Source organism: Bos mutus, chromosome 20 (genome assembly GCF_027580195.1).
Source record: "Bos mutus isolate GX-2022 chromosome 20, NWIPB_WYAK_1.1, whole genome shotgun sequence".
NCBI classification, from domain to species: domain Eukaryota; kingdom Metazoa; phylum Chordata; class Mammalia; order Artiodactyla; family Bovidae; genus Bos; species Bos mutus.
The window spans coordinates 13,644,655-13,788,833 of record NC_091636.1 but is presented as its reverse complement, the minus strand read 5'-3'; the positions used below and the strand labels follow the sequence as shown (position 1 = coordinate 13,788,833).

The following is a 144,179-nucleotide window of genomic DNA, read 5'->3' as shown; positions in this document are numbered from 1 at the left end:
AAGGGTCTTGGAATTGCTGTGCCCTCTTGAAACTGACCCAGGTTGGATTTATGTTGGTCTTTGAACAGGAAGGAAGCGGGCAGGGCACAGCCTTTAAAAGAATGACATAACCACGCACGCGTGCATGTTCAGCTACTTCAGTTGTGTTCAACTGTTTGTGTCCTTGTGGACTATATCCCGCCTTGCTCCTCTGTCCACAAGATTCTCTGGGCAAGAATACTGGAGTGGATGGCCATGCCCTCCCTCAGGGGACCTTCCTGACCCAGGGATTGACTCTGTGTTTCCTGTGTCTCCTGCATTGCTGGCAGATTCTTTACCTCCGAGCCACTGGGTAGCCATGTGTGTGTGTGTTAGTCGCTCAGTCGTGTCCAACTCTTTGTGACCCCATGGACTGTAGCCCGCCAGGCTTCTTTGTCCATGGGATTTTCCAGGCAAAAATACTGGAGTGGGTTGCCATTTCCTTCTCCACTGGGTAGCCATCAGTTCAGTTAAGTCGCTCAGTTGTGTCTGACTCTTTGCGACCCCATGAATCGCAGCACGCCAGGCCTCCCTGTCCACCACCAACTTCCAGAGTTTACTCAAATTCTTGTCCATCGGGTCAGTGATGCCATCCAGCCATCTCATCTTCTGTCATCCCCTTCTCCTCCTGCCCCCAATCCCTTCCAGCATCAAGGTCTTTTCCAATGAGTCAACTCTTTGTATGAGGTGGCCAAAGCTTCATTATTTAGGCTAAAGTTTCAGCTTTAGCATCAGTCCTTCCAATGAACACCCAGGACTTATCTCCTTTAGGATGGACTGGTTGGACCTCCTTGCAATCCAAGGGACTCTCAAGAGTCTTTGAGCATGACCAAAACTGGTTAGAACCAACTAGGTCCAAGATGGTGAAAGACTTGATTTCTAGTGGACCTTGAGCCTCATACACTCATTGTAATACATTAGCATAAGTTAAGTGACACATCCATCAACACCATGATAGTTCTGAGGCTGACCATCAAAGATCAAAAAGTGAGAGGTGGTCCAATTCCTGGAAATCTCCACCCCTTCCCCAAAATAGTTGGAATAATCCTCCTGATCATTAGTCTGTGAAATTTTGTTGTTTTCAGTCACTCAGACTCTTTGCGACCCCATGGACTGCAGCATGCCAGGCTTCCCTATGAAATTACCCAGCCCATAAAAACTAACCATGCCTTATTTCTAGGCCTTTCACTTTCTGAGCTGGTCTATGGAGTGTGTTTCTCTCTAAATAAATCCACTTCTTACCTACCACTTTGTCTCTCACTGAATTCTCTGTGAGATGAGATATCAAGAACCTAAGCTTCATTAAGTCCTAAGACCAAGTGTATGTCCTCAGTGAAAAGGCCATGGATTTGGGCTTCCTTGGTGGTCTAGTGATTAAGAATCTGCCTTGCAATGCAGGAGACATGGGTTCAATCCCTGATCCAGGAAGATCCCACATGCCACGAGGCAAATAACCCTGTGCACCACAACTACAGAGCCTATGTTCCACAACTACTGAGCTCATGTGCTCATGGTCTGCAACAAGAGAAGCCACTGCAGTGAGAAGCCCACGCACTGCAACTAGAGAGCAGCTCTCACTCTCTACAATTAGAAAGTAGCTCCCGCTCTCTGCAACTAGAGAAGCCCATGTGCAGCAACCAAGACCCAACACAGCAAAAAAAAAAAAAAAAACAAACCATGGGTTCAAGTCCTAATCTGAGTTGCATGGTTTCACTCTGATTTTACCACTTCACGTGCTCACTGCACCAATAGATTTCCAAACTCCTACCTTGTGAGTTGTTGTGGAAGCTTCATTATTTAGGCATGATTGATTAAATAATTGGTTATCTGTGATGGATTCAATGGCCCAGCCTTTCTCCCCTCCCCTGAGATCAGGGTGGGACTGAAAGTTCCAACCCTCTAATCACAGGGTTGGTTCTCCTGCAACCACTTAGGTATGGTCCAAAAGTCACCTCGTTAGAATAAACTCAGGTGTCATTGAAGGGAGTTTCTTCTGAATATCAAGACACCTTTATCGCTCTCATCACGTAGGAAATTTCAGGGGTTTTAGGAACTCTGTGCCAGAAATAGTGATGAAAAGTGAAGTGAAAATGAAAGTGAAGTCGCTCAGTGTCCGACTCTTTGCGACCCCATGGACTGTAGGCCACCAGGCTCCTCTGTCCACGGGATTTCCCAGGCAAGAACCAAACATATTAACATATTTCTTTATATAAATCACAGTATCATATTCACCTACATCTCACTGGCCAAAATGGCATAGTTACCTGTGTATCACAGTATCATATTCACCTCAAAATGGCATAGTTACCTGTGTAAAGGAAGGATTGAAAATGTGGTTTTTCAGCTGGGTGCACTGCTGATAACATTCAGCTGAGATTCTGTTAGTAAGGAAGAAGGGGGAAGGGAGGCCAGGCAAACAAGTAACAGCCTCCGCATCCTGAGTGGGTACTCAGTTGAACCCAACTCTGTGACCTCATGGACTGTAACAGCCTCTTCTATGAATCAAATGAGAATATTATGGATCCTCAAGACTCTGATGCTGGGAGGGATTGGGGGCAGGAGGAGAAGGGGACGACAGAGGATGAGATGGCTGGATGGCATCACTGACTCGATGGACGTGAGTCTCAGTGAACTCCGGGAGTTGGTGATGGACAGGGAGGCCTGGCGTGCTATGATTCATGGGGTCGCAAAGAGTCAGACACGACTGAGCCACTGATCTGATCTGATCTGTTAGTCATCCATGGATTTAATCTCTGGACTTGTGGACTAAAAAGTTGCACAACATGAGAGTTTGCGAGTTAAGTTGTATTGGGGGCAAAATGAGGACTGCAGCCCAGGAGAGAGCACGTCAGATATCTCTGAGAGACTGCTCCAAAGAGGTAGTGGGGGAAGGTGAATATATAAGATTTTGGTGAAAGGGGAGTTCAATGCAATCAAGTACTTACTTTACAAAAGGTTTTCTGCTAGTCACACGGAGAAGGCAATGGCACCCCACTCCAGTACTCTTGCCTGGAAAATCCCATTGACAGAGGAGCCTGGTGGGCTGCAGTCCATGGGGTCGCTAAGAGTCAGACACGATTGAGCGACTTCCCTTTCACTTTTCACTTTCATGCATTGGAGAAGGAAATGGCAACCCACTCCAGTGTTCTTGCCTGGAGAATCCCAGGGACGGGGAAGCCTGGTGGGCTGCCGTCTATAGGGTTGCACAGAGTCGGACACGACTGAAGCAACTTAGCAGCAGCAGCAGGCACAAGGAGCTGATGTCACCATGAAGGCATTTAGTGTTTTTCTAGATATAAAGAGATGCAAGGACTGGGATCATGAAATCAGTTCCTGAAAATGTCTATCTAAAGACTTGTTCCACCAGTTTCCCTGGAGCACAGAGTGCCTCACTCTCCACCCTGAATTCCCCTCAGGGGACGTTGAAGGTCGGCAGCTGCAGCAGCACGGGGCTCAATCTCCAAAGAGGCAGATGGCAAGTGCCCTTGTTGTTGTTCAATCACTGATAAGTGCCAATTTGTAGTTGACAGCTGGACCCCATTCCTAAAGAGATCATACCGTTACCCTGTTCAGGTACAGATAAAAAGTCAGTTATCTTTGTGGCAAGTTCTGCCTTGGATATTCCCTGACTTCCCTTCTTGACAGAAGCCATCATCACACTAGGCTCTGAAACTTGAAGAAAGTTGGGGGAAATCAACTCTTCATACTTTTGCTGCTTCATCTTTGGAATAACATTAATATTAAATACTTTGTGTGGTTTGGGCTTTTTTTACACAAGTTCTCAGATGCCAGGGAAGCACTGTGACATCAGTTGAGCAGCTGGCTCACATAAACTGGCAGGCCCTCCAGCTATTTGTCCCTGAGGTTATGGCTTATAAATCAGGGAGTAAATTCAAAGGGGATGTGCTGCTTTCCAAGCTTAGTGCCAATTCAGTTTATTCCTTGAGTAGAGTGGAGTCACCCAAGGAGAAGAAATGCCAGACCATTGATTTTTGCCTGAGCAATCACATTCTTTTCCTGGCCCTTTGCCCAGGACTTCCAGGGAGAAGGCAGAGGCCAAGAAGCAATGTATATTCTTGAAAGGGAGGCCTCTTGAGTGAGTAAAATGATGGCACCTGTCGGTGGCTCAAGACAATAATAGAGGACCCGGGCGGGGTGGGGGCGGTGCTCTCTGAGATGCATGTCCTGTGTCCTTAATTATGATGGGGAAAACCAGAAAGAGAAAGGCTGTCTTTTGTTTTCCTTCCCTTCTCCTCCTATCTCAAGGAGTTTACTCCTCCAAAATTTCACTCTTAGGATAGTGAATAGCTGTAGCATGTTCATCTATTACTACTAGTATTAGAAAGTGAAAGTGAAGTCGCTCAGTCGTGTCCGACTCTTTGCTACCCCATGAACAGTAGCCTACACCAGGCTCCTCCATCCATGGGATTTTCTAGGCAAGAGTACTGGAGCGGGTTGCCATTTCTTTCTCCAGGGAATCTTCCTGGGATCGAACCCAGGTCTCCCGCATTGTAGACAGACGCTTTACCATCTGAGCCACCAGAGACTACTAGTATTGCTAAGACTTAATTCCTTAAAAATAATTTATGTAAACTAACCAAAATTAGCTGTAATTTGTAAATGTAATATAATCTATCTATATCCGCTCCACCGTAGATTTGGAGGGGATGGGAGAGGGGAAGAGGGTAGTCCACTGTGAAATGAAACTATCCCCTGCCATATTGATATACAAGAAATGTCACAGCCATCGTTGATTTCTGGCCTCCAAATGTGAATGAGGGCTCCCAAAACAGATACCGCCACCCCCACAGCGATTGCTGAGGAGCTGGGGGAATGCAAGTTAGGGTTAGAATAGCAAACAGGAGTCCAAAATGGCCGTGGCTAAAAGACAAGGAAGGGAAAAGCCTGCAAAAATAGAACAAAGGAGGACCGGAGTGAGGACCTCAGGTAGAACGAACAGCACTCCTGGCTAGCCCAATTTACTTAGGGCAGGCCCAGGGGAGGAAAAAGCATATAAAAAGAGGAACCAAAGGGCTCTCTCTCTCCTCCCTCCCGCTCTCTCTCCCTCCCTCCCGCTCTCTCTCCCATGCGCTGGCACGCTCCCCTCTCTCTTCTCCCCGCATCTTTAGGTCGGCATGCCCTCACACCTCAAGGATGGATTTTCCTGCTATTTTCTAAATAAAATAGAGCTGTGACACGAAGCTGTAACACTGATCTGTCTAAGTGCTGTAACACGTCTGTTTGAGACCTGAGAGCCATAACGTAGTCTGTCCAAGACTCGAGAGCTGGGATGCACTGAGGGCTTTAATGTCCGTCACTCCAAATCTTTGTTGTGACGAGACAGAACCGAGGAGAATACACTCGCCTGACGCAAGAATCAGCCATCTGCCGTATCTACCACCCTTAAAGTGAACGAGGAAACAGGACTCGGCCCCATATACCTGAGGTACATATGAAAGGAATAAACTCAGTGAGCCCAGAGGCTTGCAACTTCCCATACACTGAAATTCCTTAACTTAATATCTGATTTTTCTTACCTCACTATAATCTTTGATGTTCAGACTGCCTGTTCCCTTCAATTGCAAACTGATATATATATATATATATATATATATATATATATATATAGATATATATATATATATAGATAGCCTGATTCACCCTTTTACCTCCTTTTAGCCATTTTCCCAGAGCTACTGAAATGCCGTCTCCTGGGTTCTGAGTCCTAAACATTCCCACCAAATAAAATAACTCTCTACTTTAAGGTTGTGACTATATATTTTAGTCAACACCATGGATCTATATACATGTCAAGCATTATTACAAATCAAATGTTTTTCATATATACTACTCTTTTTCAAGTGCTATTGGTGTAGTCTTAATTATTAAATGCAAATTTTTTTTAACTGTGATTTAATTTTTAATTGAGAAAATATGGCAAAAGCAATCACTGGATATTAAAAATACAACAACCATTATGTGACAATGTGCAAAACTTTGAATATTAAGCAGACATATTTATACTTGGACACTGAGACCCTCTATTCCATACTATCCGGGAATGAACATTTCTATTGAGTTTTGGGATTTTTTGTGTTTTTTTGTATTGAGTTCGATCTAGAAGTTGGTCTTTGTGTCCTGTTTATGTCAAAGAATGTGGAATAGATGGGTAAATGTATCTACAGCTAAGAAAAAAAATGTTTAAAGTTTGGAAAGTCAAAGAAGTTGATACCTGATTCCTTTTGGCCCATGGGCCTGAATTTCACAAAGGCTTTTGCAGAGTAGCATGCTTCATACTTTCATAAACTAGTTATTGAGTGTGTACCATTTACAAGGTGTTGTTCTAGGTGCCTAGAATACAACAGCAAATAAAAGAGACAAAAATGCCTACATTCCTGGAGCATAAAATCCTTTATATGATTTGGTGGGTGAGGAAAAAATGCCAACCAAACACTCCTCATATGAGGTTACCCAGCTAAATCACCACTCCAGCTTTGGCAGTAAGACCAAGAAAATACTTACACATAACTGAAGGATTCTGCAAGCCCACTGATAAATCTTACCATGCTGTAAACTGGTTTCATCTTATTCATTTATTTCTCAGAAACTAGTAAAACTAACTCTGAACACCTAGAATCAATGCAAATCTCATCACACCCCTTCAGAATGCTACTGCTGCTGCTGCTGCTGTCACTTCAGTCGTGTCTGACTCTGTGCGACCCCATAGACGGAAGCCCACCAGGCTCCCCTGTCCCTGGGATTCTCCAGGCAAGAACACTGGAGTGGGTTGCCATTTCCTTCTCCAATGCATGAAAGTGAAAAGTGAAAAGGAAGTCGCTCAGCTAGATACCATCAAATGAAATATTCGTTTCTGAAGACAATAATTTTTAAAAGTTCACCTTTATTTCTCAGAAACTTGCTACAGACAGTTTACTTTAAAAATACGTCATGATGAACAGCGAATAAATGTTCCTCCCCAGACGGGACCCAGACCAGTCCGTGAGGCTGGTGAGCAAGGTGATATGGAACCCCGAAGAATTGTGAGACACCCTGACAGTCACCAGCTCTCCATTGGCAACCTGCCTCATGAGGTGGATAAATCAGAGCTTAAAGACTTTTTTCAAAATTATGGGAATGTGGTAGAACTGCGCATTAACAGTGGTGGGAAATTATCCAATTTTGGGTTTGTTGTGTTTGATGATTCTGAGCCTGTTCAGAAGGTGCTTAGCAACAGGCCCATCATGTTCAGAGGAGAGGTCCATCTGAATGTGGAAGAAAAGAAGACTCGAGCTGCCCGTGAAGGGGACCGCTGGGATAACCGCCTGCGGGGGCCTGGAGGCCCTCGAGGTGGGCTGGGTGGTGGCATGAGAGGCCCACCTTGTGGAGGCATGGTGCAGAAACCAGGATTTGGAGTGGGCAGGAGCATTGCTCCAAGGCAGTGAATTGCTCTTCACCAGTCTTCAGGCAGCAGTACAAACTAGCTCCCACAGAATGATGAATTTCTTCAGCCAACCTTGGTATCTTGGAATATGATCCTAGTCTATCATAAACTGCTTAAGTTTGTACAATTTTACTTTTTGTGTTAATGGTGTGTGCTCCTTCTCTCCCCTGCCCCCCACCTTTTAGTCCTTCACTTCCAATTTTGTGGAATATTTTAGGAAAAATGGATCTTTAAAGAAGAAAAAAAAGACTGAATTTCTTTGCTTTATTTGCATATAAGACTGGATTTTTTTTTTTTTTTAACAGTTTCCCCAAAGGAATGTGTCTTGCTTCTTACTGACATTTGGTATGTTTCATTCATTGGACTATTTCTTACTTACTTTCTATGTATTTCAAAAGCCTGTGAGAACTACAGGATTTGATAAACATTTTGAAGACCGGAGAAACCCAAATTGTTTTCCTCTTTCAGAGTCATGACTATCTTCTGGTGTGGAGAAATTGCCATTGGAAAAATTGACAATTTTGATTCTCGTTGATGTGGTTAAAAACTGAATAAAGGTGTTCAAGTTTTCTTTTAAAACATGATCACAAAACAGTTCTAAAATCTACTGTTTTTGACATTGGAATTTAAGTTGTGAGATAGGTTTAAATGTCTAGAATGCAACTGATAAGCTTTTCTTGAACTGTTTTTTTTTTTTTTTTTGAAGTAGAGTTTTTTTCATGTTTAATTTGTATTTGTAAAAAAAGAAAAAAGAACAAAAAAAATTTCCAAATCTAAGTAACACAAAACCAGAGCAAAACTGTTGTGCCTTCTATTTATCTTTGATTCCAGTCTTGGCAATTGTTTAATGAAAAAAAAAAAAAAAAACCCCTAGATTTGTTCTATCAGGTTCAGAGAATGTTGGGAATTATGACCCCATTTTTTACTCTGTATGTCTTGTGTTCATTTGTTATGCCTTATTCTGAAACTGAGTTTCAAACTGGAATGCCTTTGAGTACAGATGCTTCTGTAGAGTCCTTTGACCTGAATAGTTCAGCATTTGTATTATTTCAGTGTCTATTCAGAATCCTAATCATAGCCCGTAAGAAAGAATGTGACATTAATGTTGGACTTTGATGGTGTGCTTGAGTGAGTGCTAGGTTTTTTGTTTTTTTTTTCTTTTAATCATAGCCATATGGTAAATTTTCTGTTTTGTTATGGTTCCCTTTCCCTGGTGGGCATGCAGTAGGTATTTCTTGGAAATGGCCAATTTTTATTAAAATGTTTCTGGAAGATCTGGCAAAAAAAAAAAAATACCTCATGAGGGGGTGGGGAATGCCTCATAGGGTCTTGTGAGGATTTCATCAGAGCATTTCAAAGGGTGCGGTGACTTGGAACAGCTACCCTGCATTCTTCTCATGGGACTCCTGGCAGGAATTCCAAGAGGCATTTTGGGATGGTGAAGGATCCAGAGAGCTGGTTCTCAAAAGAAAGAAGAAAGGGAGGAGAGAAGGAAGGAGGCGGGAGAGAGAGGAAAGAAAGAGAAAGGTCAGAGAAGAAAAGAAAAAGGAAAGAAGAAAAGAAAAACTTGAGGCTCAGGGACAAATACTTGCACAGATGACCAGTTGATGAACATCAGTACAGTTATCAGCAACAGAAGGAAGAATAACAAACAGTGGATAGAAAATGGGTTTTGTTACCTGCCCACTGGCTTCTCCCATTCTTTAACTCATTCTTCATGCCCACCCTGAAGCCCCTGCCCTATTGCCAGTGAACAGTGTGGCTGCCCCTGTTTCTTCCTTCTTCCCCACTTTATTCAACAAGTACTGAACAAGCCAGGTCTTGGGCTAGGCCTGAGGATACAGGGCGGGAGTCCAAAACAAAGGATGAGACTTCCCTCAGAGAATTTTCATTCTCCGTTGTCATTTCAGGGGTGCCCCTCCTGGGATGTCACCAGTTCCAGCCCTGCCTATTACTCCCTTCTCCCCAGCTCACCTGACCCCTGACCTGTGCTTCAAGAGAACTCCCTTTTACTTTCTGTGTTGAGGTCCCAGACATGATTTCATTCAGGAAAAATAGTTCTGCTTTTTAAAAAATAGTACTGAAAGCCTCTGGTCTCTTTTATGCCCACTGGATTTGAGGGATATATACATATATAATGCTGCTGCTGCTGCTGCTAAGTCGCTTCAGTCGTGTCCGACTCTGTGCGACCCCATAGATGGCAGCCCACCAGGCTCCCCTGTCCCTGGGATTCTCCAGGCAAGAACACTGGAGTGGGTTGCCATTTCCTTCTCCAATGCATGAAAGTGAAAAGTGAAAGTGAAGTCGCTCAGTCGTGTCTGACTCCTAGCGACCCCATGGACTGCAGCCTACCAGGCTCCTCCGTCCATGGGATTTTCCAGGCAAGAGTACTGGAGTGGGGTACCATTGCCTTCTCCGATATACATATATAATATTATATATAATATTTTATACTTTGTAAATTTAATAAAATTATATATATATTATTTCATAGATAACATATTATAATATATAATGCTGTTTAGTGGCTCAGTTGTGTCTGACTCTTTTGCACCCCATGGACTATAGTCCACCAGCTCCTCTGTCCATGGAATTCTCCAGGCAAGAATACTGGAATAGATAGCGATTTCCTTCTCTAGGGAATCTTCCCAACCCAGGGATTGAACCTATGTCTCCTGTATTGCAGGCGGATTCTTTACCATGGAGCCACAGGGGACATCCCAGTATATAATAATAATATTATTTATAATTATATATCAGGACATAACAGTAATTCTGAGCCAAAGGGGACTCTGTGCAGGCCATACCTGTGGCAGGGCTCACCGGCGCTGCCCTGCTCTGACATTGATGAGGAGAAAGGTGGTGTTGAACTCCTGGATAAAGTCTCACGACAAAAAGCAGAGTGGTGGATACACATTGGACTCTGGAACTCTTTTTATTTTTGCCTGATTTTTAAAAACATAAACCTGATTCTGATGGACCGATTTCTATGTTTTAATTACACGTCCCCATCCCACACCATCCCAGAGGGCTTGGGGAGCACCCTCGCTTGGGTTGTCAACACTAGTTCCTTTCTGCCATTATGACAGTCAAGGAGAAACTAGGAGACTTTATGAATCTTTTTAAAAGTTCATCCAGACAGTTCCCTGCTGGCAGGTACCTTGTCAGGATTGTTATGGGCAATCCAGGACCTCCCAGAGGGCCAGGACCTAAGAGAAGAGACCTTACTTCTACTGACATTAGTGACCCTCTTCTCCCAAGGCTGGGCCTTATAATTCAAGGAGATGCTTGAGGTTGGGCTTCTTTTACCTCTGCTCATTCTACCAGGGTACATGTTGGACCTCGTATTGAATTTAGATTCTGAAAACTGAGACCTATCATCACCATATTCCCAATTTCATTCACTATTAAAGGCTTATTTCCAATCGGACTCCCTAGGAGCTCTGCCAAAGGAGCACCACCTCCTTCAGCCGCAGGAAATGACAACTCCCTTAGTCCTCAGCCTGGCCCCCAGCCCATTCTCACTCATTGCTCAGCGTCATCTTGCCCTTACATAACCTCATTGGTCAGCCTCATCATTAACCTCTGAGAGGCCCCTCAAAAAATCCTGCTGACTACTTCTCCTCTGGGAGTGACTAAGCAAAACTAAATAAGGCCCAGATTAACTTTGTTTCTTGGGAGGTGGGCGTGGGGGGCAGTCTTGGTGGATCTCAGGATAGGCCCCAGGCCATTGGGCCCAAGTTTAAATCTTGGGTGTATAATTTACTTTGTGTGAGTTGTGAAATATCTCCGGTTCCTGTATTCTCATCTGCAAAATTGAAATAAAAGTAACCCTTATTTCCAAGGGTTGCTTGAAAGTTTGAATGAATGAGGTGTGCTATATATTTAAGCTACTTGCTACATAGTAAGTCATCAGTAAATATTAGAAATTACTATTTTGGCCAATGCTGGTATTGACATCAGCTTTGCCAAATTCATTCATCCATCTGCTCATTTAAAGTGTATTTACTGAGCACCTATGATACATCAGCAATAAGTCACAAATTAAGGGCAGATATTTTACATAAAATATAAATATATATATATAGATTCTAATGTGTTAGTTTTTCTGAATGTTTGTTTGGGGGGTTTTTTGTTTCATTTTTTTTTTTTAAGATGATAAGGCCTGCAAAAAAAACTGGAGTTTTAAAATGTTCACCTACCACTTTCCTGGTTTTAAAGTTTTATTTCCCCCCTTAAGAAAGCTTCTGGTGGCCAACCCATCATGACTCCTGGGAGCAAATTTTCACTGTCACCCTCAAGAGGTCCAAGTTAGGAAACTCATGTCAGGACTTTAAAATTTTCACTTTCCAGTTAGATTTTCCAAGATGTAAACATGATTTTTCTCCACATTATATTCCCCTCTATTGAGATACTGTTTAAAATGAGTCTTACAAAAATAAATAAAAGGCAAAAAGATATTTGAAGAGCAGACCTTATGTCTGGGCAGATTTCCTGCTCTGATAGCTGACCCCAGGTAGGGAGGGGAGGCCACACTTCAGACCCTCAAGAGATGAGTGATGTGAAGTGACAATTACTCAGTCATGTCCAACTCTTTGCAATCCATGGACAGTAGCCCTCCAGACTCCTCCATCTATGTAGTTCTCCAGGCAAGAATAATGGAGTGAGTTGCCATTTCCTTCCCCAGGGGATCTTCCCAAGCCAGGGGTAGAACCCGGGTCTCTTGCACTGTAGGCAGACTCCTTACCGTCTGAGCCACCAGGGTAGGTATTATGCTAAGTGAAATAAGTCAGACAGAGAAAGGTAAATATTGTATGATGTCACTTATCATGTGAAATCTTAAAAATGCAAAAACTAGTGATTATAACAGAAAAAAGAAACAGACTCACAGATATAAAGAATATATAAGTTAGTGGTTACCAGTGGGGAGGGGACAATAAAGGGGTAGGGGATTAAGAGGCACAAACTATTATGTGTAAAATAAACTACAAGGATATATTGTACAACACAAAGAATAAAGCCAGTATTCTACGTAAGATTTTTAAAAGCATGAGCAATTAAATATTCAAAATGTAAAAAAAAAAAAGAAAAGAGAAGGATTGTCAAGAGCTGAGGCCAGGGTTCAAATCCCAGCTCCTATCATTCTTTCTGGGTGACTTTAGGCAAGTTGCTGACTCTATCTACATTTCTATTTTTCTGATCTATAATGGTGGGCAATAAAAATACCTATTCTGCAACACTTATTCATTTAGATAAATGACGTGATTCATCTAGAACATCAGTAAGTACATATAAATTTTAGCTGTCAGTGCCAGTCATCGATCAATAATTTTTACCCCAAGAGTCAGTCTTACAGATACAGCTTTCCTCCTAAAAGGAAAATTTTTCACCACACTTTAAAGATGTCATATACTACTATTGAACTGACCTATGTGTCATTAAATATGAGGAGTAAAATCATATCCATCTTTAGACATGAAAACTGAGGCTTCAAGAGTGGTTCTGTAAGTTTATAAAACTTATTGGTATGTCAGAAAAATAACACCACACAAACTCAGATTGTCTGACCCCAATGCCAAGGCTTTTTATTTTAAACCTTCCTATACCATGGGCCAGGTGGGTGGGGGGAATGACAGTTTTTGCAAAATCCATAAGCCTTTCAGAAGGCATCACTGACTTTATCTGAAAATACACCCTGGCAGGGATATTTTTAGGTCATTTAAGTCAACATACTATCTATCCAGCAGCCATTCTTCAAAAAAGCTTCATGTAGAGTTAGAATATCAATAGGTACTGAATGTCAAAAATTGTAAAGAGAGCCTGTCTTGCTGATGAATGGACAATCACATCAAGTGTAAGAATCATAAAGCCAGTTTTGTCAGAATTTGTGAAATAGGGAACTACATCAGTTTGTCTCTCCAATCCAGCAGTTTGAAAACTGGAATAAGTCTTGCAGAAACTGGAGAGCAGTCCAGGATTTCCTGCTGGATAAGGTAAAGCAGCAGACCAATCAGAACAAGCCTCTCACCTCTGAGTTGGGTTGGCTCTGCAGATAGCTGTAGAATAGAAGATGTTAAAAAAGTTATGTAGGTGTGGAGAAAAGGGAACCCTCTTACACTGTTGGTGGGAATGCAAACTAGTATAGCCACTATGGAGAATAGTATGGAGAGTCCTTAAAAAACTGGAAATTGAACTGCCATATGACCCAGCAATTCCACTTGTGGGCATACAACACCGAGGAAACCAGAATTGAAGGAGACACATGTACCCCAATGTTCATCGCAGTACTGTTTATAATAGCCAGGACATGGAAGCAACCTAGATGTCCATCAGCAGATGAATGGATAAGAAAGCTGTGGTACATATACACAATGGAGTGTTACTCAGCCATTAAAAAGAATACATTTGAATCAGTTCTACTGAGGTGGATGAAACTGGAGCCTATTATACAGAGTGAAGTAAGCCAGAAAGAAAAACACCAATACAGTATACTAATGCATATATATGGAATTTAGAAAGATGGTAATGATAACCCTGTATGCGAGACAGCAAAAGAGACACAGATGTATAGAACAGTCTTTTGGACTCTGTGGGAGAGGGCGAGGGTGGGATGATTTGGGAGAATGGCATTGAAACATGTACATTATCATATGCGAAACGAATCACCAGTCCAGGTTTGATGCATGATACAGGATGCTTGGGGCTGATGCACTGGGATGACCCAGAGGGATGGGATGGGGAGGGAGGTGGGAGTGGGGTTCAGGAGGGGGAACACATGTACACCCGTGGCGGATTCATGTTGATGTATGGCAAAACCAATACAATATTGTAAAATAATTAGCCTCCAATTAAAATAAATAAATTTATATTTAAAAAAAAAAAGTTATGTAGGGACTTTGCTGGTAGTCCAGTGGTTAAGAATCTGCCTTCCAATGCCTCAAGCCAATGTGTGTTCTTTCCCTGGTAGGGGAACTAAGATCCCACATGCCGCAGGGCAACTAAGCCCGAGTGACAAAGCAGAAGACCCAGTGCAGCCAAAAAACTAAAAAGGTTTATGTAGAATGTGGAGACCCTCCAGAGGGCCAGGGATCATGCTAGGCACTTTACACAATAACCGCACATAATTCTGTAATTAGAGGGACCAGAGCCAAAGAACAGTGTTTCCACAAGGCTGTTTTGACACAGATTTACTTTTTTACAAAGATGACTCAGTTCAGTTCAGTCGCTCAGTCACGTCCGACTCTTTGCAACCCCATGAACCGCAGCACGCCAGGCCTCCCTGTCCATCACCAACTCCAGGAGTTTACTCAAACTCTTGTGCATTGAATCGGTGATGCCACCCAACCATCTCATCCTCTGTCATCCCCTTCTCCTCCTGCCCTCAATCTTTCCCAGCATCAGGGTCTTTTCAAATGAGTCAGCTCTTCGCATCAGGTGGCCAAAGTATTGGAGTTTCAGCTTCAACATCAGTCCTTCCAATGAACACTGAGGACTGATCTCCTTTAGGATGGACTGGTTGGATCTCCTTGAGGTCCAAGGGACTCTCAGGAGTCTTCTCCAACACCACAGTTCAAAAGCATCAATTCTTCGGTGCTCAGCTTTCTTTATAGTCCAAATCTCACATCCATACATGACCACTGGAAAAACCATAGCCTTGACTAGATGGACTTCTGTTGATAAAGTTATGTCTCTGCTTTTTAATGTGCTGTCTAGGTTGGTCATAACTTTCCTTCCAAGGAGTAAGCGTCTTTTAATTTTGTGGCTGCAATCACCATCTGCAGTGATTTTGGAGCCCAGAAAAATAAAGTCAGCCACTGTTTCCACTGTTTCCCCATCTATTTGCCATGAAGTGATGGGACCAGATGCCATGATCTTTGTTTTCTGAATGTTGAGCTTTAAGCCAACGTTTTCACTCTCCACTTTCACTTTCATCAAGAGGCTCTGTAGTTCTTCACTTTCTGCCATAAGGGTGGTGTCATCTGCATATCTGAGGTTATTGATATTTCTCCCGGATGTCAACTATCCTGACCCTTATTCTACCCCTGCATATCTCTTCATTTACCATTTTCATTGAAACCTGTTGTCTGTTATGCACTGTTTGTACTAAAGCTTTTATCTACCCTTATTCCTGAACCTAGCCCATCTCACCCCACCCCACTCCATTCCTCATTGCTGGTATCAACCAGCAAAATCTAAATTTATAAGCACACTTCTTTCAATTAGGAATCTGAATCCACTCTTCTGGACCCGAGCAACATTTGATTAAAGAGGGTTCTGGTATCAACACTTTATTCAAGGATTTCCCTGGTGGTCCAGTGGTTAAGACTCCATGCTCTCAATGCAGGGGGCATGGGTCCAATCACTGGTCAGGGAATTAAGATCCCACTTGCCACATGGTGCGGCCAAAAAGAAAGCTTTTTTTATGATCAACTCATAAGAAAATTATTATGAAAAGATTCCTCTCTGATAGTTGTGACTTTGTATTTCATTTCCGGGCTCAAAAGTCTCAAAATTCTTCTCTCAGTCCTCGAACATGTAGGTATTCCTATGGTGTTTCTTCTTCACAGATGTTTTGCTCATTTCTTAGTCTTTTCCAGATTGGACAAAGTGAATTTATTAATTGCCACATGTCAGCTGCTCCACAATGAATTCTATTTACATCTGTCAATTAGTAGGTTTAATCAAGTGCATTATTTATTTATTTATTTAATTTTGGCTGTTCTGGGTCTTCACTGCTGCTCAGGCTGTTGTCTAATAGCAGAGTAGGGGCTACTCTCCAGCTGCAGCGCGTGAGTTTCTCATTGTGGTGCCTTCTCGTTGTGGATCTGGGGCTCCAGAGCACAGGCTCAGGAGTTGTGGTGCTCAGGCTTAGTTGTTCCAAGGGATGTGGGACCTCCCAGGATCAGGGATCAAACCTGTGTCTCCTGCATTGGCAGACAGATTCGTTACCACTGAGTCATCAAGGAAGTGCCTGTGTAACCTCTTTGTACCAATTTATTGATACCAATATGTTGTGAAGGTTAACTGAGTAATTATATGTAAATATATTACATATCATTTATAATGCATACAAATATGTTATACATGCTTATTACACATGTCAGGTATTCTCTCAAGTGATTATATAATTTTAATTATATAATTATGATTTAATTTCTAAATTAATTAATTTATTTTTGATTGCTCTGGATCTTTGTTGCTGCCTGTGGGCTTTCTCTAGTTGTGATAAGCCAGGGCTACTCTTCGTTGCAGTGCATAGGCTTCTCATGTTGGTGGCTTCTCTCGTTGCAGAGCACAGGCTCTAGGTACATGAACTTTAGTAGCTGCAGCAACTGGGCTCAGAAGCAGCACAGGGGCTCATTTGTTGCAGCTTGTGGGCTCTAGAGCACAGGCTCAGTAGTCACGGTTCACAGGCTTACTTGCTCACGGCATGTGGAATCTTCCTGGACCAGGGATCAAACCCAGGTCCCTGGATTGGCAGGCAGATTCTTATCTGCTGTACCACCAGGGATGTCCTAGACTTTAAATTATATAATTATATATAATTTAAAATTATATATATATAATATATTTATATATTTAATAAATATATAATTATATATTTATATATATTTTGCCAGTTTAAAATTAGATGTGTTGTCTGTTTAGATGGACACTTCACTCAGTAGTAATAAGCTGTTGTTCTAATTTTTGTGTCTTTATTTTTGATGCAACTCCAAGAGTAAAGATTGTGGTTGGGAAGGGAGGCAGGTTTGGGATGAGAACCAGAGTAGAGATGGGGAAAGGTAGGGCCTTGAGATATGAACAAGGGACATATTTATTTAGTCATTTTGTCAAATTGCTACTAGAAAAGAAAACGAGAGATGACCTGATGCTTCTGTCTCACACATTACTCAGGGCTTTTTTCACTGAATGTTTAATTACTGAAATTAATTTCAGTTCCCCAAGCTGAAAAGTCCCAGAGTCAAAATGGCTGCACTAAGACGATCTCATCAGAATGTCATGTGTCCAGTTCTTCAACAGGTGAGGCATGATTCTGTTGTGAAAGTGTAATGTTGAAATGGGTAGACTTAGAAACACACATCCTAGTGCAGGCCCGTGTGTGAGTGTGCCTGCTGGTGCAAAAGGCTGGGGAGAAGAGCATAGCCCCAGACTGAGCTGTGATCAAAAGCTAGAAGACCTAGAAAGCCTAAAACCAGGCTTCCCTTGGACCAGAGAAGAGAAATAAGTGAGCGGTCAGAGAGGACCGAAACGCTCAGCTAAGTCCCTCGCTTGGCTAGGATTTGCTCAGTAAATCAGGGGCAGAAAGCAGTTAGTGCCAACACAGCTCCTTCCTCTCCTGAGACCCACGGTGACACAGCCCATCCGTCATAGAGTTCACTCCCACGGAGCCCAGGAACACTGCAGATTCCCTCTCAACATAACTGCTCCAGGTAGATTTTCCCTTGAACACCGTCACTGGGACAGGATACATAATTTGCAGGGCCCAGTGCGTGAAAATGTAGGGGCCAATATTCAAAAATTGCTGAGTTTCAAGATGACTGGAGGAGAGTATTAAGCCAGTGTGAGGCCCTTCTGAGCATGGGGCTGTGATCTTAAACCCACAAAGTCAGCCTTGTCTGCCACAGGTCAGATGGTCTGCATGCAGGCAGCTTACTGTGGAGAACTACTGGAAACCCATCTGTAAGGGATGAGGCAGCAGGACAGGGCAAGGGGAGAAGTAGCAGGCTTTTCACATCAGGTGGCCAAAGTATTGGAGCTTCAGCTTCAGCATCAGTCCTTTCAATGAAAATTCAGGGTTTATTTTCTTTGGGATTGACTGGTTTGAGCTCCTTGCTGTCCAAGGGACTCTCAAGAATCTTCTCCAACACCACAGTTCAAAAGCATCAATTCTCGGCACCCAGCCTTCTTTATGGCTCAGCTCTTACATCCTTACATGACTACTGGAAAAACCATAGCTTTGACAATTTGGACTTTTGTTGGAAAAGTAATCTTTCTGCTTTTCAATACGCCGTCTAGGTTTGTCATAACTTTTCTTCCAAGGAGCAAGCAACGTTGCAGTCGCCATCTGCAGTGATTTTGGAGCCTAAGAAAACAAAGTCTTTCACTGTTTCCACTGTTTCCTCATCTGTTTGCCATGAAGTGGTGGGACCAGATGCCACGATCTTAGTTTTCTGAATGTTGAGTTTTAAGCCAGCTTTTCCACTCTCCTCTTTCACCTTCATCAAGAGGCTCTTTAGTTCCTTTTCACTTTCTGCCATAAGGGTAGTGGCATCTGCATATCTGAAGTTATTGGTATTTCTCCCAGCAATCTTGATTCCAGCTTGTGCTTCACCCAGCCTGGCATTTCACACGATATACTCTGTGTATAAGTTAAATAAGCAGGGTGACAACACACAGCCTTGACATACTCCTTTTCCAATTTTGAACCAGTCTGTGGTTCCATGCCCAGTTCTCACTGTTGCTTCTTGGTCTGCATAAAGGCTTCTTGGGAAGCAGGTAAGGTGGTCTGGTATTACCATCTCTTTGAGAATTTTCCACAGTTTGTTGTGATCCACACAGTCAAAGGTTTTAGAGTAGTCAGTGAAGGAGACATAGATGTTTTTTTGGAATTCTTTGCTTTTGCTGTGATCCAGCAGATGTTGGCAATTTGATTTCTGGTTTTTGGCCTTTTCTAAATCCAGCTTGTACATCTGGGAGTTCCCGGTTCATGTACTGTTGAAGCCTAGCTTGGGGAATCTTGAGCATTACTTTGCTAGCATGTGAAATGAAAGCAATTGTGTGGTAGTTTGAACATTTTTTGGCATTGCCCCTTTCTGGGATTGGAATGAAACCGACCTTTTCCAGTCCTGTGGCCACTGCTGAGTTTTCCAAATCTCTGGCATATTGAGTGCAGCACTTTCACAGCATCATCTTTCAGGATTTATAACAGTTCAGCTGGAATTCCTTCACCTCCACTAGCTTTGTTCATAGTGATGCTTCCTAAGGCCCACTTGACTTCACATTCCAGGATGTCTGGCTCTAGGTGAGTGATCACACCATCATGGTTATCTGGGTCATGAACATCTTTTTTGTATAGTTCTTCTGTGTATTCTTGCCACCTCTTAATATCTTCTGCTTCTGTTAGGTCCATACCATTTCTGTCCTTTATTGAGCCCATCTTTGCATGCAATGTTCCCTTGGTATCTCTAATTTTCTTGAAGAGATCTCTAGTCTTTCCTATTTTATTGTTTTCCTCTGTTTCTTTGCATTGCTCACTTTGGAAGGCTTTCTTATGTCTCCTTGCTATTCTTTGGAACTCTGCATTCAAATGGATATATCTTTCCTTTTCTCCTTTGCCTTTCACTTCTCTTCTTTTCTCAGCTATTTGTAAGACCTCCTCAGACAACCATTTTGCCTTTTTGCATTTCTTTTTCTTGGGGAAGATTTTGATCACTGCCTCCTGTACAATGTTACAAACCTCTGTCCATAGTTCTTTAGATACTCTGCCTAGCATATCTAATCCCTTGAATCTGTTTGTCACTTCCACTGTATAATCAAGGGATTTGATTTAGGTCATATCTGAATGGGTTAGTGCTTTTCCCTACTTTCTTCAATTTAAGTCTGACTTTTGCAATAAGGAGTTCATGATCTGAGCCACAGTCAGCTCCTGGTCTTGTTTTTGTGGCTCTCATTGGTAGAGAGTAATTCCCATAAGGACTCACTCGCCCAGTGCTTCAGCATCTAACCGTCCCAGTAGCGCCTCTTCCTGAAGGGAGATCCAGGCTGAGCACACAGCATCCATTGCATATGCCACCCTCATCAATCAATGGCGGATATTTTCCATTCCTGAAATAGATGTTGCAGTTGATGACCTTCTGAGCCCAGTGTGATGAGGTCATTTCAGTAACATAAAACAAGGCAACCACAAGAAAAGAGAATACCAGGAAAAGGGCTGGGAATATGGTGCCACTCCTCCACGTCGGGGGCAGAAGACCAGAGCACTGATTTTACCGGGAGACTTGGGAACCAAAGCAGGTGCTTTAGAGACTGTGTAGCTTTTGTGTTGTTTTATCATCTGTATTTATTTTCTGAAATTTTCCCTTTTCACATTGAACAGATGCCAGTATTTTCAAAATGAAGTCTATTAAAAACAAGAGGGAAAACAAAGGCTGGGTTTTGCTGGGCTGGCTGGATGGGGGACAGCATGTCTTCCAGGCCCACGGGGAAGTGACAGATAGACTGGAAATGTTAGAATCTCTCAGGACATTCAGAAAGGAGCAGGGACCCCTGTGCCTGTGCCTGGAGATCTCATCTACTCATACCACGAAGGCTTCTGTGTCTTGTTTAAATTAAGGAGCCTCTGCAGGGCTACATTGTCAATTTTAGATTCTAGTGCCAAGACTTCTGAGATGATGGATGTAAAAGTCTTATCCATTATTATGCTAATGATAATAATTAAGCTTTCTGATTATGATAAGCCCTACTTCCCACTTGGAGAATACTCTCCACCAAATGGCCCAAATCACCCACATGTTTTCTGAGACTCTCAAAAACACTATGACTATCAATAAGGAAGAAAATGATAATCTGGACACAAAAATTCAGAAATTCATCACTATGAAATTATTTTCTGGCTGCTCTAAAACTGCAAAATTTAAAGTGGAATAGCTTGTGATGCTATTTGTAGCAAATTTCTAAACTAAATGTAATTAGTAAATTGCCAGTGCACTGAAATGAATACACTGATAAGCAATAATTATTCTAAAAATGCTTATTTTATGAATCAGGTCAATAATTTATTTTTTCACCAACTCAGTGGACATGGGTTTGGGTGGACTCCAGGAGTTGGAAGCCTGGCGTGCTGTGGTTCATGGGATCGCAAAGAGTTGGACACAACTGAGCGACTGAACTGAACTGAACTGAAACAAAGTGTATTTGTAAAATGGGTTAAAATATATTATCTATCTTTCAGAATTGCAGTGCATTTTATTCCAGTCTGGAGTTGGATTCCCGATTCTCACCCCAGTGTTACAAGGTTTTTACATGTGTAATTCTGAGTGGAGTTTCTGAGTGAAGTAGGTGCTCAGAAATGGCTTTATCCTCTGGAACTGTGAACTAAATTGTTTACAGGCTTAAATCTTAAAAAAAAAAAAAAAGTAAATAAAACCCAAAGGGAAGCAAATACCTTCATGAGAAAGAGCCCCGAGGCTCTGCCTCCCCTTCCTGAGTCCCAGTTCTATGCCAAGGCCATCCTCAGAAGTCCTAATTTGCAGAAAGGAGACAGATCCTGGATTTCTTCCTCCATTGCTGTTGCTGTGCTCAGTCATGTCAAACTCTTTGCGGCTCCATGGACTATAGCCCACCAGGTTCCTCTGTCCATGGAATTTTCCAGGCAAAAATACAAGAGTGGGTTGCCATTTCCTACCCCAAGGGATTTTCCCAACCCAGGGACCAAACCTGTATCTCTTGTGTCTGCTGCATTGGCAGGCAGATTCTTTACCACTGTGCCACTTGAGAATACCACCCTCTATACCCAGAAGAACTCTGATTTAATGACAACCTCCTGAGGAAGTTCAAATAGTTAGAATAGACATATACTGATTGGAAGAAGTGTGTACATGTGTACTTGGAGGAAGGGCGGGGAGACCCTTACTTTCATTTCACCTCCCTTGGCTTCTTACATTACATTACATTAAGTCGCTCAGTTGTGTCCGACTCTTTGCAACCCCGTGTACTGCAGCCCACCAGGCTCCTCTGTCCCTGGGATTCTCCAAGCAAGAATACTGGAGTGGGTTGCCATTGCCTCAAGCCACTGAGTATTGAAAAGCACTCTCCTAAACATTGCCTGCTTTGCACAGTATTGCTGTCAGGATCAAAATGAGATTCTGCCATGAAAGCAAAGTGAAAAGGATTCCAAAGACTAACAACTTCCTTTGTTCATAGTACTTTGTACGATTACTGGCAAGTAAACCAATGGTAAAATGCCTGTCTCCCATTAATGGCTGCATGAAGGCAAAGTATTTACCTTTTCTCTGCACCTTTGTACCAAGTAAAGACTTGGTAAATATTTTTTTACTCTAAAAGAATGTAGTTTACTATCCCAAGACATGTAGAAAATTTATGTTCAAGCCCCAGGGAAGCTGTCAGCTATTAAGCTGGCAGGTCTTCCAAAGGATCACTTTTAAAATGTAAAATGCACACTATGCCAACATTTGTTGAATCTTTCTACCATGCAGGTGAGATTCTAAGTGCTTAATGTGATTATAACACCTGTGAGGAATATCTTATTATTATATTCCTTTTTAGATGGGAAAATTGAGGCATAAAGATATGAAGTAACTTGCCAAATCATACAGCAAATGAGTGTCAGAGTTTGGTTTCAAACAGGAAGGTCTTGCATCAGAGCCTAGGTTCTCAACCACTAAGCCTCAGTAGAATAAAAGCAGATGCTGTCACTTGTTCCTGAAGCTCTCGTGGGGGTCTTGTGTTCAACCCAGACAAAACCGGATGAACTCTCAGTTCCAACTGCATTCAATCAGTCCATTTTACCCTTTAGAAAATGCAGAAACGGAAGCTCAGAGATATAAAGGGTCTTGCAACAATTTATCACGCAACTAGCTGAGGTAGGCGTTCAGTGACCACTGAAGTCACTGAACTATTTAGTATCTGAAGTATCACAGGGCCTCAGCTTCAGGATCTAAATATGTTTGGGGAAATGAGTGAATGTCTTGAATTTCATTTACGTCTTCTGAAAGCCACCACCCCTGCTTGGTATACAAAATGCAAGCTTCCCAGTCCTTCGGTTTGCAACTAGAGGCAGGATTTTACTTATCTAGGGCAAAGGACACACATGGGGCATGCATTAAACTTTGCAAACTTCCAAAATTTCCTCAGCTTCAAGTTCACCAGGTCTGAAGTTTATAGCTTCTTTAGCTAGGAAACCAAGCGATTCCTCAGTCAGAAAGACACTGCCCTGAATTTGGAAGGGATTTTTCTTATCTGCCTGAGGCTTGGCTAAATAGAAAGAACTTGTGTATTTTCTTTTTAAAGAAACCAGGACAAATCTCCTTATCCCTCCTTAGCCTGAAGCAGCCCCTCTGGTGGTCAGAGCACACAGCTCAGCTTCCTGTGTGACTCAGCCCCCTTCTCTGTGGTTTGGCTGGGCTCCTGGGAAAGGCCACACCACCGAAAGGGAACGCCCATGGCACCCTGTACCCAGCTCTTGTTCACCCTCCACAGGGGCCAGGTTTGACTGCCTCCAGGCCACCAAGATACACAGACAAGCTGGGATTCAGTTTGCAAGACCCAGTTTCCATCCCCCACTGGTGCCAACAGCTTGCTGTATTCATAACCCTCTGGATTCCTTCAGAGGAAGCCAGTTATCTGCTAGACTTCCTTTGCTCTTCAAGACTCTATCTTGGCATCTCTGCCAAGGACATGTTTTGGCTGGATCCACTCCTCTGGCCTCTGCACATCTCTGGAAAGCTGAGCTACAAGAAACATAGCCCAGGAAGTAGAAAGAGAAAGGAGGGGATTGTCTGTTTAAACACAGGACCCTACAAGAGGAATGTGCTCCAGGGACCAGGTGCCCATTGGACCAGTGACCAGCATCTTCCCAAGACTGTTCTGTTGCTGCTGCTGCTGCTGCTAAATTGCTTCAGTCGTGTCCAACCCTGTGCGACCCCATAGATGGCACCCCACAAGGCTCTTCTGTCCCTGGGATTCTCCAGGCAAGAATACTGGAGTGGGTTGCCATTTCCTTCTCCAACGCTTTAATGCATGCTAAGTTGCTTCAGTCGTGTCTGACTCTATACGACCCCATGGACAGCAGCCCACCAGGCTTCTCTGTCCATGGGATTCTCTAGGCAAGAATACTGGAGTGGGTTGCCATTTCCTTCTCCACTCTGAGCTGCACTCAGCCTTTGTAGAGACTAGAGTAAGAACATGTGAGCCTTCTTGGGATCTCTGGTTAACTCCACTCTGTGCAATAGGAGAGCTGGTAGAGGTGAGAAGTTTTCTGGTCTCTGTTAATATGTTCAGTGTATCTGCGCTGGCCCTGTTCAGTGGCAGCTAAAACTTAGAGGCCACAACATTCATTGACAATGAATAGCTACGGTGAATGTGGCTGTTTCCCCAAGTGTTATACAGTGTAATCAATCATGTACAACTCTGCTGAAGCTACTCAGGAAGGTCCTGCACATTTAAAAAAATTTTTTTAATTGAAGTATAATTGCTTTACAATGTTGTGTTAGTTTCTGCTATGGGACAACGTGAATCAGCTATTGTTGTTGTTGCTTAATTGCTAAATCAAGTCCAATTCTTTTGCAGCCCCATGGACTGTAGCCCACCAATCTCCTCTGTCCATGGGATTTCCCAGGCAAGAATACTGGAGTGAGTTCCCATGTCCTTCTCCAGGGCATCTTCCCATGGATGATGGAACCCACGTCTCCTACATGGCAGGCAGATGCTTTTACCACTGAGCCACCAGGAAACCTGGATCAGCAGTAAGTATACATATATCCTATCCCTCTTAAGTCCTATACATTTTTAAGTCCAGTTCAAATCTCTTCTCTCAGATTGTTTCTCTGACTCCTAGAGGTTTCTTCAACTAGTGATGATTATCACAAGGTTTGTTCAGATATTTTATATGTGGTGATATCTTCCCAATATCTTCTAGAGAGGAGAAAGATTGTCTTTCTCACCTTTCCATTTAGCATGACATCCAAAATTGAGCCTTAAATACAGTAGGGGCTCAATAAAAGTTACATTAATAATAGTCTTGTATAGAAGAGAATAGATTCAAGCTTGTGGATTATAATATTTAGCTTTTATTTTTTTGCAGAGAGAGACGTGAAAGAGGAATTGGTCACGATGCTTTATCTGGAGTCCTTTTAAGCACACACTAAGTGAAATATCCACAGAAACAATAACTTGATTTAATGATATGAACTTTGACTCTGTGATAACTGATCACCCTTAACGCCATCCTGGACTTGTTTCCCTAGAGAAGAGGAGGACACTGAGCACTGTTCTGTGAGACATTCCTTAGAGAGATTTCTCAGCACTAAATAAAAGCGTGGCTTCTCAATGCTACAAAAGACGCCCAGCTGTTAGTTTTGGCCAGGGCCACGCACTGAGCTGGCTCCAGTCAGAGATGGTAGGAAAAGATAAACATGGCTGTATGATGTCACTGAAATGGCCTTATTTTCGTCAGAAGCTAAATTCAAATACCCTCAGGGAGACGGGTTGTTTTGTTTCGCTTTGAATTACTAGTTTCCTAAATTTCATTTTTGCCTCTGTAGGTGGTGGAATTTCCCAGTGGATTCCAAGTCCCATGAAGAGAGGCTTGGGAACCTGTACTCTTCTGGGTGCCTGGAAAAAGTGCTCACCAGTGACTATGAAGCAATAGATTTGCAGTCTGAGCCCTGCTTCCTTCACCAGGTCTTGATTGGTATGTCTTTCAAAAGGCCATGAGGTTCTGCTTTCAAGGATGGTCAGTCAGAGGTGGCACTTTGCCTCCAGCAGAGTCCATGGATCCTCAGAGAACTGTTTTTTACTGACTAAAGAAATGGTAGGATTCCTTGGTGGCTCAGACAGTAAAGAATCTGCCTGCAATGCAGAAGACATGGGAGACTTAGGGTCGATCCCTAGGTTGGGAAGATCCCCTAGAGAAGGGAATGGTAACCCATTCCAGCATTCTTACCTGGAGAACCCCACGCACAAAGGAGCCTGTCGGTCTACAGTCCATGAGGTCGCAAAGAGTCGGACAAGACTGAGTGACTAAGGACACAAAGAAATGGGAAGTCAGCTTTCAAAATGAGAAGAAACTCTAAGAAGAACAGTGAGGATGCAAGGTTTCCCAAACTGTCTCCCTTCCCACCCGCTACCCACCTCCTCCCCAACCCAAACACATACTGCACCTTTCTCCAAAATTCAAATCCATCTTGTGTAAGCAGACTGGGAATGTCTAACTTCAGAGGGAGAGCTAATCCAGACTAGCGCATCAATTCTCCCAGCCATGTTCATAGAACAGGGATTAGGGGTCTTAAAGCACAGCAGAACTGGAGCAGATTTGGCAAATCATTCATCTGTCCAGGTAAGACCTGATAATGCTATCATCAGACACTGCCTAATTTACAGAGTGGGTTGACTGAGTGGAATCAGAAATCAGTTCTCTGAATTAAATTTTTTTTGCTGCCACTCCTTTGACTCTGCTTTGTGTGTGTGTGTGCTTAAGTTTCTTCCTGTATAAAATATGATTATAAATGCTAACCTCATGGGGCTTTCTAAAGGATCAAATGAGGTATTTTAAGGTGTTTAACAGGGAAAGTTGACTGGTGTTATTTATTACTCGGTCTTAAAGGAAAGTCTACTTTTCCTCCATACAAGGATGGATTGATCTTGCAACTGAGAGTGATCTTGCCTTTCTATCCTCCTGGTTTCTAGTCTTAGCTTTCAGTAATTTGGACTAGTATTTTAGTCCTAATATATTACAAGGGTTAGATATTCACAAACTCTCTCAGAGAGAATCAAACCTTATATAACTTGGATAACACAAATCACTATAGTTGCTGTGGAAAACACACAATAAGCATTTTATCAATGTTCTTTTTGTTTGTTTGTTTGTTTGTTTTATCAATGTTCTAATCAAATTATCTCCTGGCTTCAGCAAGAAGGAGACTCACTAAAGATAAATGCAGCACCGTGGGGACAGTGGTTATAATAATCACATTATAGATGGCTTTATCTGTGTGAAAGACTAATACAGTGACAAAAAATTCATTGGTCCTTTGGCTTTATTAAACTGTATAATTTAGTACACAAATTCATTCAAAAAAGTACAATGATAGATATTCTACACAGACAACACCTGAATCTGAGTGACTGGAAAAGTGGAAACTGAAATTTGAATTTGGTTAGTGCAAGGAGATCCAACCAGTCCATTCTGAAGGAGATCAGCCCTGGGATTTCTTTGGAAGGAATGATGCTAAAGCTGAAACTCCAGTACTTTTGCCACCTCATGTGAAGAGTTGACTCATTGGAAAAGACCCTGATGCTGGGAGGGATTGAGGGCAGGAGGAGAAGGGGATGACAGAGGATGAGATGGCTGGATGGCATCACTGACTCAATGGACGTGAGTCTGAGTGAACTCCGGGAGATGGTGATGGACAGGGAGGCCTGGCGTGCTGCAGTTCATGGGGTCTCAAAGAGTCGGACATGACTGAGTGACTGAACTGAACTGAACTAAATGGTGATATAAAGTTTTCAGTTTTGTCACAAGCACTTGCACTTGTAATTGTGCAGTTACCCACAACACAATGTAAAGGGTCATTTTTCTCTCACTTTTTTAGAGATAGCTTCAAGACAGGAAGTAGAACATGGACTTTAATTAACAAGTAAGTATGACTATATCCTGATACATAAGGGCATTAGGTTCAAAGATATTGAGGGACTTTCTCAAAAGACAGGATGCAAGTCTCAGAAAAAAAAAAAAAAGTTTTAGGTGAAGCAATATTTTCAAAGTGCTTTGGGAACAGCAAAGTACAAAACAGCATTCTTGTAACCCACAGGCTTTTAATAAGCAACTGCTGTGCCCAGTGGCCATTAGGACACCATGGGCTGAAGGCATCCTGGCCTTGAAAAAGTTTCCAGTGTGGAGGACACAGGTGGGCTGAAGAAGTGTATTCAGGATACAGCATGGGGCAAAGGTAAGAGTGGCCAGTCCTAGAAAAGTGAGAGCAGAAGATGTTAGCAAGAAAAACCCTCACATGAGATGATTCATAAAGCTGAAGAGCTAGATGTTCATCAGAAGCACAAGTGTGAAGAACAGAACATCAGAGGAAAGGAACAGCATGGGCTGGGGAACAGCATGATCAGATTTATAGTTTCACAGTCTTTGGGGCAGCTGCCCGGAGAAGGGATTGGAAGCAGGGCTACACTTCACTGTAAAAGACCAGCCAGCAGATGGTGACCACTAGACTAAGGCAGTGAGGTCTTGAGGTGAAAAGGCAAAGTTGGTAAAAGAGTTGTTAAAGAGGTGACAGAATTTGGTCACTCTTCAAGTCTGCAGGGGAAAGAGAAATGAAGGGCAAGGATGACATCCAGGTTTCCAGCTTGAGGACTGGGGTGGTTGGTGGTATCATTCACTAAGAAGGAAAACCCTTCTTAGTTTTCCTAAGGAGTCAAATACAATAAATAGTTGGCTTAATAATGTCCTCAAGTGCCTTTCTTAGATCTGAGTCAATACGGATGACATCACTTTTTTTTTTTTTTTAAGCTGCTCAGCCTGGCATATGGGGTCTTAGTTCCCCTAACAAGGGATCGAACCTGCACCCCTTTGTGATGGAAGCACAGAGTCTTAACCACTGGACCACCAGGGAATTCCCAGACCTCACCTTTTGATTCAGGGTGGTTTCTTCTCACTCACCTTCTTGGGATCTTAGGTAGCAATTAACTGCAGGAGGGGAATCACAATGTGTCAACTCTATTTTCCAAATGATTAACCTGCAATAAAACCAAAGGCAACATGGGCTTCAAGTCAAAAATACAGGTGCATGCTCTTAGCAAAGTGTCCATGTAATTTGTATTTCAGTATATGTCAGGGCCTAATAAGCACCTGCTATATTTTTATGGTCAGGTAGTAGGATTTAATAAGACCCTGCTGAGTTGAAAATTACACTGCCTGTGAATCCAGACTGTAGGTGTAGATAATGGAAACCTGCAATAAGGCTCAAGCTCAAGGGGCTCATGGACATCTGCATGCAGGTGGAAAAGTCTCTGTCAGACATCCTGAGGGCAACGTAGGTAGGAGTCCTCATGATGGCCACTCAATTCTGTTGAAGTCAAGGGCATTCCTCTTGGAGGAATGTAGCTCCATGGAGAACATGGCTTGGCTAATGGGCAGTGTCTTTAGTGAACACAGCTCTGGGTCAAGCACACAGTTTGGGGAGGAGGGCTTTAGCTGGATTCTAGACCCATTGGTTCACTCATGTGCACTCTGATGCTTGATACAACTAGCCACCACTGCACAAGGAAGCCCTGGGACCTTGGAAACCAGCTGTTAACCCTCCAGCCTGCAAGAGGGAGCAAGAGAACATGTTATTAGCAATTGAAGAATCCCTTATCACAAAGCACAATGTAAAGGGTATTGAATACTCACTGCGTGCTAGGCACTATGGGAAACAGGCAAACATTTATTGAATCAGTGAGTAAGCAAATAAAAGAGCGTGTCTCTATTCATGGCCATCCTACATGGGGCTTAAAACACATCCCTGGGATAGGAAGGAAGCAGAGAACCTAACCATCATCTGATCATACAAAAGCTAAATATTTTACTAGTACAAAGAATAGGATTATGTTTTTAGTCCTGGTTTTTCCATTCAAATCCTAGTGTCATAGATTAAAATACTAACTGCCCCATATTCCAGCTACGGGAAAAGGCCTTTAGTCTTTAAAATCAGGATCTTGGTATCAATTTGAATCTGTAAGCAGGATGCGGCACCAGATCCCATCAGCGATCAAAAGTAATTTTCTTTCCTTACTCAGCATTTCAGATCACCCTGGAATGGAAATCTTTCTATTAGGAAAGAACAGAGGATGTAAATACATGCCTAAGTTGACTCATTGGAAAAGACTCTGATGCTGGGAGGGATTGGGGCAGGAGGAGAAGGGGACAACAGAGGATGAGATGGCTGGATGGCATCACTGACTCGATGGACGTGAATCTGAGTGAACTCCGGGAGTTGGTGATGGACAGGGAGGCCTGGCGTGCTGTGATTCATGGAGTCGCAAAGAGTCTGACACGACTGAGCAACTGAACTGAACTGAAGGAATCCTTTTAAACAGTTTTAAAAGAAACATTAAGAACACACTCTCTGCTGTATTACTTTTCAAGCTTTAGGGTCCACCATGGGAGGCAGGATAAAGAAAGACTCTCTTCCGAGTGAGCACGTTTTGACATCTTCAAGCTTGAACCTTCTTGTAGTATTATTTAACCAGGAACAAGCTAATGCAGTCTTTCAGTGTAATTTGCTAGGTTACCCATAGATGGTTTAGAGAAGGATTTCTCAACCTCAGCACCACAGAGATTTTAGGTAAGATATTTCTTTGTTGGGGTTGTTGGGAGGTGGCAGTCCTGCGCATTGTAAAAAGCTTAGCAGCATTCCTGACCCCTCCCCTTTAGATGACAGTAGTAATCTGCCGCTTCAGTTGTGACAACCAAAAATGTCTCCAGCCTTGTTAAATCACCCTGGTTGAGAAAAATTGACTTGGAGTAGTGCTATCTCTCAAACCCAAGTTCAATCAGACACAAGGAGCCAACTGAGCATCTGAAGGGCAACAGGGAACTACTCAATCTGCTGTTGTGCTGACAAGGACTTAGGACAAATGAGTTAAAATTTTCTCATTGGTCGAGGCCCAATAAATTTAAGGTACTGAGCAAATAATTTACTACAAATACAAAAAGTGACTTGGTCTGTCATCCCTGCCCAGCTCTAAGATCTTGCTGATTCTTTTTTACCAGACAGAGAATTTTAAAAACAATTAGAGTATCTTTTCGTACTGTATGGAGCAAGTGACAGAAACTCAGTTCAAAGTGGCTTAAGCAAAAAGAGAAGATTTTCGGGACTTCCCTAGTGGCCCAGCAGATAAGATTCTGCATTCCCAACGCAGGGGGTCCAGTTTCCATCCCTGGTCAGGGAACTACTTCCCACATGCCATGCTGCACCTAGAAGATTCCCCCTACCACCTGACCCCCGTGCTTCAATTAATAGATCCTGCTTGCCGCAACTAAGATCCTGCCCAAACAAATAAATAAAAGAAGGTTTTTATTGGGTCATATAATGGAAAATCTTGGGATAAAATTGTCTTTAAATGCATCTAGATCAAGGTATTCAAACAATGACACCAAGAATATCTCACTTTTGTCTTCTGGGTTTTTTTTTTTTTTTCTCTGTTTTGGCTTCATTTTCAAGATACTTTCCCAAGATGGTGACAGAGATAGCCATTGAAGGTCCAGGCTGATTTCTTAGAAACAACACCAGTGGAGAGAGAAGGTCTCTTTCCCAAAAGTTCTGGCCAGAATTCCAGGGTTAGTCTCATTGGCCTGACTTGGATCAAGTATCCATTGATGAACCAATCATTGCAGCCAGAGAAACAGAACATGTCACATGATTTCCCAGAATTGTCAGCACAGCCCTGTGGTACACAGCCGCTAGGGTGGCCTCCTCTGGTTCCTATCTCCTAGTTTTCCTGAATTCATGTATTCTCTCCTTCTTAAGCATACACTGGACTCACTTTTTAAAAAAAATATTTATTTATTTATTTGACTGCATAACGTCTTGGGGCATGTGGGACCTTTCAGTGTGGCAATCAGGCTCAGTAGTCGGGCCCCCATGCTTAGCTGCCCTGCCACTTGTGGGATCTTAGTTCCCCAATCAGGAACTGAACCTGCGTCCCTACATTGCAAGGTGGATTCTTACCCTCTGGACCACAGGGGAAGTCCTTGGACTCACTTCTAATGGATAGAATTAAGTAAAAGTAATAGGATGTCACCTACGAGATTATGTTACTTCCATCTCACTTGCCCTGCCATATTGTGAACTGCCCTATGAAGAGGACTACTTGGCAAGAAACTGATGGCTCTGTCAAGAGCAGCAAGGACTCAACCCCTGCCAACCACCTTGTGGGTGAGTTTAGAAGCAGATCTCCCCTTAATTGAGCCTTAGGATGATTTTAACAATGACTAACAAATTATCCCGGTCTTGTGAGAGATCTTGAGGCAAAGATAGGCTACGTTCAAATTCTTGATGCTTAGAAGCTATGAGATACTGTTTATTCTTTTAATTTATTGAGTTATTTGTTATACAGCAATAGATAATTAATACACACATACATACCCCTAGGAATACAGGATGGGGAACTTTTCAACAAATATCATGGCCTCAGACTGAATGAGACATAGCTCCAAAGGAAGTCAGGTGCTCAAAAATACATATTCATTATAACATCCAATTTGGGCTGTTTTAATTGAACATATAAGCTTCTGGCACCCTAGCCTCAGAGGGAAAACTGATAGGCTTTCTCATGACTATCAGGAATCAATCTGTACTGACTTGGCTCACAAGAGACTTTGAAAAGCCACATGTCCTGGGGGTGGTGAGGGAGCTCAATGTTGACAGCTATTTTTTCCTCCATTCATCCTGGAGATGGAAACTGCTGGAGATCAAGTTTAAGTGGAATTTTTCTATTGCTTTAGACCTGTCTGCTCTGGATTTTTAGTTTCCATTATTACATAAGCCTTAAAATCTCCTTGTTGACAAAGACAGTTTTTGTTCCCATTAAACAGGAAATTGAAAAACAGCCTAAGAAGCTGACATTTCGATGAATCTTTTGCCACACTATCATAAATTTATGGTTCGATTTTGAAACAGTGGCACTGAGGTCTTGGAAATTTTCTTCCAAAATACCCTGCATGCTTGTGCTCAGTTGCTCAGTTGTGTCTGACTCTTTGCGACCCCATGGACAATAGCCCACCAGACTCCTCTATCCATGGGATTTCCCAGGCAAAAATACTGGAGTGGGTTGCCATTTTCTTCTCCAGGAGATCTTCCTGACCCAGGGATCTAATCAGCATCTTTGCCTCCTGCATTGGTAGATAGATTCTTTTATCACTGAACCACCTGAGAAGCCCCCAAAATGTCCTGGAAGCTCTAAAATAAGGTATTTGTAAGCCTCTGGATTGCTTCAGGAGCTCCAGAACACGTGATATGCAGGGTGGAATTCTTGTCTTCTCACTTCTGTATCCTAGCAGAAAATAAACCCCCTGTCTGGCATTTGATCACAGTAAGAGTGAAACTTGAGTAAAGTACTCAGGAGACGATGCCTTGCTAATGATGATCCACTGGAGCCCAAGTCTCTCTAAATCGCCCATGATGAAAAGTCACACAGTGGAGAGAATCTAGGAGATCACTTGAATACTGGGAGAACTCAACATCAAGTACCGTTAGGACCATTCAAAGTATATTATTTTACGTAGCTTCTGCAGAGTGTGGTATTTAATTGATGCTATGTAGCATGATTAATTTATTTTTAGATAGTTTGATCTAGTAAAAAGACGAGCATGACATTGATGGATGTAGTCAATGTGTTTTCAGATTAAAAGCTGCTCAATGGTCTACTAGATGGCTGTAATCCTTCCACTAACACTGAGATCTTTACTAACCATATTTCTTTATAATGAACTTTTAAAGATCTGCTTATTCATGGCTGAGGTTTAAAAACATGTCTGTATGACCTAATTTTAGTCAAAGTTCCAGATGCTAAAATCGTGGAGAAGAATAGTGTATCAGATGAGATCTTTGAAGAGCCAAGGTTTCCCTCAGAGGCCCAGGTAAGAGTGTTATTTGTCTTTCTTTGCATATTTTGCAACAACAATAACAAAAAGCTCAAAAACATTTTAAAGTTTATTTTCTTAATTTGCATTGATCTACATTTCCTAAGACCAACAGAATCTCATTAATGTCAACAGGACAGTATTTCTCTAGCTCTAAACCATTCACACATGTTTGGGGAGTCTAGTTGCCTCAATTCTCCCAAGTAGCTGAGGAAATTCCTAGGTACATGAAGTGAGTGTAGGTATGGACATGATTGGATTATGAATAGAACACACCATCCTTCCTGCAAGTTCTTTTTAAAAAATTCATTAATTTTATTGAAGTGTGTGTGGGGTTGGGGAGGGTTGGGGTGGGTGGGTGGGAGATCAGTTGTGTACAACTCTTTTTCGACCCCATGAACTGTAGCCCGCCAGCCTCCTCTGTCCCATGGGAATCTCCAGGCAAGAATACTGGAATGGGTTGCCATTTCCTCCTCCAGAGCATCTTCTTGACCCAGGGATTGATCCGAGTCTCCTGCACTGGCAGGCAGAGTTTTTACCACTGCACCATCAGAGAAGCCCTTATTGAAGTATAGTTGATTTAAAATAAGTTAGTTTTGGGTGGACAGCACAGTGATTCAGACAGATAGGTAGATAAAGAGAGATTCCTTTCCAGATTCTTTTCCCTTATAAGTTACTACAAAATGTTAAGTATAGTTCCCTGTGCTCTACAGTAGGGTCCTTGTTGGTTAATCCTGCAAGTTTTTGTAGCTGCAGTGTGTAACCTGCTGATTCCTTCTCTACTAGGGAGACTGCTCCCTCAGTGTTAGCTCTAGAACAGATCCCACCTGCCCCATTCCAGAGACATGCCAGCCTCTGTGTCATAGGCCCCAACAATCCCGTCACTGAAGTACAGCACTGCCTTTTGCTTTCAAGCTCCTACAGAGATGAGTAAAAAGGCCCCTGGTTCTTTACATTTTATTACTTCATCTCCCAAGGACTCTGGCACATATTCTGGGGGATCTGGAAAATGAGCAGATCTCAAAACTTGTAATTGAGCTTTCTCCTGATGTTGGTTTCTCATCCTTGAGCCAAGTTTGTGTAGAGAACTCTCTCTGCCCTAAAGGATGAGTCTTGCCACCCCACTGACCATCTAGACTTATCTGCAAACCTGTGATACACAGTTGAGGCCCTCAATTTAGATATCTCAAGTTCTCACAACAGGAGGTGAGCACTGCAGATATGAATTAAGTAATACTGAGCCCACGTGTGAAATATAACACAATGTGTTTGGGATGATCCAAAATCATTTTTTTTTTTTTTTTTATCTCTTGTATTGATCTTGATGAAAGAAAAGTCAAGGAACAATTACTATTGACTATGATAATGCAGGAGAGGTAAGAGACACAGGTTCCATCCCCAGGTTGGGAAGATCCTCTGGAGGAGAGCATGGCAACATACTCCAGTATTCTTGCTTGGAGATTCCCATGAACAGAGAAGCCTGGCAGTCTACAGTCCATGGGGTTGCAAAGAGTCAGACATGACTAAAGGGACTTACACACACACACACAAAGTGAAAAAGCAAATTAATGATAGAATTTAATACTTACTTTTGTCTGCTACAAACATGGCCTAACTGTAAAGTATTTCAGCTTATTAGGAAGAACCAGGCTCTGAAATCAAACCACCACTTAGAAGCTATTAATATGTAAATTCACCTCATCACATAATCTCCTAGAGGCTCAGTTTTCTAAATTGCAAAATGGGGATAACACAGCCATTATCTCATGGTATTATTGTCAGGATTAAAAGAGCTGCTGAACTTAAACAGAGCACAGTATGTGACACAGAATAAGCACCAGCCAAGCTTTCAACCATTATGTATATGGCTTGTGTATGGACATCAAACTTTCTTTATATTATAATACAGATGTTCAAGAGCAGTTTCATAGTCCCACTAGACGATGGTGAAGCATTTATGAAAAGGCTTACTGCTAGTTTAGAAAACTGACCTCCAATCTTGATGAAGGGTGACCCTTCTAATTTTTCCTATTACTATGTAAATAGCACAAGATTCTCACCAATAAATATCCTCATTTTGTATAAACAGATTCCTAGCTTTCTCAGTAGTGGAGGGCCGATCTTCATAAATTCTTTTGAGAATGCTCTGGCTTGTCCCCACATCAATCCATGCTGAGTTTACTATTCAGATCAGATTATTACCAGGCAGTTGGAGTGGTCAAATTCCCACAACCAATTTTCTATTAAAAATCCCAAGTAATTGAAATGGGAGGAAGGTATCCAGTAAAAGTCAGTGTGAATAATTTAGCAGAGTAGCTGTCTGCAGCGTCCAAGGCAACAAATTCAAGGCATTTTATTAGAGGATTGACAAAGCCAGTTTTCTCCAGAGCCTCTGGCTGCAACCCACCCATCTCATCAAGAACAAGGAGAGTGGGGAAACAAGCCAGCCTGGGGGATTGAGGATTAATCCTTGCCTGATACCTAAGTGATCCTGTGAATGCCAAATGTGAACAGTGATGCTGTACTTGATATTTTTGTAAAAGTCCACGTTGAGATACATCATAACTGACTGCAGAGATCACTAAACAGGGGCCCTGTGTTCCTCCCTGGCTCTATCAGTCTCTTCAAGGGGTAGACCCATCTGCTAGTGATAGAGATAGGCTGATTGCTGTTTTATTAAACTCACCTCAAATCTCAATTGAGTGACATTTCTAATTTTTTTTTTTTTTTTTTTGCTTCTAGTTAACTAGAACAAAATTCTCACAAATAAATGCCCTCTATCCCTAGTCAGGACTAGTCAGAAGTTGGGGACACAAATGACAGAAACCCAACTCAAATTAAATCCAGTAAAAAGAGAGCTTGTTTATGCATGCTGCTGTTTAAGAATTGAAAACTATAAGGCTGAATGAGGCTGCAGATTAGATTGAAGTTCACTGGATAAGATATCTGGAAGTCAACAACCCAGGTCAGAATCTCCATGACTCAAGGGCCCTATTGTCAGAGGGGTAGAGATGGACATCCAATACCAGAAAAAGATGTCTGGAAGAATAATGTGATGCGTAATAAAATCAAAATGAGAGGTTCTGGATGTTCAGTGAGCTATTCCAATTACCTATATGTTCATAGAAGTCATTTAAAGTTGCTGTGAACACTATGGCCAACTGTTATGGATTAAATTATGCCCCCCAACCCACCACAAAGTTCATATATCAAAGTTTTACCTTCTTCTATCCTTGTAAGTTCTTGGCTGAGACCCTTGTTCAGTTCAGTTCAGTTGCTCAGTTGTGTTCCACTCTTTGCAACCCCATGGACCGCATGCAGCACACCAGGCTTCCCTGTCCATTACCAACTCCTGGAGTTTACTCAAACTCATGCCCATTGAGTTGGTGATGCCATCCAGCCATCTCATCCTCTGTCATCCCCTTCTCTGCCTGCCTTGTAATAAAAGACAGATTAACAAATAAGAGAAGAAACAAACAGAAGTTTAATAACTTGTATACATCATGTTGGAGAAGGCAATGGCACCCCACTCTTATGAGAGTACCCAGTGAAAGAGGAATAACTCTCCAAGGTGGCTTAGAACTCCAGCTTAATTGCATCTTCAGTTAAAGACAAAAGAAAGAAAGATGTGGGAGGAGGCCAGTCCTGGGAGGTTACCTAGAAAAATAAGGTCAGCAGAGTATAGTTTGTTATACAGATTTAAGCAGGTACTTTCTCCATTATGATTCAGAATCATCCATCTCTTCCTATTTCAGAGAGACAGGGAGATACCCTTACAATGGAGAGTTCCTTCATAAATGCAAATATTCCTTACAAAAGGATAACTCCTACTTCTGTGTCTGCTGTTTCTCAAGACAATCAGCTCAAAATAAACCTTATGACAAAGAGGAATATTCTGCTCCCCTTCAGTATTTGTTCCCCTGGCTCTTCTCCTGCAAGGTCACCTCTGGCAGACTATCCCTTAACTAAGATTACATCTTCTCTCAAGGCAGTTCACTACTCCCACGACTCTCTTCCTCCCCCAGAGTCACAGGCCTAGAGATGGAAAGAGAGCTGCTGGTGGCCACCCTGGGCCACTGTACTATCTCTTCTGCTTCTTTATGACCACACTTCTGCAAATAAGCCCTTTCCAAATCATCCTAATTTGGGTGTGACATCTGCTTCTCAGACTGATAGAGCTCTCTATAAAACAGTGATGGAAAAACTGAAAGACTAAGCCTTCTTTTCTCCTCCACCTGGAAAAAGAGTCATATATAGTGTCCATAGTACACTGGACCCTAACATGAAAAGCCCATGTCAGATGATAGAGTCTTTCAAATGTGCCATTTGTCCTTAGAAATCACTCACTTAAATAATAATGTAGGCATTGCTATTGCTTTGGGGGGGTCTTTTTCATCTTTGCTTCCTAATTAAATCTTAGAATCTGCAGCCACAGAATAGAAGTCAGCTTATTAATTGAAACCTGTCTTTGTCCGTAATTTTGACTGCTCTGTATTTCCACCTGTGCCATGGTGAGCAATGTGTCATGCTTTTGTTTTTATTTTTTCAGAGTTTAATATCTGAAAAGTAAAAAAAGGCTACAGTGGTATGGATTTAATCCCCTGGGAAAACACTACAATGTTTAAACATTTGGGGTTCATGGGGTTCCCTTTACTTTTTCCAGTGACCTCAGCTCCTTCTCTCATTTCACCAGTTCCACATTTAATCATTTGCTACTTCAAAGGCTAATTGCCTATTTATTTAATGTCTATTAGCTACTTGGCATAGCATGTTATTTTCCTTCTCAAGGCCACTGACCCTATGAGGCAGATCTAGTCATCCCATTTTTAGAACCAAGGAGACAAGCTCAGGAAGGTCATCCCTTCAATGTGGCCCAGCTGGTGAGTGGCAAAGGATGGGAAGGCACCAGGTCAAGGTGCCCCCCAGAGCATAATCCACGCCACCGCTGCCTGCTGCCCTTTGACCTGCTCACTCTTCCCACCTTGTCAGTTCAGTTCAGACCTTCACCTGAACCTGTAATGCTCCACCTGGAATGTGTTCCCACCGTGATCCTTCTCTCTGCCTGATATAGACCTCATCTCGAGCATTTCCTCCATGGCTGACTTTACCTAGCTGTGCATGCTCAGTCACTCAGTCATGTCCCACTCTTTGTGACCCCCCAATGGCCTGTAGCGCACCAGGTTCCTCTGTCCATGGGATTTTCCAGGCAAGATTACTCCAGTGAGTTGCCATTTCCTATCCAACTGTGTGGCAGAGTTATTAGCAGATTAATACACAGCTGCTGCTGCTGCTAAGTCACTTCAGTCGTGTCCGACTCTGTGTGACCCCAGAGATGGCAGCCCACCAGGCTCCCCCGCCCCTGGGATTCTCCAGGCAAGAACACTGGAGTGGGTTGCCGTTTCCTTCTCCAATGCATGAAAGTGTAAAGTGAAAGTGAAGTCACTCAGTCGTGTCCGACTTTTAGCGACCGAATGGACTGCAGCCTACCAGGCTCATCCGTCCATGGGATTTTCCAGGCAAGAGTACTGGAGTGGGGTGCCATTGCCTTCTCTGAAGTTAACACACAGAAATAAGAACAAATGTTTTCCAGAATTTCACTCAGAGATATAATCATCTTGCTTGTGGGATGTTTTTGTCTCCTAAGCTAGAACTTCTGTTTCTTAAGCTTGAGGCAATATTATCTATATATTTCTTTAGCACCCCCATCCCATCCACCCTCCCCACAGTCTATTTTGGTCTTTTGCACATAGGACATCCTCAACACATGCTACTGACTGACTGGAAGAGTTAAAACACTGGAAATTTCGAAAAGTTTTGCTTGTGAAGGGGAAGTACACCATTCCTCCCGTCCATTTTTTTTTATTTAGTTTTTTTATTGAAGAATAATTGCTTTACAGAATTTTGTTGTCTTCTGTCACACCTCAACATGAATCAGTCATAGGTATACATATACCCCCTCCCTTTTGAACCTCCCTCCCATCTCCCTCCCCATCCCACCCCTCTAGGTTGATACAGAGCCCCTGTTTGAGTTCCCTGAACCATACAGCAAATTCCCATTGGCTATCTATTTTACACATGGCCTCCCGGCCTTTTTAAAGAAATATTTTCTAAAGAATACTATATTTTCCCTTGTGATATTTTCCCGTGTGATTTCCCTGAGGCACTAAACAGGAGATGTCAGAATGACAGGTGGATAGATTCATCTGCACTCCATGCTCTGCTCTGTTCTGTCTGTCACGCCTTTATGAATTTTAAAGGAAAGGAAAGGGAATCTTTAGGTCAGGTACTCATCTGTTGAAAGGCTCTGTAGGACAGCCTACGGGAAAGAGAGGCCTTGCGGTTTCATCAAGAGTCGGAACACTGCTTATATGTTTTGCCTGACCACTGACTTTCTTAGAAGGGGGCTTTGGTTGTTACTCACATTCTATGCCTCAATATTAAATCTCAAAATGAAGGAAACTCCTTCTTGTCTAAGGACATGGGGTGCAGGGTAAAGGGACACAGCAATTCAAAGATACAACTAGCTCAATGTGATGTGAAGGACCCTGGAGAGACTCCTCACCCCTCAAATATCTTCTGTTGGTCTGCTCGAGGACAGAAAAAGAAGACTCATCTTCGTTAAGGCGGCAAGGGCCTGGTTAAAATACAAATGTATTATCTAGGAAGACATGATACTACTTTGCTTTTATTCCCAAGATCACATTTCACCCACATTTTAATGTTTCTGAACCAAGCAAAATGCGTTTTTATAATCAATGTGACTCATCAATGTAGTAGTGCTTATTTCTCATGAACAGCTAAGTTCATTATTATTAAATAGATAAGAATCTCTGTAAAATTTGCTAAAACTTGAGACACCTGGACCCCATAGGAACAGGTGCCTATTCAAGAGGCCTGGAAAGTGACGAGGAATTTGCATTTGCAACAAGGACCCCAGGAGATTCTGAGCTGGAAGCCCTGCTTCAAGAATCTCCCAGTCATTTTTTGGGTTCAGGGAATATGATCTTTATGGATCTTAATAGTCAGTTTGTAAGTTGTGTCCTATGGAAGCTGCTTGGGTCCTCAGTCACTGGGTGTGCAATTCATAACCAGGCACTGGGGAGAGAGTTGCCCTTTAAGTATGGCAATCATGGGTCCTGTGTTTTCTCAGTTCAACTGTGCTCTGCCATTTTTCCCTGCTGCTGCTAAGTCGCTTCAGTCATGTCTGACTCTGTGCGACCCCATAGAAGGCAGCCCACCAGGCTCCCCCGTCCCTGGGATTCTCCAGGCAAGAATACAGGAGTGGGTTGCCATTTCCTTCTCCAATGCATGAAAGTGAAAAGTGAAGTGGCTCAGTCATGTCTACTCCTAGAGACCCCATGGACTGCAGCCTACCAGGCTCCTCCATCCATGGGATCTTCCAGGCAAGAGTACTGGAGTGGGTTGCCATTGCCTTCTCCGATTTTCCCCTGAAATGCTCTTATTTTGGCATCTAAACTCCATCTCCCAGATGCCTTTCATTTTCAAACATTTCAGATACTTAAGTAAATTAGGTGAGTTTCTGTCCTTGAGAAACTTACTCTAGTGAGTAGGTCTTGCAAACTGACCTGAGCAGGATTACTGGTATTAAAATGTGAGCCACCTAGGAATTGTTAAACCAAGAATGTCAGCTACTCTCCTCTACAACTTTGTTACCTGGTTATGATCAAAGCAAGCCACCGGCAAAATTCTGCTGCTCTTATAGACACTTATTAATAAGAAGTTTCTATAACCTTGTGTGCAAGATTCTCTCAAAACAATTGCCAGTATTTGAGGCAGAAATCTACCACCAGTATAGCCATCATGGGGCAACCAGAATCCTCCAAAATTCATGACAGGACCCAAGACAAAGTAAAGGCTTTCCTGAGGATCATTCTAAGGGTGCAGATTGTAATTTTAGCTGAATATGTATGTCCTGCTCAGGCAAGAGTGGAAGGTTTCTAAACTATTTGAACTTATGGGCTTATCTTGAATATCTTTTTATTTTCAAGGAGATTCCATTTCTAACTTTCATCATGTTAATCAAATGCCACCAATTTCACCAAAAAAAAAAAAAATTCTGACATGAACTATGCTAATTGGCAAAGTACCCATATTGATGGAGATGTGAATAACAGAAGCTCTTTGCCTTTGGATTTTGCATTCTTGATTAAAGTCCAGAAATATTTGGTTAGAGCCTAAACTAGGTAGCACCGGTACAAGACAGCACTGTATATTCAGAAGAATTTAGTAACAACAGATCCCTTAGGACTAGTGGCTCTGGCAGAAGCATGCAACCAGGCTCTGAGGACACAGACAAGGGAGGGACTAATTCTGTCTGGCAGATGGGAAGTGACGGGGTAAGGACAGAATATCTTCATAGAAGAGATGGCCCAAGCTGTCTGTGTTTAAATGGGTAGAAATGTATCAATCAGGCAGATCCAGGGTATCATAGCTTTGACTAGGTCCATCTAGTCAAAGCTATGGTTTTTCCAGTAGTCATGTATGGATGTGAGAGTTGGACTATAAAGAAAGCTGAGCACCAAAGAATTGATGGTTTTGAACTGTGGAGTTGGAGAAGACTTGAGAGTCCCTTGGACTGCAAGGAGATCCAATTAGTCAATCCTAAAGAAAATCAGTCCTGAATATTCATTGGAAAGACTGATGCTGAAGATGAAACTCCAGAACTCTGGCCACCTGATGCAAAGAACTGACTCCTTGGAAAAGACTGTGATGCTGGGAAAGATTAAAGGCAGGAGGAGAAGGGGACGACAGAAGATGAGATGGTTGGATGGCATCATCTACTTGATGGACATGAGTTGAGCAAGATCCAGGAATTGGTGATGGACAGGGAAGCCTGGTGGGCTGCAGTCCGTGGGGTCACAAAGAGTCGGAAACAACTGAGCGACTGAACTAAACCAAACTGAGCAAAGGGAAACAACGTCAGCCTAACACAAAGTCTTGAGAAACTACATACCTCACTAGGGGTGGGTAAACATGATGGGGAAGATGGGTTAGAACCATAACCAAGAACTAGACAACAAAGAACTATCTAGACTCTGCTCTAGGGTTTGTTCTTTATCTGGTGGGCATCCAGATGTGAGACAACAATCTCTTACCTAGTTCAACTTTGGTTCAGAACATAGGTCATCAAACTGTGAGACCAACATAGATCTAGACTAGGTCAGCCTTCTTCCCAAGCCTTTCTAACTGAAGTCCCCAGAGCCCTGAATATCCACTCCATCCATATTGTTTCTTTCCATAAAAAATCCAAGTAGTAAGACCAGGGTTCATAGAGCCATTTACTGGTTGGTTGAAAGGGTGATTTGGACAAGTTTCTTTATCTCTCTGACCCTCAGTGTCCTCATCTGTAAAATAGAGACAATTATATCTTATTCTAAGGATTGTTATGAAGATCAACACTGTGCTTGGTACAGGGGAAATGGTCAGTTAATTTTATTTTTAGTGTCTATGTCTTTTAAACCTGTATCATTATTTTTCCTTATTTATGAATTCTTAGAATGAATGAGATCTATGTTATACAAGTGGTAACTTATCTCACTATAACTAGAGATTACCATTCATTGACCACATGCCAAAACTCTTACTCTAAACCCTTTATCTAAAAGTTTAGTCCCTGAGGCTCCCCAACCCTACTAAATTCCACAAATCTCTCTTATCTGTCTATTGGTCTCATCAGTGTGAGGCTCTCTTGTCTCCAGAGAAAACTACAAGAAATATTTTCTATTTCTAGTCCCAGAAGCAGCAAGAAAATCACAGATAACAGCTCAAAAGCTCTTTTTCCTTCCTGTTTGTTTTTTTTTTTAATTTTCGTATTAATATATATAACAGATCTAAGCTTTGAAAATCATGATGGCCAGTGGGCTGGCAGGGCTGCCTTCCACTATCTTAGTCAGAACAAATCTAACCTTAGTGCCCTTGGCAACTGTTTCCTGCAGGAGAAACATCTCTTTTTCTAAGGAAACTACATTAACCCTAGCAGGATTTTCAAAGGAAGGCCAGAAATTTCCCCCACCCAATAATTTCAGATATGCAGATGACACCACCCTTTTGGCAGAAAGCAAAGAGGAACTAAAGAGCCTCTTGATGAATGTGAAACAGGAGAGTGAAAAAGTTGGCTTAAAACTCAACATTCAAGAAACGAAGATCATGGCATCTGGTCCCATCACTTCATGGCCAATAGATGGGGAAACAATGGAAACAGTGACAGACTTTATTTTCTTGGGCTCCAACATCACTGCAGATGGTGACTGCAGCCATGAAATTAAAAGATGCTTGCTCCTGGGAAGAAAAGCTCTGACAAACCTAGAACAGTATATTAAAACGCAGAGACATTACTTTACCGACAAAGCTCCATAGTGTCAAACCTATGGTTTTTCCAGTAGTCATGTATCAGTATGAGAGTTGGACTATAAGGAAGGCTGAGCACTGAAGAATTGATACTTTTGAACTGTGGTGTTGAAGAAGACTCTTGAGAGTCACTTGGACTGCAAGGAGATCAAACCAGTCGATCCTAAAGGAAATCAATCCTGAGTATTCATTGGAAGGACTGATGCTGAAGCTGAAGCTCCAATATTCTGGCTACCTGAAGCAAAGACCTGACTCATTAGAAAAAACGCTGATGCTGGGAAAGATTGAAGACAGGAGGAGACGGGGACAACAGAGAGCGAGATGGTTGGACGGCATCACCAACTCAATGGACTTGAGTCTGAACAAGCTCCAGGAGATGGTGAAGGAAAGGGAAGCCTGGCATGCTGCAGTCCATGGGGTTGCAAAGAGTCTGACACCACTGAGTGCCTGAACAACAACTCCCAAGCCTTCCCAATTCTGTACAGCCCCTGCATGACACACTGTAGCCCATCTGCCCTTGAAGGCATCTGGGTAACCCCCATCAAAAGCTCCAGTCATTGTAACAATTTCCACATTACCCCAATAACTAGTTGGCAAGGCCAGGAATGTTGAATCTGAAACCAGGAGGGGCCCTGTGTGGTTCCCAGGTGGGAGACTTTCTGTCCCCTGTTTCTTGTGGACAGGACTCCAGCCTCCATGACCTTCCCTGAGGTCCACAGTTACTAATCAAGGGAGGAGCAGCCGAGAAACCACCTGAGGCAAGATTAAAGGACCCAGAGAAGCTCATAAAGATTTGGAGACTTACCACCTGAGGGGAATGCAAGCATCTTATCAGAGACCCCATCTTTGAATCACTGTTGTTAAACGCCACCAAATTCTCCCTAGGGAGACACATAGATTTCAAGGCCCTCTGTGTCTCCCTTTGCCTGGCAAAGCAATAAAGCTGTCCTTTCTACTTGACCTAAAACTCTGAGATTTAATTTGGCATCAGCGTCAGAGAGGCCAGGCTTTCGGTAACAAATCCATAAGGGAAGATTTGCAGTGGGGTGAGATGACCAAAGGGAGAGCAAAGTTCTCTGACCATATGCTGAGACCAGGAGTCCTCAGGTTTGGAAAACCAGTGGCTGGGGCCAGTGTGTGGAATGTCACTGACCGAGCAAAATGTTGTCAGACTGCTTCCATCACTTTCCCCAGAGTCAGTGTCTGCCCTGGTGAAAACTGTAACAAAGACAGCCTTTGTCACAGCCAGTGCCATGGGACAGAAGGAAGAGGGCCCATGGCACACGTCTCTGGGAAAACAGAAATAGGCTTCACCATTTCTTGCACCCTTGAAATTAAGTGGATGTTGCGTTCCCATATTTATGACAAACATAAAGCCCAGTGCATTTGCTAATAAACCCAAGTTTAAAATCTCAGCTGGCAAGAGGAAAACTTAGAAAAAAAATCCTCTCATCAATTGCTCTTTCACCAAGACGATAACCTGAATGGTCCTTATTAGAAATATCTCACTACAGGCAATAATAACAATAATCACAATGTTAAGTAATGACTAAATAATAAGTATAAGCAGACTTCTTGTTCATAGTGGCTCCTGGTGGTAAATGTGTCTGATAAAGCTTAGAATCCATATTTCATGGTAGGATGCTCCAGAGACTCGGCCTTATACCTGGCATTGTAACAACCCATAGTCAAGCCTCTTGAGTTTGATACTTGTGTAGATTGGGGCAGACAGAGGGAATGTGATGCTCTTTCAGTCTTTTATGGAAATTAATATCATCACAGAGGTTGTGAGACATATCACCACACACCAATCAGAATGGGTAAAATGAAAAATAGTGACACCCTCAAATGCTGGTGAGGATGCAGACATTTGTATATTGCTGGTGGGAATGTAAAATGGCAACAATCACTTTGGAAAATAGTTGGGCAATTTCTTAAAAAAATAAAATAAACATGTAAATATCATATGAAAGATCTATTGTATTCCTGGGCATTTATTCTAGAGGAATAAAATTTATGTTCACACAGAAACACACACTTGAAGTTTAAAGCAACTTTATAATAGCTAAAAACTATAAAAACCAATATAGGTTTGGCCACCTAATGCGAAGAGACTACTCAATGGAAAAGATGCTGTTGCTGGGAAAGATTGAAGGCAAAAGCAGGAGAAGGAGGTAGCAGAGGATGAGATGGTTGGCTGGCATCACCAACTCAATGGACATGAATCTGAACAAACTCCAGGAGATAGTGGAAGACAGAGGAGCCTGGTGTGCTGCAGTCCTTGGGGTCACAAAGAGTTGGACACAACTTAGCAACTGAACAACAACATAAAACCAAACAATGTCCTTCAACACATTGAGGTACATCCAGACTGTGGAAAGCTACTCAGCCATAAAAAGGGATGAACTATTGATACATGCAACCACTTGGATGAATGTCCAGGAAATTATGCTGTGGTAGCCATCCTGCAGAAACAAGATGGACTGCCATCCAAAATGCAGTTCAAACGTTGATACTAATGACTCTACACACACATCAAGAGGGTATGAAAGATTTATGACTCACATAATATGGTTATCAAGAGTCAGCTAGATGGGCTTACCAAGCAGCCCAAAAATGACTTGAGAAGGCCCGGAAAGAAGACTGGCTTGGGGTTTTTTATTGTGGTTATTATCTATAAGGGTGGAGCTGGGTGAGGGATCCCCCACACAGTAGGGGTCACATGGTCGGAATCTCCCACCAGCACCAAAGGAAAGAATTTGGGCTTTCTAATCAGCTTGCCTAGTTTCAGGATGTAAGGGGCAGAGGGAAGGGTGAGGTAGGAAACTGTCAGCAAACATCCAAAAATGGAGTTCGGTTCAGTCGCTCAGTCGTGTCCGACTCTTTTTGACCCCATGGACTGCAGCACGTCAGGCCTCCCTGTCCATCACCAACTCCTGGAGCTCGCTCAGACTCATGTCCATAGCATCAGTGATGCCATCCAACCATCTCATCCTCTGTCATCCCCCTCTTCTCCCGCCTTCAATCTTTCCCAGCATCAGGGTCTTTTCCAATGAGTCAGTTCTTTGCATCAGGTGCCAAAGCATTGGAGTTTCAGTTTCAGCATCAGTTCTTCCAATGAATATTCAGAACTGATTTCATTTAGGATTGATGGGTTGGATCTCCTTGCAGTCCAAGGGACTCTCAAGAGTTTTCTCCAACACCACAGTTCAAAAGCATCAATTCTTCAGTGTTTGGCTTTCTTTACAGTCCAACTCTCACATCTATACGTGACTACTGGAAAAACCATAGCCATGACTAGATGGACCTTTGTCGGCAAAGTAATGTCTCTGCTTTTTAATATGCTGTCTAGATTTGTCATAGCTTTTCTTCCAAGGAGCAAGTGTCTTTTAATTTCATGGCTGGAGTCACCATCGGCAATGACTTTGGAGCACCCCTCAACCCCCGCCAAAAAAAAAATGGAATTAAGACTGTTTACTATGTGTGGTTACCAGGTAACTCAGTGGTAAAGAATCTGCCTGCCAATGCAGGAGATGAAGGAGAGGCAGATTTGATCCCTGGGTCAAGGAAGATCCCCTGGAGGAGGAGATGGTGACCTAGTCTAGTATTCTTGCCTGGGAAATCCCATAGACAGAGGAGCCTGGCGGGCTACAGTCCATGGGGTTGCAAGGAGTTGAACACAACTTAGAGACTGAGAACACGGCATTCAAAGAAAAAAAGCCAGTCTCAGAAGATTACTCACTGTCTCCTTTTATTTAGATAACATTTTTGAAATGACGCAGTTTCAGAAATGGAAGAGATTTGTTAGTGGTTGCCAGGACAGAGGGGTGGAGGTAGGGTTGAGGGAGGTGGCATGGTGGTTGCACATGGCAACATGAGGGATCCTTGTGGTGCTGGAGCTGTCAGTATCCCCACTGTGATGGTGAATACACAAACCAGCATGGGTGAAAAAATTGCATAGAACAAATGAAAGCATGGAAATGTGAAAAGTATGGATGGCTTGCATCAATGTCAGCACTCTGGTTGTGATGTCATACAATAGCTTTGCAAAATGTTACCATTAGGAGAAAGTGACTCGATGGACTTGAGTTTGAGTGAACTCCAGGAGTTGGTGATGGACAGGGAGGCCTGGCGTGCTGCGATTCATGGGGTCGCAAAGAGTCGGACGTGACTGAGCGACTGAACTGACTGAACTGACTGAGGAGTGGGTACAAAGGAGCTCTCTGTGTTGAGTCTTAAAACTGCATGTGAATACACAATTATCTCAAAACAGTATTTCAATTTTAGAAATGCTTAAATTGCAAATTCCCTGGCAGTCCAGCAGTTAAGACTCTGCATTTCCACTGCTGTGGGCCTGGGTTCAATCCCTGGTGGAGAAACTAAGATCCCACAAACCACATGGCACAGCCAAAATAAGGAAAGCTTGTGTGACGGATGGGGAGTCTATGTGGATTATAGGACTCTCCTGGTTGGGAGAAAGAGCATGACTGAGTGAATGTCTCTGAACTGAGCCAACACACCCACTGCCACTATCGGGTCCTTATAAATTTATCTTCAACAATGCAAAGGCTAGCCATGGGTCAGACTCCATGATTATCATTGGAACCAAATACTGGATAAACTTTTAGAGGAACTGAATTAGAGGTACAGAGAAAGAAAGACAAGACAAAACTGAGAGGGGGACCTTTTAGCAATCATATTTACAATACGTGAATTAATAACAGAAAAATGTTCATGAAGAAATAATTAACTGATAACTATCTATGTAAGGGTATCACCTACAATTCAGTCATTCTCTAACTTTTTCAATGAAATATTCCATAAAAATAGAGGAAAGTAGATATTTACATACACATGGATAAAAGTCTTGTGTGCAGCCAGACAGCCATCTCAAACCTGAAATACCTGTAAAATTTATGTAAATATCCCATTACATTCCATAACACATCTATGCTTACTGTGACGTAACAGTAGCTTTTCAATTAAAAAATTTCAAATTTTAAAATTGTTAGGGGAAGCACACTGACTGAAACTGCCCACCCTGGCCAAGTACCATAGTTATCATTTGCATGAGTTGTTTTACAACAGGAGGTGCTGGTAAGGAACACAGAACCAGCAAGCTACCACCAACTAAAGATTTTGGGAAAGGTCGAAACGTGACACCATGTGCCCAACCACCTCCCAGAATCCTCGCTGACATCCATCTTGGCTAAGCAATGCATGTGCCACCAGGAAGGACTCTGAATCAGAATGACTGGCCAAAAAGAACCTGAAAACTAATCCCATCACCATAAAACCCGAGACTGTGAGCCACGTGGCAGAGCAGTTCTGGTTTCCCTTACTCTACTGCTCTCTCTCTGGGCACCCCGTCCCAATAAAATCTCTTGCTTTGTCAGCACATGTGTCTCCTCAGACAATTCATTTCCAAGTGTTAGACAAGAGCCCACTTTCGGGCCCCCCTTTCTGCAACAAAACTGTATGAAAAATTAAGTAGTTTGAGCAATATTGGCCTCTAGGAGTATGACTGCTGCATGGCTCATACATGCTTGCATTTCAGGTACACAGCCTCTGTTGCAAAAAAGCACAGCTCTACATTTTTCTGAAGGCTTTAAATGAAATTTTTCTTTAAAAAAAAAAGAGTCTAGGCTGCACTCGCCCTCTGCAATGGCCCACACTCTGTCTGTAGGGCGTGTTTCTCTCTCTATCTGAATAAATCCACTTCTTACCTAAAAAAAAGTCTAAACTTCAACTTTGCGTCTTTGCCCATACTCCTCCTTCCATCTAGAACACTTTCCTCAGCCTTTCTCCCCATGAATCTCTGTCTATGACTTAAGTCCCAAGTAAAACGCTGTGTCCATGAATCCACCTCAAACTTTCTGAGGCAGAATGCATTTCCTCCTTCTCTGTACAGTATTCTTTTTTTCTTTGTACAGTATTCCTAAACCCACTTCTATTTTAGTCATTGTCCTCCCACTTCAGTTCAGTTGCTCAGTCGTGTCTGACTCTTTGCGACCCCATGGACTGCAGCACGCCAGGCTTCCCCGTCCATCACCAGTCCCACAGCTTGCTCAAACTCACGTCCATTAAGGAGGTGATGCCAACCAACCATCTCATCCTCTGTCGTCCCCTTCTCCTCCTGCCTTCAATCTTTCCCAGCATCAGGGTCTTTTCCAAGGAGTCAGTTCTTCGCATCAGGTGGCCAAAGTATTGGAGCCTCAGCATCAGTCCTTCCAATGAATATTCAGGACTGATTTCCTCTCTTAGGTACACAAGTTACTCTCAGAAGGGACGTGTGTACATGTCTAACAGGTTGTTTCTATCTTCTAGGTATGCTATTCCTTCTGATTGACCATTGCTTTCTTTCTATTCTTGATGTTCAAATCTTAGCTCAGATGGCACCTCCTTGGATCGGGTGGTACTGGTAGACTGGTACCTCCAGGTTGGGTGGCCACCCAACCTGAAGTCAATATCTAGTCACCTTCATGCCCTCCTTAATTTATCAACATGGCATTTTTTTGTTTCTCTGTTAGTTTACATACTGTAAAATATACATAATATATAATTTACCATTTCAACTATTTTTAACTATACAATTCAGTGGCATTAGGCACATTCATAGTGTTGTGCAAGGATCAACACTATCCATTGCCAACACTTTATTCATCTTCCCAAACAGAACCTCTGTACTAATTAAACAGTAACTCCCCATTACCCCTCTCCTCCCACCCCTGGCAATCCCTATTACACACTCTGTCTCTACTAATTTACCTAATCTATGTTATCTCATATAAAGTGGAATCATTATACAACATTTACTCTTTTGTGTCTGGGTTATTTTCAATTAGCATAATGTTTTTCAAGTTTTTCCATGTTGTAGCATGTGTCAGAACTTCATTCCTTTTAAAGATTGAATAATATTCTATTGTATATATATATTATACCACATTCATGCATTCATGCAGCAAAAGGCATTGTTGTTTCCACCATTTGACTATTGTGAATAATGTTGCTATGAAGATAGCTGCATAAATATCTGTTTAAATCTCTGCTTTTAATACTTTGGGGCATATACCCAGAAGTGAAATTGCTGGATCATATGGTAATTTTTGACAGACGACTCATTGGAAAAGTCCCTGATGCTGGGAAAGATTGAGGACAGAAGGAGAAGAGGGCATCAGAAGATGAGATGGCTGGACAGCATCACAGATGCAATGAATATGAACTTGGGCAAACTCTGGGAGATGGTGAGGGACAGGGAAGTGTGGCATGCTGCAGTCCATAGGGTCACAAAGAGTCGGAAATGACTGAGCAACTGAACAACAATGACAACATGGTAATTCTATGTTTAACTTTTTGAAAAACTGTCATACTGTCAGCATTCAGTTCAGTTCAGTTCAGTCTCTCAGTCGTGTCTAACTCTGTGACACTGTGAACTGCAGCATGCCAGGCCTCCCTGTGCATTACCAACTACCAGAGCTTACTCAGACTCACGTCCATCAAGTCAGTGATGCCATCCAACCATCTCATCCTCTGTCGTCCCCTTTTCTTCCTGCCTTCAATCTTTCCCAGCATCAGGGTCTTTTCCAGTGAGTCAGTTCTTCGCATTAGGTGGCCAAATATTGGAGTTTCAGCTTCAGCATCAGTCCTTCCAATGAATATTCAAGACTGATTTCCTTTAGGATTGACTGGTTGGATCTCTTTACAGTCCAAGGAACTCTCAAGTGTCCTCAACACCACAGTTCAAAAGCATCAATTATTAGGCGCTCAGCTTTCTTTGTAGTCCAACTCTCACATCCATACATGACTACTGGAAAAACCAGAGCTTTGACTAGATGGACCTTTGTTGGGAAAGTAATGTCTCTGCTTTATAATATGCTATCTAGCTTGGTCATAGCTTTTCTTCCAAGGAGCAAGCATCTTTTAATTTCAAGGCTGCAGTCACCATCTGCAATGATTTTGGAACCCCAAAAAATAACATCTCTCACTGTTTCCGCATCTATTTGCCATGAAGTGATGGGACCAGATCTTCGTTTTCTGAATATTGAGTTTTAAGCCAACTTTTTCACTCTCCTGTTTCACTTTCATCAAGAGGCTCTTTAGTTCTTCTTTGCTTTCTGCCATAAGGGTGATGTCATCTGCATAGGTTATTGACATTTCTCCTGGCAACCTGATTCCAGCTTGTGCTTCTTCCAGCCCAGCATTTCTCGTGATGTACTCTGCACATAAGTTAAATAAGCAGAGTGACAATACACAGCCTTGATGTACTCCTTTCCTGATTTGGATCCAGTCTGTTATTCCATGTCCAGTTCTAACTGTTGCTTCTTGACCTGCATTCAGATTTCTCAGGAGGCAGGTCAGGTGGTCTGGTATTCCCGTCTTTTTCAGAATTTTCCACAGTTTGTTGGATCCACACAGTCAAAGGCTGTGATCAGTGTGTGATCAGTGTGTTCAATGAGCCAACAGATGTTGGCAATTTGATCTCTGGTTTCTCTACCTTTTCTAAAACCAGGTTGAACATCTAAAAGTCCATGGTTCACATACTGTTGAAGCCTGGCTTGGAGAATTTTGAGCATTAATTTACTAGGGTGTGAAATAAGTGCAATTGTGCGGTAGTTTGGGCATTCCTTGGCATTGCCTTTCTTTGGGATTGGAATGAAAACTAACCTTTTCCAGTCCTGTGGTTACTGCTGAGTTTTCCATATTTGCTGGCATATTGAGTGCAGCACTTTCACTCAGGACTAAGGTGCCTCTCCCACCACCTCTAGAACACTCCCAGTCAACTAGAGGATCTTTCTGGGGAATGCAAACCTAAAAAGGAAGATGCCTACAAATGCTGTAACTTGAGGGTTGATAACAAAAAGGTCAGCTCAGTTGGAATTCCATCACCTCCACTAGCTTTGTTCATAGTGATGCTTCCTAAGGCCCATTTGACTTCACATTCCAGGATGTCTGGCTCTGGGTGAGTGATCACACCATCATGGTTATCTGGGTCGTGATGATCTTTTTTGTATAGTTCTTCTGTGTATTCTTGCCACCTCTTCATAATATCTTCTGCTTCAGTTAGGTCCATACCATTTCTGTCCTTTATTGTGCCCATCTTTGCATGAAATGTTCCCTTGGTAGCTCTAATTTTCTTGAAGAGATCTCTATAAGCATGGCATTTTGAAAATGCATTTGTTTGTCTGCTCCACTGGAATAAAACCTTCAGGATAGGAAGGACCTGTCAATGCACAACGTGAGAGTCACAAGTTAACCTCAGATAGCTCTGAGAGACTGCTCCAAACAGGCAGTGGAGGAAGATCAATACATAAGATTTTGATGAAGGGGGGAGTTCAATGCAATCAAGTACTCATTTTACAAAAGGTTTTCTGCTAGTCACTGATGTCACCCTGAAGGGATTTAGTGCTTTTCTAGATATGAAGAGATGTGAGGACTGGGATCATGAAATCAGTTCCTGAAAATTTCTATCTAAAGACTTGTTCCACCAGTTTCCCTGGAGTACAGAGTGCCTCACTCTCCACCCTGAATTCCCCTCAGGGGACGTTGAAGGTCGGCAGCTGCAGCAGCACGGGGCTCAATCTCCAAAGAGGCAGATGGCAAGTGCCCTTGTTCTTGCTGTTGTTCAGTCCCTGGCCAAGTGCTCTTGGCAAGTGCCAATATGTAGTTGATAGACCACATCTATCTTTTCTTTCCCTGTGTCTCTAGTGCCTAGGACAAGCACACAGTGGACACTCAGAAGTTTTTGTTAAATAAATGAATGAAGTAGGTCCTCAGCAACTGTTCTGTCTGCTTTACTCTCTACTCCTCTTAAATCAAGGAGCCTCCCTGGTGGCTCAGTTAGTAAAGAATCTGTCTGCAATGCAGGAGACCCAGGTTCGATCCCTGGGTTGGGAAGATCACCTGGAGAAGGAAATGGCACCTACCGCAATATTCTTGCCTGGGAAATCCTATGGGAGAAGAGCCTGGTGGGCTACAGTGCATGGCCTCATAAGAGTCAGATGGGACTTAGTTTCTAAACCACCACCATATCCCTTAAATCAATGACAAATTACCTGAGGGCAGGGCTAGGTCTCATCATGTAACCTTAGCACTTAGCAACAGACTTAAATCCCCAAGATTTGCTTACAGCTTGATTTTCTCAGTTGCGTTCTCTAGATTCAGCCTGATGATTATGGATTAGTAAGAAAGGAAGACTTTTCTCTGGCTTTTTAGGAAGCAAAAGAAAAGGCCCACTGAGGCCAGTTGCCCCCTAGGCATCTCTGCCTTGCTTCTTCTCTCATCCTTTTCCCTTTGATTTCTGGGCTGAAGCACTTGCCAGAGCTAGGACTAAAGGCAGCAGAACAGCTGAAACTCTGTTAAATTACATCATCTGCCTCTGAGAATTGAGGCCTGCTGGCGGAGTCTTTGGTTCAGATAAAATACAAGTTCTGATATCCCAAGACTTCTCAAAATTTCAAACAACAGTCTTTGGAATAAAAAATTTAATGACTTTTAAGTAGTTCTCAGCCTGGTAATTCTGATCACACGTGCCACATGCAGGTAAATAATGTATTTTACTACTCCATACTGTATATAATAAATTACACATGCACACTACATATTGTACTTTATGTATAATAATGGGTTACTAAATGAGAATGGCACCAGGAACCATTTCCATGGATTTTCTCTCCAAATCCTGCCAGCTCCCTTTACTATTAGAACACTTTTTATTTCAGCCAGCAGAATTTGAGACAAAAGAGGATAAGAAAAACCTCCTGGAATCTCAATATCAGCAGGCTCCAGAAGCCTGCCAGATCACAACCACTTCCGCAGGGGCCCCACCACCTTCCCTGCTCCTCCCACCCTCTGTATTGGAGCCGCTGGCCTTCACCTGGGCCCAGCCTCCACAGTCTACTGCCTATATGATTCCCAGACAGGTAGCCTCAAGTCAACCTTTGTCTTTAGATTGACCTATAGGTTGACGCCTCAATCGCCTCTCCAATTCTGCATCTCCCTGTATTAAAAGATCTCTTAAGGCTTTATCACTGCCAGGGCTCTGCCTCAGGTGATGGCCATTCTAGTGGGGCGAGCTTTGCTCACTCAGGGAGCACTGAGTCTTGGGTGTGAGAAGAGTAAGATTACTGTCTATCAAATGGAAATGCTAGTTTCAGAAACTTGGTTAACAAACAAAGAATAGGGAGTTTTATAAAACTCCAATTATGCCTTACAGCCACACCCAAAATCTGTCTCCAAATTCCTAGTTCCTAATATGTTTTTGTTTTTTTCCTAAAAAAAAAAAAAAGTAATTTGCAGAGAATTCCCTGACAGTCCAGTGGTTAGGGCTTAGGGCTTTCACTACTGGGGCCCAGGTTTGATCCTTGGTTGGGAGACTAAGATCTCACAAGCCAGCAATGTGGCAAAAAAAAATTTGCAATTTTTTCCCAATCGTGTGTCATTCTTATTATCTCATGTTGGAGCAGGCAGAAGAGGGAATAGGGAAGTGGACCACATCTCAGCTGACAGATCAGTGAGAAGGAAATAAGCAGACTGAGGAGATCAAGGTCAAGAGGGACAGAAGGCAGAGGTGGAAACCAGGTGGCAGGATGGCCCCAGGTGAAATTCATCTGCCGGCTCCCCTCCCCTGCCAGTCCTGAGTACTCCTCCCCTTTCTGGTGCTGCTGCCAGTTACTAGTCACTAACGGTCCTGGTGGAGAAGGCGATGGCACCCCACTCCAGTACTCATCCTGGAAAATCCATGGACCGAGGAGCCTGGTGGGCTGCAGTCCATGGGGTCATGAAGAGTCGGACACAACTGAGCGACTTCACCTTCACTTTTCACTTTCATGCATTGGAGAAGGAAATGGCAACCCACTCCAGTGTTCTTGCCTGGAGAATCCCAGGGATGGGGGATCCTGGTGGGCTGCTGTCTCTGGGGTCGCACAGAGTCAGACACGACTAAAGCGACTTAGCAGCAGCAGCAACGGTCCTGGAGCAAGGCTACCTCATAGGAGCAGGACAGGAGGGTGGTCAAAACTCTCCTGCCCGGCCAGGCTTCTTCCTGTCCCCAGGCCACATGTAGTGTCTGGTCTAATTATAAGGACAGAAAAGTCTGCCAGAATGTCCTGAAGGAAAAGGTAAAACAAAGACTGTCCTCATACTCTTAGCACTGCTACAGTGTAGCAAACAGGCCCAGAGCAGAGATACAAAGGGACTCAGGGTACCTGGGGTGTCCTGGGTATGCGCTTCATATGTGTCAAACGAATGCATTGATACATACATTGACAGATACAGCAATGATGAATGGATACTGGGATGTTTCCATTGTTGTTGTTCAGTCACTCAGTTGTGCCCAACTCTTTGGGACTCCATGGACTGCAGCATGCCAGGCTTCCCTCTCCTTTGCCATCTCCCAGAGTTTGCTGAAACTCATGTCCATTGAGTTGGTGATGTCATCCAATCATCTCATCCTTAGTTACCCTCTTTTCCTACTGCCCTCAATCTTTTCCAGCATCAGGGTCTTTTCCAAGGAGTCAGCTCTTCGCATCAGGTGGCTAAAGTATTGGAGCTTTAGCTTCAGTATCAGTCCTTCCAATGAATATTCAGAGTTGATTTCCTTTAGGGTTGACTGGTTTGATCTCCTTGCAGTCCAAGGGACTTTCAAGAGTCTTCTCCAACACCTCAGTTCAAAAGTGTCAATGCTTTGGCAATTAGCCTTCCTTATGGTCCAACTCTCAACTCTCACATCTGTACATGACTACTGGAAAAACCATAGCTTTGACTATACAGATGTTTCCATGGTTCACCCCTTTGCAATCTACTCATCTGGGTCTGATCTGTGGCTGTTTCCAGTCACCAGTTCCTACGATTCACTCATACTGCTGAGTAGTACACACTACTCAGGACACACTGCAGAAACAGGAGGGGAAGGAGCACAGATGTCCCTATTACACTTCCTCACTATGATGGTTGCAGTCCCATAAAAATCTGTACAGAGGATAGAGTAGATGCTATCTGTTCCAATTACAGATAAAACAGATGTACAAAGTAGATTGTAACTTGCTAAGACCATAAAACAGGCAGTTGGTGGCTGTGAAAGGTCTGAGGACCCAGGACATCTGGTCCCTAAGTTGGAGCACTCTCCCACAGCTGGCTTACACTGCCATGGGACAGAGCAAGCAGAAAATGTGACCTTGACTTCTTAATCAACCAGACTCCATCATCTCTCACTGTTGAAGGAAGAGCTCTTTCCTACTTGCTGTCCTGAGGAGGGCAAACAACAACCAAATTAGCCAAACAGGCCAGTCCTGAACAAAGTTCCAAAGGAAAGGCCTTTTGTTTGTTTGTTTTCTTGCTGGCTTTGAACCTCTCCCAGGACCTTTTAAGTCCATCAGAAATGCTTTCTTAATTCCTGAAAGGTCTTTTTGGTAGAGATAGTGGAGGAAAGAAAGAGTACTGGCCCTCAGGCAGATATGCCTCTAATGACCTCATTCATCTTGCTACAGTTTTTCTTTTTTTTTAAATAGGATTATATCCTAAAAAATATATATGTTGAAGAAGACTCTTGAGAGTCTCTTGGACTGCAAGGAGATCAAATCAGTCAATTCTAAAGGAAATCAACACTGAATACTCATTGGAAGGAATAATGCTAAAGCTGAAACTCCCAATACTTTGGCCACCTGATGCGAAGAACTGACTCATTGGAAAAGACCCTGATGCTGGGAAAGATTGAAGGTAGGAGAAGGGGATGACAGAGGATGAGATGGTTGGATGGCATCACTGACTCAATGGACATGAGTTTCAGCAAACTCTGGGAGATGGTGAAGGAGAGGGAGGCCTGGCGGGCTGCAGTCCATGGAGTCACAAAGAGTCGGACAGGACTGAGTGGATAACAACAATATCCTAAGAGAAGTCTTAAAATGGGTAAATGATTTTATCCTCTTTTTCACAGGCATTTGCATTTTAAAAGAGGAAGACCAAGATTCTGGAATTGGCTTCGCCAGTTGCAGTACTATTTGCATTACCCAAGAAAGAGAAGGGACTGTAGAGGTCAGAGACCTTCCCAGCTAATGGTCACCCCCTATTTTGACCACAGGCCAGTCCAGCAGCCAAGAAGAGCTTTGGGAAGCAGGAAGGGAAGACAGACCCCACTGTAGAAACACCACATTGGGGAATGCCACCCTCTTGGTTTAATCTCTCTGACAAGCATACTGGTGGGGGTGGGAGGTAGGTTAAGAGGAGCAAAAACACTTCAAGAGAAGTCTGAGGATCTATCTTGCTTTTTGAAATCAAAACCAAAGTTGACATCCTACTGTATAGCACATGGAACTTTGCTCAATGTTATGTGGCAGCCTGGATGGGAGGGAAGTTTGGAGGAGAATGAATTCTTGTATGGCTGAATCCCTTCGCTGTTCACCTGAAACTATCACAACATTGTTAATCAGCTATATTGGAATATAAAATAAAAAGTTCAAAATAAAGTTAACATTCAAAAGGAAAAACAAAAAACGGAACATGGCGGTGACTCGCTGATTTCTTCTGAACATTGATGAATGACAGTTTCCCTCTCACTCCTCCTCACCTTCAGTTTTCTGGAGATTGTTTGTTTGTGTCTTAACTCTTCTCGCTGCATCCAGAGACAGCAGTTGCTTTGCACAATTCTTGACTCTTGAACAAAGCTGAATACATGGTGGACTGAGGATGAGGCCTTGCACCGGGACATGGGCTCCCCTCCCCTACTACCCTCCACCCAAGCCTGAGACAACAGGGCAGCTGCTCAGGAGGTGAGGTCAGCCTGACTGTCCCTTGTTGCCTTCTCTTTGCTCTTTCTTCCAACTGCCTCAAGAGATTTCTTGTTAAACTATCCCTGATTTTAGTACCACCTGCTGCCAATAAACATGAGACAGGAATAAAGTTGACCAACAGTTCAGTCTTTGTCAGTGAATCTCAACCAGGAGTCGGTCTCAAGCCTAGTCACAGGTGTCCTTATAAAAGACATGCAGAGGAAAGAAAGAGAGGAGGAGGAAATGTGACCACAGGCAGAGATCAGGGTGATACAACTTCCAGCTCAGGAAAGCACCAGATGCTGTCAGAGACAAGGAGCAGAATTCCCCCAGAGCCTCTGCAGGGAACGTCACCCTGCTTCTTCCATATTTCCAACTTCTGGCTTCAGGACTAGAAGAGAATAAATCTCTGTTGTTTGAAGCCACCTGAATGGTGGTAATTTGTTGAGCTGATAAATACAAGTAAAAGACAGTACCGGTGCCCAAACTGAATTCAAGGTTTGAGAAGTCGTGTGGTGTCCCACAGGGGCACACATCTCACTAGTAAGTGATGGTGGTTATTTAAGAACCAAATAACATGGGTTTTTTTTGTTTGTTTGGGCTTCCCCAGTGGCTCAGATGGTAAAGAATCGCCCTGCAATGCAGGAGACCCCTGTTCAATTCCTGGGTGAGAAAGAACCCCTGGAGAAGGGAATGGCTACCCACTCCGGTATTCTTGCCTGGAGAATCCGATGGACAGGGGAGCCTGGCGGGCTACAGTCCATAGGGTCACAAAGAGTCGGACATGACTGAGCGACTAACACTTACTTTGTTTGTTTTTTGCTTTGGCCACACTGCATGTGGCTTGTGGGATCTTAGTTCCCCTACCACAGGGATGGAACCCTGGCCCACAGCAGCGAAAGTGCTGAGTCTTAACCACTGGACTGCCAGGGAATTCCCAAGAACATTTTTTTTCGTTGAATTTATTTGTATTGGTTTTTCAAATGGTGTACATGTTGCTAGAACCTAAGTACACACTAAACTGTTTGCATATCATTACTTAATAAATAGAATTTTTATTTTTAGGCCTTTCTTTTTGGCCTAGGGACGCTGTGAAGGAATTCCTGAGACAGTGTGCTGTGAAACAAGGAAGTGCGGGAAATTCTGACACTGGATGCTGGTGTCAGAAGCCCAGGTTCCCTGGCTTTTGCTGCATTTCATCCCTAACAGACTACCTTCTTACACGTGGTCCAAGGGGGCCCACTACCATGAAAGGAGAAGAGGAAAAGGGAGGCATACTCCTTCCCTTAGGGTACATCCTGGTAGATGGACTCATCACATTTGTTCCCAATCCACTGGCCAGAAGGAAGTCGTGTGGCCATGCCTAACTGGAAGGGAGGCAGGGACACGCAAACTGTCCCTTAGGTGGCTGTGTGCCAGATAACAGCGGGGGTTATCAGTGTGCACAAGAACTAGAGGATGGTTATAAGGGATGAGCTTGTTGTCTCTGGCTATGAGATGAATGGAAAGCACGGAGCTGTATTCCTTCTTTCTTGATAAGTGGTGATGTTACCCACAGTAATATTCATCACTAAACGGACTGAAAGAGAGCACAATAAAATCGGTTGGAATACTGACGAAACCAACACAAAAGGCCCACAGAGTCCAGTGTTTATAGTAGCACCTCACAGAGACAGCACAATAAGAGTTTTATTGTTTTAGTTTTGTTTGTGATTTTTTTGTCTTTTAGAATTTGCTGGGAAAGATTGAAGGCAGGAGAAGGGAACGACAGAGGATGAGATGGTTGGATGGCAGCACCAACTCAATGGACACGAGTTTCAGCAAACTCTGGGAGATGGTGAAGGACAGGGAAGCCTGGCATGCTGCAGTCCATGGAGTCACAATGAGTCAGACATGACTGAGTGACTGAACAACAAAGAAGTTATCGACAGTCTTCTGTCTACAGAGATGAAAATATTTTGGAGAATAGACTTTTGTTCTGATAAGAGCTACCCTCTTTTTTAAAGGCCAGACAGGTTTTATCTTTGATTTGACAAGGCTTGTTATTACCTATTAGTTGCTTCCCTAACCACTTGTTTATATGCTAATTTTAACATAAGTGTTAGTCGCTCAGTTGTGTTGGACTCTTTGTGACCCCATGGACTGCAGCCCACCAGACTCCTCTGTCCATGAAATTTTCCAGGCAAGGATACTGGAGTGGGTTGCCATTTCCTTCTCCAGGAGATCTTCCCAACCCAGGGATCAAACCCGGGTCTCCTGCACTGCAGGCAGATCCTTTAGCAACTGAGCTACAAGGGAAGCCCCTTACTCTTATTTTAACATAAGAATCAACAATTACCTTTTGTTTTTTTGAGACTAAAAATTATTAAAAATATTGCATGAATGACAATGACCTAGACCAAAAGCTGATGACAGGGTAGGGCAGTGGGTTCTCAGATTTGAGAATTACTATTTCTTTTCTTTTTATTTCTTTATTTTTGGCTGCACTGGGTCTTTGTTGCTGCATGCAGGCTTTCTCTAGTTTTGGTGCACAGGCTTCTCATTGCAATGGCTTCTCTCGTTGCAGAGCATGGGCGCCAGGCACGCATGGGCTCAGTAGTGGTGGTGCTTGGGCCTAACTGCCCCAGGGCACGTGAGATCTTCCTGGACCAGGGATGGACCCCATGACCCCTGCATTAGCAGGCAGATTCTTAACCACTGGTCCACCAGGGAAGACCCAGTTCTCAGGTTTTAAAAATTCACTATGAGAGTAGAGGTTGACTGGCTCTTCTGCCAACATTTAGATACTCAAGGGGAACATTTGCCTGAATGGGTGAGGCTTCAACCCTACCACCTGGAGTTGGGCAAATGGGCTTCCTCCCTAGAAGAGGCCCTGTGCAGAGAGAGTCAGATTAGCTCGCCATTAACCTTACAGTGTACCCTCCTTTTTCCCCAGCAAGGGGCCCTTCCTCTGCTCTACTTGTGCCACGTACAGATATGTCAGTTCACATACCACACCACTGCTCTTCTCCATCATAAGCTCCTTCCCACCTTAGCTTTCCCTGGATTTGCTGCTGCCCTCACTGAGGGGTGACGTGGATGAACTTTTGACCTGCTATGTTCCTTATTTCCTTACAGCCAGACTGTAGATGTAGAAAGCTTGCTGCTGCTGCTGCTGCTGCTGCTGCTAAGTCACTTCAGTCGTGTCCGACTCTGTGCGACCCCATAGACGGCAGCCCACCAGGCTCCCCCATCCCTGGGATTCTCCAGGCAAGAACACTGGAGTGGGTTGCCATTTCCTTCTTCAATGCATGAAAGTGAAAAGTGAAAGTGAAGTCGCTCAGTCATGTCCGACTCTTCGAGACCCCATGGACTGCAGCCCACCAGGCTCCTCCATCCATGGGATTTTCCAGGCAAGAGTCCTGGAGTGGGGTGCCATTGCCTTCTCCAGTAGAAAGCTTAGGAGTGGCTAAAGCACATTGCAGTGTAAAAGAACTTATAACATGACACTAAACTTGGCCATTTCCAGAGTCCTAGGTCATGAGACCTTTGTTTATGCTCCTGCTACAGTCACATCCTTAACATATAACGTGTCCCTCACTCTAGGAATGCTCTCCTATCAATCCTTCACAAGCCAGGCCCCATAAATTGTGCACAGTGGTCATCTATTTCAGGGCAAATCCCATGTCCCTTTATTCAAGATCACAGAAGCTAGTGTGACAGAAGACCAAGGGGATGGGACCAGGCCTCAGTGGCTCCCACCCCACCCCACCCCACCCTCTCAGCACAAAAAGATACACAATCTTTGAGCCTTTCTGCTGCCTGACCCTGTGTGGCCAACTCCCCACTCAGTTCTCCTGAGCAGAAACCAGTAAGTTTGTCAGAACATGTTCGGTTTGTTCAGTTCAGTTCAGTCAGGCAGTCGTGTCCGACTCCTTGCAACCCCATGAATCACAGCACGCCAGGCCTCCCTGTCCATCACCAACTCCCGGAGTTCACTCAGACTCACGTCCATCGAGTCAGTGATGCCATCCAGCCATCTCATCCTCTGTTGTCCCCTTCTCCTCCTGCCCCCAATCCCTCCCAGCATCAGAGTCTTTTCCAATGAGTCAACTCTTCACATGAGGTGGCCAAAGTACTGGAGTTTCAGCTTTAGCATCATTCCTTCCAAAGAAATCCCAGGGCTGATCTCCTTCAGAATGCACTGGTTGGATCTCCTTGCAGTCCAAGGGACTCTCAAGAGTCTTCTCCAACACCACAGTTCAAAAGCATCAATTCTTTGGCCCTCAGCTTTCTTCACAGTCCAACTCTCACATCCATACATGACCACAGGAAAAACCATAGCCTTGACTAGACGGACCTTTGTTGGCAAAGTAATGTCTCTGCTTTTGAATATGCTATCTAGGTTGGTTATAACTTTCCTTCCAAGGAGTAAGTATCTTTTAATTTCATGGCTGCAGTCACCATCTGTAGTGATTATGGAGCCCCAAAAAATAAAGTCTGACACTGTTTCCACTGTTTCCCCATCTATTTCCCATGAAGTGATGGGACCAGATGCCATGATCTTCGTTTTCCGAATGTTGAGTTTTAAGCCAACTTTTTCACTCTCCTCTTTCACCTTCATCAAGAGGCTTTTTAGTTCCTCATCACTTTCTGCCATAAGGGTGGTGTCATCTGCATATCTGAGGTTATTGATATTATCAGACCATGTAAGTCATCAAATTACCTTTTGACCTTCTCACATTTTATCCATGAGAAGAAAATAGCCAAGACTTCAGGTACACAGAGAAATGTGCTGGGCCCCATCTGGCCTGTCTGGTGCAGGAAATGCAGTGTCAAGTCATACTGAGGCGTTTCTACAGCATGGCCTGGGATGGGCCTTAGTACTGGGGGTTTGGTCGTCTTCCCAGACCACCCGCACATGTGAGTCAAAGCTGGGCCTCCTCATTCTGGTGGTTAGTTATTGGAACACACATACAAACCTCTCAATCCTAAAGAAGAGAAACGTCTTTCCTAAGTACCATTCAATGTATAATGATTCCCTTAACTGTGAAAAAGCTAGAGACAGCTTTTTGCTGTTGTTCTTGTTGATATTTCCATGTCCCAAATTGTCCCCCATAGACCCCCAGTGCTCACAAAGCTGGCCTGTTAATAATCCTTTCAAACAATAAGGCCATGAACCCCTAATGGCCAGGACCCAGCTACACAAAGACTTGACTGAAATTGAAATTGTGGCTTTTTTACCTTGAACCGGATCAAACTTTTAGGTTAGGTATCCTCCTCTCTTGGGCTTCTTGGGTGGCTCAGATGGTAAAGAATCTGCCTGCAATGCAGGAGATAGGGATTCAATCCCTGGGCCAGGAAGATACCCTGGAGAAGGGAATGGCTACACACTCCAGTATTCTTGCCTGGGGAACTCCATGGATAGAGGAGCCTGGTGGGCTACAGTCCACGGGGTTGTGAAGAGTCAGACACAACTGAGCAACTAACACACACACACACATACCCACACATACACCCCTTCCTCTCTTAGCTTCATAAGCCACCATTGGGGGTTATATATGGATTGACTATTCCCCTTGATTCACAGTAAACTCTAGAAATTAACAGAAATTCTATTAAAAAGTTGTAACATCAGGAACCCAGAAACAGCCTCCCTACTGGCTGAGAAGCTCTTAAAGGGAGGACTGTGACTGTGAAGGGGCTGCTCTGCATCACCCAACCTGTAATAGGTTGCCACCATGAGGCTTTGGCAGTGACATGGCTACAGCTGAGGTCATTTGAAAGCCTGAAACCCCAGCAAGGTAAGAAGATCCAGGGCTGACCCTTGAGACTGAGTAGGCTCTACTGAGTCTCCAGGCTGGTCATTGGAAGTGGGTCCACAGGGAAGTAATAGGATTATCAGTGTTCCTAATCTGAACAAGTGGGCCCTCAAGTAGCATATTCAGAGCCAGTGGGTGGAATTACATTACCAACGTACCCAACTGGTGAGGTGGGACATATGGTTCAACATAACTTATCTTATTCATGCAAAAAATGCTATGAGGTAGTACTATTTTTACTCCTAATTTATGCATAATGAAAATACAATTTAGTAAAGTAACTTGTCCAATGTCACATAGCTGTGCTCTGCTGTGCTTAGTCACTCAGTCCTGTCCAACTCTTGGCAACCCCATGGACTGCACCCCACCAGGCTCCTCTATCCATGGGGATTCTCCAGGTAAGATGATGGAAATACTCTATTCTCCATTGTAGAATCTCTTGCCATGGAGTCGGTTGCCATGCCCTCCTCCAGGGGATCTTTCCAACTCAGGTCTCCCGCACTGCAGGTGGATTCTTTATCATCTGAATCACCAGGGAAGCCCAAGAATACTGGAATGGGTAGCCTATCCCTTCTTCAGGGGATCTTCCTGACCTAGGAATCAAACTGGGGTCTCCTGCATCGCAGATGGATTCTTTACCAGCTGAGCTACCAGGGAAGTCCGCCACATAGCTAGTAAGTGGGAAATATACCATCTGAGCCCAGGTTTGCTGACTGTTCTTAACCAGTATGTCACCCTGCCACTTGTGGCTGTCAACAAGGAGTAGCTGACATCATCATGACCTGCCTCTGCGTGTCCAGCCCTGGACCACACTGAGTCTGAGCTTCCTCTGCAGTACAGGTAAGACCCAGAGCCAGATCTGGCACCTGAAAGGAGGCCCACTTAGATCGTCAATGTTTTCTTTTAATTGTAAAAGTGAAAATGTTAGTTGCTCAGTCCTGTCTGACTCTTTGGAATCCCATGGACTGTAGCCCACCAGGCTCCTCTTTGCATGGATTCTCTAGGCAAGAATACTGGAGTGGGTAGCCATTCCCTTCTCCAGGGGATCTTCCCAATCAGGGATCAAACCCAAGTCTCCCTCACTGCAGGCAGATTCTTTACCTCTGAGCCACCAGGGAAGCCCCTTTCTTTCAAGTGTTGATCAAATACCTATGATGCTTTTGGGAACATGCTCAGCTTTTAGGAGATACCAAGAGGCCTAACAGGAGCTATGCTTTCTAAAATATCTTGCCATCTGGTTGGGGAAACAGGAGCAGCACATATAATGGTGAATGGTATGGTTCAAAAGGAAGGATTAAATTGTATGGTACTGACTATAATTTTTATAGCAGTTCAGAAAAGAAAGAGGTAGCTATGGGCTGTTCTGACTAAGGAAAGGCTTTGTAAAGAAGGGACTTGAACCAAATTCTCAAGGACAGATGAGATTTGAAAGAAGAAATTTAGATGGTGTTACTACACTTTCCCCCTACAACCAGATACCATGACTGGTTTGTTTCTTTTAAAGTCAGTGATAGTAAGTTATGTATTTGGGTTTTCTTTTTTTTCAACTTCTAAATAGATTCTATGTTTAGAACAAAATGATATAAATAGAATTTTTAGAAAAACACACTACCATTGAAACCATATAACTTTGTGTCATGAACTTTTCTAATGCTCACAGGATGTCTTGTGATTTCTGACTCAGTCACAAATAATTTCAACTTAAGACACAGGCAGCTGCTGCTGCCTGAGAGATTTTAAAAAATATAGTAGATGGTATAGGATTAGGATGCCTAGCTCCAGGGACCTGTTCACTTTCAAAATTTTTAACAAGAAAACCAGAAGCCTTTAAAGCTTTGAAAACAGAGTTTTAGCCATGACCTGAGTTTTATTCCACAAAGTTCTCTAATTCCCATTTCTAGGGAGGCCCTGTGCCCAGGTCTGGGCTGGGGGCAGACACAAACTCTCACAGGCAACTTGAACAACAGTTGGATTTCTTGGCTCTCAGATTCCCGAATGGTGTTCTACAAAGAGCTGAAGTTCCTCTCCCTTGGCAGTGGCCCTGAGGTCAGTCTGGTGAGTAGTGACAGCTGGAGGTGATTGTGGTGGTGTCCCTGGGTTTCTCCCCTAACACAGCACACTTGGCATCTTTAGATCCAAGTGGGCATTGGCACTTGGGTGTTTCCTTATGTTATGACAGCAACTAAAGAGAGATTGGGTTAAATACACCCACCACCACCCACACAGAGGACTCTGATGGGGAAGATCATGTGGAGGAGGCTCCATCTGGACAAGAGATCCCCAAATGGCCAGTTGCCCACAAGCCTCGCTAGCCTTTACCAGACAGGGTATCTTTCTTTGTTGATTGCTGGTAAGCAGGAGGGAGCCCATACACCCCAGTCTCTGGTACAAGAGATTGAGAAAGGAGCCCTGGGAGCAGGCAGTAAACCCACAGCACAGAGGAGAGCCTGGGAAGAAGCCGAGGAGATATTTGTCATCATTTATGCTCAAGTGAACCTGAGCCAGGCCATTTTCTTTAAATCTCCCTTTCAGCATGGTCTTGTTTTAGAATCCATAACCCCAGAGTAAAATGGTAAAACCCCAGTCCCAACCAGATTCCTAAAGCACTCATTCATTTCCTAGACAATTGTTCCTGACTAGTCCCCGCTCCCCACCTCTAGTGTTTTTCTCATTCTGATCTTCTGCACTCAGTGGAACCAGATTAGGTCTTCCCAAATATGACTCTCTTTATTCAGGGCTTGTTCAGGTTATGCCTTGGCACAGAAAGGATACAGAAGAGAACTGCAGCAGACTCAAGGCCATGGAATTGTAAGATACAACACAATCTTTGTCAGCTGAACAGGCCATTCTAATTTGATCTCTCACAATGCCCTTTAAATGACCCTCTGCTTTCTTGGGACTAGGGGTCAGTTTTTTGATAGACCTTTATCCTTTCTCTCTGCTTTTCTAGCTTCAACGCTTCCTTTTCTGAGTCCTACCTCTCTCCTCCATTAAGCCCCTTGCATGGCGCTTTCCTGGGAAATCCCTGGCCCCAGCTTCATACCACTTAAGACAGTCAGTACGCACCTTTTATTTATTTATTTTTTTAATCAGTGCTCACTTTTGAGCATAGTTCCTCCCAAAGCAATGGCAACCCACTCCAGTACTCTTGCCTGGAGAATCCCATGGACGCAGGAGCCAGGTAGGGTGTAGTCCGTGGGGTCGCTAAGAGTCGGACACGACTGAGCAACTTCACTTCACTTCACTTCTCCCAAAGCAAAAGTCAAAAGTCTTAAGCTGTCTCCTAGTGTGTCAGAGGAAATTGGTTCTTGAATGTCCCCAAGAAACATATCATAATTCCACCCTGGCATAATGCCTTGCTCGTGAGTTCCCTGCAGTCAGAGACAGCGCCTCACTCTTCTCAACCATTGTCTTATAACGGCATGTAGGATATGCTCAATCGATATTTTTGGAGAAAATGAAAAAAAGTGGTCATTTTTTTTCTTTCTGCATTTATAATTTTCAGGCAAATCTACACTTGCAAGGAGACTTGGAGATAATATATACATTGCTTTAAAATCTCGGTACACTTTAAAAAAATATTTTCCCTGTCTTTACCCAAAGAGAAGGTATGTGCTTTACCTAGATGTCAAATGAATAAGATAATTAACGGCTAGAAGTGCTTGGCTCTTAGAAGCTTTAAAATCATGAACATGAATCATAAATTATAAAAGTAAGCTCCTAACAAAAGTAAGAGAGCAAAAGAATAAGTGTAGTCCTGCTTAAGAGCCAATTATTCCATCTCTTTCTTAATCCATAAATTTTAGACTTTTTAAATAAGTACTATCAAAATAAACCTTTGAGACCCTCTGCTAAATGCGGCAATCCTTCAAAAGTGGATAAATCCTTCAAAATCTGCATAAACACAGATATAAATCCAAACTTAATAAGGGGAAGGGTATCCCTGGTGGCTCAGTGGTAAAGAATCCGCTTGCCAATGTAGGAGTCTGGGGTTTGATCCCTGGTTGAGAAGATCCCCTGGAAAAGGAAATGGCAACTCATTCCAGTATTCTTGCCTGGGAAATCCCATGGACAGGGGAGCTCAGTGGGCTATAGTCCATGGGGTCACAAAAGAGTCAGACACGACTTAGCAACTTAACAACAAACAATAAGGAGAAATGACAGAGGGTAATGTTTGTTAGCACAATTGCACTCATCTCACACGCTAGTAAAGTAATGCTCAAAATTCTCCAAGCCAGGCTTCAGCAATACGTGAACCATGAACTTCCTGATGTTCAAGCTGGTTTTAGAAAAGGCAGAGGAACCAGAGATCAAATTGCCAACATCCGCTGGATCATGGAAAAAGCAAGAGAGTTCCAGAAAAACATCTATTTCTGCTTTATTGACTATGCCAAAGCCTTTGACTATGTGGATCACAATAAACTGTGGAAAATTCTGAAAGAGATGGGAATACCAGACCACCTGATCTGCCTCTTGAGAAATTTGTATGCAGGTCAGGAAGCAACAGTTAGAACTGGACATGGAACAACAGACTGGTTCCAAATAGGAAAAGGAGTATGTCAAGGCTGTATATTGTCACCCTGCTTATTTAACTTCTATGCAGAGTATATCATGAGAAACGCTGGGCTGGGAGAAGCACAAGCTGGAATCAAGATTGCCGGAAGAAATATCAATAACCTCAGATATGCAGATGACACCACCCTTATGGCAGAAAGTGAAGAAGAACTAAAGAGCCTCTGATGAAAGTGAAAGAGGAGAGTGAAAAAGTTGGCTTTAAAGCTCAACATTCAGAAAACTAAGACCGTGGCATCCGGTCCCATCACTTCATGGGAAATAGATGGGGAAACAGTGAAAATAGTGTCAGACTTTATTTTTTGGGCTCCAAAATCACTGCAGATGGTGATTGCAGCCATGAAATTAAAAGATGCTTATTCCTTGGAAGGAAAGTTATGACCAACCTAGATAGCATATTCAAAAGCAGAGACATTACTTTGCCAACAAAGGTCCATCTAGTCAAGGCTACAGTTTTTCCAGTGGTCATATATGGATGTGAGAATTAGACTGTGAAGAAAGCTGAGGGCCGAAGAATTGATGCTTTTGAACTGTGGTGTTGGAGAAGACTCTTGAGAGTCCCTTGGACTGCAAGGAGATCCAAACAGTCCATTCTAAAGGAGATAAGTCCTGGGTGTTCTTTGGAAGGACTGATACTAAAGCTGAAACTCCAATACTTTGGCCTCCTTATGGGAAGAATTGACTCATTGGAAAAGACTCTGATGCTGGGAGGGATTGGGGGCAGAAGGAGAAGGGGACAACAGAGGATGAGATGGCTGGATGGCATCACCAACTTGATGGACATGAGTTTGAGTGAACTCCAGGAGTTGGTGATGGACAGGGCCTGGCGTGCTGCGATTCATGGAGTCACAAGGAGTCGGACACGACTGAGTGAATGAACTGAACTGAACTGAACTGAATATTTGTTAAGGGCTTCCCTGATAGCTCAGATGGTAAAGAATCTGCCTGCAATTTAGGAGACCAGGGTTTGATCCCTGGGTCGGGAATATCCTCTGGAGAAGGGAATGGCAACCCACTCCAGTATTCTTGCCTGGAGAATTCCATGGACAGGGGAGCCTGGCGGGCTACAGTCTATAGGGTCACAAAGAGACACAACTGAGCAACTGACATATACACAATATCTGTTAAACTTGAACTTTGTGGAAGTGTTCTGTAAATGCTTTTTATTTTGTTGACCAGTTTTTATCATCCCCATCAAACAAATGCCTGCCTTGGAACTCTGTGTGTGTGCGTGTGTGCCTGTGCATGTGTTCTAGCCAGTGTAAACTGAGCCAGACTGTATGAACTCATTAAATAATTAAATGTGTCTACATGTGGACAAATGAATTATTGACAGATGAATATTGAGTCCATCTGGCAAATGCAAAAACATATCTTGTTAGAAGGACAACATATTTCTTTTGCTCAAATTCTATATTTAGAAACTACTGTTTCTTTGTTTTTCAAAAAAAATTATTTCTTGAAAGGGAGGAAGATGCATTTTGCAGTATAGCGAAGGCCAGCCACATTCCCCCATCACCCATACCCAGGACCTTGCTAGTGAGTCCTCTTGGGAACAATCTAAGATTCTTCCTCATCTTTGATTAATTTTCCTTTCTAGTCCACAGTCCTTCTAGTCTCTAAGTGTCATGGATTTTATTCCTAAAGTCCTCACACAGGTACCTTCCTCTGTATTCCTACTAAACAGGCCCTTATATCACATTATGCTTGGGGAGTTGTAGGAAGTTTGAATTGTTTTAGCTTCTCCCAAGCTCTCTAAACCCAAGCTACTCAGATGGCTTAAGTGAATGAGTGACTGATAAATGGATGAAGAAGGGAATAAGTGAAATTTGCATCTTTTAAAGTAAACAAATAGCTGGATTGGTTCCCGATTCTATAATCAGTTTCTTTATTATTTTAAGCAAATAAAATATTAAAAATAATGTAATTATTGGCTAAAGTATATTTGATACTGACCCAGGCACTGTTAGGGGGTGCAAAAAATATTTATGACATGTTTTTTTGAAATGAGGCCATTTTCAGTCCAATTAGAGAGTTAAGATCAACAAACTTTGAATAATTAGTAAATAATTAGCTGCTTAAACAATATGGCAAGTGAAATAGAATGGTAGATGAGTGTGGGTGTACTTATGAAAGGAACAAAAGACATGGAGATTATTTCAAAGGGATCAATTAGCTACCTTATGTAACCATTCTTGACTCTCCCCACAGTGTCTGGCATTGCACATTAGGTAATTTAATAATTTTTTTTTTTAAAAAGGCTTTTGAGGGACTTCCCTGGCTGTCCAATGGTTGGGACTCTGTGCCTCCACAGCACAGGGCACGAGTTTCATCCCTGCATGCCATGTGACATGGCCAAAAATAATAATCATTTTAAAAAATAAAAATTAAAAGTAAGAAAAGCATTTGATTTCAGAGGTAGAAACCTGTCCTGCTCATAGAAACGAGGAGAAAATTATTCTAAGGGTTCAGGGACATCGTGCAGGACCAGAGTAGGAAGTACAGCAGGCCCCACACAGTCAACAGGGGAGCCCCTGGGACCAGGTCACTTCTCTCCATCACCGTCTCTCTCCCTGGGGCAGGAGGAGCTCTTACTGCTGCTATACATCTAATTTATTCTGGTCTCTCTGGAGATTAGTCAAAAATGCAACTTCAACTCCCTGGTCTCCATGGCCTTCGGCTCACTGCCTGTGGCTTCCCATTTCCAAGTACACACACAGCTGGAGAATCCGCTAGGCTTAGCAAGGGCTGACCAGCTGCTGCATTGGAGACAGGGTGGGTTAGGGCTCTGGGGCCTCTGCTGTGGGGCCTGGGGGTGGGGAGGAAATGATTGGCATCTGCATGCCTAAAGCCAGTGAATACACTCAGATTCTATCTCCTTCTCTGGTTTTACCACAGGGAGAATGTCTTTGTTTAGAGAAAGGATTAATTCTCCTTTCTTCTCTGGGGCAACTACCCTGGCAAGTGAGAAGTGGAAATGTCTGTGATGTATCACTTTGCAATGGATGTGTTTGTTTCAACAGTAAATTAAGTCATCAGACTTGATTCATGGGCTAAGGTTGAAAAGTTGGGAGGCATGGCACTTAGGGGACCTCCAGAAACAGCACATTGATTTTCCAAAGCAATGGGCCCAGCCCTTCCTGAAGAGCTTTAATTACAAATGGGAAGGAGGTGGAGCCCAGACAGTCTGGGAGCAAACAGGGCATTTTGTGTCCTAACTTGCAACCTCAGTTGCAAATCTGTGGCATTCTTTTTGCTTTGTGTCAGGCTTGGATCTGACCTAGTTTAGTTCTTCACACCACAGGCTCTCAGAATTCACGGGAGTTTCAACAGTCACACGTGGTGCTTCGACCACTTCCTCAGCTCCTACACACAAAACCCAGAAGAGGATGGAAGGAAAGAACTATGGGTAACTCCTCCGCCTTCCTCCTGGCCTTTACAACTTCAGCCACCCTGTCTCAGTTTTCACAGGCCTTCGGGATGCCAAGCCCTCAGCTTATACTGAATCCCACTTCATCCCTACATCCACCTTAGTCTCCTGCATCCCTTCTCCTGAGTTACTCTGTTCAGCTTAATGTAGCTGAAAGAACAACAGGGACTGAAATACTAATCCTAGCTCTGCCATAAATTAGCTGTATGACTATGGCATATTAAGCAAATTGCTTAATCTCTCTGGGCTCCAATTTTCTTCTCCATAAAAATGAGGCCCTACCAAAAGCAAAGTCCTAGATCTATGATGCTGCTCTGTATCCCCTGAGCTGGTTTTCTCATCTCTCTTCTTACAGATGAAAAATGCTTTCTAAGAAGATGAATGACTTGCTGAGGTGTCGTGGCCAAGATCTGATGGAATTAGAGGACTGAGGTTTAAACTCAAGCTCAGAATCAAATCTTCACTTAAAACAACATAGCTCCTTGTTCCCCACCAAATAAACACCAGGACCCAGGGCTGCTGTGGCCCCATTAGGAGGGAGGGGAATGATCCTTGCATTGTTCAGCCATGTTTGAGGTTCACACTTCTACTCTGATGAATTACATGGGGTCAGGCAGATCAGAAGGGGAGGATGGAGCTGAAGGAGCCAAAAGGCATCAGCAAACTATTCTGTTCTTGGTGCTCACTGATACCATCAGGGTAAAGGCTGATGACCCCAGGGGGCTGAGGTCTACTGTGATCGAACCCAACTATCTAGTTCAGATGGGGAATCATGAAACTCTCAAAGGGCTTCATTCCCACTGGCCACTCTGCTGAAAGGGGTCCCAAGGACTCCAAGCCTCAGGAATATCTGCATCCCATAGTTGCCTTGTGCTCCAGTCACTATGGTAACATAATATATCCCCACTAAACTTAGTGGTATGGACCAACCACTCATTATGCTTATGGATTCCATGGGTCAGGACTGTACACATGGGGAGCTGGCTTATCTCTGCTGCACCCCATCTACTGCTTCAATTGACTGACTCGAAGCATCGGGGTGTGTGGCTAGAATCATCCTAAGGTTGGTCCTCTCAGATGTTCGGGATCAGGACTAGGAAGACTCAGACAGCCGGGTTCACTGGGCATCCCTGTCTTTCCTTCCAGCACGGTGGCTGCAGGGTAGTTGGATTCTTCACAGGACACCTCAGGACTCCAAAGGCATGTGTCCCAAGAGAGCCAGAGCCAGGAGGCAGCCGCACCTTTCATGACCCTGCTCCAGAAGTCACTCAGGAGCACTTCCACCACATTCAGTTCATCCAGCAGTGACAAAGCTGGAGGAGCTGGGGATGGCAAGGTGCTGGAGCAGATAGTGCTGAAAGTATTGTTGTGACCAGCTTTAAAAACTGTAGCCTGTTATCCTTAAGGTCAAGATTCTTCTCAACAGTTACACAGCCACCTCTATGGGATGAGGAAGCTGGCCTCATGAATAAATCAACCACCTAGCGCTGAACAGGTTGGTGTTTTTCTCTATTCACCCTCGACACACACACACACAATTAGGGTTCTATTAGCAAAGGAAGAAAACTAGATCTTGAGGAGGCATTCAGAGACTTCCCTCCAGCCAGGTTAGTTTTCTGGAAAATCCTAGAGTGTGGTGCACAGTAGGAGACCAACAAGCACTCAGCTGTCACTTGTGGGGCGGGTGGGGTGGATAGAACTGGCAAATGTGCAGTGCCCTCAGTCTCCCCCTCCCCCACAACACATAAGCTGCCTAAACTGCTCCATCCTGCTTTTGCAACCAGTAGAGGAAGAAAGCCACCTGACCCTGCAGGACTGGGGCCACTAACTGTCCATCTCCACTAGTGACCACAACTTTAAAAACCCAGGGAGCCTGGCTAGGGGCACTTTCTGCAGCAGTCACAGTGCCAGCAAGCATTCTTTGTTTTGTTTGTTTGTTTTTTGTTTTCTTGACTTTTACTTTTTATTAATTTTTTAAAAAAATTTAGTGAAATATAGTTGATTTACTGCGTTAATGTCTGCTGTACAGCAAGGTGACTCAGATACGTGTGCGTGTGTTAGTTGCTCAGTCGTGTCCAACTCTTTGGGACCCCATGGACTGTAGCCTGCCAGAGTCCTCTGTCCTTGGGATTTTCCAGGCTAGAATACTGGAGTGGGTTGCCATTCCCTTCTCCAGAGGATCTTCCCGAGCCAGGGAATGAACCCAGGTCTCCTGCATCGTAGGCAGATTCTTTACCATCTGAGCTACAGGGAAGTCCTGTAGTAGACACAATGTCCATTTGTCCCAGAGGAAATGGGGACATCTCTGTGGGGGCATTTCCTGAGGGTACCACCTCCCAGATATTCAGAAAACATGAAGATTTCAAGCTCTTCCAATCAGCTAGCCTGAAATGAGCACCTACGAGAGCAGCACAGTTTTCTTTGGATTTCCATACTGAACCAAGAATTCAGAGCAGTTTTTGTTGCGCTCTAGTCATCCAGACTATTATGTTCAGAGCGGCTAAAGACTTTGAGAAAATGGCAAAAAGCACTGCCAAGCATCTTAGAGTTAAAAAAAGGTTTTATTTTTTTCTACAGGCACTTTTGGAGAAGACTCATGGTCTGTGGAAGAAAGGAAAAGAGGAGCTTGGAAGGGCTTGCAGCCACGCAACTTTCAGAGCTAAGCACTTAGCCTGCTGCTCTGACTTGGCACCGTCAGAGACCGGGAGGGGCACCGTGGCTCCTCTCCAGGTTTGCCCCATGCCCGCCCTTCTGTGTAGAGGAAGTCACAAATGAGCCAAGAAACAAACAGAGAACTGAACTTGAGAAGGAAAACGCAGGAGGCCTCATCCAACCCAGGAGCCATAAAGAAGCGGCAGGAAAGGTCTAGAATGCGCGGGGTACGTTTCCGTAGTCGTCTGCCAGGATTACATTTCTGAGTCATTTCTTAACGCTTGGCAAAGAGGCTTAGATGTTTAAAACTGCTTTTGTGGCTGGGGAACTGGAAGTATCACATCAGTAAGAGCAATGGGATTTAACCTTTTTGTACTATAATCACTTTCATTTTAAAATATTTGATGTTTTATAGGAGTGCTCAGTTAGGTTGAAGTTTTTACCTGTCCCTCCAGTCACCTAACCAAGAAGGTTTCCAGAAGGGACAGGACTGTCTTGAAAACTTTAATATCCTTAACACTGGGCATCCTTTAATATAATGCTGGTAGGTGATCCGACTTTGTATTTCCTGGTACTCTCTTGTTGGTGTTTATAAGTTAATTGATATTTAATGAAAGCTAGGCCCTGTGGAGGAAAGATATGAAGTCTGTGAGAGAGGTTATGAGTCACCCACTTTATTGTATAGAATATAATAGCATGCTAACTATTGAACTATATTTCTTAGACCTATTTAAGATTGATTAAATAAGTGATGATAAATAGGAAAAGGAGTACATCAAGGCTGTATATTGTCACCCTGCTTATTTAACTTATATGCAGAGTACATCATGAGAAATGCTGGGCTGGAAGAAGCACAAGCTGGAATCAAGATTCCCAGGAGAAATATCAATAACCTCAGATATGCAGATGACACCACCCTTATGGCAGAAAGTGAAGAGGAACTAAAAAGCCTCTTGATGAAAATGAAAGTGGAGAGTGAAAAAGTTGGCTTAAAGCTCAACATTCAGAAGACAAAGATTATGGTATCCGGTCCCATCACTTCATGGGAAATAGATGGGGAAACAGTGGAAACAGTGTCAGACTTTATTTTTTTGGGCTCCAAAATCACTGCAGATGGTGACTGCAGCCATGAAATTAAAAGACGCTTACTCCTTGGAAGGAAAGTTATGACCAACCTAGATAGCATATTCAAAAGCAGAGACATTACTTTGCCAACAAAGGTTCGTCTAGTCAAGGCTATGGTTTTTCCAGTGGTCATGTATGGATGTGAGAGTTGGACTGTGAAGAAAACTGAGAGCCGAAGAATTGATGCTTTTGAACTGTGGTGTTGGAGAAGACTCTTGAGAGTCCCTTGGACTGCAAGGAGATCCAACCAGTCCATTCTGAAGGAGATCAGCTCTGGGATTTCTTTGGAAGGAATGATGCTAAAGCTGAAATTCCAATACTTTGGCCACCTCATGCGAAGAGCTGACTCATTGGAAAAGATTCTGATGCTGGGAGGGGTTGGGGCAGGAGGAGAAGGGGACAACAGAGGATGAGATGGCTGGATGGCATCACTGACTCGATGGACGTGAGTCTGAGTGAACTCCTGGAGTTGGTGATGGACAGGAAGGCCTGGCATGCTGCGATTCATGGTGTCGCGAAGAGTCAGACATGACTGAGCAACTGAACTGAACTGAACTGAAGCATTCTATGGTTACCGTCAGATCTAATCCCTTGAATCTATTTCTCAAGGGATTTCTCAGGGGTTAGATCTGATAGAGTGCCTGATGAACTATGGACGGAGGTTCGTGACATTGTACAGGAGACAGGGATCAAGACCATCCCCAAGAAAAAGAAATGCAAAAAGCAAAATGGCTGTCTGAGGAGGCCTTACAAATAGCTGAAAAAAGAAGAGAAGTGAAAAGCAAAGGAGAAAAGCAAAAATTTACCCATTTGAATGCAGAGTTCCAAAGAATAGCAAGGAGATATAAGAAAGCCTTCCTCAGTGATCAATACAAAGAAATAGAGGAAAGTAATAGAATGGGAAAGACGAGATCTCTTCAAGAAAATTAGAGATACCAAAGGAACATTTCATGCAAAGATGGGCTTGATAAAGGATAGAAATGGTATGGACCTAACAGAAGCAGTGGAGAAGGCAATGGCACCCGACTCCAGTACTTTTGCCTAGAAAACCCCATGGATGGAGGAGCCTGGTAGGCTGCAGTCCATGGGGTCGCTAGAGTCAGACACGACTGAGCGGCTTCACTTTCACTTTTCACTGTCGTGCATTGGAGAAAAGAAATGGCAACCCACTCCAGTATTCTTGCCTGGAGAATCCCAGGGATGGGGGAGCCTTGTGGGCTGCCGTCTATGGGGTCGCACAGAGTCTGACACAACTGTAGTGACATATCTGATCTGATATCTGAACAGAAGCAGAAGATATTAAAAAGAGGTGGCAAGAATACCCAGAAGAACTATACAAAAAAGATCTTCACGACCCAGATAATCACGATGGTGTGATCACTCACCTAGAGCCAGACATCCTGGAATGTGAAGTCAAGTGGGCCTTAGGAAGCATCACTACGAACAAAGCTAGTGGAGGTGATGGAATTCCAGTTGAGCTATTTCAAATCCTAAAAGATGATGCTGTGAAAGTGCTGCACTCAATATGCCAGCAAATTTGGAAAACTCAGCAGTGGCCACAGGATTGGAAAAGGTCAGTTTTCATTCCAATCCCAAAGAAAGGCAATGTCAAAGAATGCTCAAACTACCACACAATTGCACTCATCTCACAAGCTGGTAATGCTCAAAATTCTCCAAGCCAGGCTTCAACAGTATGTTTACCATGAACTTCCAGTTGTTCGAGCTGGTTTTAGAAAAGTCAGAGGAACCAGAGATCAAATTGCCAACATGTGGTGGATCATCGAAAAAGCAAGAGAGTTCCAGAAATACATCTATTTCTGCTTTATTGACTATGCCAAAGCCTTTGACTGTGTGGATCACCACAAACTGTGGAAAATTCTGAAAGACTACCTGACCTGTCTCTTGAGAAATCTGTATACAGGTCAGGAAGTAACAGTTAGAACTGGACATTGACCAACAGACTGGTTCCAAATAGGGAAAGGAGTACAACAAGGCTGCATATTGTCACCCTGCTTATTTAACTTATATGCAGAGTACATCATGAGAAATGCTAGGCTGGATGAAGCACAAGCTGGACTCAAGATTGGCGGGTGAAATATCAATAACCTCAGGTATGCAGATGACACCACTCTTATGGCAGAAAGTGAAGAGGAACTAAAGAGCCTCTTGATGAAAGTGAAAGTGGAGAGTGAAAAAGTTGGCTTAAAGCTCAACATTCAGAAAACTAAGATCATGGTATCTGGTCCTATCACTTCATGGCAAATAGATGGGGAAACAGCGGAAACAGTGAGAGACTTTATTTCTGGGGACTCCAAAATCACTGCAGATGGTGACTGCAGCCATGAAATTAAAAGGACTCTTATTCCTTTGAAGGAAAGTTATGACCAACCTAGATAGCATATTCAAAAGCAGAGACATTACTTTGCCAACAAAGGTCCGTCTAGTCAAGGCTATGGTTTTTCCTGTGGTCATGTATGGATTGAGAGTTGGACCATAAAGAAAGCTGAGCACTGAAGAATTGATGCTTTTGAACCGTGGTGTTGGAGAAGACTCTTGAGAGTCCCTTGGACTGCAAGGAGATCCAACCAGTCCATGCTAAAGGCAATCAATCCTGAATATTCATTGGAAGGACTGATGTTGAAGTTGAAACTCCAATATTTTGGCCACCTGATGAGAAGTGACTCATTGGAAAAGACTCTGGTGCTGGGAAAGATTGAAGGCAGGAGGAGAAGGGGACGACGGAGGATAAGATGGTTGGATGGCATCACTGACTCAATGGACATGAGTCTGGGTAAACTCCGGGAGTTGGTGATGGACAGGGAAGCCTGAAGTGCTGCTGTTCACGGGTTCACAAAGAGTTGGACACGACTGAGCAACTGAACTGAACTGATGGTTACCGTGTACCTATGAAATGATGACAACAGATCTATGTTAATATGGGTAACTGTATTTGGTTCCTAGGGCTGCTATAACAAAGTACTTGTTATAAACTCTGGTGGCTTAAAATGACAGATATCTGTTCTCTTACATCTCTAGAGAACAGAAATCCAAAATTAAGGTGTCAGCAGGAACATGCTCTCTGAAGGTTCTAGGTGAGGGTCCTTCCTCAGCTCTTCCCAGTTTCTGGTGGCTGCTGGCAATCCTTGATATTCCTTGACTCATAGATACATCACTCCAATATTTGCCTCCATCTTCACATGGCATGCTCCCTCTGTGGCTGTGTGTCTCATTCCAATTTCTCTCCTTATAAAGACATCAGTCATTAGATCAGTCTTTAGCTTCAACTACCCTGAGGGCTACCATGTCGTGAGGAAGCTAAAGCCACACAGAGAAGTCACATGCAGGTATTCTCACAGACAATCACAACTGAGTTAACTCTGTGAGTATAAAAAGAAGCTTCCAGGTATTTCCATTCCCCAGATATTCCAGTTACCCCTAGCCATTTGAGTTTTCCTAGCTGATGTCCTAGACTTCATGGAGCAGAGGAAAAATATCCCAGCGCTGTCCTCTGAACTCTTCACCTAAAGAATTCATGAGCTGTAATAAATGGTTGCTCTTTTATACCTCTAAGTTTTAGATTGGTTTTGTGTGGCAATACATTTTGGTTTACAAAACATCATGAATAATACAGTCACATTTTTTTTAAGTATAAATGGATGTGCATGCAAAGGAAAAGCTTAGAAATTTTGACCCCAAAATTTTTAACCAGATCATTTGAGGGTGGGGGTGGGGGGTACCCTCTTCTTTACATCTTTCAATATTTTCTGAAGTTTTTACAGTGACTTCATATTATATAGACAATCAGGAAAAAAGAAAACAGTTTTCATTTAGAAAAAACATACCACTTAACTCTGGGGGTTTTCAGCGACAAGTAATGAAGGACAACTGATGATGATTGAGGCCTCTCTGCACTCTAACCATTATGAACACCCAAATTATTTTGGAATCAAAGTTTATTTTAGCTAAGTCCTCTGGGACTCACACTAAGTCTAGTCTCTTCAGGGCTGGGTTATATACAAGAAGCAGGAACTATAAAAGAGGTTGGGGCAGTTTCTTGGGCACTGCCCTTCAGACCCAAAGCTCTCTCTCCTTTGGGAATGAGGAGGGCAATGGTTGTGCAGCAGTTTGGGGAGGGGAGAAGGTGGACAGGACAACAACAGAAGTGGGAGTGTGTATCGAGGGCCTAGATGATGGAGGCCAGGTGATGCGGCAGGGAAAGGCCTAGCTTCTGCTTCTCCAAGGCTTGGCATAGGGATGCCCACACCTGCCACAGAACTGGGCTTGTGTACTGTTGTTATTTCTTTTTTCTGAAAAAAAGAAAAAATTATTTATTTGGCTGCACTGGATCTTGGTTGCAGCATGCGGGATGTTTAGTTATGGTGTGCCAACTCCTCAGTGCGGCATGTGGGATCTAGTTCCCTGACCAGGGGTTGAACCTGGGCCCCCTGCATTGGGAGCTCAGGGTGCCAGCTACTGGACCACCAGAGAAGTCCCCTGCTGATATTATTTCTACCACCGCTAACAAAATTTCTAACATAGAGTGTGTCACTGGAGCACATCCTTCTTCTCCAGAGATGTAGCACTTAAAGGTTAACAACACGTCCTGCCAAGAGCACAGACACAAATCTTGGCGTGACAAATGAGGCCTTGGCCCTCTTGAATGGTCACACTTTGGAGACTGAGGGAAAGCAGAGAGAAACAAAAGGCCACAATTAAAAAGCACAGTCCTTGTGACTTCCACAAAAAAATAAGTGTCAGGACAGAGCCAAGGGTGAATTAAGTATTATATGCAAGGTTTCTAAGGAAACTTTAAAAGCAAATAGTACATTAGGAGGCAGACACTCGTTACACACAGAAGAAGTTCCCAAACTCAGGGACCAACATTCCCTTCCAGCAGCAATTCCCCACAAACACAGAACATTCCACGCAGAGACCGAGGCACAGCTGGCACACCAGCAGTCTCCACAGGGGTGGAGGGAGCCCCAGGAGACCAGGCAAGAAGTGGACGCCAAGGTACTTTGAGCTGCTGGGCCAACATGAGATACTTCCTGAGTATCCTCCGGGGTGCCATCACTCTCATTACAGCCAATAGCCACTTCTGCTAAGTCTGTGATCTTGTCTGTACCACTTGCTCGTTAGCAGATACTCTGGTGGTTTAGAGTGAACTACTTAAGCAGCTCTGGTTTCTATAAAGAGAGTAAGATGTGCAGTGGAAAGCAAGGCACATCCTTCCAGTGCCATCCTTTTGTCCTTCCCATCACATGGCCCTGATATTTTTGTAAGGACAAAATGAACCATCTTTAACTCCCAGCCAAGGCAGTTTAGGGCTGGGGAAAGTCCCTAATCTGCCTACTCTAAAATGCACAGGACACCTTCTGGCTGTTTCTGGTCCCCCGCTGATTTGCCTTCACTGTACAAACAGCTCCAACAGATCTTTCACACCCCGCCCCTCCTCAACCTGTCCTGGGTCAGAAAAACCTCACTCTAATTCTTCCCCAGTGACTTTGTCCTCACACACAATTCATGAGGGCCATAGCATAGTATCAACTCTCCCCACCACATGTGCGTGCGCGTACACACACACACGCACACACACGCGCATCCATACTTCTGCTTAAAGGCTAAGTCACCTTTGTTCCCAAATCAGCAAAATTTGATTGTACTTGCACAAGTTTGACAAATCTAAAGAAAGAATGTGGAGTGGACAGTATTTTGTAAAATCCTAAAAGAGAAGAAAACTAAAGAAGCAAAATTATTCCCTTCCTCAAGATTATAAAAAGAAATTCCAGTAAATGTCCACCTTAAATGTTTATGGTTTATGTTTTGTAAAGAAAGGACTTCCCTGGTGGCTCAGATGTTAAGGAGTCTGCCTGTAACATGGGAGCCCCCAGTTCAATCCCTGGGTCAGGAAGATCCCCTGGAGAAGGAAACGGCAACCCAATCCAGTACTCTTGCCTGGAAAATCCAATGGATGGAGGATCCTGGCAGGCTACAGTCCATGGGGTTGCAAAGAGTCGGACACAACTTGAGTGACTTCACTTTGTAAAGAAATCTGATATATATATGAATTTATTATTTTGTTGTAAGAATTATAATTTGTTTTCTGGGGACTTCCCTGGTGGTCCAGTGGTTAACACTTCATGCTTCCGCTGCAGGGGGCATGGATTTGATCGCTTGTCAGGGAACTAAGATCCCATATCCCTGTGCTGCAATGCAAAAAAATATCTATATATCTATATAGATATATATATAATTTGTTTTTAAACAAGAAGCAAATTGTCCCCATTTATTTATGAATAATGATATCTTTTCTGCAATGATTTGAGGGCCTTCTTTTGCATCTACTTGTTTCCATTAAAATTAAAATCTATTTCTAGACATCATATTCTGTTCCATTGATCCGTTTAATTCTGCCTTCATGTCATACTATGGTAATTATTATAACTTTATAATAAGGCTCAATATCTAGAAGGCGAAAAATTTCTTTTGTACTCTTCTTCTCTATAATAGCACACTTTAATTACTAGATTAAGTTTAGCATCATTTTAATAATTTCCTTCAAAAATTTACTGGAGTTTTGATTGTGTTTATATTAAATGTGGAGACTAGAGGCAAGTTTTATGATTTTTAAGACTATACTTTCTAAAAAATTCTCTCTCCATTTATTCATTATAATCTATAATACTCTCATAAAATTTCATAGCCAATTTTGATGTGTTTAATGTTTTTTCCTATATGTTAAGCTTTTGCTACTATCGTGAATGATATTTTTCTCTGTGTTTTATAAATGATTATTATTTGAATATAAGGAAGCTGGGTTGAATTTCTTTGATATTAATAATAGATTGCTTCCATTAAAATTATTACCTTCTAAACCATAATTGGGGAATGTTACAGAGAGTTTCAGAAAGAGATTATTACATAATGGTGACAATAATTCTTTATGAAAATATGAATTCATAGTAGAGAAATCTTTTTTATTTCACATTTTTATATATTATACCGTAAATTTCTCTGTAGCTTGAAACAGCTACAGGTTTCTCATTACAGAATACACCATCCATTTTCATAGCATAAATACAGCATTAAGATCTAATGCTGGAGTTGCATATGTCTCTTCAGAGTTTGAATTTCCTTCAATATGCCTTTGCACCTACAAAAAAGTAGAATCCTAATGCACTCATGCTTGTAAGTAAGAGACAGGGTCTCTATATGGTCCATCATTGACTGAAATAAATCTTTTTCATTAAAAAAATTTATTTATTTTGGCTGCTTCAGGTCTTAGTTGTGGCACATAAGATTGGGTCCCCACCTAGGAATTGAACCTGTGTCTCTTGCATTGCAAGGTGGTTTCTTAACCACTGGACCACTAGGAAAGCCCCCAAATAAATCTTAATTGTGGTTATTTTAGAACATATAGTAACTTCTAGATCAGAAATATTATATTCTAGATCAGAGATATACGTTATAATATTATATCTATTTACTCACACCAATCCTAATTCAAAATCTATGAGGAGATCAGAAGAGTGTGCATAGTATATTACCATGTATATAAAAAGGAGAGACACTCTACATGAATGCTTATATATGTACAGATTATCTCTACAATGATATATAAGAAACGCATCAGTGGTAGCCTCTGGAGGATACAGGTAAGCAGGAGACTTCTTTTGTGTATTCTTTTGTACCTTTTGAATTTTCCATGACATGCAGGTGTTGTGTTTATTAATCTTCTATGCCAGACAGTAATATTCCAGGCTAGCAGCACTGTGATGAGAATGAGATGGGAATTTTTAAAACTTTCCAATGGGATATAAGTTGGTACAATTATATTTGACATGTCAGAAGCCTTTAAAATTTTCCTTTATCCGCATCTCAGCTTTTTGCGGCTGGATAGACTCCTCAGAGCAGAATTCCTGCATATGCTAGGCAGAATCCTGGTTCTCCCAAATGATTCCCCGCATCCTGATTCCTGGAACTTGTGAATATGTTATGCTATATGGCAGGGAGGAATCAGGCTGCAGGTGAGACTGAGGGAGCTGAGCAGATGACTTTGAGATGGAGAGATGACCATAGATTACCTAGGTAGACACAATGTAATCACTAGGGTTGAATAAGCAAAAGAAGGGGACAGGAGAGTCAGTGTCAGACTGATGCATCATGAGAAGGATTCAACCAGCCATTGTTGTCTTTGAAGATGGAAGGGTACAGGAGCCAAGGAATGTGGGCAGCCTGAGGAAAAGGCAAGGAAGTGACTCTTCCCCTAGAACCTCCAGAATGAATGCAGTCCTGCCCAACACCTGGAACTCAGCCCAGTAAGAGTAATTTTGGACTTCTGGCTTCCCAAATGTCATGTTGTTTTAAGCCGTTACATCTACAGTAATCTGTCATAACAGCAATACAAAACGAATGCACTATGTCCAAAAAGTACTCATCTATAACAGTAAAAATCTGAAAAGAATCTAAATGTCCATTTATAAAGGAATAGAAGATAAGTGATGCTACATTTATATAAAGGAATAGCGGGGCTTCCCTGGTGGCTCAGACCAAAAAGTAAATACTTCGTTGTAAAATTTATTCAATACTTCTGAGAAAATATTAACCTGAAAAAATAACTTGTATCTCGTTTCAATTATAAAAATTTCATGTATTATAAAATGCATGTAATAGATATGTCATTATTAGCCCAGGGTTCAGCTCTAGAAAAGAAACTATTCAAGCTATTTCAAACAGAAAGGGAAATATAAAGAATCAGATCCATACAAAAAACTGTAGGAGTGGTTCTTAAGGGGTCTCCTGAGAGATCAAACCAGTCCTGCCAGGGTTAGAGCTACTACTGCTTAGATCACAAAGCAGAGGGTCAGGTGGAGTCCTAGCTTGAGAGCATGTATCCAAAAGGCAGAGGAGAAGAAACTGTGCCTTTTCTTACCAGTCCCTTCTCATAACCATCACATTCTACTCAAATGATATAAAGAATACTTAAATATCACAAACAACTGATCTGCCTATATATTTATCATATTTTTAGAAAACAGGCCAGAAACAAACAGTGAAGATTAAAAACACAGGCTCTGGAGTTAGATGGCATGCATGCATGCTAAGTCACTTCAATCGTGTCTGACTCTTTGTGACCCCATAGATTGTAGCCCTCCAGGCTCCTCTATCTATGGAATTTCCAGGCAATAATACTGGAGTGGGTTGCCATTTCCTCCTCCAGGGGATCTTCCCAACCCAGGTATAAAGCTGTGTTCCTTGAGTTAGATGACCTGGATTTAAGCCCCTCTGGAGAGTTACCTCACTCTTGTTGCCTGAGCACCTTTGTCAGGAAAGGGCTCTTAGGATGGAATGAGCTCATGGAGGCCGAGAACTTAGCAGGGAGTTCCATGGGTAAAGGAAAACTGCTCAATTAATGGGAGCAATTATTTTTGTAATACTTCCCTATACTTAATAGGTATTACTTATCATGTACTAATTTTATCATCAGAAAAACAAAAACCTCATTTCAGAAAAATCCAAACTGAATGCTAAGCTTCCCCCAAATAATCATGGTCTGATGAAAAAAATATATAAATTTTTAAAACTTGCTGCCTTGTATGAGATTCTGTCCTTTGTATATCTGCTTCCTGTTGATAAGGGGAATAATAATGACACACAAGCTCTATTTAAAAGTCAATAGTCAGAAGACCTGGAGCATTTTTCATTCTCAGGACCATGAATTCAACAAATGACATTCTCCATATGTGTTTCAGAAAAAGCACCCTATTTCAGCATTTGACAATGAATGAAGTAAGTTTTAGGAGACAAAGGGAAAATTTCTGCTCATAAAAAGGGGTAAAGGAGACAATTGGCTTAGTGATTTCCTAGCTTGACTATCATAGAGCCATCTTAATATGGACATTAATAACTGATAAAATGTAAACTTCTCAGAGCTCACCTCTTGGTAGTGGCTACTCGATATCCAACTGGTCTCCTAATGAAGAGCACAAATTCAGACATCACCATCTCTCCTTTCGGGATCGGGATCCTGCAGGTTTACATTTCACACAGATTTGTCACTCAGTGCCACGCCTCCCTTTGGGATCAGCCGTTCCACATTCTCTTGCCAAAATGAGAATACAAGCCCGGTGCCTTTCCCGTTACCTCACACTGCATAGGGCACCATCCAAGAACCACACAGGGGTGATTTAGTTTAAACAGCCGTCTTTTAAAATTAATTTTAAAACCTCCATGCTTTTACTCCTTTCCAATCTTCAGCAAGTTTTGGGGTCAGAAAGACATTCACTAGTACATGAGTAGTAGTTAATCCAGGACTCCCACTGAATTTCAGCATGACATTTTATGGCTTGTTCAAACAACTTTATGGTTCCCAGAGACGAAAAAGGCATCCAAGTACATGAACTTTAAGGGACCTAAGTATAAACTCCAATAGGAAGTGGTTTTACTTTTATTCCTAAATTCCATTACACATAAGTAAAGGAAGTAAGGCTAATAATTTAGTCAGCATTCGAGATAAGGACCAAGCAGGAAATACCTTTTTATGTGATGTCATCCAGGGCCCACGTCAGAAGAGGAACAGGAGGGGCAAGCCCTTCATCCATTACAGATCTTTCCCAGCCCTCTCTGGATGAAAGAATGATATGGGCAGAGGCAGCTCTAATTATATATATATACATTATATTTATACTATTATTATACTGCTCTGTGTGACCATGATGTAGACATTCCTCTAATATTGAAAGAATGAAAGGAGGGAAGAAAGAAAAGGAATTAACATCCTATTACTTAGTAAGATAAACCTTAGCTGGGGAAGCCAATGAATGTTTCTAGGAATTTTATATTTCAGCTCAGTAAGTGTGTGCCCTGTGTCACTTTTAATATGACCATGTCTACCATGTCCTTGGACAACAAGGAGATCAAACCAGCGAATCCTAAAGGAAGTTAACCTTGAATATTCATTGGAAGGACTGATGAAGCTGAAGCTCCAATACTTTGGCCATCTGATGTGAAGAGTCGACTCATCAGAAAAGACCCTGATGCTGGGAAAGATTAAGGGCAGGAGGAGAAGGGGGTGACAGAGGATGAGATGGCTGGATGGCATCACTGACTCATTGGACATGAGTTTGAGCAAACTCTGGGAGACAGTGAAGGACAGGGAAGCCTGGCGTGCTGCAATCCATGGGGTCACAAAGAATCGGACACAACTTAGTGACTGAACAACAACTTTAGAGAATATTTGGGATAGTGTTCTCAGTGTAAATCACTTTCATCTCACTCATGCACCTTGAGTGATTAGGCATGAGGACACAGGAGAAAGATAAATGTAGTTCAAATCCCAGTTTGTGTGACTCTGGGCAAGTTAATAATATCTACCACAGAGGATTGTCGGGAGGATTAAACAAATGATGCATGGAATTACCCAACACAGTTGGCACTTAATAAATGTTTGCAGTAACTTCCTCCTATGACTGCTTAGTAGATAATCATCTCTTAGATTTTTAAAAATCATGGGTAAAACACATAAAATTTACCATCTCAATAATTTTTGAGTGTACAGTTTAGTAGAATTTAGTATATTTCCAGTGTTCTACCACTGATCTCCAGAAATCCTTTCATCTAATAGCAAAACTGAAACTCTCCACCCATCACACAAGTCCCATCTTCCCCTCTCCTCAGCTCTGGCAACCACGAATCTAATTTCCATGTCTATGAATCTGACTACTCTAGGTAACTCTTATAAGTGGAATTTGTTTTTTTATGACTGGCTTATTTCAGATAATCAAATTTTTAGATTACTCTTTGAGACTTAAACTTTTATACTCAGACAAAAGTTTGGCCACTACATGTTATATCGATATATTGCTCATTTATCTATTTGACTAAAAATCATAATGTTTTCCAAAATAAAGGTAATCTATTATAATGTTAGATCATATAAATTTCAGTGGATGAATTTTACACAAGTACAGTTCATCCTCAAATCATCTGCCGTGTACTGGCACTTGTGTCTTATCCCCTTCACTGCTTTGGAAATTCTTGGAGGTCAGGCAGTGCCTGGTGTGCATTAAGAATATATTAAATACTAATGAACTAATTAATAAATTAATAAACTAGTGGATTCAGATTCTATTTTATGAATTGCTAGCAAGAAAATGTTCAACACAGGGTATTTCGCTTCTCATTGATTCTGTGCCACATCTTTAGTCATCAACTGATGGTACTTAGAGAATGCAAAATTATTTAAATATTAACCTAAGCAAAGCACAGTTTCAAAGATTAAGTAGATGAAGAAAACACTTGCATTAGACCTTCAAAATGCAAACTCAATCAAGTTTTGGATCACAAACACTTTTGTGTCTCATCAGCTTCTTAATGTCAATGTACATGTCAGATTTCCTTAGTTTTCAAATTCTGGAGTACTAATTGACTTTTAAGAGTAAGACTGGCAAATGTTTAAACATTAAAGATTCAGAACTTAGGAATTCCCAGTCTAGTGGTTAAGACTCAGGGATTTCACTGCCAAGGGCCTGCGTTCAATATCCCTGGTTGGGGAACTAAGATCCTACAAGAAAAAAAAAAAAACAAACGAAATAATTCAAGAAAAATTTTGTGTGTCTCCCATCAATCCCCAACTCTGCAAGTTCATTTCTAGTTAATTTATTCAACAAAGACAGTCATATAAATGTTCAAAGATGTGGCTATGTTAAGCTAAATAATGGTCACCCAAAGATGCCTAGCAATTTAATCCCTAGAACCTGAATACCTGTGAGTACGTCATATTCATGGCAGGAGGTAATAAAGGTTGCGAATGGAATTACAGTTGCTAATCATCTTGCCTTAATATAAGATGCTCCTGGACGATACCAGGTGGGCCCAATGAAATCCCAAGGGTTATTTAAATGTGGATAAGGGGTGGGTGGCACAAGAATCAGTATAGGAGTGATTCGGTGCTGGTGTGGGAAAGACTCATTCAATGTCTGCTGGTTTTGAAGATGGAAGAAAGCCAGGAGGCAAGGAAGGCAGTGATATTCAGAAGCTGGAAAAGGCAAGAAAAAGGATTCTCCCTTGAGTCGCCATAGAAAAAATGCAGCCCTGCCAATACTTTAATTTTAGCTCAATGAAATCTATTTTTGTTTTCTAACCTCCAGAACTGTAAGATAATATATTTATTTATTTTTATTTATTTATTTCCTCAACTCCTTAGTTGTAGCATGTGGGATCTAGTTCCCCAACCAGGGATCGGACCTGGGCCCCCTGCATTGCGGGGCTGTATTCTACCCACTGGACCACCAGCGAAGTTCCAATATATTTGTTTTAAGCTACCAAGTGTGTGATACCTTGTCACAACAACAATAGGAAATTAATACAGTAAGTAAAGAGCTCACTGCAGCATCATTTGTGACCAAAAAAAATTGTAAGCAAATTTAAAGTGAGTAAAGTAAAGTGAAGTCACTCAGTTGTGTCCGACTCTCTGCGACCCTGTGGACTGTAGCCTACCAGGCTCCTCCGTCCATGGGATTCTCCAGGCGAGAATACTGGAGTGTGTTGCCATTTCCTTCTCCAGGGGATCTTCCTGACCCAGGGATCGAACTTGGGTCTCCCACATTGCAGGCAGATGCTTTAACCTCTGAGCCACTAGGGAAGCCCAAGCAAACTTCACACCCATTAATAAAAGCCTGACAAAATATTGCATTGTTACCATGGATGTTGAGGATGTTAGGTTTTCACCAAAGAGCAAGCTGCTCCCCACAAGGTACTCTCTCTTTCTGTTTTTGGCAGGGGCCTGCCCATCAATTTAAAATAGAAAAGAGGGGGCTGCCCTGGTGGTCCAGTGGTTAAGAATCCACCTGCCTGTGCAGGGGACACGGGTTTAATCCCTGGGTGGGTAAGATTCTACATGCTGCGGAACAACTAAACCCATATGCCCTAGAGCTTCTGCTCCACAAGAGAAGCCACCGTAATGAGAAACCCATGCACTGCCACTGGAGAGCAGCCCCAGCTCGCCGCAACTAGAGAAAGTCTGAGTACAGCAACGAAGAGCCAGTGCAGCCAAAAATGAAATAAAAAAAATTTTAAATAGAACAGAGGTTCTAGAATATAGCAAAGAGATTTCAGTTAATCGTAAATGCATAACAAATAGAACACACAACACTGAGATTATAGTACTCTGGGTTCACCCAGTCTAATTTCCTTCTTATAATCGACCTATAAATACACCAAGCACTTGTTAAACCCTGGAAAATACAGAGAAAAGCTGGCTGACTAGAGGAGGAAGAGAAGAAGCAAAAGGATATCATTCAGTGCAAGACATGGCAAAGCAGAGGGAAGACTGGGTACCTTGGGGGCACAGGAGGTTCTCATGCAGGAAGTGAGGGTGGGAAGGCAGGACAGGGACAGTTGCCAGGAGGAGGCAAAGCCTGAATCCAGTCCCACAGGAGGCGTGAGATTCAGCCAGACAAAGAAGACTTGGAAGCCCGTCCCAGTAGAGGAAACAGCTTACACAAGGCTGGTTGGTATGAGGTCCACTGTGGGTGTGTGATCCAGGTGGCATTTGAAAAAACCAGTCAACTTTAAAACCCTCCACAAGGACTTTCACATAATTAGCTTTGTTACATTCTCTGAACCTCAGTTTCCCCACCTTCATGACAGAATCATAAAAATCTTCCTTTCAAGAGAGAATTAGCGGATCTGCACAATCTTGGGTGGGAAAAGGAAGACCTGGCTCCCAGAAGTCCCTGCCCTGCACTCTGCTCTGCAGGCCGAAGCCACTCCTAATTCTCCAAAGCCCTGATGGATTAAAGAAGGAAAAAGATTTTATGGTATATTCTATATTTAACAGATCATTCATTTTAACACATACGAAACACAATGAAATAACATTATGTATTAATTCACAGTTCATGACAGACCATGTGTTCTGGAAATGGAACAGATTTGAAATTTATATAATGAACAGTTTCTTCTTTCAATCCCTTCCCTGTATCTGACTCTCTGTAAGGCCTCACGTAGAGGGTACATTTGAAAGCCTAGTGAATAAGATGCTGCAACAGCCTGCCGGTGCCAGGCCCTGTTTATATTGACTGGAAGAAAGACAGCCAAGTTGTGCATCAAAATCATCTGAGGAGCTTTTAAAACAGGCTGAAGCCTGTGTCCCACTTTCTAGATTCCGACTCAATTGATCTAGAGTGGGGTCAGGCATTTTCATATATATATATATTTTTTTTTTTTTTTTTTTTTTTTTTTAAGCTCTTGAAGTGATGCCAATGTAAAGCCAGGGTCAAAAAATACCATAAATGAAAGTAGGAGAGACTGACGCAGGAACCCCTTAAAGTTTTATCAATTCATTTGTGATATTCAAAGAAAATGGTAAAAAACCAAAACAAAACACAGATGAACAAATGGGAGCCAAAGGAAGTTTCAATAAAAAGTCTCACTAAGGACAGACAATGGTACCACAGGGGCACCCTGGGCGCCCAGCGGGTGTTGGTCATGGTGCAGGCCCGACCATGAACAGCAATGCATCTTCATGCGTTTGCAGATGCATAGTGAGAAGGACTGTGAACAGTCTGTTAAAGTTGTCTATTCAGTTTGCAAATATCATGTGGCAACATCCTGACTAAGCAATTGGGAGGTCCCCAGGGTGGATGGAGAGGCAAGCACTGGGCCCTCAACCCCTGTGCTGGAGATCCCAGTACTGGTCAGAGGTAGCCTCCATGGCAACCAGGCAGACATCACCATACCAAGAGAGAGACAAGATTCTCAGGCTGTGACCAGGATAGTCAAGCTACTGTTGAAATACAGATGTGTGCATACAGAACCATGGAAGTTAATATTCTGTGTCAGAGCTCTCAGGTTCTTATACCTGGGGACAGTGATGAAGGGGCCCCTAGGGACTTCCATAGGGTATTCTCTGAGAGCTTAGTTACAAAATCAATACTTAATAGGAAGAGTCATGCTAAGGAGAATGAATGGCTCTTGAATCAGAGCAAGACGGACTGTGAAATTACAGAGTAAGAAGTTATCTAATTGGAAGGAGTGGTCATCAGCCATGGAGCCACAGAAAACCAGGAAGGCACTGTACCTGTGCTTCGTAAGTGCCATAGTGGGGACACAGCACCCCGGTCAGGGGTCTCCACCCAACTGTCCTCATCTCCCACTGCCTCCATTTTAGTGTGGCCTCCACTGTGTCTGCTGCTGCTGCTGCTGCTGCGTCGCTTCAGTCGTGTCCAACTCTGTGCAAGCCCATAGACGGCAGCCCACCAGGCTCCTCCCTCCCTGGGATTCTCCAGGCAAGAATACTGGACTGGGTTGCCATTTCCTTCTCCAATACATGCATGCATGCTAAGTCGCTTCAGTCATGTCCGACTCCCATTGTGTCTGGACTAACACAAAGCCTCCCAACTTGTCTCCCTGCTTCTGCTTTTGCTGCTCCCAGCAAGCAGCTAAAGTCACCCTGTCAAAATATGAGGCAGGTCATGCTCTTTTCCCACAAACCTTTCATTGGCTCCCATCTCAGAGGAAAAGCCAAAGTCCTTACAACAGCCTATATATGGCCACCTATGACCTGAATCCACACCTCTGGGCCTCATCTCCTCCTACTCAGCCCTGTGTTACCTCTACCCCTCCCCCCACTTCTCACTCCCACCCCACCCTGCCTCCCTTGGTGATCAGTCATCATTTTGACTGTCAAATCCTCAAACATGCTGAGGCCTTTGCATTTGCTGTTGAATTTCTGGAATGTTCTTCCCCTGGGTGTCCACTGGGCTTACTCTCCAGTCCTTCAGTTCTTTACTTCAGGTTGGGAGGCCTGTCCTGACCTCTTTATTTAAAATAACAAATTCTCCCACCTCTACTTATCCCCACCCCCACCCCAGTTTATTTTTATCCATGCCACTTATCATCATCTAAATATACCGTATTTCACTAATACATTGGATTATTATGTCTTCCCCACTAGAATGTAAATACGTGAGGGCAGAGATTTTGGTTGGTTTTGTTAACTGCTATATTCCTAGAGCCTAGCACAATACCTAGAAAATAGGCATTCAGTAAATATTAAACAGCCAGGATATCTCTACTGTGCCAATGGATTCATCAAGCTTTCCAAAGTAAGTGATGATGTTGGGGTGACTACATTTTCACAGCAACCTTTTGATGAGGGTTTGGTTTCCCATAGAGTAGAGCAGGAGAGGATATGTAGTCTAGTTCCAGTCAAAGTTTTCCTATTGAAGGAGTAAAAAAACACAGCAGGGCAGTGGTGACTTCCTCATCTTATTTAGGCCTTCAGACTCCAAACAGCTTCCATTGTAGTGAGTTCTCAGTGTTGACCCATGAGACCCTCTGCCCCAACACTCAGAGGCCAGGAGGCCAGTTTTCCTCTTGATTCTGGAGCTCAGCTTGTGCCTTTGTGTTTAGGGAAACTGCCAGTTGTGTTTAGGGAAAACACACAGCAGCAACCTGGCATTTGTGGATTTGACAGGCAAAACGATGGCTCATCGCTGCTTTGGGCTGACTGCACTGCCATTCCCCAGCCTCCTCCTCCTGCGGCCACAGGCTCCTTCCTCCTGGAACCAGAACACAGGTCTGTCTTTGTGGAAAACGGCCCTCACAAGTAGGCTAACCACTTATGCTGGTAGTGTGAATGCAGAGGGCTAAGATTTTTTTGGCCTTTCCTTTTTTCCTAAAATGCAATTTGGTGTAATTCGTGAACCGGGCCAGTCCCAGACATCTTTTGTTCTCTAAGCACAGTCCCCTCTCCCGAATTTACTGCCTGGGCCCTGCATGCTGCCTGCTGGGCCCCCAGGAGGAGGACAGGGTGGGTCCTCAAGGGGAATATCACACCTACTCCTCCTAGGCTCAAGCAGTTGCACCTCTGTTCTCAAACAGGAGGACCGAGCTGTGGGGTTAGGTGATCCCGGAGTCAGGTGAGTGCATGCGTGCTAAGTCGCCTCAGTCATGGCCGACTCTTTGCAACCTCATGGACCGTAACCCACCAGGCTCCTCTGTGTATGGGATTCTCCAGGCAAGAATACTGGAGTGGGTTGCCATGCCCTCCTCCAGGGACTCTTCCCAACCCAGGGATTGAACCCGCGTCTCCTGCGGCTCCTACGCTGCATACGGGTTTTTTATTTCTGAGCCACTGGAAGCAGCGCTGCAATCAGGTGACCTGGGTTCGGATCCCAACTCTGCCTCTTTCTGGTTAGTGTAACCATCACAGAACGTCTAGAAGCCTGTATCCTTGTTTGCAAAATGGTTTTGTTTAAGTCAGTTCTGTAGATAAAGTACTTAATGGCCAGTAGTAGTACCACCCCTAGAGCATAACACACACTCTAGATGTAAGCAGCAGGAAAAAGAAATCCATCTCAGCCCAGGATCCATGCATGCTTATTTGCTAAATGTCATCACAAAAGTGACAAGGGTTCAGGGAAGGGACCAGACGCAAGGGCGCATTGTGGAAGGTTTCACTGGGCAGGGAGGAAGGCAGGAGAGCAAACTGGACTACAGAAAACAGGACTATGGTTTGGACTACAGAAAACAGGACTATGGTTTGGCCCTACCTCTCTTCACAGTCTGGCTTACCTAATAGCTTGGTTGGGAAAGAATCCATCTGCAATACAGGAGACCCGGGTTCGGCTCTTGGGTTGGTAAGATCCCCTGGAGAAGGGACAGGCTACCCACTCCAGTATTCTGGGCTGGAGAATTCCATGGACCGTATAGTCCATGGAGTCGCAAAGAGCTGGACATGACTGAGCGACTTTCACTTCACTTTCACTCTTTAGTTTACTTTACCCATGCTGGTAACAGTATACTTAGTAATGCTGTTGCATTTCAACAAGGACTATCACAATGAAGGCTAATTTGCTCACTATTGTGAGTCCATTGTCCACAGGAGATTGTTCCTTCTACATCTGCACAACCTGCTTCCAGGTCTCAGAGGTGGCTCTAACCTCCTTTGTATATATATATATTTTTTTGACTAGTACCTCTGTCAACTTTAAAATTTATCCTTATTTTTAAAATAGAAAATACATTCAACCTTTCAAAGATATAAAAAGTCATATAACAAAAAAAACTCACTCCCACCCCTGTCATCCAGTTCCCAGACCCCAAAGCAAACAATGTTACTCTTGTCACCAATTGCTTGTCTCTGCTTCCAGAAATAATCCAGGCATGTATAACCAAATAGAATTTCCTCTTTTACTCAAAGGGTAACACATTCTTTTTGTCATGTAATTTTTCTTGAGAAAATTCTATGTTAGTATATGAAGATATTTCATTTTTTAGATGTTTAGATTTTTTTTTAGATATTCTATCAAACATCTAAAACAGTTATCCTTCAGGTAACTGTGCAATTTATCATGGGATCACCTATCAGCATGGATACCTAAAATGTCGTATTTTCTTTCCATGGATTGTAGAATAGAAGCCATTAAAAAGCAGCACTTGTTAAGAAGCCCCCCCCCGCTTCCCCCAAGGGAAGGCTTTGCTTTCCCACGGGTATTTGGGTTCAGATAAAGGACATGGACTTGGTCTCACGTGGCTGCAGCTTTCTACTGAATATGCAGCTAGCACCTCACTACTCCAGGTGACTCAAAATGAGTTCACAGAGACCAGGACATAAGTGATCAAAACTACAGACTCTGCACATCAGCAGGTACACTGAAACACTGCAGGATTTAAGCTGAAACTAATTTGCTAATACTAAACCATACTCCAACTTTTAAAAAACATTCTTCTCCCCAAGTGAACCATTCTGAATTAAAAACAAAAACTTTGCATTTCCTAAAACTGTGAGGTTGAACAAAAGCTAAACTACCAAGTTGTCTAACCAAACTTGGTTACATGGATGTCTTCTTTGATACAGGGCACGGTTGCTCCAAAAGTCATTCGAAGGTATTAAATTCAACTTCCCAGAATGAACACAATGACAGCCATTTAGAAATGTGTCTAAATGTGCATGAGGTCAGGGCTGAGACACTGAACACAGAGCATGTTACCCTTCTTTGTTCATCCTAGGCCTCAAGTATATAATTTTAGGGTGTGAACACAGCAGACATCAATAAAATCGTTATTAATTTGGTGAACAAAAGCAGAATTCTGAGCTGTCTTCTTCATCTTGGTAAGAGCTACAGGACAATTTTGTAAACATACTGGTATTTAAACTCTTTAAAACCAAGTAGGGAGCCTTATGGACAAGGGCTGATCTCTAGAGAGCTGAGCCCCTGCCCACCCCAGCAGGAAGAATTTAGAGTCCGAGAAGCAATGAATTATGCTGTTAGGCAGAGCTGTGCTAGGATTCTGGGAACCTAGAGAGGGGTTTAGACCTGAGCCAGAGCTGGATGGGGGACAGCTGGCCAAGACAGGTACAAGGTGACAGTGGGAACTCCTGTCTGACAGGGACTGGGGTGTGGGTTCTTTATAGCTTATACGAGGTCCCTAAAACATCTCATCCCTTCTCACATAATCACCATCTATCATTCTTACTCTTGCCATGCACTGGGCTCAGGGCTCTTTATGTGTCATTCAATTCTTGCAATTTCTGTGAAGCAGTCTATCCTATTCACAGACAGAAAACTGGCTCAGAGAAGTTAAGTGACTACCTCAAGGTCACACAGCATTTGGGAACATTACTATCATTTACTAAGTACCTACTTCTGGAATTTTTATCACTTCCCATGGTTGTTATTTAGAGAGGGAATACGCTGAATGGTGAAGGACTGTACATACTGGTTAATCTACTACTGTCAATAATTCAATAAAATCTAAGTAGGCCTATCTTACAATGGAGGAAATGGAAGCTCAGATATGGGTTGGTGAGTTGCCTGAGGTCATTCAGAGAGTAGGAGCTAGGATATGACCCCTGGCTCCAATGCATTCTCTTTCTCACAGACATGCTGGGTCAGCTTCCCCATTATGTTGGCAGAGAAGTCCAGCAACTCAGCAATTTCTAAGTCCTGAGAGCTATTTCTTGGAGTAACTGAAAATTTAAACCACTAGAAAAATAAGATCTGATGCATCTGGCCACTTCAAACTTAGAAATCATTTCCACATATGCTGATGGGATGCACAGCAAAGGAATGTCACACATCTTGTGTCTTTCTAAGTTCCTTTTAGGGTAGCTTCACAGGTAACGCTGGCTTCTGGTACAAGTTCATCCAAGGAAATGGAACTTCCTCAATGGCTCAGCAGGAAAAGAATCTGCCTGCAATGCAAGAGACCCAGGTTTGATTCCTGGGTTGGTAAGATTCCCTGGAGAAGGAAATTGCAACCCACTCCAGTATTCTTGCCTGGAGAATCCCATGGACAGAAGAGCCTGGCATGCTACAGTCCAAAAAGGCACAAAGAGTTGGACATGGCTGAGTGGCTAAACATAACTTAATAAAACAAGCCACTTTTGGAAGCTCTATCTCTGCCACAGGAATAATGGGATTGAGAAATCAAGACCAAGTAGGAGGAACTCGTGATCCCTAGAAAGGCTTTAGCTATGACTCAATCCTAGATTACCTGCCCACAAAGTCAGAGGCTCGGGATAGAGGCAAATCCCCGAGTTGGGTTTTTCCAGGAGCCTGATAGCACCCTTCTGTACTCTGCCTAGAAGTTTACTCCACCACTCCTCAGACTCATCAGAACTTACCACGTGGAAAATCGTGTGTTGCTTCTACCTGTGACCAAGGGGAACTTGTCATGGCTAATTCTGACCCTGACCAAGAGGAATTAAATGCTGAATTTCACATTAGTTCCTGTGGCCTCCTTTCTTCTTTCAAACACCCTTTAAGAGACCTTCTCCTTCTCATGTCCCACCCTCCAATCTTGGGCCACAGATGACGTCTCCAGCTTGGGTCAGGTTTCCACCACTGGCCTAAGGAAATCTGTGAACTGCAAGATACCTTGGCCATTTTAGATGTATCAGAAGAGGCTGAGAAAGCCAAGCCACAGGAAAATAAATAAATAAAATAGACCCATACAGATAAGACCCTGACAGATTACAAAGCCCCACATGGATGGCAAGCTTAGTTCTAGATGGGGAGTTTGGCCCTGTGTGGGATTTCCAGGTCCCTGTACCCATTGCAACCCTTCACATTTTGGATTAGGCTAGTTGGAGCTGGCTTGCCGCTGGCAACCAATAGTGACAATTCCCAACAGAGAAAACACGTAACTACTTAAGCACCTACTATGTGTCAGGTGCTAGACACACAGTAGCTACTATTTCAAAACACCTCACTCACAATTTATTGTTATAAGTTCAATAGTTACTGAAGTTACTAACACAAGCAGATATTCAGTGGGACTTCCAAATGGCTTACGGATTTAAATTAAACAGTACAAAATTTCATGAACAATTTATATGGCAACTGCAGATGGATGCTTAAGACAGTGAATTCAGTCTTCTATTTTTCTGTTTAAGTCTTTCACATTAAATAAATGCCTCCTTGATTACTGGAGAAAAAAATAATTATAATATTCCATTGAAGCTGAGAAATAAAGCAACCTTTGTTTATTTTTTAAAAGATAAACATGGCTGATCTGCACTAATCATAATATTTTGAAGGAAATAAAACAATATTTGATATTTTTAGTCTAGAAATAAATAATACTCTGTTTTACTTAGTCTGTCCGCCAAAGACAAGGTTGGAAATGAGAATACTGGATAATGCCTATGGATTTAAAAGTATCAACCATGGTTATTCAATTCTGAGGAAATAAAAGCATAAATGGATAAGCATTAAAAGCATAAGCTTATTGCATAAGCATTATGCAATAAAAGCATAAGCATTAACTGGCTTAGTAAATTAATAGAAAAAAATGAACTTAGGAAAGAATGACATTTAAAGGTTTATATATAAACTTTACACGCTTCATTTGAGAGACCAAAACATTTTTCAAGTCCTTAATGATGAGAACAGCAGCAAAATTCAAGACAATTAAAAACCGGCATTTAAGAAACTGCTGTATTGTTATGAATAAATGTAAGACAACAGTACTAGTGAAGCCCAAGAAAATCCCAGTTAAACTCCATTCAAGCCAATGAGCACTGGCTTTCCATTTCACTTTCCAATGTGTTCCCTTATTCCAGGTTTGAAACATACCTTCAGATAAGAGAGCCTAGAAGAGTAAGAGTCCCAGCGCACAGCTGCAGAACCAGTCTTGCTGCATTACAGTTTCAGCACATGAACAACTACAACTGTTTCTAATTAAAATAGCAAAGCCAGGCTCAAGTGCACACCCTGTTCTAAATACGTATTTGAATCAAAACTTATGAATTATAGAAAAAAAGACAAATAATGGCATGAAGGGCATGATAGTTTATTTTTAAAAAATTGTACCACACTGATCAAAATGACCAGCATACACATTACGATGGCTTTTCTCTTGGGTATTAACATCGCAGTATTTTTGTATACTGAAATGTTTCAATAGGACCAAGAACGTTAGAGAGATAAAAACCTTAGATGAAAATGAACACTAATGATTCTGGTGTCCTACCCCATAGAATTAATTTAAACCCCTTATGAATCAGTGGCATTATCATGTTATGTAGCTCTGAAGAATGAAAGTTCTCTTCTAAATAGGCAGCATGAACCTATACCTTCTTCCTCTTTTATCTTTAGCTCTTACAATTTGAACTATGTCCACCCTGGCCAAAGCACAATCATACAAGACACCTCAGATAATTTCCATGCTACCATTGCACAAGTTTAGTGATTTTTACTTAAACAAACAAAAAGTCAAACCACTGTCAAAAAAAGGAGGCAAATAAAAATGATTTTCCAATCATTTGAAAAGCATAGTGCTTATTTGTCCAATACAGACTCAAACTTAAATTAAATGCTATCATTATCATCTCTAAACTTCTGCAATAAAATTAACATATATATATATATATGGGTTTCATTTATAGAACTGTATCTTGCAATCAACAGGAAAAAGTTATTTTTTTAGAGAACAATATATTTGGTTACAGTTCCACATGTCGGTAGTAGAGACAAAGCCACATGATGTTAAATCTGGCTCTAAGTTAACTAAGGTATAAAATTTTGATCAAATCTGATCTTAAAAATTCAACCCATGTGAGATTACTTTTTAGAGTAAATGTGCTATTGAGAAATCATTTCAATAACCTTCACTTTGTATGACTATCTGCAAATTGACCCTTTTCTTTTAATCAATGTGACTCACCAACATTTCAAACTGACCTCTTTACTTCTACGTTACCACTTGAATACCCAGGGATTTCTGAGGCAGCATAAGTTTGACTTCATTAAAAACAGTAGACAGTTTAACCTTTCAGTGACAGCTTTACAATCTGTAAACTCAAGAATCACATTATTGAGCTCAGCAACTATAAAAACATTGAGATTCTGGTATTTCAAACCAAAATCTCTTTGTGCTTTTTAGATTAAGCTGCTTTTGAATATTTTTGGTATTTATCAGCCATTTGTATTTCCCTTATAGAAATAAAAGAATACACTTAAAGTAATTTTTAAGGTTAAATGTCCTGGGGGCTTATCAATACTTAAAGAAAAAAATTACTTTTTTCCATCAGCATTTGGAATAGTAGAAATTATTTCTGGTCCCTCATTAGATCAACCAACATTACTTTTCATCACGTGTAACACTGAATTTTATAGACATCCCTGAAAAAGTTTTTGATTAAGTAAACAAGTGAATCACAGTGGAGTCTCAATCAGTTAACAGTGTAGATCCATTAAAACACACACACACACACACACACACACACTGAATATTAAAAAGAAAAATTTCAAGCTAAAAAAGAAAAAAAAGAAAACTCTCATAAGAATTAAAACCGAGTGTGTATTGTCACTGATTCTGTGCTCGTGTCCCCAACAGATTAGACCCCTTCTCCGGGTTGTAAGACATGTTCGATTAAATCTCCACGTCAAGTTTCCAGGACACTTGAGTGAAGAGACTAGCTACTGCAGCATCTAAGGGAGCAGAGTGGCACCATTTTCTTCCCTAACAGACACCCTGTCTGAAGGTGAACGTGAGGCTCCCTCCGCTGTGCTCGCCAGCATCTATCAGGAGACAAAACTCGCTGGGCAAGCTGGTGACAGCTGATCCTCCCGCCCTGCCCCCAGCGCCAACAGGAGGTTCCCAGCAGTTCGTCATTATGTGCACTGGCCTTTCACTCTTTCCATCAGAAAAGTTGTGGTTGCTTTAAAAAGAGGGTACGGGGTGGAGAAATGAAAAACCAAGAGTCTAAAGGCACAAAGTCGCATAGCTGCTCTAGTTGGAGTTTGTAAACAGAGAATAGGCTGAATTTAGGTAATCCCAATCTATGAGAGTAAAAAGGCATCCACAGCAGGCTTTTAACCAGCCAGCTTCTTTGAGACCCTTCATGGGTTTTGAGGTCTACAAAGTATGCACTAAAATACCCATACTTCAAAAAGCAATAAGGCAAATAGTATACTCATTATTCCAAAAGTTACAATGGTAGTGTAGGCATACAGAGTATAATTTAGTTACAATGTGTGGTACTGTTTCTATTATATAAACATATTAACTGCTTCTTTCCTACATAATTATATATTCAGCCCAGTTTCAGTTGAACACAAAACCATCCTTGTACCACTGCTGATAGTTGGCAATAGTTCTTTGATAGCAGTTTGTATTCTGCTGTAGAAATTATCCTTGAACTGAAAAAAAAGTCCACAATCCAACGTCCAGTCATTAAACACTATCGTATTTGTGAAGAGCCTCTTCCAACTTCTGCGTCACTTTTTGGAAAAATATTATTTGTTGTTGTAAGAAATGCTGCATTTGTGATTTAAAGTCTCTTACTCGAATTTGATGGAAGTGGTGAATTTCAGCCAAAGTAGCAAAAGAAATAGTGTTACAGCGATCCTGAATGCCATCAGCCTTTTGGACTTCCATCTTCCCTTCTTCCACGTGTCGCCTACTCTCCTTGACTTTGGTAAGAGCTCCTGTGGTTTAAAAAGAAAATTAATTAAAAATACATATAAAAAATAAAAAATACATATGTATCCCAGTGTTACAGCTACATAGTAAACAGAATGTTGGGCATTATAAATACTTGCCTGAACTATTTTGAAGTCCCTTGGCATTTAAAGGGGTGACTATAATTATTTATTAAAAAAGAAGAAATCTGGTAAAGTTTCTGAAAACACCTCCACTGCTACAAATTCACTTATCAAAACTAGCCTTTGCCATTGACCAAATAGTATGTTTCATCTCTTCCAATAGCAGAGATATTATATACTATAGACAAAAACTGCAAGGAATTTTTCCTAAAAAGACAAACCAAGAAACTCTGCGATTTTAACATTCTTAAGGGACAAAGTGTAACACCACTCTGTATGTGTGTGTGTGTGTTAGTCACTCAGTCACATCCAACTCCTGGCAACCCCATGGACTAGCCCTCTAGGCTCCTCTGTCCATGGAATTCTCCAGGCATGAACACTGGAGTGGATAGCCGTTCACTTCTCCAGGGGATCTTTCCAACCCAGGGATCAAAACTGGGTCTCCCATATTGCAGATAAGATTTTTTTTTTCTGTCTGAGCCACCAACACCACTATATACACATACATTAAGAAGGTCATCTCTAAAGTGGAGCATACTGCAGGCATGCCTGATTCTGACTCCACATTCTACCAGATCCATACCTGTAGCATAATGGCCCTGTGCAGTAAACATATGCCTCCTTCTCCTTACAGGCTGTAAAGATCAGTGAGTGTTGAGTTTGCCCTAACAGTCACCTGGGAATGAAGCCAGAAGTGTCATAGCCTCCGGCCAAGAAACATCACCAGAGGATGCGGGCCGGGGGGTTGGGGATGGGGTGGGGTGGAGAGGACGGTTTCTGTCGCAAGTGCCACAGGAGGGCAGATCTTCCCCTAGAAGCACAGTCATAAAAAAAAGCACAAAAGCCTGAGGATGCATAGGAGGTAGGAAAAATAAAGACTATTCATGTGTTCTTAAAAATGAGTGATGATAAAGTTCAAATCACTTGAGCACAGCCAGCTCAAGAATCCAGATTCCTGACCCCACATGCATCCATTCTACTGAACCACAATGAAAGACGAGAGAAACACTTAGGGCACCAGGCTTGCTGGTCTGAGGATGTGATGATGCTAAGTGGAGGGAAAGGGAACCTGTTTAGAAGGCAGTGGGGAAGCTGAGCAGCTTTGTTGTGGAAATGTTGTTTTAGCCAATGGTGAAATATACAGGGGAAAAGCCCTGTATCTAAATTTCTTCAAATCTACAAAATAGAGTAAACCTACTATTAAATAAAATCCTTAAAGACTGTTTTGTTTTTTTTGCACAACTCAAAGACCTGAGAAATTAAAACTCATCAACAACAAATGTTACAGATATAAATGTATGTATGTTTGTATATTTTCATTTATTTATTCTAAAAATCTTTACCTGAAAAGCAGGAGAGCCCTGGAGCAGAGAGAATACCCTGCCTCCCCCGTGACCACACAGTGGAGATGTCATCCATGTTAACTGGGCTACAGGAAGACCCCTACCCAATCCCCTAAGTAGCCATCACCTTGAATGGCCCTGTTAACATCTCCCCCACAGCAGACAAGACTCAAGAAGCAATGCAACCTGCCTGCCTGTGGTCTACACTAAACAGAGAACGCTCCTCCTCCTTAGAGACAGCAAAGAATAATTTCTTATAGCGAACTTACGTTCATTATATTTGTACAAGTGTCATCGTTAATATATAAAAATTGAAGTTGAATAAACTAGGAAAGCATGAGACAGAAAACTAAAAAAGAAAAGAAAAAATTACCTAAAAGATGACTGAGAATATGAAACTATGAAATTTACATTGAAAATGGTTGAGAGAGAGCTTGCTGTTATTGTTTAGTTGCTAAGTCATGTCCGACTCTCTTTTTGCAACCCTGTGGATTATAGCCCGCTGGGCTCCTCTGTCCATGAGATTTCCCAGGCAAGAATATTGGAGTGGGTTGCTATTTCCTTCCTCAGGAGATCTTTCTGATCCAGGGAAGGAACCTGTGTATCCTGCTTGGCAGGTGGATTCTTTACCACCGAGCCACCTGGGAAGCTGAAACAAGGCATTAAGAGAGCAGAGTCTCAGGCGATCTGACTGTTCGTGTGATTCAGGGCCGAGGTGCCTGCTATTGAGCATGGAGGACAGGCACTGGAGCCCTGCCCTGCACAGGTCCCTGTGCAGCCGGGAAGCAGCTGGGTACCGGGAATATGCTGTGAGGGTCACTTGCTCTAGTCACTGGAGTCCAGCACAGAGGAACTCAGAAACCTGGCCCTGAGCGGTGCCAAGGTCAACGAACCTGCAGCTCGTCAGCCTCCAGATGAGATCACCATCTTCTCAGAAACGACATTCTATGACACAGGCCTGCAGACATGCATCCGTAAAAACCAATTTACAAATGAACAAGCCTGACGTTTTCACAACCTGAATCACATCAGAATACATTTTCAAAATTCCTGGACACAGTACAAGTATTAACTCTCTCCAAGGCCTAAAGACCTTTTGGCATTTGTCGCCTTCAAGCTTTCTGAGTGTACATTCTAAAAAGGATCTGTGAATCGAAGACTCACTCTTCTCCCAGCTATGAATTTATTTTGTAAATAACACAGAGCCCTGAACAGTTGGGTTTCTGGGGCAATAATCTCAGCTCATTTACCAGCATTTGTGGAGGGCCTGGCTTCCCCAGTGACTCAGCGGTAAAGAATCCACCTGCAACGCAGAAGCTGCAGGAGACATGAGTTAGATCCCTGGGTGGGAAAGATCCCCTGGAGGAGGGCATGGCAACCCACTCCAGCATTCTTGTCTGGAGAATCCCCATGGACAGGGGAGCCTGGCGGGCTACAGTCCGTGGGGTTGCAAAGAGTTGGAAACGACTGAAGCAACTTAACACACACAAAAGGACAGCACAGAGCCGGCAAGGGGGATGCACATGGCGGGGCTCACACCAAGTGTTCAAGTCCCCACCCTCCGGAACTCTCAAGGAAGACACCTTGAGAAAGCACACTGAGGGCCAGCGCACAGCCATGGCGTGAAGTGACAGAGCCGCAAAGCACGGAATTCTGCATGGCAACTGACTGTGGCTTCTTCCAAGAGAATGTAATCATGTCACAAGGGAAAACGCTTGGAGGACCTGCTCTGTGCCAGGCAGTGCTGAGGACGAAGGGTGCCAGGGTGGGGGCAGGAATAAGCGGAGATAACAGTAAATGGGAGCTGCCTAAAACAGTCATCAAATACGCGAGGCACGTTCTGTGTACCAACTCTAACCCTGCTGCAACTCTGCTACAGACATTACTGCTGTTTTACAACAAGGAAACTGAGAAAGCCACCCACATTCTTTGAGGCCCGAAGTTAGCAGTAACCCAGTAAGAGGTGGGAGAGATGGGATCTGAATACAGAACTGACTTCAAAGCAAACACCACAAATATTCAGAAAAGAAACTGGAGACTGAAGAGACAAAAAGGCACAGTGGGCTGGTAAGCAGGGTGCTGGGGTAAGGGCAGGGGCTCCTGCTCCCCTTCTCTCTTTTCACCTCCCTTGCTGGTCCCTGGCTTTTATTCTGACGTGCACATCAGGAGACCTTGTGAGCATGTAAAATAAACCATAGAGGTGCTGAAAATTTCCCTCTGGAATCTTAGTAGCCTCATTCAATTCATTAATGGTGCCTGTAAAGCCTTTTAATATTTATAAGATGTCTGATTTTCTTATCTTTGAAGCATACAATTAGGGTGCTACAAAAAAAAAATCGAAAAGGCAGCACATATTTCATTATTTTGAAAATTTAAACTCAAACTTACATGGGGGGGGGTGGGAGGTTTTGTCTTCCCCACCTCCCCCCCTTCTCACCGACTTAGATTCTATTGGAAAATTATATAAGTCAAGAACTATCACCAAAAATAGTAATATACAATCCCTGGATGGGCTTTGCCTTTGTTTGCTCTAGTGCAGCTGGATAGCCCAGCCAAAAATTATTTTGCAAAATAGGAAGAACAGAACAAACCACTGAAGAGAAGCACCCAAAGGGCAATTTCACTTGGAATTTTGGTTTAAGGCACTTAATACAATTCAAATCTATTAGCATAATGCATCAGGATTGCAAGGAGCAAGGAAACAGGTGAAATATGTTTATCAGAAAGAGACAAGGTTCCTATTTTAGGGACTCGAATTGTTTTTTGAGGTGACAAGTTTTACATGCCTGAAACCATTAAAGACCTACACAAGATAGAAAATGAAGGTATTGAACAGCATTCTATAAATGTACAAACTGGTAGAAGAGGGAGTGCTCGGTGTAATCAAGGAAGATTATGTCTTCACAAAATTGGACCCACGAATTTGGAGCAAATTTTAAAACCACAATGTCTTTTAACTAAAATGTAGTTAAATTGGTTTCCCTCCAGACCCACCTTCTGAAGAAAGATGATTAACAAAAAACAGGCTGACAGCAATATACTTTTTGAAAAATCGAAAGAGTTCCCGAGTTGACAGCAATCCAGTTCTCTAAGCATCTGGCTGTTACATTTCAGGATGACAACCCACAGACCTTCAACCCCAAGCCCCCCCAAAAGTAAGTTATCTTTTGTAAAATATTATTGACAGTTAAAAAATTATTTCCTTCAAGAAGAAAACCATTCTGCGTTTAAATATTCACCTCACAAGCCTCTGATTAGTTTTTCCCATACAGTTTTAACAAATACTAAGGGTTTAGTGTGTTTTCTTATGAGAAAGATAAAGTCAAATCATTCAATAAGCTAATTATGGAAGTTAATTAGTTTACTGTCTGAGAGTATACAGAAAAAAAAGAAAAAACCACTGGGGAATTGATGAACAGAACTACTTTCTGGAGTTTCCCTGAAGCTTCCCTCTACCCCACTTCTACCCACTGCACTTCTAAACTCTGGCTTCTCTCAAGGTCAAAGTGGGAACATACTTTTCCAATAGAAATGTATTACAAACATCCATTAGATATAAGTAAAATAGTTTTACTATTAGAACTAGGACTTACGTTTTGTCACAGACAGTGTATTCTTGCAGTTTATTTGCCAGTTCTCAAACTGGGAATTATCTGTACACACATCTACGCTTCCCATATTTCCAAATCTAAAATATTAAACATCACAAGGCAGAGAGAGCCACATTTTCAATCAGGTTTAGCTTCTAAAGAGTGAAGAGTTGGAGAAAGAAAACTATTGGGGGCAGGGTTAGATCCCTACAGACTTGTTACTTCTAGGATAGCTTAAAATATTAACTTGTAGCTAAGAATCAACTGCAGAGGTACAATGTAACCAGCTGCAGAGTTGTAACAAACATTGCGGCATATTTTAAGTACTCTCTCAGCTGTACCAAACCCAAGAGGAGTGTAAATAAAAGCTAGAAACATGGCCCAGAATCTAAAGATCAACAGGAACGCATACTTTTATCACGCAGTCAACACAAAAACAGGCAAAGGTTTTCAAAACCTGTATTTTTTTTTAAACTTTATTTTGCATTGGGGTAGAGCCGATTAACAATGCTGTGATAGCTTCAGGTGAACAGGGAAGGAGCTCAGCCACACACATACATGTACCCATTGACCCCCAAACTCCCCTCCCCCAAAAGCTGTACTTTGATAGTGGCTAATTTAGGAGCAATCTAACCCTACCAGGCCTCTGCTGTCACAAACATCACACTGTCACCCTGCTTTTGTAACAGTAAGGAAAATCAAACAATAAGGGGGAGAACTTATAAAATAAAGCCTAGGGTGAAAAGTGGTTGCTTCTGGATTAAACAAAAGACCCATAAAACTCATGGGTAGGGCAACTGTTTTAAAGTGAAAGAAAATTAAAAATAGGAGGGATCAGAAGGAAACATATTTCAGAGTAGGAACACAAGTACATAACTACAAAATTATTTCTCGGGCTAAAAGACAAACATTATATGGGGTTATATATGGACAAAATAAGGTTTTATCAAGAAAAGAAAATAGAGGCAATCATTAAATTCTGATATTAAGTAAGAAGAGGCTGACATCACAGAACAATGAACACATTCTTCATTAAGATACTTATAGCCAATAACAAGACAAAATAACAAGAAGGTAATACATGAAAAATGGTGCAGCCTCCCCAAGTTACACAACTAAAAATAAATTCTTAAAGGGTATTAGAAATACAGGAAAAGGTATTCATGAACGTGGGCAATGTATTTCCATCACACCCATGACTGTGCTCCCCAACAGGCAAAAGCAATCTAGTTCCCATGCAGGACACTGGGCTGAGTTGGACACATTTCAGGTGTTTCTTCCCCAGGGAATCTCTGTGGCGGGGAGGCAGAAAGGAATACAGAGATGCGCTTCCCAGGTGGCGCTGGTGGTAAAGAACCTGCCTGCCGATGCAGGAGACGTAAGAGATGCGGGTTTGATCCTTGGGTTGGGAAGACCCCCTAGAGAAAGGCATGACAACCCACTCCAGTACTCTTGCCTCGAAAATTTCATGGACAGAGGAGCCTCGGGGGCTACAGTCCATGGGCCCCAAAGAGTCTTTTCATAATACAGAGTCACCCCTCCTAAAAAGGCTTCCAGGCTAAGAAGGAACTTGCAGCTGAGCACTCAATCTAACTATTAAAATAGTTGGACAAATTATTAAAGGATTTCCACAGGATAGAAAGTTCACTCAGGAACTGATCAGCCTAAACCTTTATTCCAAAGGATGGAGCAGGACCATGACAGATTTCTACCACTACCACTGGGGAAGCTGGAAGAACTGAGTCCTTTGGTAAGAAGGGCAGAGTTGGGTCTCCGATTTTTTTTTTTCAATGAGCTATAAGGTTGTGAAAGTTAAACGAGGTTTTGGTACAGTTTTTTTCAGTCTCTCTAGCAAGAGGCTGTGACTTGCCCAAAGTCCCACAGCTAATTCCTAGCAAAGAACTTGCCCTTCCTACCTGCCTGCCAGCCCTGCCACTCTCCACTTAACATTCCAGTCAGGGCCTCTGCTCCACTCTCTTGAAAAGGGTCCTTCCCTTTCTACATTTGGAGTCATAAAAGGAAAACTAAACCAGTATTTCAACTTTGCTTTAGGACCTGCTATTAACAAATCTCCCAGACTTTTTTGGCATTCTTAGCTGACTCTGTACATGCAAAATTCCTAACTGCGTTCATTTTGATACTTATTGAAATTACTCAGGCTCAGAGAAAGGCATTTTGCCCATTTCCCATCACCAAACCCAGCAGAACTCATGTCCTAACTTCATTCCCACTCCTCTCCTCCCATGCTCTGGGTATTTTACCAATGTGAGCATAATTTTAAAGCATGCTCAGGTCAGAAGGAGCATCTTAATTAATAACCCACATGCACTCAATTTTAGAGGAATGATATTATGCACACTTGTGGGGAACACAAAATAATGACACATAAAAGAATCCAATCACATGATTAAGTTCATTATTATTATAACCTTAAAGGGCTCAAACTCATAGATCAATTACAATCCAGGAAGTCAGCACCATTTTCAAAAGCATCACATTATTTACACAGCATGCCATTAAATTATGTACATCAGTAAAACTGTTCAGGAAGCATTTCATTGCCATTTTGGTTTTTCTAGAATGAGAGCACTGAAGCTCTGGTATCATCTAGTCAAAGAGAACATGTGAAGAATAGCCAACAGTCAGGAACAGTCTTCACTTCTTTAAATTTTGAGAGCAATTGCTTAGGGAAATATGTTTGGAAACTGTACACAGTTTTCTTTTTAAAAATATAATGTTTATTTTTTCCCTTGCAATTTAAAAAGTAATACACATACATGTAGAAAATGCGGTAGGATTTCAGGCTTGGCCAGAGACTGCCTTGCTCTGGAAGGGATGTCTGAGCCCTAGAGAGCGAACAGTGATGCCAGGGCAGAAGAGAACAGGATGGCAGTTAGCGACAGTCAACCAGCTGGCTCTCTGTTGCCCTCAAGCAACAACGGCTGCTCAACCCTGTTTTCACAGATTTGATCATTCTGTGTTACATGTGTCAATTTTGATCGGTTCCATGAGCTGAAGTATAAAGCACATTAGCCGACACTGTTACACTACACTGAACCCTGCTGTATCATCTCCTTCTGATTTGCAGAAAGAAAGCATTGCCCTGGCAACTTCTGACCCAGCAAAACCAGAAAGGGGCAAAAAAAAAAAAAAACCCAACCCACTCACATACTGCAGTGCCTCAGACATTTTAACCAGGGAGGCTCTAAACTCACTTGAGTTTATCTGGCCTCCCTTCAGTTTCTCTGGTTAAGGCCCTCTCCTCCACCTTCACCTTCCCAGGCCCCACCCTACCCCCTAGGCTTGCTGGCTGCTCCAAAAGCTCCCAACCCACTAGTCTCTGCACCTGAACGTTGCCTTCCTTTCCTTAACCAAATCTCTTATTCTCCTATGCTTTGTCCCTCCTCGGACCAATTATACAAAAGGTTCAGTCACTAAGCAACAGGGATCCAAAGGCTACATTTTCTTCCTTAAAAAAAAAAAAAAGAATTAGAAGAAAAAAGTAAGCGCTTCATTTAATTTTGAAATCATGAATGTGCCAAGAACATTAACAAGATTTTGTCTTCCTGGGGCCCTGGCCCAGAAAACGCAGGCAGTGAGGAACAGAACAGGAGACGGGCTGAAGGGCACAGGGACAGCTGTACAGAAGCTGCATGAGCTAGACCTGTTTTTCTTCATTCCCTGGTACTTGTGAAATGTTGAAAGAAAATGCTAATTTGGCCAACGTGGCCTATTTCACTCCTACCCTCCCATCACTGGTACCCACCCCTGGGTCCCTGCTAACTCCCCAGTAACTCCTTCCCCCTAAACTTTCCTCCCTCCTTTCGGTTTCCATCCACCCACTCGTTGACTCTTCTTCCCCTCTCTCTGCTCCAATATTTACTTTTTTATTTATTTTTTTTATTAGTAAAATAGCTCCCAAAACAAAGACTGACATTTACATAAAAGGGGCAGGATAGGATGGCTATCCATCCAGGGAACACAGTCCCATGTGAGCACCTGCTCTATGCAAAGCTCTGGTCTGTACTCCGCATGTCTAGCTGTTGTTTTTTTTTTAACTTTAACCTGGAAAGAAAAGCAAGGATGACTCTTTTGTTTTCAGAGGTGGACAAGAGGCTTAAGCAAGGTAAATAACTTTACAAGGTGTCAGCTACATGTGAATCTGGTCTGCTTCCTAACCCACGCAGTTCCCTGTACCTGCCCAACTGGGGCTGCCTCCTGCCTGAGACCTCAAAGCCCCATGGACCAGGCCCAGAACACAGGGCACCACACCACACCAAGCCTCCAGAAGCCTCATGTTGGGATAAGCAACCCATGAATCACCTCCATGGAGAAGGAAAGGGCAACCCACTCCAGTATTCTTGCCTAGGAAATCCCATTGACAGAGGAGCCTGGAGGGCTACAGTCTATGGGGTCGCAAAGAGTAGGACACGACTGAGCAACCAAGCAGGCACGCACGAACCGCCTCCAGGCCCTCACAATTCTATTTATTCCTGCATCAAGTCTGACTAAGTGGGCTCCAGATTTGGACCATGTAAATAAACTTGAGAGCGTGCAAATAGTACCACTGAACTCGTCGGTGAGAGCAACTTTTTGAAGGGACAAAATGTCCCTAGAGCCAAGAACTATCAAAATTCAAAGATACAAGTAATTTAAAATTCACTTTCAATTTCAATTCACAATGAGAACTTTTGAGTCATTCAAAAAAAAGAGAGAGGGTCAGGACCAGGATAATAAATTACAAAAAAAATAAAATAATAATAACAACAACAAAGACCTGATTGCTTGATGATGAAAAAAATTAAAGAACCTTAAAGAACTCAGGCCTCTAAGTTTGGGTCCTGAAGATACAATAAGAAGCTGTTTGTTCTGGTAAAAGTCTTATTATTTCCTAATTAAGCAGCTCTTTTAGCTCCATTCAGCAATCAGCAGAAGTGTACAGGAAGGATGACATTTAGTATGAATGAAAACATCCACTGACGTGCACCGCATCTTAAAACGTTGGATTACTTCTACTCACTATGTACATACATCCATACAGCTCACCTTGTCCAGGAATGAAGATGGAAATCATATGATTATATCTCTTGTGGCCCATTTGGTAGCATAGGTTGTTCTGTTCACAGCTAGGAAATGTTATATATAATAAAGGTTCTCGTGTTTCAGCTTATATTAAGTGTTAAATACATGATAAAGATACTAGGGTGATAGATTCAAGGGAATACTGTAAAAATAGTGTTTTTATTTCAGAAGACTCTGGATACAATGGTGAAAACGTTGATGTGCTTATGGCCAAGCAAAGAGAGATAAAGACCAGAATTTGAAGATTAAAAAACATGTATCATTTTCTTTCTTAAAGGTTTTCTACCCACAGAATCATAATAAAATAAGGTAGAAGGAATATTCTTGATAATCATGAACATACAATAAAACTCGAATGAAACAACTGATGCTGTAAAACAGAATCCATAGTGTGGTTAAAATTCAGAGAATACACTTGATGCCTGAGGTGCACAGTGGGTAGTTCCTAATTCCTAATCCTTTTGTTTCCTGATATACACACATGGGTATAGGTCTGTACAAATAAAGCAGCATTAGGGATATTTGCAAGCTGCCAAGCACTTTGGATTTAAATGACCTTTGACATACAACAAAACATACCTATACCTAAGACTAAAATGGACTTTGGAAACTACCTTTAACCAAATGTAAAACCTTAAGTTTCTTTTTTTCTAGGAAGATAAAGGGAGGCCCAAGCTAAGAGGTGGTGCAGTAGTAAAGAATTCGCCTGCCAATGCAGGAGATGCAGATGCAATCCTTTGACTGGGAAGATCCTTGGAGAAGGAAATGGCAACCCACTCCAGTATTCTTGCCTGGAGAATCCCATGGACAGAGAAGCCTGGTGGGCTATCGCCCATGGAGTCGTAAAAGAGTCACACGACTGAGCACACACGCACACAGACTGACATAAATCTAACAGGAGCTGCTAAGCAGACAGGCCCTTCTCTATGGGGGAAGGAATAGAGTGAGGTGGCACTGGCCCTTTAGAAAAGAGACAGACATGTTAGGTACACATCCAAAGCCAGATCCGTGGTTCCCAGGACCGCTTCTGAGAGGGCTGCAGTTACTACTACAGTTAGAACAATGTTTTCAAAGGATCTTTTTCTTTCTTTCAAGTATTCTTCCCAAATAATATCTAGTTTTTAACTTTAGAAATGTAATTGTAAACCCCAGCGTTACCAGCTGCTACTTAAGCTACAGTGGGTACTAAGTGGTGAGCAGCCCAGCATTAATGGCTTCCTACAGTGCTGTTTGCTGTGGCCATTATGATCGGCACTTCACATCACTTTACAATCATTACACTTTGGGGAAGATTCCTAAATCAACAGTTTTAAACTTAAGCACACTCTTGGCCCTGGGGTGTCCCTGCTTTCTGCCAATGGCGGGGACCAGGTTTCCACTGGCCACATCTAGACTTCCTGAACCAATCATAAATAAACAACTGAAGTCAAAACAATCTACCAATAGAAATACAGTATTTTAAAAGACATAAAATATAACTCAAAACACATGAAAACTTATAGATTACCCATGCTGACATTTACTAGCATTTATAAAGATTTCTCACTGCAGGCAATAGGTGGGCTTTTGTGAAAATCACAAATGTCAATATAACGAAATATAATAAAAAGTCCAGAAAATGGGATTTTCTAAGGATCCCTTCAGCCCCATTCCTTCTCTTTCCCTCTAATCTTTCTTTTCTTAAACCTACCTATTTCTATTCTTGGCATCACTACTTTCTGTCACTCAAACTTAATACTTCAAAGGTAACTCTAGACTCAAGCTTCCCTGGTGGCTCAGTGGTAAAGCATCTGTCTGCAATGCAGGAGATGCAAGAAACGTGGGTTGGATCCCTGGGTCGGAAAGATCCACTGGAGGAGGAAACGGCAACCCACTCCAGTAGTCTTGCCTGGGAAATCCCATGGATAGGAGAGCCTGATAGGCTAGAGTCCACGGGGTCACAAAAGAGTTGGACATGACTTAGCAAGTAAACAATAACTCTAGATTCAAGAGAGCCACCCCTCACCAGTCCTACCACTCTCCCTGACAGGTGTCTTCAGTTCACCTGCTCTTTCAAAGCCTGCCTCGAGCCTGGTCTACTAACAAGCCTCTGCAGGTCTGTACTCAGCCAATAGGAGCAGCTTCCTGGGAACCAGGCTGCACTCGGGGGACGCATGCCAAGAGCTCACAGTTAGGTTCTATGGCTCACCGCCTTCCTGCCGGCAAAGTGGGGATAAAGAGAGAATTTACCTCAAAATCTTCCATGAGGTTTAAATAGATATAATCCAGTGCAAAGCACCATGCCTGATGCACAAAAACCCTCAATGTACATTTGCTACTTTTATCACAGTTCAGAAGTCACTCTTCAGTTTCAAACCTTTAGTGGCTGCTGACTGCCTATAGGATAAAACAATTTTCTAGCAGGCATCCTACCTATTGTAGCATAAAGAGTACTGACCTCAGGTCAGGGCTAAAAGTGAACTCAAATCCTAGGTCTCCTTATTAGCTGCGTGATTCTGGAAATCACTCAACTTCCTTGAGCCTCACCTGGCACCCAGTTGGGGAGTTAAACAGCTATACTGGGTTGAACAGTATCTCCTCACAAAAATTCACATCCACTTGGAAACTGTAACTGTGACCTTATTTGGAAACAGGGTCTTTGCCCACATAATTAGTTTGGGTGAGGTCACACTGGATTGGGCTTCCCAGGTAGCTCAATGGTAAAGAATCCACCTGCCAATGCAAGAGACGCAGGTTTGATCAAAGATCCCTGGGGGAAGAAATGGCAACCCACTTCAGTAATCTTGCCTGGGAAATCCCATGGATAGAGGAGTTTGGCGGGCTACAGGCCATGGGGTTGCAAAGAGTCGGACATGACTGAGTGACTGAGCATGCAAGCACAAGGCCATACTGGAAGAATGGGCCCTAAATCCAAAGTGGTAGCATCCTTAAAAGAAGGAGATGAGCACACAGGGAGAATGCCAGGTAAAGATGGAGGCAGAGACTGGAGCCATGAGTCTACATGCCAAGAACAGCAAGGATTGCCGGCAACCACCAGAAGCTGGAAGGATCCTCCAGCCTTTGGAGGGAGAGCAGCGCTGCCGATGTCTTCATGTCAGACTTCTAGACTCCGGAACTGGGAGAGAACAAACTTATACTTTTCTTAAGCCACCCAGTTTGTGGTAATTTGTTACAGCAGTCCTGGCAAACTAACTCAACAGCTAATCATTATTGCTTAGAGACATATTTGCCATAGAAAATGGTTATTCCAGGTGTCACACAAAGAAACTGAGGCTGAGCGAAGCTGCTGGTGGGAACTCAGCCCCATATGGTTGAGGTCCAGGCTCACGACCACTCTGCTGCCACACCCACCCCTGAATGGAATTAGATGCAATGGATGTGACTGCCCGGAATACTGCTGTTCACGCAGTAAGTACTTAAAAATGGTAGCAACAGCCACACATACATCAACTCCCTAACCTGCTTGACCTCCAAGTCAAGGGTCAGCAAACATTTTCTTTAAGGGTCAGACAGTAAATATTTGATGCTTTGCAAGTTGAGGCAAAATTGAGGCTTATACAACCATTAAAAAAAATATACATATATATATAAAACATCCTTAAGCTCAAGTGCTATAAATGAACAGGCACCTGGGTGGGTTTGACCTGTTGGCTGCAGACCCCGATGCATCTTCCGGCATCTTTGCTGGCAGGTCCACAGGCTCAGTGTGCAGGGCATTTTATTCTCCCTGCCCCTTCCCCCACTCCTGTTGGCCAACACCTCCTTCCGTCTCCTCTTCCCCACCTCCAAAGACATTCTCTCAGGTTAGTATTTCACCATGTCTTGCCCGAACTATTCCAAGAACTTCCCATCTTGCCCCACCCCGAGCCACCCTTCACACCCGTCACCAGGACTGCAGGCCCGATCACATCAATACCCCTGTTGATCTTCCATGAGGCTCCCTCCATCACCTCCAGGATCAAAACCACGAGGACCTTTCTTAAGAACACCAGTGTCTAGGCTACATGTTCCTGCCTTTCAGATTCAGTGCATCCAGAAGGGGCCCTATGTCCAGCTGCAACCATGCCAAGGCTGATGTGAGAGGCAGCCGGGTTTAGTCCCTGATTTTTGTACTTATGGTTCCCTCTGCCCAGAATGCCCTTCCCTGCGCTGCCCACCAGGCAAACTCCCAACTGCTTTTCAAAACTCTTCTTCAGCTGAGACAGGGAGGAGCCACCCTTGAACTCTGCATAGTTAACCACACCTCCTCTGTCCTACTTCACACCGTGGCATGTGCTACCGTGCCTGTATGGGTCACACTGTATAGTGACAGCTAACTCACCTGTCAGCCTCCCTCAGTGACCTAAGCTCTGGGCATGGAGCCTATCAGCTCTTATATGCTTATCAAACCTATCCCAAAGCATTTCCAGATCAACCATGCACTGTCCATCAATGTTCCTCCAAAAGGCAAAATACAACTATCTTTCAAAGGGAAAACCAATGCTACCACTCAAACCTCTAACACAACCCTGGACTCTCATGCACTATTATTACACAGGAACTAAGTCAGATCCACCTCTCATTTCAGTTTTCTGCACACACATTCTCCCTCCCTCATGGAACTGCATTTTCCCTGAGGGCAGGCACCTCCTGCCCAACACCCACACCCAATGGTTTGTGCATCCAAGTCACTCAACACCCTGAACACACAGGCTCTAATTCACATGTTTTGAATTAAGCAAAAGGGACCCCAGGGAAAGAGTAGTATCATGAAAGCTTACCAAAGAGGAGAGAAACATACGATATACGAGTTTAAACACCAAGAATCAATATAAAGTTCAATCATGAGGTACATAATTCTTCTGGCACATAAAATGAAGCATTTTCAAACTTCCTCTCCTCCTCCCCACTCCAGTGAATTTTGGAAAGTCATTTTGTAGATACTTAAGTCTAAGACTTAAACTGCTCACATGTTCATGACTTCACCCATAAAACACATCCAAATCCTATCTTTATTTCCTGTACGCTTTTAAATCCTGTTATCCATCATCACATAAATAGAAAAACAAAAACATTCTATAAATTACAGAAGAAATCTATTTCAAAATTAACCAAGAAGTACTTTGGAGTGCCTACTTCATTAATTCAACAAGCATTCATTAAATACTTACTATGCATGTATGAAATAGTGGAACTTTATACTTGAGGAACATAAAAACACGATCCCTGCACACTAACCAAGCAACATACAGTCTCTGGCACACCAGTCAGCATTCTATCAGCAAAGACGACTTAGAAAAGGGCTGGGATACTCCAAGGACAGGAACTTGACCTGGGGCTTGACTGTGAATGCGCCGCGTAGGGGAGATGTGGAACAGAATGCAGGAGCCTGTCCACCCTCAAGGCTTACACTCAAGTCCTAATAGCCCATCCCCACCCCTGTGTCACTCACAGCCTTCCTCATCTCAGCTGATGGAAACTCCATTATTAGCATTGATGAAGCCCAAATCAGACTCACTCTGACGTCTCCTCTTCCTCTCAGGTGCCACATCTGTTCCTTTAGGAAAACCTGCTGATTCTATCTTTAAAATAAATCTAGAGTGAAATCTCACTATCTCATCATCTCTCAGCCACATTATCAGATTTACTGGCCCCTAGCTACATCTATGGGGTCACACAGAGTCGGACACGACTGAAGTGACTTAGCAGGAGCAGCAGCAGCAGCTTCTACCTTTGACCTCCCCACCCTGCCTCATCCCTGCCCATTCTCTTCTTAGCACAGCAAGTGGAGTAAGTCTGTTAAAAGGTCTACTGGTATATCACTCCTTCCCTCAAAACCTGCAATGGCTCCCGTCAAACTAGGGCTTTCACTCCAAATCCTAATGGCCTAGGAAGCCCTGTAAGTCGAACCTTCTGGGCCCTCCCCTCCCACTCAGACTCTCTTAGCACCCATCACCTGTCTCCCTGCCGTTCCTCAGCAGGCCCAGCACACACCCACGCTAGCACCTTTACCCCAGCTGTATCTCCTGCCTGAAGAACTCTGCCCCCATACCTGTTTGGTTACCTCCCTCACCTCCTTAAATCTCATCTTCTCGATGATCATGCTTTTCAATACGTACCTCATTCTGCCTCCTGCCTCCGCAAGTCCACTTGTTCTGTTCCACATCTATTTTCCCCCTAACATATACCATGAGGTGGGTGACTGTCACTGCGCTCCAGATTCAAGCTCCTGGGTCGCCTCATCAGGTCGACCAGCATCGCCCTGTGCCCCTCCGGCCGCAGAGACCAACTGACTCAGCCTTACCTGGGCTGGGCCACCGTGGTGGGCACGGAGAGGGTCTTCTGTGCCCAGAGCGCCTGTGGCTTGGTGGTCTAGCCTACTTCTGTGCCACCCTTAGGAGCGTTCATTCCCCCTCGGCCCCAAGGTCCCCCAGTGACCTGCTCTGGAGGTGGGGACAGGCCCAGATTGTGGCGTTGAGGCAGGTGGTGGGCACACCTGGGGCCCGGTCGCCAGATTCTTTCTGACCGAGGTGTTTTTCCCACTGCACTCTGGAGGTGGGGGCCAGCCTGGGTTGTGAGGGGTGACCCAGAGAGGCTGCTGTGGGTGCAGGTGCGGTTCCCCGAGAGTCCCTTGGACTGCAAGGAGATCAAACCAGTGAATCCTGAAAGAAATCAACTGTGAATATTCACTGGAAGGACTGATGCCGAAGCTGAAGCTCTAGTACTTTGGCCACCTGATGCGAAGAGTGACTCACTGGAAAAGACCCTGATGCTGAGAAATTGAAGGCAGGACGAAAAGGGGATGACAGAGGATGAGATGGCTGGATGGCATCACCAACTCAATAGACATGAGTTTGAGCAAGCTTTGGGTGATGGTGAAGGAGAGAGAAGCCTGGCATGCTGCAGTCCATGGGGTCGCAAAGAGTCAGACATGACTGAGTGACTGAACTGAACACATATCATACTTGGACACACATTATAATTACTCAGTGTGTGTTTTTTCTTTGTGTCTCCACCCTGCTAGAATGCAAACTCTACAAGGGTGGTGATCTTTGCTTTGACTTCTGGTGCAACCATAGCATCTTTACTAGTGTCTGATGGGCACTTAAATATTTGTTGAATAAAATCAGGTTTACCTTTCAGAGGATCCCATGAATAAACTGAATGATGTTAAGCTCTCCTCCCTAACCAGTGCCTCCCTACCTGCTAAATAACAAATAAAACTTCTTTATCAGAAGAAAAAAGTCACATCACAGTGAGAGATACAAAGTTCCAAGGAAAGGGAGAAGAAATGACATGTGGCTAAAAGTCGTCCACCTTGAAGTTTAACCGAGCTACAAATGCAAGATCAACAGTGCAAGACTGGCTCTATGTCTGAAGAGGAGACAGCACTTAGAACTCAAGGTGAGCTACAGCTTGTAGGAGGGGACAGCCCATCACACCTTCTCTCTTTGGTGGCCCTATTAATTACACCCTCATCTGGGTCAGAGGAAAGCTGCTCCAGCCACCCAGCACGCCTTGGCGTCAGCACACCTGGGAGCTCTCATCACAGGCTGGAGGCCAGGGAGTCATCACTTTCACAGTCGCAACACCTGGCAGGGGAAGACCTGGATGCCTGTTTGCTGATCCGAACTAAATGTGCGTGACTCTTCTTTCATGCCAACCGATAAAGGATTTTCATGCCCCTAGATTACAGAGACACATAAACAAACAGAATGCTCTTGAAACTAGCCTGAAACAAGGTCAAAATGTTCACTATATACTTTGGAATATTTTATTTTTGTTTTTTTCTTTAATATTTTGTTTTCAATGCAGGAGCGATGCTATTAAAAGAGTTAACCAACAAAACGACATCTAGGAAACCGTGACCCTCAGAGTTTCAGGTGATAGAACTGAGGCTCAGAAACGCCAGCGCTTGTGCAAGGACACAGGAATCTGGAGGAAGAGAGAGGCTGACAAGAGACAATTTACATAAACTCCTTAATGTGAACCACAGCAAACTGGTGACTCCAATAACACCAATGATTACTCCAGTCACCATTTTTCCTGGTGTGCAAAACAACAGCTGCATTAAAATACAGCACTCAACTATTGTACCTGTGACTCTATGGGGTTTTACACTTTGTCTGCAATTCTGGCGGTAAAAGGCCACCTGAAGGGATGATAAGATCTCTGGAATTGTCTTTTAAGGGAGAGTATCTCCCATCTTAAAAGTATCTTTATACTTTGCAAAATCAATTGCTTAGTGAGCAACTACTAAGAACCGTAACATTTGGTCTTCATGATGACCTTATGAGGAAGTGTTCCCTCTGTCAGGGAGAAAACGGGGCTCACAGAGGTTAAAACAGCTGCCCAAGGATCCCCACACATCTGGTCACCCAGATGTCAGGCTGGCCCATGGTGACCGGACTCTGCTGTGGGGCTCCAGAGTTGACTCAGCCCCCCATCAGACCCAGACCAATCCCATCTGCTCTGTACAGCCCCGGGGACTCTCAGCACCCTGGAACACAGCTTCCCTGCCACCAGTCAAAAAACTCTGTGATGGGACTTGCTCTGCACCCCCACTGCAACAACAACAAAAACCTCCATGAGGATCAGAGTCCTGTCTGTCCCTCTTGCTGACACAAATCGAGTCTGTGCTCTGTAAACATGGGATGACAAACAGTTCAGGTCTTCTGGGCACAGTGTCTCTAAACAGAGCTAAGCATTAGTGTGCTATTTGTGTGTGTGTGTGTGTGTGTGATCATCATAAATAGATAGCAAATTAAGTCTAATTTGATATGAAACTTTAGTTTTAAAAAACACTTCGAGAGACAGCAGATTATTTAGCCTGAAAAGAAAACTGTCATGTTGGTAAGGGTTGTTTAGGTTCCACACGGTCTTTGAAAATTCAAAAATGACCAGATAGGAGGCTGTGCATATGACACTTCAAGAGGACAGACAGTCAGCTGAGCCCAAGATTCCTCAGAAGACCGTGAGTGGCGGTTCGGGTCCATGCCACCTCTGGGCTCTACAGTGACCAGCCTAACGGACCAGACTTCCTGATAGGATTCTGTAGAGGGCTTCACGGCTCAAAAAAGAAGTCGGAAAAACCAATGACAAGGTGATGTGAGTAGTGTCCCCACCTAGGTGGTGACCAAGACATTCAGTGGCCAGTCACACTGATGCTTTAACCAAGAGATTCAGTCATGTAAAACAAAAACCCCAAAGGCAAATTTGTCTCCACTAAGAAAATAGAGATTGGGCCAAATCTTAAGGCTGGAACTGAAGTCTCCTTAAAAAATAACTAGGAGTGGATGGGAGAGGAAAAATGGTACAGTTATAGATGAGACAAAAGCAAAAACGGTGAATGACCTCAGTTGCTAGCCCAGACGTTTCAAAGTAAGGATGAGCTTGTAAACAGCCCGCTTAATAGACCTCTTCTCTGTATTTCTGGCACCACCATCTCAGGGCTATGTTTAGACACAGGAGAATGGGGAGCAGAGAGGGAAGGGCTTGCTGTGGCCCAGCCTCACCTCGAGTGCCCTGCCGGGACTCTGGCTATCTTTAATTAATGTCTGGGGGACAGAAGACCAACCCTCCCTGTGCTGACAGGAAGCACAATGGTGAAATTCTACCCACAAGACTGACAGGCTCACTACTGGTGTATCATTCCTGAGGTCCTGGGGTTGTTTTTTGTTCAAAAGGAAGCTCCGTCTGGACCATTTACAGAGGGCAGTGAAGTAGACCCTGCATGTTTAATTTACGAGCACAGAAAACAGGACTGCCTGTTTATTTGTCTGGTTCTGCATCCCCACTTCACATACTCAGACTATACCAACCAATCACCTTTACATGATTTTATACCTTTTCTCTGGAATACAATTTCCCTTTAAGTCACTGCCTCTGGCTATCTAGTCCAGATTCATAAACAAAGATGAAACCAACATTTCTCATCATCTAACATTACAGTCTTTCCCTTTCACAGAATTCCCCAAGAGATAAGCCCAAAGCTTTTAAACCACCATCACTCGCTGCCTTCCAGATTAAGCTTCATTAAATACCAGAGATTAATCGTATCTTTGGAAACAGAATTGAATATGCTAAGAAACTGATAGTGAAATATATTCTACACACCACACCAAACTCACTAACACTGGCATTATAAAAGCATACAGCAGGCAGGGACGATGAAGAGAAGGGGATAAGAGGCTGCCATTTCAAGAAAAGAAAATCAAGAGCACAGGGTTACAAAGCTCACTGATAGACCTGTGTAGGCTGGTTATCAGCAATCAATGAACCGTCCATGAACAAAGAATTTAAGGGGCTCCTGTGACAACAAAGCAAAATATGAATAAAATTCAAGTTCTGAATTCCATCTACTGTACCTCAGACTACAGAAAACTGCCTTCTTCCTACACTGAACTCCATGAACCAAAATAGGTCTGTTTATCTAAGACTTCATCAGTAGATTAAAAAAAAAAATATCAGAATTCTAACATTCCCTTTTCGCTGAAGGAAACACAAGGCTCTCTTCATTTTTGCAGAAAGCACTTATGCTAAAACCATGATTAAGCAGTGGCTTCAGTGCTAAGTATGGTCAGTGAACCCCAGCTGACCACACTGCAGGGTGTTCACGTTTCCCACCCTCTTTCTGGAGATGGTTCCTTATGAGCCTCAAATGTCCATCCGGAACCCAGCTGGGTTTTCTGAACGGGGCATGAAGGCAGGCTGCAAAACCGGTGGACTTCCTCCCACTGCACAAGTATTACTCAATGGTTGGGTACCTGGGATGTTCTGTAGAGAAGGATCTAGCAGGACCTGTTTCCCCGTCTATTTTTTATTCCTTAAGTCCATACAGAGAAGGGATGCCAGGTGATCGAGAAAAGAAAACTATCTGGAAGTATGTGAAAAGATCATCGATTTGCCAGAGAAACCCATAACAGGATGTACAGTTAAACTCTGGCCAACAGTCCAGCTCAACACGGTCCAATGGGAACCTCGAGCAAGGAAGGAAACAGGCCTCATCTCTGTTGTCCAGTATGATAGCCGCTGGCTATAAAGCACCTGAAGTATAGCTAGTATGACTAAGGAACCGAATTTTTAAAATTTTATTGAACTGTAACTAACTTAGAGAGTTACGTGTGGCTTACAGACTCAGCATGGAAGAACTCAGGTCCAAAACTCTGGGAAAGCTGGCTGATGGCAGCAGTCTCCTGGATAAGAAAGAGGCTCCAGAGGAGCCTAATGGTCCCGTCCTCTCCCCCCAAGGACAAAGGGAGAAAAACAACTAATTAACTCCCCTTCATAACTGCTTTAGTAATCAAAAAGTACTTTCTAATCTTTTTCTGACTCAACTGAATGTGGGTCTCTTAATATAAGATTGCGTGTGTGCTAAGTCGCTTCAGTCGTGTCCGACTCTGTGCAATCCTATGGACTGTAGCCTGTCAGGCTCCTCTGTCCATGGAATTCTCCAGGCAAGAATACTGGAGTGGGTTGCCAAGCTTTTCTCCAGGGTAATATATGATTAGAACATGTAAAATGTAAAAGGGATAAAACCACTTTTCTCTTACTGGAAACAACAAAGACTTAATAAAAACTTCGGGCCAAATACTCACAACAAAAGATCGCACAAAACTGCTTCAAGATTTTCACTTTTTTTTTTGACTCTTCTCTCAAAAGTCACAGTAAGGTCTACAATATGATTATGTTTTGAGATCCTGAAGGAAAAAACAACTTGCAAACAAAATTCCCAAGTGCTGAGATGAAGATTCATCCCAACAGCAACTGTGTAGTGGGGGTGGGAGGGGGATGTTTCTTCTGCTCCATACAATCATGTGAACATCCAGAACATGTTCAAAAAGCTTCAGCCGTGCTTAAAGCTCATCTGTATTCCTAAAATGGCCAACACTAGCATCCTTGATAAATGCTTGCTGTAAACAAATGCTTTTAGCTTTATGCACTGCACGCTATAGCTTTAAATGGCAGTACATTCTAAAGACATGTTATCCAGGGACACACGCTCCCTGTACATCACACACCAAGGCTACAGCAGAAACAAACCATGTTGAATATCAACTGATGTTCTTTCTGAAGTTCCTGAAGATTATGTTTAGGGCCCTTGAATTGTTTAAACAATGTAAAAATGGTACTGGTTTTAATGAAGGAAGTCTCTCAAATCCCAATAGGAGATGATTTTAGTTCTAGTGTTAAAAAAAAAAATAAACTATGTACATGGCTTAACAGACTACATATAAACTCAAAATAGACTTTATAGCAAACATCAAGTATTTTTTAATCACTTGACAGCAGAGCCACTCAGCAAGGCTGAGTGTGTGGACAGTAAAACCACTGAATGAACTGATGCTGCCCTGTAGTAGCCAGCCACCTGTGTGTGACTGCAGGCGTCTGTACCTGGCTCCACCCTTTCAACTGTTTACCAACAATCTGCATAAACTCACAGAAACATGTAAAAAGATACCCAGCACTGGATCCAGAATGATGTAACACAGTGGAATTTAAATGTTAGATCCCGCATTAAAGGCTCAAAGAGTCAGTTGCACCAGCACCAACTAAAATATCAAGAATCCAAAGCAATTTATGCAAAAAAGGGGGGTCACAGGGAACAAATATGCAGGTTCAACGCAGGTCAATAGTGATATGGCTGCCCAAACAGCTAATTTAACCTTATACTGCACTTACAAGATGTAAATTGTCAAAAAAAGTTACTCTTCTCCACTGAATCTAGTATTGCAGATGTTTGGGGCAGTGCATTTTAGCAGGGACTACACCAGCATCAGCAAGTTTGCCGGACCCCCCTCTGGGGAGTTAGAAGCCTGTCACCTACTCCGAAGAGGCAGGAGTGCAGCAGAGGGAAAGGAAGCTGCTTTTCCAAAAGTTCTGATGGGCTGACATGACAAGGAAGAAACTTACTTTGTGTGTTTCCAGGGAACAGAAAGAGAATTAAGAGAGGCAAACTTTAGCTTAATACCAGGAAGAACAGGTTAAAGATCTGGGCTGTTTGTAAATGAGCAGTCCCACCTGAAAGGGCAGCGAGCGACTCATTACCCAGGGCCAGAGGCACTGGCCCAAGGAGGTTTCCACCCCCTCAGGAAGGTGGTTAGTGACGTCCTCTTCCCCTCCCCCACACTGAACCGAAGACCTTCTCAGCAAGGCTGCCTCCCCACTCCAACCCCTCCCCATTCTCCCTCTCTCCAGGCAGGCTATCAGAATGCAAGCCAGCGAGTAAGGTTAAGGCAGGAATTACTGCTCTAATTCTGCTCTAATTTATTTTCTAAGAAAACAATCTGCAAACTTCAGTCTTTAGGGACACTAACGACGACTAAATAAAACAAGCTCCGACAGCTGGGCAGCTAACTCGCTGAGATACCAGAAACACTGCTCTCAGACACAATACTCAGATCCTATACATTCTACATCTTAATTTCAGTCGGTTAGTAGACACCAAATTCAAAATGACCAAGCTTAAAGAGAGTAATTTTCTTAAAACTTCCTGAAATTTGGCTGAGTGTTTTACCTTATTTCACAAAGGTCGCAAGCAAGAAGCCTGTGCAGGAAATTCCTATGCCGCCCCATTTAAGTAGTACCTACAGAGAACTGACCCTAATTTCTCTACCAATGCAGGGGCTGAGACGAGCAGAGGGGCGAAAGCAGGACTTACCTTTATCTGCAGATATCCACTCTTGCCCCTGATTTCCACACTTCCCGAAACCCACGGCTAAGTGACACTGCCAGTGTTCAAATGGATGCCTAACATGGCTTGGGTCCCCTTCTGATTCTACCCTAGACACAAGATGACCGATCCCAGAAGCTCATTACCCAACTATTCAAACTCTAAAATGACAGCACTGTCGTCAAAAGTGCTCTCTCAACCTCCTCTGAAGAGAGTACCCGCAGCCTGTCTGGAAAAGCCTGTCTGGAAATATTTTAAGGAGGAAGCTACCAGCCCACCATCTGCCCTACCCTTGGGGCACCGCCTGGCTGCCCACATCCCTGCCGGGATCCCGACCTGTGGGATATTAATCTGAAACAGACAATGGGACTTCTGTCAAAGTGACCCTCTCAGCCTGAACAACACATCCCACACCGTCCGCTCTTAAGGCCAGGCTTTACCTTTCTGGACGTGGATGATGTCGGGGAAGTTGGCCAGGTGGCCCTGATACAACGCCAACAGGTCCATGACCGGGTCCAGGTCTTGCCTGGGTTGCTCGGCGAAGAGCTCGCCGATGGCATCGTAGGCATCTCCGGTGAAGGCGATGGCCTGGTTCAGGCCGGCCGAGAAGGCCTGCTGGTCCAGCTCAAAGGCCTGGCTGAGGCCGCGGAAGGACTGCCCCACCCTCTGGTACTCCTTCTTGAAGCCGGTCACCTGCTTGCGCGCGAACTCGTTGGCTGTGTGGTTGAGCTGCAGCGCGCTGTCGTCCATCTTCTTGGTGAAGCACTTGAAGCCTTCGATCTTGCTCTCCACCTCCTGCAGGTCGAGGGCGGCGGCGGGGGGCGTGCTCAGGGTCAGGAAGAAGTTGGCGCCCACCATCTCATCCTTCTCGGCCTTCCTCTTACCCTGCTTCCAGGCCTTCTCGTCGGTGCTGCTGGGGCAGGTCAGGAAGTGCTGGAAGACGTCGCACTGCGCCAGCACCGGGTGGCTGGCCATGTGGTTCATCCACCAGATGAGGCCCTTTCTGCGCTTGGAGATGAAGTCCTCCTCGAAGCGGCCGGTGGCCTGCTTCTCGGGCAGGTGGGGCACCGAGATGACCGGGAACTTCTCGGCCAGGCGCGCATACAGCCAGTCGAAGTGCTTGTAGCGCCGGTGCACCGGCACCTGCGTGTGCGTGGGCACAAGCTTGTACGAGATGTAGCTCTTCATGCCCTTGAACTTGGTCTGCTTGGTGGGGTCGTCGATGGTGCACTGGAAGGGATAGGGGTTCTCCTGCCACTCGGGGCCATAGGGGCCCAGCACCACGCACAGCTTGTCCCCATCCTTCACGAAGCCCGATGCCTCACCCAGCACGAAAGCCTCCCCGCCAGACTTGACGAAGGTGGAGAAGCGGTTGAGGTTACGGCTCACGGTGGCCGAGCTCTTGGCCCCCGACGGATGGTGCTGCGGGGGCGCAGAGCCGCTGCGGGAGCCCAGCGACAAGTCGGAGCGCGTGGACAGGCGGTAGCGGCCAGCAGCGCCGACGCCCCCAGACGACGAGCCGTCGAGGTCCGGGTAAGCGCCGCTCCCCAGTGCGCCCGGCTCGTCAGCCACGGTGGAGCTGTCGTCCCACTCATCATCCCAGTCATCGTCGCTGCCCTGGCTGGCCTGGTAGCCGCCGCCGCCGTAGAGCTGCTGCGGCGACGGCTGCAGGGCGCTCCCGCCGTACGAGAAGCCCGCGCCCGTCGGCTGGAAGGTGCTCACCGGCGGCGCCTGCTGCGGTTGCAGCAGGGGCTGGAAGGCTTCGGGCGGCGGCTTGAAAGAGGTGGGCGGCGCGGCAGGCAGGGGTTCGAAGCCCCCGGGTGGCACGTTGGCGTAGCGGGCCGGGGCGCCCGGGCCGCCGTCGCCCGCCGGGCCGGGCTCGGGGGCGCGGATCACCTGCACGTAAGAGGCCGGGAAGAGGCCGCGGTCTCCGCGGCTGTTGATCCCCTCGAGCCAGCCCTCGATGTCCTGTTCGCTGCACAGGCTCAGCACCTCGTGCTCCCGCAGTGAGATCTCGCCCGGGTTCTCCGACCTGAAGTCGTAGAGCGCCCGGGCGCGCAGCGCCATGGTCCCGGCACCCCGATGGGCTGCCCCCGACCCCCGGCGCCCTGAGCCTGGCGCCCGCCCGAGGGGCCCGCGGTGGTGCCCGCGCCCTAGCGCGCGGAGAGGAGCCCGGAAGGCAGTACACACTCCTGGGCCCCCACCCGCTGGTCGCGCCCTCCGCGCCGCTCCGCTTGCAGCGCAGACTGCCGCGCTGGGCCGCCGCCGCCGCCGGTCGGGGGCGGGGCCCGCGGCCTCCCACGTCCCCAGCTGCGCTAATCCAAGGCCGAGAGCCGCGCGCCAGGCGAGAGCAACCGATGGCCGAGCCGCCGCACACATCCCCAGATTCGACTCCGTGGCCGCCACTGCCCCCTTGTGGCCAGTGCCGTTCAGTGAGGCGCAGGGGTGAGAGCTTGAGGGTGAAGGTTTCTTTTCGGAAGTGAACTGAGATTTTTCTTTTTTAGGCTTTTAAGTTGAAAAAATATATATAGCCTAGAAACAAGTTAATATTTTCATTGCTGATTAACGTTCCCACTCTGAGCGCTCAGTGAATACTCATACAATGACATAAACCCACGCGTCTGTTGAAGGATTTTCAATGAATGTTAGCTATTGCGCTAAGAAAGACGCGAGGCGGGGAGGGGCGCTGTAAACTGACGGAGCAGCTCCCTAACATCTACCCACTGGAGGTTTTTGGTCAAAAAAGAGAGGAGCGTGACAAGAGCAAAGTAAGGAAGGCGCTGCGTTTCAGCAATTAAGAGGCTAAGGGTGGTGCGGCGGAGGGAGGCATTGGAGAGTTTACACTAAAATAAATGTGCTGAGAGAGCTTGCGTTTTGCCTGTGTCCTTTCCCCTTCCTAAAACGCTTGAATGAGAGAAGCTTCCGCCCCAGGCTACTGGGGTCGATCTGTCTTCTGATAATCCCTGCCTGTATGACCTTGAGCAAGTCACTTTTTGCACTCCGGAATTTGTTGTGGGGATTTGATAATCGTGGAATCCCTATTTACAGATGAGGAAAATGAAACGGAGAGCTAGCATTATAGGTGGGAAGCACAGTTTAAGTGTTTGCTGCCGCTGTTGCTGCTGCTGTTGTTATTTTGAAAAGCAAAAACCTCGTCCTCCTTCATAAGAAAGAAAGAAAAGAAAGCGAAGTCACTCAGTCTTTACGACCCCATGGACTGTAGACCACCACGCTCCTCCATCCATGGAATTTTCTAGGCAAGAGTACTGGAGTGGGTGGCCATTTCCTTCTCCAGGGGATCTTCCCGACCCAGGGATCAGACCCAGGGATCAAAGCCAGGTCTCCCGCATTGCAGGCAGACACTTTACCGTCTGAGCCACCAGGATGCTAAATTGCTTCAGTCGTCCCACTCTTAGCGACCCTATGGACTGTAGCCCACTAGCCTCCTCTGTCCATGGGATTCTCCAGGCAAGAATACTGGAGTGGGTTGACGTTTCCTTCTCCATCATAAAGAGAATAGGGGTCCTAAAATTACAGTCCCCGGATATGTGCTGGAGGAAGGGTACCAGTGCTCAGACCCCTGCTCCTAGTCTGGACTCAGTGACCACCCCTCTCCATTCATTTGTCTCACTATGTTTATATTACTTTTAAGGTAAGTAGATAAAATCACTTCCTGAAGTTTTAATCAACTCCAATCTCCTAGAGTTGCCTTATTTCACATCTTCTTTTCTTTCAGAGTATAATTTGCCTAAAGCTTTTTCTTCTCAGAATCCCCTCTTATTAAGTCTAGCCTAATTATTCCTTTGAAGATACCTCTAATTGGATGTTAGCATTCATATGTCATTAATTTCATCCTGTCTTCTGACCCTTTTCAAGAAAATCTGGGAAACAAGCCAGAAGAGTATACAATCATTATAAGAGCTGTGGAATTCTAAGCTTCCTGCACAAAACCACCAACCCAGTATACCAGAGTTACTCCCACAGTATTTATCCCTAATACAAACCCTTAATTCAGTTCAGTAAGCAACTTCTGAATTACACCACTTGTAGCTGAAAATTCTGGGTTAGGATGGTTCTCACAGCAAGCAACAGAGGTCACTGAATTTTGATGTCAGCAATTGATGTGGTCAGAATCATGACGTCAACCTGTATGAAACATCGAGAATACAATTTATTTTACTGATTAGCTCCTGAGAAGCTAATCCAAAATACTTACATTAAATATATTCTGTTTCACCTTTACTATTCATCTGGTAGTTAACCTTTTAGATTAAAGAGTTATTAAAGTAGCATGAAACTTGCAATGCTTTGGGATTTCAAATAGGGAGGAAGACTGAAAATCTGTTTCAGGTGTGAATGTTGCTGAAATTTGAGGGGATGGCATTTATAGACAGGTTGGGCTTCTCTGTAGAGTCATGGCTGGGGAATTGCTGGATTCCAGAGGTTGTTTGCGGAACCAGTGCAGGAGCAAATGTTTAGGGGTCATGAATGACAGGGACATGGTTCCTAGCTCCATGGCACCCTAATAGCAGGAAAGACACCACCCCTTAAAGGCTGTGGATAGCTAGAAAATATACTCAAGTATTAAAAACTTATAAATGTTCACTCAAGGAAGTAGATACAGTAGTACATTGTAAAGAGATTTCTCTAGAAAATGAAGCATATTATTCATAACTAAATTTACAGAATCATCATTATAACCATCAACTATTTCCATCTCATTATGCTTTTCGAAAAACAAGTCACTAGGGAATACTAAATGGCTCCAAACAAGGACATTTTCACACTTCTTTCCTAGGTGGCTGGGCTCCTGCCCCTCTTTCTACCCCTCTCTTCCACTGGAGAGAAACCACAGTGGTTTCTTTGCTATTTCTGGAACAAGACAAGCATGCTTGCTTTTTTTTTTTTTTCAGTAGACTTTGTTTTTTTAGAGCAGTAGTAGGTTCATAGCAAAACTGAGCAGAAAGTAAAGAGATTTTTCCATATACAGCCTGCCACACTACTACCACCCCCATACACAGCCTCCCATGGACACATCCATCACCCAAAGCCCAGAGCTTCTGTTAGGATTCACTCGGTGTTGTACATTCTATGGGTTTGGACAAATGTATAATGACATGTATCCACCATTACGTTATCATATAGAATACTTCCACTGCCCCAAGACTCCTCTGTGTTCTGCCTGCTAATCCCTTCCCTCTTCCCTCCCTCCTAATCCTTGGTAAACACTAATATCTCTTCTGCTCCAACAGAGTTTTGCCTGTTCTAGTGTGTCATATAGTGGGAAACATGTTATGGAGCCTTTTCAGATTGGCTTCTTTCATTCAGTAATATGCATTTAAGATTCCTCTGTGTCTTTTCATAGCTTGGTAGCTCATTTCTTTTTAGCACTGAATAATATTTCATTGCCCGGGTATTCCACAGTTTATCCGCTTACCTACTGAAGGGCATCTTGGCTGCTTCCAAGTTTTGCCAATTATGAATAAAGCTGCTGTAAATATCTCTGTGCAGGTTTTTGTGTGGCTGTAAGTTAGCAACTCCTTTGGGTGAATATCAAGTAATGTGATTACTGAAGTATGTTCAATTTTGTAAGAAAATGCCAATGGTCTTCTGCAGTGACTGTACAACTTTGCATTTCCACCAGCAATTAATGAGAGTCCCTGTTACTGCAAATCCTCACTCTCATTTGGTGTTATCAGTGTTCTGGTTTGGGCCCTTCTAATAAGCAAAATCAATACCAGCTGTGGATGTGACTGGTGATAGAAGCAAGGTCCGATGCTGTTAAGAGCAATATTGCATAGGAACCTGGAATGTTAGGTCCATGAATCAAGGCAAATTGGAAGTGGTCAAACAGAAGATGGCAAGAGTGAATGTCGACATTCTAGGAATCAGCGAACTAAAATGGACTGGAACGGGTGAATTTAACTCAGATGACCATTATATCTACTACTGCGGGCAGGAATCCCTCAGAAGAAATGGAGTGGCCATCATAGTCAACAAAAGAGTCCAAAAGGCACTACTTGGATGCAATCTCAAAAACGACAGAATGATCTCTGTTCGTTTCCAAGGCAAACCATTCAATACCACAGTAATCCAAGTCTATGCCCCAACCAGTAATGCTGAAGAAGCTGAAGTTGAACGGTTCTATGAAGACCTACAAGACCTTTTAGAACTAACACCCAAAAAAGATATCCTTTTCATTATAGGAGACTGGAATGCAAAAGTAGGAAGTCAAGAAACAGCTGGAGTAACAGGCAAATTTGGCCTTGGAATACGGAATGAAGCAGGGCAAAGGCTAATAGAGTTTTGCCAAGAGAATGCACTGGTCATAGCAAACACCCATTTCCAACAACACAAGAGAAGACTCTATACATGGACATCACCAGATGGTCAACACCGAAATCAGATTGATTATATTCTTTGCAGCCAAAGATGGAGAAACTCTATACAGTCAACAAAAACAAGACCAGGAGCTGACTGTGGCTCAGATCATGAACTCCTTATTGCCAAATTCAGACTTAAATTGAAGAAAGTAGGGAAAACGACTAGACCATTCAGGTATGATGTAAATCAAATCCCTTATGATTATACAGTGAAAGTGAGAAATAGATTTAAGGGACTACATCTGATAGATAGAGTGCCTGATGAACTGTGGAATGAGGTTCATGACATTGTACAGCAGACAGGGATCAAGACCATCCCCACGGAAAAGAAATGCAAAAAAGCAAAATGGCTGTCTGGGGAAGCCTTACAAATAGCTGTGAAAAGAAGAGAAGTGAAAAGCAAAGGAGAAAAGGAAAGGTATAAGCATCTGAATGCAGAGTTCCAAACAATAGCATGAAGAGATAAGAAAGCCTTCGTCAGCAATCAATGCAAAGACATAGAGGAAAACAACAGAATGGGAAAGACTAGAGATCTCTTCAAGAAAATTAGAGCTACCAAGGGAATATTTAATGCAAAGATGGTCTCCATAAAGGACACAAATGGTATGGACCTAAGGGAAGCAGAAGATATTAAGAAGAGGTGGCAAGAATACACAGAAGAACTATACAAAAAAGATCTTCACGACCCAGATAATCACGATGGTGTGATCACTCACCTAGAGCCAGACATCCTGGAATGTGAAGTCAAGTGGGCCTTAGAAAACATCACTACAAACAAAGCTAGTGGAGGTGATGGAATTCCAGTTGAGCTATTTCAAGTCCTGAGAGATGATGCTGTGAAAGTGCTGCACTCAATATGCCAGCAAATTTGGAAAACTCAGCAGTGGCCACAGGACTGGAAAAGGTCAGTTTTCATTCCAGTCCCAAAGAAAGGCAATGCCAAAGAATGCTCAAACTACCGCACAATTGCACTCATCTCACATGCTAGTAAAGTAATGCTCAAAATTCTCCAAGCCAGGCTTCAGCAATACGTGAACTGTGAACTTCCTGATGTTCAAGTTGGTTTTAGAAAAGGCAGAGAAACCAGAGATCAAATTGCCAACATCCGCTGGATCGTGGAAAAAGCAAGAGAGTTCCAGAAAAACATCTATTTCTGCTTTATTGACTATGCCAAAGCCTTTGACTGTGTGGATCACAATCAACTGTGGAAAATTCTGAAAGAGATGGGAATACCAGACCACCTGATCTGCCTCTTGAGAAATTTGTATGCAGGTCAGGAAGCAACAGTTAGAACTGGACATGGAACAACAGACTGGTTCCAAATAGGAAAAGGAGTTTGTCAAGGCTGTATATTGTCACCCTGCTTATTTAACTTATATGCAGAGTACATCATGAGAAACACTGGGCTGGAAGAAGCACAAGCTGGAAGCAAGATTACCAGGAGAAATCTCAATAACCTCAGATATGCAGATGACACCACCCTTATGACAGAAAGTGAAGAGGAACTAAAAAGCCTCTTGATGAAAGTGAAAGAGAAGAGTGAAAACGTTGGATTAAAGCTCAACATTCAGAAAATGAAGATTATGGCATCTGATCCCATCACTTCATGGGAAATAGATGGGGAAACAGTGGAAACAGTGTCAGACTTTATTTTTCTGGGCTCCAAAATCACTTCAGGTGGTGACTGCAGCCATGAAATTAAAAGACGCTTACTCCTTGGAAGGAAAGTTATGACCAACCTAGATAGCATATTGAAAAGCAGAGACATTACTTTGCCAACAAAGGTCCATCTAGTCAAGGCTATGGTTTTTCCTGTGGTCATGTATAGATGTGAGAGTTGGACTGCGAAGATAGCTGAGCACCGAAGAATTGATGCTTTTGAACTGTGGTGTTGAAGAAGACTCTTGAGAGTCCCTTGGACTGCAAGGAGATCCAACCAGTCCATTCTGAAGGAGATCAGCCCTGGGATTTCTTTGGAAGGAATGATGCTAAAGCTGAAACTCCAATACTTTGGCCACCTCATGCAAAAAGTTGACTCATTGGAAAAGACTCTGATGCTGGGAGGGATTGGGGGCAGGAGGAAAAGGGGATGACAGAGGATGAGATGGCTGGATAGCATCACCAACTCAATGGACATGAGTTTGGGTGAACTCCGGAAGTTGGTGATGGATAGGGAGGCCTGGCGTGCTGCAATTCATGGGGTCGCAAAGAGTAGGACACGACTGAGCGACTGAACTGAACTGAATAAGCTTGTAGTGGTATGCCATTGTTGTTTTAATTTGCACTTCCCTGATAACATATGATATGGAGCGTCTTTGCATGCTCTTATTTGCCATCTGTATATCTTCTTCAGTGAGATGTCTCTTAAGGTCTTCGGCCCATTAAAATTTTTTTTTAACAGCTTGCCAGTTTCCTTATTATTTTTATTTTATTTTATTTTTTAACTTTACAATATTATATTGGTTTTGCCATATATCAAAATGAATCCGCCACAGGTATACATGTGTTCCCCATCCCGAACCCTCCTCCCTCCTCCCTCCCCATACCATCCTTCTGGGTCGTCCCAGTGCACCAGCCCCAAGCATCCAGTATCGTGCATCAAACCAGGACTGGTGACTAGTTTCATATATGATATTATACATGCTTCAATGCCATTCTCCCAAATCATCCCACCATCTCCCTCTCCCACAGTGTCCAAAGACTGTTCTATACATTGGCCCATTTTTAAATTGGGTTACTTTTTATTTTTTATTTTGAAGAATCTTGAATATTTTGGATAACAGTCCTTTATCAACTGTGTCTTTTGCAACTATTTCTCCCAATCTGTGGCTTGTCTTCTCATTTTCTTGATATAATCTTTCACAGAGCAGAAGTTTTAATTTTAATGAAGTCGAACTTATCGATTATTTTTTTTCATGGATAGCACCTTTAAAGTTATATCTGAAAAGTCATTGTCATACCCAAGGTCACCTAGGTTTTCTCCTATGTTATTTTCTAGGATTTTTATCATTTTGCATTTTGTACATTTAGGTTTCTGATCCATTTGAGTTAATTTTTGTGACGGGTATAGGATTTATGTCTAGATTCTTTTTTTTTTTTTTTTGCATGTGGCTGTCCAGTTGTTCCAGAACTATTTATTGAAAAACCTATCTTTGCTCTTTTGTCAAAGGTCAGTTGACTCTATTTATGAGTCTGTTACTGGGCTCTCTGTTTCACTGATTTGTCTGTTTTGTCTTTCACCAATACTACACTGTACTGATTATTGCAGCTTTAGAGTAAGGTTTGAAGTTGAGTAGTTTCAGCAGTCTTAACTTTTGTTCTTCTCCTTCAACTTTGTGTTGGCTATGCCAGGTTTTATACCTCTCTGTATAAACTTGAGAATCAGTTAGTGGATATCTACAAAATAACTTGCTGGGATTTTGATTGGAATTGCATTGGATCTATAGATCAAGTTGGGAAGAATTGACAGCTTGGCAATATTCAGTATTCCTATTCATGAACATGGAATATCTCTCAATTTGTGTAATTGTTCTTTCATTTCTTTCCTCAGTTTTTATAGTTTCTCCATGTACATCTTGTACATGTTTTGTTATATGTATGCCTAAGTAGTTCACTTTGAGGGGGTACTAGTATAAGTGGCATTGTGCTTTTAATTTTAGCTCCACTTGTTCATTGCTAGTGTGTATAGGAAAACAGTTGGCTTTTGTATATTATCCTTGCATCCTGCAACCTTGCTATAATGTATTATGGATTTCATGGTGGGGTGGAATTTGTTGTGATTCTACTGGATTTTTATGCATAAATAATCATATCCTCTGCAAACAGTTTTATTTCTTCCTTCCCAAACTGTATAACTTTTCCTATTCTTCATTGCCTTAGCTAGGAAAGCATGGGAAGAGGAAAGATGGGGACAAGTTGTGCATGGTGCTCGGCCCCTTGGCCCCAAGTGGCAGGAAGAACCCCTACCCCTTCCAGTGCATCATCAATAGCCCCACCTAGCAGACAAGTTCAAGGGCATGAAGAGCTTCATCTCCTACAAGCTGTACCCATGCACCCTTTCCTTTCTTCAGTCAAGTGCAATCTACTATAAGTCCATCAAAGGCGTTCTTCATTTCTTTACAGTGTTTTTGAGCTCTAGCATTTCTTTTAGTTCCTCGAATTTCCATTTCTCTGCTTGCACTGCCCATCAGTACTTGTATACTGTCTCCTTTATTCATCAGAGCCCTTAGCTTTTTAATCATAGTTGTTTTAATTTCCCAATCTGATCATGCCAACATCCTGGCCATATACGAATCTGGTTCTAATGCTTGATCTTTCTCTATTCCAACTATATTTTTGCCTTTTAGTATGCCTTGTAATATTTTCTTGCTTGCCAGGCATGATGTATTGGCCTTTAGTGATATATAGTAAGATGTAGGGGGCTGGGAAACCTTTTAGTCTATGATTAGGTCCCAAGCTTTTGGTGAGGTTGTGTCTCTGGATTGTGAACTTCACATGTGCTTCTCTTAGGTGAGGCTAGATGGCTAGAGGGTGCTGGAATTGGGCACTTCCCTGCCCCCAGATTAGCTGGGCTCCATTAAAGCCCAAGCAGCTTAGGCTCTGGTAAAAGTTTCTCCTGAGGGAAGTTCTTGTGAAGAAGAACAGAATGCTCTGGAATATTTCAAAGTGGTTCCTTTTTCCCTGCCAGAACAACTCTTTGACATTCACTGTGAGCACGTGGTAGAGATCCAAGAGGTAAAACTCACAGATGTGTGGGATGCCCTGATGACTGGGTCTCCCTGGGGTTTGTGACTCTCAGAGTTGTCCACACTAAGCCTTCAGCAATTCCTGAATTACAGTTCAGGTTTTCCTATCCAGCCCTGGTTCCTGCAGAGGTTTCTACTCTAGGAAGTTGTGATTCTCTATATTCTCCCGTGGGTCTCTCCAATTTGGGGAGTTTGCCCTGTGACCCCACTTTTCTTACAGATCTAAGAAGGGTGGTTGATTTCCCACTTTGCTCAGCTTTACTCCCTTTGCTGTTTTCTCTGTCTGGGTTCCTCTTTCCCCAAAGGGCCACCATACTGCACCTTCACTTCATTCCAAATCAACGTGAATCTTCCATCGCTCCTTTCTTTTCCTGCCTTGGAGAACCTGTAAGTAAGAGGCAGGGAGCTTGGTCCCCTGAGTCACCAACTGCAATTGGATTTTGTGAGAGGAAAAAAAACCTTAGTTGGGTAAGCTAGTGACATTGCATGGGTTTGTTTATTGAGGCAGCTGTCTTCAGTTACTCTGGTAAATATCACCTCCCCTTTCCCCATCTCCTTCTTTCATCCTGTGCTACTTCTCATCATAGCACTTACTACCTAATATAAACACATTAATATAGTCACGGCAGCAAGTTTGTTTGGAGGTACTAAGAATACAGCAATGAACAAAACAGACATGGTAGGAAACCCACAAATATTTGTTCAGTGTACAAATGAGGGGATGTCCACTTCTTATCTCCCTGGAAGTCAGCTCTTCTCAGTAGCTCTTCCTGTGTCTGGCTCTATTTGCCTGTGCCTCTCAACTGCTGGCAGAAACTAAATGTTTCTAAGGACAGCTAAATGTATTTATGGGCTTCCTCAGTGGCTCAGTGGTAAAGAATCTGCCTGCAGTGCAAAAGATGCACGTTTGATCCCTGGGTTAGGAAGATCCCCTGGAGGTGGGCATGGAATGCACTCCAGTGTTCTTGCTGGGAAAATCCCATGGACAAAGGAGTAGGTGGGCTACGATCCGTGGGATCACAAAGATGCAAGCACAGCTGAAGCAACTGAACACACACACTCACACACATAAATACGTGCATGTGCTAAGTTGCTTCAGTTGTGTCCAACTCTTTGCAACCCTATGGACTGTAGCTCACCAGCCTCCTTTGTCCATGGTGTTTTCCAGGCAAGAATACTGGAGTGGCTTGCTTGACCTCTTCCAGGAATTCTTCCCAACCCAGGGATGGAACAAGCGTCTCTTAGTTCTCCTGCATTGGCAGGCAGGTTCTTTACCACTAATGCCACCTGGGGAACCCATGTATGTATATGTTTATGGTGGCTCAGATGGTGAAAAAAAAAATCTGCCTGCAATGTGGGAGACCCAGGTTTGATTCCTGGGTCAGGAAGATTCCCTGGAGAAGGAACTGGCAACCCACTGCAGTATTCTTGCCTGGAGAATCCCGTGGACAGAGAGCCTGGCAGACCATGGGGTCACAAAGAGTCGGACACTACTGAGCAACTAGATGATGTGATATATATATACATAATTTTTATTTATTTATTTGGCTGCAGGTCTTAGTTGTGGCACATGGGATCGTCCATCTTCCTTGCAGCATGTGGGATCTTTAGCTGCGGCATGCAAACCCTTAGTTGCAGCGTGTGGAATCTGGTTCCCTGACCAGGGATCAAAGCCAAGCCCCCTGCAGTGGGAGTGCAGAGTTTTAACCACTGAACCCTGAGGGAAGTCCCAAATGACACCTCTTTAAAGCAACATCGTTAAAGCTAACAACCACCTAGAACACCACTCCACATTTTCTGAGATTGCTGAAAATTTCACAGCTGGCTAATCTATGTTTGTATCCGGTTACTTGTATAATATTATATAAAACACTGTATTTACAATTTACCTAGAAGCTCTTCATTTACTGTATCAAGCATTACACAAATACATACATAGGATTTTACAAGCACTCGCATCCTTTAAAATCTTATTTGCTGATGTATTTTCACAGAAGCTCTTCCATAAACAGAGCAGATGTAATCTCACTGTCACAGATGGCATGGAGGGCTCTCTGCTGAGGTCGTGAAGCTGGGGAGAGGGCCAGAGGCTACTTAGCTGCCCTGAGAACTTCCATTGTCGTATGTCCGCCCCCTGCTGGCTCCTCAAAATTGCTACTGCTAAAGAGTACTGACCACTTGCTAGATGTTTTGTAAAAGATTTAACAGGAGGCCTGGATTCAAGGACAGCTCTGTGTCTGAAAGGAAGGCTAATTATTATGTCTCTGTGACTACTTGATTTCACCAGGAGAATAAGTTCCATGAAGGCAGGGATTTTTTTGTCTGCTTTGTTCATCGTTGTATGCCCAGTATATTAAATCAAATAAATATTTGTCACATGAATGAATGAATGAACAAACCTTTCTGATCAATTGTTTCTTAGTGTGAAAGAATGAGAATAAAAACAACCCAATTCATAGGTTTGCAATAGGATTTAATGAAGTACTTAGTTCGTGTGGTATTTTATAATATTCAAAGCATAAAAGTAATTTTAATATAATTTTAAAAATGGAGAAGGCGATGGCACCCCAGTCCAGTACTCTTGCCTGGAAAATCCCATGGATGGAGGAGCCTGGTGGGCTGCAGTCCATGGGGTCGCGAAGAGTCGGACACAACTGAACGACTTCACTTTGACTTTTCACTTTCATGCATTGGAGAAGGAAATGGCAACCCACTCCAGTGTTCTTGCCTGGAGAATCCCAGGGACAGGGGAGCCTGGTGGGCTGCCATCTATGGGGTCGCACAGAGTCAGACACGACTGAAGCGACTTAGCAGCTTAGCAGCAGTAAACACAGTCCAATTCTTTATTAAAATCAGTTTTCCAAATTGTGCAATTCATTCCTGAGGTAAGCAGAGAGCTCAGTGACTTAGATACACTTTCGTATTTGGATTCTGTGGTATTTGCTTCTTCTGCAGTGTTATTGAATATAACACAAGGACCTAAAAAACTATTGAACAAATCCCTCGTTTTTCAGTACTGGACCTCTTTCATACACAGCTCATTCCTACTCCAAAATCAAATCAAGAACCTGATTCAGTATTCAATTCAACGACACCTTTTATAAATTTTCCATTTTCTTCGAACATGTGTTTCCTAAGTTAACTCAGCTATCAACTGATGAGGGTGTTCTTATAGATAGATTTCCCCATTTGCTTTTTTATTTTTCCCTTTCAAATGTGGCCTCTGTCTCATTTTCAATATATACAAAAATTGATAGTGTTTCATTTTGGTTTTGGCCACGTGGCATGCAGAATCTTAATTCCCTGACCAGGGGTCGAACCCATGCCTCCTGCAGTGGAAGAATGGCTTCCTAACCACTGGACCACCAGGGAATTCCCCACAATCTGATGGTTTAAAAGTCAACATTCTTCAATGTTGTACTAGAAATTACAATTTGTCAAGCTAAAGCCTGAATCTGGCCTAATGTTTAGTTTGACCAGCTTTCCTGGTCAGGTAAAGAAACCACCTTTTCTTTACCTTGACCAGGTAAAGAAACCACCTGCAGTGCAGGAGACCCTGGTTCAATCCCACCCCAGTATTCTTGGGCTTCCCTGGTGGCTCAGATGGTAAAGAGTCACCTGCAATGCAGGAGACCTGGGTTCAATCCCTGGGTTGGGAAGATCCCCTGAAGAAGGGATAGGCTACCTACTCCAGTATTCTGGTCTGGAGAATTCCATGAACTGTATAGTCTGTGGGGTCGCAAAAAGTCGGACACAACTGAGCAACTTTCACATTCTTTAGTTTGCTGCTGCTGCTAAGTCACTTCAGTCATGTCCGACTCCGTGCTACCCCATAGACGGCAGCCCACCAGGCTCCCCCAACCCTGGGATTCTCCAGGCAAGAACACTGGAGTGGGTTGCCGTTTCCTTCTCCAATGCATGAAAGTGAAAGTGAAGTCGCTCAGTCGTGTCCAACTCTTAGCGACCCCATGGACTGCAGCCTACCAGGGTCCTCCATCCATGGGATTTTCCAGGCAAGAGTACTGGAGTGGGTTGCCTTTGCCTTCTCTGTCTTTAGTTTGACCAGCATTTAAAATGTAGGAGATTTCTCATTCAGAAATATATTTATTTCTGATTTATTTTGGGAAAAAAAAAAAAGAGAGAGGGAGATCAGAAGATCTGGCTACCCTGGAGTAGCACTTCTTCAAAGCAATTGTTTTTTAGATAGGGACATTCTTGCCAGTCCTTGTTACTCATTACTGGAGACCACCTTCCATCTCAACTCCTACAGACATGGAAGAATGTGTCCCTCACACATCCTCCAGAGCAGAAGCAATCACCCCAGTGGCATCACCATGGATAATTCACATCTGTCTCTGCCATAGACTTCTTCCAAGCCCCATACTCATTTTTAAACGTAGAATTCCTATCAGTTTGTCCTTCCTTCTTTGCTTCCTTCCATCAAGCAAATAGGCAGTAGGATATAAAGAAGATACCTACTTCATCCTTTGGGGAGTTGGTGGATGAACTCGTCGTGGAAGCCATCTGCTATGAACTATGACTAGAGCATATGCAGAAAATTATAGCATTTAGCAGATCATGGAGGGAGGTGGGATGATAGTTAGGGAAGTATTTCTAAAGCAAACAGTGCTTGGTTTGATCAATTCAGACCAAAATGGGATAGGAGGAGGGTAGAGAATGGCTTTTATTCCAAGAGGATTGACAGGAGTCAGAAACCTAAGGACCCAATCTGCCTCCTTCCTTTGTTGTACCTATACACATCTGCTATGTGTGGGCCACTCACTGTGCTAGTGGTGACCAAGACTGACACGGTCCTGTGAAACTTAGAATTGCGAGGAGCCTGGGCAACCAAGTGGATGGAGGAGTCATCTGCTGAGATGAGACGAACGTGGGAGCAGGTTTGGCTTTCGAAGATGAGAGTGCAGTTTTGGACATTGAGTTTGAGGCGCCTATAGAAGAAAGTAGGGAAAACCACTAGACCATTCAGGTATGACCTAAATCAAATCCCTTATGATTATACAGTGGAAGTGAGAAATAGATTTAAGGGCCTAGATCTGATAGATAGAGTGCCTGATGAACTATGGGATGAGGTTCGTGACATTGTACAGGAAACAGGGATCAAGACCATCCCCATGGAACAGAAATGCAAAAAAGCAAAATGGCTGTCTGGGGAGGCCTTACAAATAGCTGTGAAAAGAAGAGAAGTGAAAAGCAAAGGAGAACAGGAAAGATATAAACATCTGACTGCAGAGTTCCAAAGAATAGCAAGAAGAGATAAGAAAGCCTTCTTCAGCGATCAATGCAAAGAAATAGAGGAAAACAACAGAATGGGAAAGACTAGAGATCTCTTCAGGAAAATCAGAGATACCAAAGGAACATTTCATGCAAAGATGGGCTCGATAAAGGACAGAAATGGTATGGACCTAAGGGAAGCAGAAGATATTAAGAAGAGGTGGCAAGAATACACAGAAGAACTGTACAAAAAAGATCTTCACGACCAAGATAATCACAATGGTGTGATTACCGACCTAGAGCCAGACATCCTGGAATGTGAAGTCAAGTGGGCCTTAGAATGCATCACTACGAACAAAGCTAGTGGAGGTGATAGAATTCCAGTTGAGCTATTCCAAATCCTGAAAGATGATGCTGTGAAAGTGCTGCACTCAATATGTCAGCAAATTTGGAAAACTCAGCAGTGGCCACAGGACTGGAAAAGGTCAGTTTTCATTTCAATCCCAAAGAAAGGCAATGCCAAAGAATGCTCAAACTACTGCACAATTGCACCCACCTCACACACTAGTAAAGTAATGCTCAAAATTCTCCAAGTCAGGCTTCAATAATATGTGAACTGTAAACTTCCAGATGTTCAAGCTGGATTTAGAAAAGACAGAGGAACTAGAAATCAAATTGCCAACATCCGCTGGATCCTCAAAAAAGTAAGAGAGTTCCAGAAAAACATCTATTTCTGCTTTATTGACTATGCTAAAGCCTTTGACTGTGTGGATCACAATAAACTGTGGAAAATTCTGAAAGAGGTGGGAATACCAGACCACCTGACCTGCCTCTTGAGAAATCTGTATGCAGGTCAGGAAGCAACAGTTAGAACTGGGCACGGAACAACAGACTGGATCTAAATCAGGAAAGGAGTACGTCAAGGCTGTATATTGTTACCCTGCTTATTTAACTTATATGCAGAGTACATCATGAGAAATACTGGGCTGGAAGAAGCACAAGCTGGAATCAAGATTGCTGGGAGAAAAATCAGTAACCTCAGATATGCAGATGACACCACCCTTATGGCAGAAAGCAAAGAAGGACTAAAGAGTCTCGTGATGAAAGTGAAAGAGGAGAGTGAAAAAGTTGGCTTAAAACTCAACATTCAAAAAACTAAGTTCATGGCATCTGGTCCCATCACTTCATGGCAAATAGATGGGAAAGCAATGGAAACAGTGACAGACTTTATTTTTTTTTGCGGGGGTGGGGAGGGGGGCGCCAAAATCACTGCAGATGGTGATTGCAGTCATGAAATTAAAAGACGCTTACTCCTTGGAAGGAAGATTATGACCAACCTAGACAGCATATTCAAAAGCAGAAACATTACTTTGCCAACAAAGGTCCGTCTAGTCATGGCTATGGTTTTTCCAGTGGTTGTGTATGGATGTGAGAGTTGGACTATAAAGAAAGCCAAACACTGAAGAATTGATGCTTTTGAACTGTGGTGTTGGAGAAGACTCTTGAGGGTCTCTTGGACTGCAAGGAGATCCAACCAGTCCATCCTAAAA

The 144,179-nt window shown here is 43.2% G+C and overlaps 1 protein-coding gene and 2 long non-coding RNA genes across 5 annotated transcripts; 1 reads left to right on the top strand and 2 right to left on the bottom strand.

Annotated features, from left to right (window-relative positions):
* Nucleotides 1-28,308: 28,308 nt before the first annotated feature.
* Nucleotides 28,309-87,431, bottom strand: LOC138984229 (uncharacterized). Its single transcript, XR_011461498.1, has 3 exons — nt 86,481-87,431; nt 37,055-37,264; nt 28,309-28,945 (listed from the first exon to the last, which is right to left on the bottom strand). It is a non-coding gene; the product is annotated as an uncharacterized lncRNA (long non-coding RNA).
* On the top strand, nt 66,538-80,200 carry LOC138984228 (uncharacterized). 3 transcript variants are annotated; one of them, XR_011461497.1, is made up of 4 exons: nt 66,538-66,819; nt 73,122-73,198; nt 73,913-74,261; nt 75,344-80,200. It is a non-coding gene; the product is annotated as an uncharacterized lncRNA (long non-coding RNA). The 3 variants fall into 3 exon arrangements; XR_011461496.1 differs by having other exon boundaries at nt 73,122-74,261; nt 75,344-75,645; nt 76,238-80,200; XR_011461495.1 differs by having other exon boundaries at nt 73,122-74,261.
* Nucleotides 87,432-99,826: 12,395 nt separating the features above from the next.
* SNX18 (sorting nexin 18) lies at nt 99,827-128,562 on the bottom strand. Its single transcript, XM_070357489.1, has 2 exons — nt 126,710-128,562; nt 99,827-102,486 (listed from the first exon to the last, which is right to left on the bottom strand). The coding sequence occupies exons 1-2, from the start codon at nt 128,334-128,336 to the stop codon at nt 102,233-102,235; spliced, it is 1,881 nt and encodes a 626-aa protein (XP_070213590.1). The 5' UTR covers nt 128,337-128,562; the 3' UTR covers nt 99,827-102,232.
* Nucleotides 128,563-144,179: the final 15,617 nt, after the last annotated feature.

Excerpts from the sequence above, each read along its gene's own strand:
- SNX18 (XM_070357489.1), bottom strand. The coding sequence starts at position 128,336 with ATGGCGCTGCGCGCCCGGGCGCTCTACGACTTCAGGTCGGAGAACCCG. Across the intron at positions 102,487-126,709 it reads CATCATCCACGTCCAGAAAG|GAGCTCTTACCAAAGTCAAG; the intron begins GTAAAGCCTGGC and ends TTTAAACCACAG.